The 142,664-nt window shown below is 40.4% G+C and overlaps 8 protein-coding genes across 19 annotated transcripts; 2 read left to right on the forward strand and 6 right to left on the reverse strand.

The window, feature by feature from the left end:
• Positions 1-9,141: 9,141 nt before the first annotated feature.
• On the reverse strand, positions 9,142-50,239 carry LOC116707110 (cytohesin-1). 4 transcript variants are annotated; one of them, XM_032544285.1, is made up of 13 exons: positions 50,015-50,239; positions 22,281-22,363; positions 20,354-20,418; positions 19,085-19,151; positions 18,870-18,988; positions 17,291-17,371; positions 16,932-17,044; positions 16,122-16,270; positions 15,905-16,017; positions 12,039-12,117; positions 11,864-11,932; positions 11,294-11,448; positions 9,142-11,077 (listed from the first exon to the last, which is right to left on the reverse strand). In XM_032544285.1, the coding sequence occupies exons 1-13, from the start codon at positions 50,031-50,033 to the stop codon at positions 10,999-11,001; spliced, it is 1,191 nt and encodes a 396-aa protein (XP_032400176.1). In that variant the 5' UTR covers positions 50,034-50,239; the 3' UTR covers positions 9,142-10,998. The 4 variants fall into 4 exon arrangements, with proteins under 4 accessions (XP_032400176.1, XP_032400173.1, XP_032400175.1 ...); XM_032544282.1 differs by lacking the exon at positions 50,015-50,239 and adding an exon at positions 44,944-45,266; XM_032544284.1 differs by lacking the exon at positions 50,015-50,239 and adding an exon at positions 37,301-37,572.
• Positions 50,240-51,213: 974 nt separating this feature from the next.
• LOC116707302 (ubiquitin carboxyl-terminal hydrolase 36) lies at positions 51,214-67,669 on the reverse strand. 2 transcript variants are annotated; one of them, XM_032544618.1, is made up of 20 exons: positions 67,447-67,669; positions 64,303-64,568; positions 63,946-64,167; positions 62,787-62,897; positions 60,901-61,003; positions 59,916-59,983; positions 59,017-59,087; positions 58,827-58,909; positions 58,608-58,719; positions 58,372-58,512; positions 57,237-57,337; positions 57,007-57,145; positions 56,539-56,901; positions 55,891-56,115; positions 55,330-55,454; positions 54,957-55,227; positions 54,119-54,260; positions 53,689-53,877; positions 53,479-53,594; positions 51,214-53,384 (listed from the first exon to the last, which is right to left on the reverse strand). In XM_032544618.1, the coding sequence occupies exons 2-20, from the start codon at positions 64,553-64,555 to the stop codon at positions 53,253-53,255; spliced, it is 2,967 nt and encodes a 988-aa protein (XP_032400509.1). In that variant the 5' UTR covers positions 64,556-64,568; positions 67,447-67,669; the 3' UTR covers positions 51,214-53,252. The 2 variants fall into 2 exon arrangements, with proteins under 2 accessions (XP_032400509.1, XP_032400508.1); XM_032544617.1 differs by having other exon boundaries at positions 54,119-54,348; positions 54,562-55,227.
• An 837-nt stretch (positions 67,670-68,506) lies between these two features.
• On the reverse strand, positions 68,507-76,502 carry LOC116707453 (metalloproteinase inhibitor 2). The gene is made up of 5 exons (XM_032544793.1): positions 76,134-76,502; positions 70,390-70,490; positions 70,192-70,297; positions 69,971-70,095; positions 68,507-69,834 (listed from the first exon to the last, which is right to left on the reverse strand). The coding sequence occupies exons 1-5, from the start codon at positions 76,261-76,263 to the stop codon at positions 69,637-69,639; spliced, it is 660 nt and encodes a 219-aa protein (XP_032400684.1). The 5' UTR covers positions 76,264-76,502; the 3' UTR covers positions 68,507-69,636.
• Positions 76,503-83,647: 7,145 nt separating this feature from the next.
• On the reverse strand, positions 83,648-87,116 carry LOC116706976 (galectin-3-binding protein A). 3 transcript variants are annotated; one of them, XM_032544064.1, is made up of 7 exons: positions 86,889-87,116; positions 86,456-86,565; positions 86,027-86,029; positions 85,692-85,898; positions 85,386-85,520; positions 85,024-85,315; positions 83,648-84,879 (listed from the first exon to the last, which is right to left on the reverse strand). In XM_032544064.1, exons 2-7 carry the CDS (start codon positions 86,541-86,543, stop codon positions 83,850-83,852), a joined length of 1,755 nt encoding a protein of 584 aa, XP_032399955.1. In that variant the 5' UTR covers positions 86,544-86,565; positions 86,889-87,116; the 3' UTR covers positions 83,648-83,849. The 3 variants fall into 3 exon arrangements, with proteins under 3 accessions (XP_032399955.1, XP_032399956.1, XP_032399957.1); XM_032544065.1 differs by lacking the exon at positions 86,027-86,029 and having other exon boundaries at positions 83,850-84,879; XM_032544066.1 differs by lacking the exon at positions 86,027-86,029 and having other exon boundaries at positions 83,850-84,879; positions 85,692-85,894; positions 86,452-86,565.
• A 1,282-nt stretch (positions 87,117-88,398) lies between these two features.
• Positions 88,399-95,779, reverse strand: LOC116706978 (soluble calcium-activated nucleotidase 1). Of its 4 annotated transcripts, none has more exons than XM_032544070.1 (4): positions 95,619-95,779; positions 89,964-90,632; positions 89,381-89,584; positions 88,399-89,297 (listed from the first exon to the last, which is right to left on the reverse strand). In XM_032544070.1, exons 2-4 carry the CDS (start codon positions 90,607-90,609, stop codon positions 88,927-88,929), a joined length of 1,221 nt encoding a protein of 406 aa, XP_032399961.1. In that variant the 5' UTR covers positions 90,610-90,632; positions 95,619-95,779; the 3' UTR covers positions 88,399-88,926. The 4 variants fall into 4 exon arrangements, with proteins under 4 accessions (XP_032399961.1, XP_032399959.1, XP_032399958.1 ...); XM_032544068.1 differs by lacking the exon at positions 95,619-95,779 and adding an exon at positions 93,396-93,530; XM_032544067.1 differs by lacking the exon at positions 95,619-95,779 and adding an exon at positions 92,178-92,304.
• Positions 95,780-96,838: 1,059 nt separating this feature from the next.
• LOC116706979 (synaptogyrin-2) lies at positions 96,839-101,027 on the reverse strand. The gene is made up of 4 exons (XM_032544072.1): positions 100,810-101,027; positions 99,097-99,334; positions 98,792-98,931; positions 96,839-98,195 (listed from the first exon to the last, which is right to left on the reverse strand). Exons 1-4 carry the CDS (start codon positions 100,906-100,908, stop codon positions 97,992-97,994), a joined length of 681 nt encoding a protein of 226 aa, XP_032399963.1. The 5' UTR covers positions 100,909-101,027; the 3' UTR covers positions 96,839-97,991.
• Positions 101,028-102,632: 1,605 nt separating this feature from the next.
• On the forward strand, positions 102,633-110,016 carry LOC116706975 (transmembrane channel-like protein 6). 3 transcript variants are annotated; one of them, XM_032544061.1, is made up of 16 exons: positions 102,633-102,828; positions 103,305-103,567; positions 104,700-104,846; positions 104,945-105,053; positions 105,131-105,218; positions 105,318-105,581; positions 105,662-105,870; positions 105,952-106,096; positions 106,400-106,543; positions 107,139-107,302; positions 108,141-108,231; positions 108,409-108,506; positions 108,600-108,695; positions 108,764-108,849; positions 108,936-109,069; positions 109,860-110,016. In XM_032544061.1, exons 1-16 carry the CDS (start codon positions 102,779-102,781, stop codon positions 109,863-109,865), a joined length of 2,094 nt encoding a protein of 697 aa, XP_032399952.1. In that variant the 5' UTR covers positions 102,633-102,778; the 3' UTR covers positions 109,866-110,016. The 3 variants fall into 3 exon arrangements, with proteins under 3 accessions (XP_032399952.1, XP_032399953.1, XP_032399954.1); XM_032544062.1 differs by having other exon boundaries at positions 108,774-108,849; positions 108,941-109,069; XM_032544063.1 differs by lacking the exon at positions 109,860-110,016 and having other exon boundaries at positions 108,941-109,053.
• A 5,437-nt stretch (positions 110,017-115,453) lies between these two features.
• Positions 115,454-117,645, forward strand: LOC116706980 (centromere protein X). Its single transcript, XM_032544073.1, has 5 exons — positions 115,454-115,550; positions 116,232-116,283; positions 116,378-116,431; positions 116,502-116,590; positions 117,062-117,645. Exons 1-5 carry the CDS (start codon positions 115,515-115,517, stop codon positions 117,074-117,076), a joined length of 246 nt encoding a protein of 81 aa, XP_032399964.1. The 5' UTR covers positions 115,454-115,514; the 3' UTR covers positions 117,077-117,645.
• Positions 117,646-142,664: the final 25,019 nt, after the last annotated feature.

Below are 142,664 nucleotides of genomic sequence, written 5' to 3' on the forward strand. Positions count from 1 at the left end.
GGTGCTTAGCCCCGCCCAAGATAATTGTGATTGGTGTATACAAATGCCAATAAATCAGAGCAAATTTTTTCTCCCTTCCCAGAATGCTATGTATTTTCATCTTAGATCATTAAACAGGTTACCTATGAGTGGATGGTTTCCATTTGATGATCTGAAAAGCTGACAGTGAAAGTTGCAGTGAAATCTTACATGCAACAACATGCCGCACATGCGGCACATGCAGCACTTAGCATTTCTCCCTCCACATTATGAAGTCTTTGTATGGCCGAGAGTACCCTCACTGTCAAAGCTGCCTTCTGGGAAGAGCTAAAAGCAGAACACAGAGCCATTAACATAATTTTCACACCCACAAAACTATTCACAAGGTATTTGACAATTGCCAAACTATTCTAGGTAAGAACGAGGCCTGCTTTACCTTCGTTTATATTGTACAACTTGTTTTACTTATTCAACTCATGCATAGATTAGTATTCAAATAATTTACTTAAAGTTACAATCTCGAAGATCTCCAGGTTATATAGTTGCAATGAATGTTTTGCTCTGACAGAAAATCATTAATTTACAATAAGAGAATATGTTACAGATGCATCGTTGCATTTCAAATGTTGCAAATGTTAACTTTGCCTGTCATTTAAATGTGCTGGAGTAAAAAGTATGTTTGTCTGAAATGTGGAGTAAAAGTATGATAAAAAAGAAATACTCAAGTTAAATAGAAGTACCTCAAATTTGCAATGAAGGACATTACATGAGTAAATGTACTGTCCACCAGTAGCATTGATTATTTATCCCTTGAATTTGTGTCCATCGTTCACAACAACAACAGCAACAACAGCTGTGAACCTTCTTAACAGTAGCCTATTACATTGCCAAGAATGCTCTTTGAATAAATTATTTGATTCCTGAGTTTATTGCGTACTTTCTGGTATTGTTAGTTGTCAGCCCTGCCAGCAAATGACCACCAAACTTTTAAACTCTTGGCACCTTTCCAATGTTTACATTTCCCCACAATGTGACCCATTGACAGGGCCTGCTCCAGTTCTGCTTCCCTCAAGGTTAAGAGGAGGAGGAGGAGGAAAGAAAAGCTTCTGATGTGATAACAGGAAAGCTGTGATACATTTAAGGGCAATTTGCCAGAGCTTGTTGTCAGTCCTTTGCTTACATATTCCTGGCATGAGCCAATGAGACAATACTAGGAATGAATAGGAACTGGAAGAGCACGTGTGTCAATTACCAACATTTCAGCCATGTGACAGTGAGCTGGGAACTTCAGCTGGGTCTATCTTTGAGACAGACATCACAGGACTAACTCCTCAGAGACCTACGCTGTAATTGCAAAACCATTTCTTTCCAAATCACATGTAGCTGGCACAATTGGTGCAGTGACTATTTTAACATTTGGTGCTAACATGTGAAAATAGATACAGGAAATGCACATTAGAGGAATGTGTGATTCAGTTCAGTTTGACTGTGCAGTCATGGTATTGAGGAAGAAGTTAAAGAAAGAAGTGAATGTCACAAACGTCATCAGGGCCTGGCTTCCAGTGTGTCATTTTTCACCACGAGTCACATTGTGCTATATGTGGTTGCTAGGGAAATGGCACCTTAACATTTACTGGAAAGTTGAAGGCAAATCCCCAAGATTAAAGTGTGTAAATCAGCTCCTCCACAGTTCACCATGTTATGGAAAAACTCAAATACAGCACAACTTATATTGTACATATTATACGTGAAGGTTTAAGAATTTGATGATTTACACAAAAGCATTTAATGAACTTTTGACCGAGGAGAATTAGGATTAGCAATACAGTTAATCACATTATGTGTCATTTAGTGCCATCCCAACTCTAATTGAATGTGTATTTCTCAAGAGATCTTATGTCTCGCTCAAGCTGTCAAGTTTGGGTTATGCAAAGATATTAATGGCGCCATAAAAGATGCTCACCTTAATCTAATTCAGTCTCTCTCTCTCTCTCAAGTAAGAAGACTAAGATGTGTGTGAGGTCCCTTTTACTCTATTTCAGCCAACCTTTAAATTGAGACAGTTCCAGAACACAACATTCCATTTTGCAGCTGCGTAAAATCCCACAATCTCTAGAGAAACACATATTCATATTTGAACACAGGACAGGTTCAATAGATAAGTATTTTCCGGATCTTCTCATCCCCTGACCTGTGACCTAGGAGGTACCTGATGTTACCCTAGTTTCCTCTTTGTCTCATCTTACCACAAACTGCTGGAAATTCAACTACACACAAAATCTCATTCTATCTTTGTCTAAAAAGTTGGAAAATTATAGTATATGAGATAGTCTAGTTTGACGTTTTGGGTAACACTTTTTTTTTTTCTGAGAGTATGATGAAAACTGAAACACCACTCTCTTGTCTATAAGTTAAACATGTAGCTGGAGCCAGCAGCCAGCAAGCGTAGCTTAGCTTTGCATAGCATAAAACTGGAAACTGAGGGGAAACAGCCTAGCCTGTCCAAAGGTCCACGTACTAGCACCTCTAAAGCTCACTGATCAACAGGTTATATTATGTTTGATTAATCTTTACATTAGTGTAAAAGACATTATTTGCTGTTTTACTAGGGGTTATGCCCCAGACTATTTTTGTTCCACTTACCAGACTACCAATGGAGAACTCCAGAAGTTACTACCCAAACAAAAAGTAGTCTGGCGCATAACACCTTAGCTCACCAGAGCTTTCCACATGCTCGTGGGGGGATTTTGTTACCTTTGGACAGAGCTAGGCTAGCAATTTCTGTCAGGAATTGCGAGGCTTGGACCCAAATGCAGAGTTGAGAATTTATTAAACAAAAACAGTCTTACAAAAAAAGATGTCCTCAAGAAGGCAGGGACGCACAAACAAAGAATAACCAGAAGACATGACAGGGAACAAACTACCAGAAAGAGTGACGCAGCGACAACCATGAAGGGAAGACAATACAATGCACTGACACCAACAATGATCCAACAAGAGACAAAGAAAGCACAGCGACTTAATACACAGGATAACAAGGTTGAAACAAGGGACAGGTGAGACAGGGGCTAGGAACAGGTGATAAGGGCGGGGCAGACAATCAGACAGGAAGGAAAACACAAAGCAGAAAAACAAGACATGACAAGGGAGAAAACAGAGACTATTGAATAAAACAGGAAACACTACAACAGAAACTCACAATCGTGACAGTGTCCTCCTGTTTCCAGTCTTTGTGCTAAGCTAAGAAAACCAGCTGTTTCTGTAGCTTCATATTTACCATACAGGCAATAGAGTGAGATTGATCTTTTCATCTAACTCTCAGTAAGAAAGTAAATAATGTTTCCCACAATGTCAAACTACTCTTTTAATGCATTTCACAATGTATGAGCCATGTGCAAACAAGAGGGACACCCTGAAGGAAACCATCATGTGCAAGAGTGCAATCTGCACCTCTTTGATGTCTGCACTTTTCGCCTGAAATAAACATGTGAGGTCATACCATCATAGTGAAACGAGCTGCATCTGGAAAATGCACATCTACCCAGTTCCCTGAAACGGCCATTGTCCAGATCAACTGCTGCTTCAAACATTCAGATTGCATCATGGCAGATAATGTGATTGATCTGACGCTGCCCGCCTATCTCGGCTCGCCTGCCTCCATCCGTTTATCAGTATCAAATGTTTGGAGACAAAGGGAGCCAATGACATAATCGGGATGTTCAAAATGGACTTTGATTCCCACAAACCCCAGAAATAGCTGGCTGATGTCATTGGGAAGATGGTCATATATCTGTCTACACTATGATAGCAGGCGGAAAGATGGTGTAACCCACACACACACCTTGTTTAAACGCACTCAAGAGCGCACATACTGCCAAAACATACAAATTCATTGAGGGTCTTCTGCATGCATACAGTTTTCATATGCAAATAGTAAAAAATGCTGATTATCCATATGCGTATACACTCATGAACACATTCAAACACAGACACGCACCCTTCCTCTAGAACACAGTAGTAACTTGATCCTGAGCTGTTCCAGTAAGTCTGACATTCCCGGATAGATTTAGTATGTACAGTATGTGCAACCTTCACACGTCGGTTTTGTGGTTACTGTCCAGATAAGAGTGCTGATAGCGGCCTGTGATGTGTGCCACGCAAAGAACAGGGATGTTTTGGAGGATCAGAGGGGATATACCTGGCAGATGTCCAATAATTCTAGTGGAGCCAGATCTTGATTATAAGTTATCCATCAACTATATATCACCTTTTACTTCATACTCCACATTGTCTAAAGGACTGACTCAGTCACAGATGTTTGAGGATACTACCCAGGATGCATCAATCATCCAGAGGAAAGCTTTGATCCAAGCTATTCCACATAATAATTCCACGTATGCATGACTGGGCATTCAATGACCTTGCACGAAATGTCTTTATGGCAGGCAGACACAATGAAGTCATATCAAGGGACTATAAACTGACCGCAAGCCATTGGGAGTTTAAAATACAGCCTGTTGTTACTGGTGCAGGTGTGTTTCTGCTCAGAGTGAGTTACAGGAGGGCTCTTTTATCACCTCTTTTCATCTTCTCTACAAAATTGCAGCTGCTTTATTAGTCAGTATATTAAGCCATGTACAGTATTTCTTATTCTTACAGTTAAGTTCTCTTTGTTTCTGCTGCAATACTCCCGTTGTGCATTAAAGATGTACAACTCCTACTCTTTGAGGTTTGTGACCTGTGCAAACAGAAACTCAGTGTCCCTGAGAGGTCTAACAGAGGGGGTCCTTGTCTCCACAGCCCCCCTACGTATTTTAGATATGTATTCTGATTGTAAGCATCACACAGAGAAGCTCAATGGGACTTTTTACTTTGACTCGGACCGTCAATTGTGCGGTAAGCTGAAGTCCTGAATCAGAAATCACTCCCTCTCTTCTCAAGGCATTTCCTTTTGTCCGCTTCTAGCGGGGCACTCCCTGTAGACAGGAAATTCTTCTGGAGGGGCTCCAAACCACGGCCTCCTTTTCCCTCTTTTACTAGAAATCTTGGAAGGAGGGTACAGTCTGTTCCAAGCTCCAACCTGCATGTAAACAAACAATCTGGCCGTTCGAGAAATTGCTCCGACTTATCCATCTACCAGCAGTTCTCATCTGAGATTTCTGCAATGGCTGTAATCATTATGCTGCGCAATATACTGCAATCAACATGAGATAATATACGGGACGCTCCATTAAGACATGAGATAAATCGTAAAAGTCCCACAGGAAAAAGAATAGCTTCTTTTTTGCACCACATTGAAAAAGTTTCCGAGAATAAGAGCCACCCACAGTTCAATGAATGTGCAGAAAAAAAAACCACAATACCATTTTCCCGCTGGAACAAACAACCTTCTGTCTTGTTCACACAGTTTTTCAGCACCCCTACATCAGCAAGTTCACTACCCAAAAAAAGTTAATTCTTCTTTTCCAGTAAATCTAATTGTTGTGGCACTTAGGCGCCGTCTATCTCTCACCTTAATTCTATTCCGTCAAATTCAATTCAGGAACAAATACTTAGATCTAAACCTAAGGTGGTTGCATCGTTTCTCAGTTGTAGCCTCATCCAAGAATGCCAGTCACCGTTGTTACTACCCTGACTGTTAAACTAGTTTCAGTACTTTTAATGTGCTTCACATTACACTGCTTATGTTTATAAATGGGTCATAAATCCATTCCAGTTAAGCCAGAACGATTGTATCAGGCTATATGTGTCTGCTAGAATCTGTTTGTTTTCACACTCCTTTATTATCTTCACACTCCTTTATTATCTTCACACTCTTATATCTAGGTCACCTATGGACATGTCCTCCTTAGGGAAAGTGATAGATGTAATGTTCAGATGTACAGTAAGTCACATCATTTAAAATAAAAACTTAAGCGAGGCCATAGATCTTCATGTTTTTTCTGCTCCAGCTAGTTTAAATTAAATGTTTTGCAAGATTTTTATGCAGGCAATTTTCAAACTTACTCAACTGCATGTTTGTGGAAAAATACTTTGAAATAATCAGTAAATTATATTGGCTAATCCACATTCCAACAGTATTTTACTCGTTGCACTGAACACAGGCCAACGTTTTTACTGCTTTTCACTATCATGTGTGTGTGTGTGTGTGTGTGACTGAGTACGTGTGTGAGTTTGTGTGTGTGTGTGTGTGTGTGTGTGTGTGTGTGAGTATGTGTGTGACTGTATGTGTGTGAGTTTGTGTGTGTTACGTGAGTATGTGTGCGTGTTTGTGAGAGAGAGAGAGAGAGAGAGAGAGAGAGAGAGAGAGAGAGAAGCAGGGTGTGAGAGAGAGAGAGATGAAGGAAGGTAAGGGAGAGACTTTGTTGTGGTTGTTTTTAAACTCCCTTTCTCATAAATCCTGCCCAAGGATGAATTCAGTGTCCCTCGGATTCCTAAAGTGATTTGAACAGGATTTTTTTCTTCCAGTAAAGTAACACTGTATCTGTCAACACAGCACCTGAAGTGTATATGCACCTAAAAAATTGCAATATATACAGTATCTCAAAATATCAGCTGCACTTGCATCCAGTCTGTCTGTGTGTAGTGTATTTTTGTATGTGTATAAACATGACAGTAGTGTTAATTGAGGGAGATCTGATGTGATGCTATTTACTGAATTGGCATTGAAAGCTTGTTATTGTGTAAGAACAATGATTGACAGCTTTAATCTTAAAATGTCAACTTCAAAGCATCATGCTTCATTTAATGACCTTGGTAATTGTATGCAAAACTCAAAACCAAGAAACCTGTTGAAGCACATTTTATGCAGCTGTGAACTGGTATAAAAACGTCCACCGTGGCTGTTTCATTTACGCTTGTGTGACAGCATTTGTGTGTGTACACGCCATTCTTTGCCTTCATGAGCCCAATACGAGAAAGGGCCATTCTCATGCCAGCTGAGGTCAGGTCCCGACACCGTGGGGTGCACCATTCTCCTGCCGCGGTGGGCTGAGAGGCGGGGGGAGGCCTCAAGCGCTTCTGGGAAACAGTCTGGGCCTAATTGGAGCCTGACGGGTCTCACATGTCTCCACTTACTGCAGGAGACAGAGGATCGTGCTTCTTGGCCTATGAGAGCTGCTGTAGGCCCAAGCCATTCCCCCTTCATCAGCATAACCACACAGCAGTGAATTCACCAAGCAGGCCTAACATGACAGCTTGACTGAGTGCTGTGGTCTGGGGTGTTTTAGTGCATTGAGATCAAGTAGGATATATTGAGCATTAGATTATCTTTTAAGTATATTTGACCTTGATACAACCCTTTTGGTACAGTTTGTTCCAAGGATCTCCTTTCTCCTACAATACATGCACCCTCCTCCTGTTGTTATCTATTAACTCTTCTAGGTAAGGACTAATGAAACCTCCCCCTCTGACTGTACAATACATCATGTTCCCCTTCTCACGCACACAAACCTCACCCTCACAAAAAAGGACGTACAAGTACACTGTCTTTCCTGCATATCCACAGTGAGAAATACGAGAAGTAAAGACTGAACCGCTCAGATGGTGAAAAACAAAGACTTCCCTGCTGCTGCCTCACCACCACCACACATTCTCTAACTTTTTTTCACCATTACTTTTTCTTGCCATGGCAACATGCCTCTCATTTCCCATCAGCCACGGTCACATCCTTGGCCCCGCTCTGTAATTCTCAAAAAACGTCATTATTATTATTATTATGTTGTACAGCAGCGATGCAAAATATTGTTTGACTGCCGTTGTGCAAAGATTAGCACAGTCAATTTCCAATCCACCAAATTCTACTCATTTAATATCAGAATGCACAGATGCACAGCAGGAATCTCGTTTTGCAAATGCATTGCTATTATGTCTTTTCAATGCACATCTGGAACAAATTGTTTCAATTTTTTTTAGCCCAAACACTTCAGGCTATGGCCCAGAGGAAAATAAAAGAAATAAGCACCTATTCATTTAGCCTCGAGTTTGGGGCATAATTTGGTTTTGCTGGGAAATAAAACATTTTAATCTTTCACAGATTAAAGGGTTTTTAAAAGCAATTCTCTATGCTCAGATAAACACGTCTCAACTTGAAAAAAACTCAGGTATTCACAAGGCAGGATTGTTGTAGGTTTTACTTACTTACTTACTACCTGCTCAACATTACCCACGGATCTCAGCAACTCCACTACTACAATGTATGTCAGTATGTAATTGTTCAATGGGGAATGAAGCCAACTTGTGTTACACTACAAAGGGCTTCTGTAGCCGATACGTTTTTCCAAGCTGCTTGGAATAACAGTCTTCCTTTTCTGTAAGCTATACTTTTAAGATGCTGAAAAGCAGATTTGTATTTCACTGCAAATTTGTGCTCAACATTTCATTGAAAAATAAAGTCAAATGACGGAATGAAAACACCATGAGTCACACATTCTCAACTTTTTACGACTGACCTTTTGGCAACTGCTGCAACCTTGTTGTCCAGGTCCATCCCTCGTTCACATTGTAACGTCAAAACAATGAGTGTTTTTTTGTGTCTCAATGGGGTATTAACTCTTTTTCATGGTACTGCAGGATGACAATAAAAGTACATAATCAAAACTCTACACAAGGGTAAGGTCATTTCTTTTCATGAAGTCTTTTAATATAAGTCCTAATGAGTCAATTGCAGTAGACTGTAACACAAATCTAAAGATAGGCATTTATATTTTCAACTGCATTTGAGTCTGTTTCCTGCATGGCTGTTTCATTGAGAAAGTCATTTCTATTGATTGCTTTTCCAGGCATCATTTAATAGGATACATATTCACTTGTAAATATCGACCTTTCCCTGCTGCCCCGACATTTGTGTCATAAATACTTCAAAAGCAAGTTAGTGAAAAAATATGAAATTGTATGACGCTATAAATAAAGGCTGGCTTGAAACTGTACCAAGAGATTGGTTTCTTTTTCATAGAAGCATAATTATGTTTCTAATAGATTTGGCATGACTGTTTTTCAGCAGTAATTAATAAGCAGCATAAAACAGAAAATTTGACTTCCTTCTCTGCAGCAGAATGCCTCAACAGTTCCTATCACATACTGCCACCAGCTGGAATTACTTTACCACTGTAACAGGAGCTGATGTTGACATGCAGTTCTGTAAAAGACATTTCACAGGCAGCATTGAGACAAATTTGTCTTTATTTCAGCTTGATTAAATGGCAATTATACAAACCTCAAATCAAACATTATCGAACAGAATTAAAAAAAAAAGAAAATGGCACAATACGATACAAAATGAAGACAAAATACCCACTATACATTTAAGTATGTACAACTTTGATAAATAAACCAATACTGTCTAGAATTGATTGTTTTGCATTTTTCTTTATTTCTCTACGATTAGTGCAGAGAGGAGTAGAGAAAGGAAGAGAACCAGGAAACAAAACAGCATGGAGTAAAGATAATGACCGGCAGGCACAGATGAGAGAAGAGACAACAGTAGACTAGAGTAGAAAAGACAACCGCTTGATGCACAAATCAGACCGCGTTTGTAAAATTGTACCTCAATGCAGTTTTTGCTATTTGACTAAATGACATGCCACTGCCTCAGCATGACCAATCAGACGTCCTGACCTCCATCTTTTGGTTCTCCACAGTACATTCCTCATACAAGTAGTAGTTTTGTATTGTTTCACATCACACTACGGAACCTGAGACAGGGACAACCCATTCATTTCCAGGCATGGCTTCAATGAAGCAACATTTATTTGTGCTGCTTTAAAGCCTCTACAACAATATGTCATATATTATGTCTTACACAAACAACCTGAAGCACACAGTATTGTACAATGATCAGTGAGGTTGGGTTACATAACCCTCTACAAAGAAAAAAATGTTAAAGGCAGGGAACAAAGACTAAATGTTTAACTGGGAGATGACTAATTTACTGTCACTAACCAGCAGCTTTTCTCATAAAATGTCACCTAGATTGCCAGTAAAGTCATTTTCCTAACAATGAAATTAGAGAAAAATCTATTGGAAGAGAAAATGAAAAAAGGGGCTATCAGTTCTAATTTCCAGACAACCTAAAAACCTCAAAAAGAAGCCCAGGGTGATAAACACTAATCCCCAAGACGCATCTCCAGGTCCTTCGAGAAATGAACAGCGAGAGACAGATCCAACACTCAGAGCCTGTCCAGACAAGCACACACCCTCACCCACGCTGCAGCTTCACATTTACAAAACCACGTCAGTTTGGGACACAGATGAGGCTTTCATTCCTCACATGGCTGTCGTGTTGTGAACAGGATCCATGTAAACGCCGACAGTTTCAGAACATAACAATCTCCTGAGTGGCAACCATTTATTTATTTACTTTTTATAAAATTGTTAACAGTTATCAAATCTCCCCTCCCCTCCCCCCAAGCAGTTACTGTTCCAAACCTTGTTTTTTAGTATTACAAAAGCAAACAAACAAAAAAGACTGAAGAGGAATTGACATTTAAAGCTGTAAAAATAGACACATATTACCTTAACATTTTAAAGCACATCAGAAAAAGTCTTTACTTTTCTTTCACAAAGCAAGAAATATTTTGGTTTAGAGTGCCACACTTGGTCAGACCTGCTGAGTTTAAAACAACGTGTGCTACGGGGGACTGCATGACTGTATGCATATTGTGTATGTGTGCATTGTTTATGGGAATTGTGTTTTTAAAGCATCTTTGAAGGGGATTTTGCTGAGTTATTCAGCAAGATTTCCTTATAGCCTCATAGACAGAGAGCACAAACAAAGCTGAGAGAGAAAAAGACAGGAGAATCGAGGACACATTGGCCCCGACTCTTATCTAAAAAACGTCAGCATGCTTCCTGTTTTTCTGACCTGTAGAGTCCCAAAGCCAGGCCTAGAATGTATCCAAGAGAAATCCCCTGAAGAGGTCTGAAGCAGACCCCAGCCCGCGACCTCCGCACTGACCCAGACAGGGCGAGTACCTGGACCCCCTGTTCTGTCAAGTGCAACATCTGGAGTGCTGAGGAGTTCTAGTGCCTCTTCATGGATGACACCTTCTTCTTCCTGGCTGCCAGCATCTCGTAAAAGGGGTCCCTGCTGATAGCAGCTCTGTGGACGCAGAGGAAAATGTCAGTAACAGAAGCATTATGGCATAAGCGTGAAAATTGCGGCTTTTATAAACTTTAAGCATGATTATCACTGAAAATCCTGCAAAGACAAATACAAATAACAAGAGTAACTTTGAAAACCTCCGGCCTACAGCAATGAGCCTTATATGCAAGTTAGAAACACGCATTGTATCATACTGTTAAAAAAAACATTTACTTGATGCTGTTCATCCATTCCTCTTTTTCCTCAGTAGTGGGGGCGGAAATACGGTAGAAAGTGTGGTTGCCCTCCACAACGCGTCCGTCAGCCTCGGTCTTGCACGCTTTTATCACCTGGTCCTTGTTGTCAGGAATGAAAAGCTCAAAGCAGTTCTAAAGAAATTAAGTGGATGGAGATTCGAAATTATAGAAAGTATCATGACATAAAGACAAGAATGACTATTTATCAAAAATGCTATAATCTATTAGCTCATGTACCTACAGTTCCATATGCGTACACTGTGTATATTTAGAAAAATCTGTATTTTTGGCATACTGTTCACCTCTGTATACTGCTTCATATACTGTTGTGAGGTAAAAATGGTTATCGTCCTCAAATGTCAAAACGATGCATGGTACACAACACAGCTGTGGAAATTCAGCTAAAATAATCCCAATTGTGAATGTTCAAAAAAGGTAGCACTGAAGAGTCCTTCTTTATTGTTCATTTAAAAAGTGGGTAGTTCTAAAATCTTAGTCCTGACTGTGTGTAATCCCAAAATGAACCATTAGAGGGAGCTGTACTTACAGGCTTCTTATCCTCCACCTCCTTGATGCTCAGGTTCTCCAATGGGATGATTCCTCTGGGCTCTTTGTCCTGGACAAATATCAAATATGTGAGTGACAGAGTGTTGCACACAGGAAACAACAAGAATAGAGTGGGCAGATTCTTCACTGGGACTGAGAAACTGAGCTGTACTCACTGTGGTGTACTCAAAGTAGTACAGACAGTTGTCCGTGAGGATAAACCACCTCCTCTTCCAGGTTTTAACCCGTCCCCCTGTGGGGCAAACAGCAAGCATTAGAGAGGCTCAGCAAGAGAAAAGAGAGAGAAACGAGCACCCAAGCACCGGTTCGAGCAGCAGACAGGCAGACAGATGTATGGCCAGACAGACAGATGACAGCTCCACTGAACTCCTTTCACCCATAACAGCCCACTATTCACCTTGATTCCCCATCACACCATGCACTCACCATCACCCCAACTGCATGGCCTACACCTCTGGTTATTTTTCTTGATTTCATAACTACCCATTCCTTTCCCCTTTTATGTGTTGATTTATAATTTGTCGCTATGTTCTTACCTACATTTTAATAACATATAATTACCACTTAACAGTTAAATTCCAAATAGTTGATAAATGCCACATTAAGGCTAATTGGAGTTGATGTGATGCTACACTTTGAAGCTGCATGTCCATGTGCCTAGAAATTTTGCTCACTTGGCCCCGTTTTTTTCCTTAGTTGCTGACTTATAGATGGGGAGAATATAGATCCATGTGCTTTGCACTCACTGAACCACCTACTAAATGAAGTAACTAAACTATAAGAAACCAATGATAAGGAAAAGCACTCCAATGACTATAGGATGGCTGAATGTGGAACGTAATGTGGCAACTAACAATTAAGTTGGAATGTAATGGGGCGACTAAGGATTAAGTTCTTTCGCACCCAATAGGGGCTCTTTATTTAACTTTGTGCCCGCTAATTTGCAGCTGGCCTTTGACCCCATTTGTCACCAATACTTCCTGAGGGGAAACCTGATCACAGTAGCAGATGGCACTTTTGCTCTGGGAGGATGGGATGCCAACAAACTGAAAGGGGCAGGAGGCTCAGTGCCTGGAGCTATGCTCGGCTTCTCAACAGACATCTCAGACATGAATTTCCGGTTTTGACTTTGTTAAATAACTTCTGAGTCATATAAGAGCAGTGTCCAGTGAGTAAGGGGGGGCCTGTCTTTCTGAACATAACCTGATAAAGGCCTAAGCCTTGTCTAGACTAGGCTTTTCCACCACCAATGTTAGTAAAAAGATGCAATGTGAAACCTATCTACCAGGATAGAGGCTTTGAGGATGCTTTTATACAGACAAGTAGAACACACTTGTATTATCATATAACAGCAGTAGCACTGTATATGATAGCCCATCATAGGTCAATGATAGGTCAAACACTTCAGTCTATGCGTGTTATAATCTAAAGACACCATTGACACACGCTTCACTCAACAGGCAGAGATGGAGAGCCCCTCGCCACATCTCGACTCGTCAGCGTGTTGCAACACAAAGCAGACAAACAGAAAACACAGACGCGATGGGCAGAATCACACAGCTGACGGCCTGAGAGCTGATTGGGTCAGTTGGTGGTTGGGATTGGTTTTATGATCATGTCATTTACTGTCACTCTCAATAAAGAGAGATGACCTCCTCCAGTGCAAGAATGTCTGGGACTAGGCTGGACGTCCCAGCAGATTGTTGCAGGGATGTGTGCATGGGGCTGGACCGGAGTGGAGCTGAGTGGAGGGGGGCACCCATGCAAGACAGGGCTGTGGGAGGCTGGGCAAGTAAAGGTTCAAAGGGAACAGATTTTCTTGTAAATCATATCTAGGTTCCTTTGGAAATGATTTATCTCAACTAAAAAAATTACCAACTGGTTCTCTTCTTACCTAAGGGCTCCTATTTTGCAATTAATAGGAAAGATGTATTCATTAGAAGAATGCACAGTCAAACTGCCAACCATGTGCACTTTAAGAGTATAAGCATGCTTGAATCATTAGAATCATGCTTGAATCCCTTTCGACGCACTCCTCTGCCCACGCTTCTCTCCCACAGTTTGGTCCAGTCCAGTCTAGCACCACAACGGGCCGCAGCCACACTGTTACACTTCAGATCCATTTACAGCATAAGGAGAGCAGAGCCACATTGTTAAAAAGGTGCAGTATTCCCTTTTCATGCAACCAGAGAGCAAACAACAATAAGCCAATGGGTAAATAGGTTCATGATCAATATGGAGAGTCAAGTACAATTCCTTTGTTGTGCTCACTGTATGGAGAAAAGGTATAATGCAGCTTTAAAAACAAAAATACAAACAGAGATCAAAGAGAGTGACCACCACAGCATACAGAGAAAAGAGGGTCAAACTGCTCAGTAGAGTGGTCACAAAGCATCAGCACCCTGAGCCGAGCCCACGGGGGGGGGGGCGAATGAACCCGGCGACCGCCCGGCAACCACCCACAGAGATAAAAGAATGTGGACTAACCACCAGCTCAATGAGAGACTGAACAGACAAACATCTGAAGTTCAAATGAGTCAATGGAGAGACAAAAAAAATAAAACAAATCTACAGACAAAAAAAAAACCCTGTGTGAACCAAAAGCACCCGAGAGCTGAGAGATGGACTAGCGTTTGGGAAGAGCAGGTGTACATACCTCCTGAGGAAAGACAACAGCCAAAATCATGGAACAAACAAACAAACGAAGAGGAAAAGAAAACAAAAAAAATCAAATTAAATGATAAGAAATTATTGCACCACAGTCCTGTTAATCTGGTTCCAGTGAGGCTTTGATGTACTGCTTTACAGCTTTCATTTTTAATTTTCTATATTTTGCAATGAGGTTGAACAGATTTTACATATCTGTTGTTATAATCAGGCCACAAGGGGGAGTTCTACTCAATGACACAGCTGCAGTAAAGCACTTCATTAAATACCACCTCCACATAGGTCCATTTATGTTATAGCCAGTAATTTACCTTCCACCCTGATTGTTCTACTCAGATCTGCCAACTTTGAGTCAGTGGAGAAAGAGTTATTCTTTACTTTCTTGGTGTAGTCAGTTGTAAAGATTCACAGCGATTTGAAGATTCAATTTTACTTTGAACATTCATGCTTTTTTCTATTAAATTCATTGTGAATCTGTACAAGAGAGAGAGATCTCAGAGGAAACAGAAGAGTTCAGGGGCCCAGGGTTGTGCTTTTCTGCTTGTAAAGTTATCGTGATCAGTGCCAATAACAGCTGACGTCCTGTAAACATTTGTAAAAATAAAAAGGTATGTGTGTAGTGCATATGTATTTGTATATGTCAAAGTCAGAAATTAGCTAAACATCGGGACAAAAATGCCCTTCAAAAACATCCCACTGGTAACATTTAATTAGGATAAGAAAAATAATTATAAACATAAAGACACACCCTTTATTACTAAAAAATGCCAAGGCCGGCTGGGAGTTTCCACAATGGGACAAAGTATGCGCTTTAAATCTCCAATAAAATCAGGATCAAAATGTCCACAGAAAAAGCAAAAACAATTTGATCAAAATAAAAACAAAGCTCTCTGAAGTAAAATGTTCTATACTTTGTGTATGTACAGTATGTGTATGTTTGCGTGTGTGGATACATTTGATTTACAAGCCATAAAAGTCAGTATTTGTGATTGTGTGTGCATGTCGGTGTACGAACATGCCCTGCTTAAATAATTCAAAGGCCTCCACTTGTGGTCTGATCTCCAGGCCACATTCATTATACATGAAAGCGGGTAGAGATGTCTTCAGATGTCTCAGTTTGAGTGTGTACAAACCTATGCACACATCTCCCCAACACCTCAACACACAGACACACAGGTTATTGACCTCAGGGAAGACATTGGTTATCACTTTATGCAGTCTTAAGATAATCTACCAATATGTATTGCTGCTATGAAAACCCATCTATCAGCGCAGCCAGATTGACTAGCACTATTAATTGTGCCATTCATTATGTGCTCAAATAACTGTGTGCATGTATTTCCAGTGTCACTCACCCAGTTTTAGTAGCCAGCCCTCTCTGTCCGGGTTGAAGAAAGTGTGTGTGAGGTCATTGCCGTCATCTTCTGGGATTTTGAAAGGCTCATTCTTGATGCTGTCATACAGATTCTACAATAATGATAGTTGACTATGAACACAGAGCAGGATTGAGATTGCAGGTGGAAAAATCAATAATGAGGATGGAAATAACTGTGTTTTACAGCTATACTGACCCTGAGCAGGTCCTCAGGTAAGTCTCCTCCCTCGTTGATTCCTCTGTTCATGGAGATGAATCGTTCCACAGAAGGCTTGTCTTTCACATTTGGGTTGTGGAGGCTGGTGTTTAGCATGATGATGGCAAATGACAGGATGTAACAGGTGTCTGTAACACACACACACACACACACACACACACACACACACAAACAAGATCACACTAAAAGAGAAAGATAAGCAATAGGTTGCTGTTTACCAAAAAACTGCTGCTGGTGTTTAATTTAGTCTTTGAATATGAATGTTAATAAACTGAGCTGGAAGCACTGTACTTAGGGGACCACAGCCCCACAGAGAGGAACAAATAGACAAAGTTTCATTAGCAAGGAGAGTGGGTGGGAGTGAAAGGCTGCAAGTGGGCAGCTAAGTATGCATGTGTGTTTCTGGATGTGCACTCTAATGTGTGTGTTTGCTAAAAGACAACGTGGCCAGCACACAGCTGACACAGCAGCACTTTATCTGGCCCGTTAGGCTGTTGATAAGTCCCATGCATTATTCACATCCATCTGTATCCATGTTAGAGGCAGTCAGCTGTCTGCTGTGGGCATTATTTCCCAAAAGCCAGACACTCTTTCAGAGCACAGTTCACCTCAGCAGACTTTGTGTCTGCTAAACAAATCAGTTTGGATAGGAGTTCCACTGACATGCCATTAGATCTCAGTGTAATGTGGAAAATGGAGTGCTTCAGGGAGACAAGTTTATCTGGTCTAGTCCCTTAAAAATTAAAATGTTGAGGTAGAAAGCCAGGATGTATGGCATGACGGTGCTACCTGTAGACTGAAAAACGCCAGGGTTGCATTGGCAGTAGCGCTGAGCGAAGGCCTCCATCATGCGGTCAATCTTCTGAGCTTCTCCTGGTAGCCGAAAACTCCACAGGAACTGTCTGTCCGGGGACACAGCTCAGTCGTCAGCAACAAACTCACTCCCACAGTGAAAAGGCTGAATGTGCTCTCTTAAGGCACAAGACTGAAACTGACATCTGCATATTTTCAAATTGCAAATAAGGAAACTTTTAAATAATGGCCTGCATCTCACATGATTTACATAAAAAGGGAGCAAAGCTATGAGAATCTAGTCAAGAACTGTAGCAGACGTCAGGTGTCACGTTCCTGGGGAGATGCGGTTTTACCTGAGTGCCTGAACCAGGTTAAGGTCTGTGAACTCATGAAGTTCCACAAAGGCATGGAGGACTTGGATATTGAAGTCATCTCTACAAGAGACAGAACATAGTAAACACATGTATTACTGTTAAAAATGTAGAATTTCTTTTCTGCATAACCAAGACAAAATTAATACACAAAAGATTAAAGCTACAACTAATGATAATATTTATTCATTTATTTGCCAATTATTTTCTCAAATAAGCAACTAGATCTTGTTGTTTTGTCTATAAAATGCAAAAAGAAAATAGTGAATAATGCCCATCACAAGCACAAAATGACCAAAAGTAATTTCTAACTTTGTCCAACCCCAGTCTGAAACCCAAAGATATTAAATTTCCCATCACACAAGACAAAGAAAAGTAGCAAATCCTCACAATGACAATACACCAATTCAGTACTGCAGTCTAATAACAGTGTCTGTCCAGACTTACGATGTGTGAAGTGAAAATAATCCACAAAATAAATGCAGTAGTACTCCAAGAACTGCAATCAGACTAATATGCATACATTGGGAAGTTTTCCTTTAAAATTACTAATCACACAAAATAGTAAATAATAAATACATGTTCTGTTGATGGACTACTAAACTAATCCATGAAGCTCTAAAAAACGTTATTACCTACAAGCAAATCCATAAAGTAAAGTTTAAGGAGTGATTTGGTGGATGCTGAAGAAAGCCTAGATTTAACCGGAGCTCTTCATAAAAGTTGGATCGCTGCCTCGTTTGGAAAGTATTCCCCAATAGGAGCGTGTCTGAGGGCTCAGCTCAGGGTGTGATCTGGCTCATATAGGTTTAAGGAGGTCGGTGATAAGCTGCATACTCCCATTAAACCCAATAGAAGATGGAAAACAATGACCACCTCCCTTTCATTTATTGTCTAATCTCGATCATGACATCACTGCAACCTTCATGCCCTTCAGAGTAAATAATCTGCCCTGTGGGATCATGGGAAGGCTCTAAGGAGCTCTCGCTGTCACAGTCATCACTTCTAGTGGTCTCAAGGCTCTCCCGCTGCTCCTGCCTCTCCTTCACAGAATCAAAAACACAGAGCCATCCATCAAAAGCCTAAGCTTCTATTCTTGGTTTGACCTCACGGAACACACCTTGACTGTAACCCTGCCTGCCCTACAGTCCCTGAACAGCACATATTGTACTCCAGGCCCATTACTATTTCCTATATTATGTGTTCAATCTAATGAGGATGGTCTCAGCTCTGAAGTGAAATCTGGAATTGCCTGCAAACACATGCATTACAGTGTTGAGAATCTCTTGATCATGTTACTTATTAACGAGTAAGATAATCTTAGATAGATAGAGGCTATTAGGTAACCAACATTGTTGAGAGGATGGCCTAAATGTGGCGCCAATAAACTAGAATGGATGGGTGTGTGCCTGAAAAAGAAGAAACACAGCAATACAGAAAGAAAGAACTTGCTAGACGATGCCATTATCCAACACATGGCTGTGTGCGGGTGGGTCATGATAAAGAACAAGAGGGAGATGGTTAGATAGAGGGAAAAAAACAAGTCAATTGTCATCCTGACCTCTCTCCGAGGTAATCTCCGATGGCTGTTTTGTTGAGGCCCTCGCCCTTGTAGAGGAACTGAGCAATGTCGTCGCTAGTATTCTTCAGCAAGTCGTTCTCAATTAGGAACTGAATCCCCTAAGAAAGAGACAGGGTCCCAGGTTACTTTCTGCTTATGAGAACATATGGGACAATTTGCATTTCTGAAGAATCGTAACAGTTTCTTCCATCTACCTTTTTGGGGTCCATGTTAAATTTCTTACGGCCCATGGCCACCTGTTTATTCCTCTGCATATTTTTCCTAAAACATAAGATGGTGATTGTTGTTAGTTGTGCTTGATGTAAACATAATCTTGTACATGAACATATTGGTATATAAAAAAGATGCAACTAATATTTTTATTATTGATTAATCTGAGTTTATTTATTTTTTACTAAGCATTTGGTTTAAAAAATGTCAGAAAATTGTAACTATTTCCCCAAACTCAAGGTAATGTCTTAAAATTGCTTGTTTATTCCAACCAACAGTCTAAAACCCAAATACGTTAAATATCACATAACTCAGGAAACTAAAAAATATTAGTACCTTAGACATGCTGGAACCAGACATTTTTGACATTCTTGTTTGATAAACAACTCAATTATCACTCTATTATAAATCCATTTAGATATTTTACCTTTTACATATGCAAATCCAACAAGGCTCGGTCCATTACAATAAATGTCTTTGGTTAATTTCCTGAAAGTGTCTTTCCCATTAACATTTTTCATTTGTTTGGCAGAGGCCGGCCTCTCCTCCCCCCTCCACTGTGATGACAAGCATTGATAAAGTGTTTACCATCATGCATATGGGAACGTCTCATTTCTTAGGCCTTGAGTTATACAAGGGTCAAAGTGCACTGCTGTTACCATGGTTACATCTCCATCTCTAACCAGCAAGAGGTCACCACTTCTTCCCACTGATTTCACTCTCACCAGCATTCCTTCGGCCCTTGACTGCCAAAATCTAACAATCAACTAAACAGATACTCAACGACAGCACAAGCTATCATGTACTTTCTTCAATAAATGGATCAAAGGAAACTTTGATCACACGACAGTGCTGTAACCCTTAATGGGTTTTAGATCCATGAAAGAGTGCTTTAGGATTATTCGGTAGCTGATGGGATCCCTATCCACTGGAGTAGACCAAACATCAGCATTTCCTCCCCTGGGACCATCCATTGTCTGCCTCTGCCCGTACACCCACTGCATTATTCAATGAGGCCTCCCATCATGAAGGTGTGCCTGATGAAACATTTAAACTGCCTTAAAAGCATAGCCAATTTGGAGAGCGTATTTGGATCGCCCGACCTAACCATCAAACATTAATAATTGACTGCTTCATTTGGTAAGTTAATCGAAGGCAAACAACGAGATCATTTAGGCAAAACAGAAAGGGAAATATGTGTGTGTGTGTGTGTGTGGTGGGGGGGGGGGGGGGGTCAGATCCCTTTTTCTTACCTCTCCTCAGTGGAACCCAGGTTCTCGATCTCACTTGTCACTTCTGCTATCTCATCCTTTAGCCGCTGTAGAAAAGACATAAATGTTTGTCCTAAAATGTCATGACTATGAAGACAAATTCATCATGTGCCAACCCATTTCCCTAACACCAGGAGGCGTGAACGGGTGTGACCAATACAAACAACATGCAAAGTATTTGTATTTCTCTATTGAACAATGCCGAGGGAGAGGCCTTCCTCTCTGAATCACCTCGGTTTGTCTATAAGCCAGGTGGCCTTTTATCATATCGAGTAAATCCTCACATCACTCACTTAAACTTCGACACACTGCTGCACATTCAGATCTTCTCAGTTCCTTTAAACTAAAAACAAATAGTAACATGTTTGTGTGTGTGTGCTCTCCTAAACAATCCTTTCAATCTGAATTCGATTAGGCGGATAACCTCAATACAAATGGAGTACGAAAGCTTAAAAGTGGATTATATTTTGTGAAGCGTTTTAGTTATTAATGGCCTTAAAAGCAGATTTAGTCGATCAAGCCAGGACCACTGGTGCCAGACTGGCGCAGTAAGGGCATTACAGAGGGTAGAGGATGGACAGGTTGAGCTTGAAGTGTGGAATAATAGACTGTAGCATAAGAGATGTCCTGTGTACAGACAAGGCTATTGATCATGAGAAGCTGCAACTCTTAAGTAAACTGTTATAATCATCCAGCCTCTACATTCATATGAAACTGCAGTGTTAGTTTATAATTTCTCATGCATAATACCAACTCATTATAGACCAAAGCACAAAGGGAACATCTGTGTTTTCAAGACGTGAGCAATCACAACGCATTCCTGAGATCCTCGCCTCCACAGACAAAGGCCTTGCTCATACAGCAAAGTGGGTGTTTGTGGTGGGGTGGGACTTGACATGCAGGACCAGCAGAGGAGGGTGTGGGAGTCGAGGAGGAGGAGAGAGGTCAGTGTGCAGAACACAGAGGAGGTGAGGATGGGGCGGGGTGCAGCAGTGTTGACCGGAGAGGGGGGGAGGTGATGCTGGTGGGCCAGGCTCATAAAAAAAGGGGTGACGGATCATGTCTCCAATGTTTGTCTGTCACAGCCAGTGGAAACTGAGGTGCCCACTGGGACATCTGGAGGCCAACTCACTGCCAGGGCATGACAGTTCTGTCACCCCTGCGTGCCATTTGCTTAAGGAGCTGGTTATTGAATGACAGAACGGACATGAGCAGCTCTGCTCTTGGGTCAAGGCAACAGCCAAAGAATGATGTGCCATGGACAGGAATCAAACAAACCACTTTAGGGAAATTCGGTCAAGCAGATTTGAATCCTGGCTTTTGAAAATCAGAGCGTATATAAGGGATATCCGACTGACAGCATGACCACGTTCCTCATAAGAACATAGTCCTATTTTATCTGTATGCTTATTTTATTTTTATACCTGCGATGTATTCAAAACCTTTATTCACTTTTTGTTAAAAACACTCAAAAGAGATAACCTGTCTCCATAAATAGAGGTCTTTGCTGACACAGCACTGTGTATCTTCAAAACCTAAATGGCTGAAGACTAAACATAAATCGTTTGCTAAGAAAGTGAGCACTTGGCAGGAAATACCTCCCATTCCTATCGAGTTGAAATGGTTTAAGGACTCATTGAAAAAGAGACATTTAAGAGGTAAATATTTAACCAAAAAGCAGAGAATTTGTAGTTGTAGCTGAAAGCAGCTGAAGTTAGCCAAATAGCTGGACCCCTGAAGCAAGTACATTTGAAAAATGTGTACAGTAATTGTCTCATTTTTCTACATACGATCACTAAACCTGAAAATTAGAGTAAAAAAACTTAAAAGGACATTTTATGCAGTCAAACATATACAGTACATGCTTGTTTTTTTGTACCCATCTACTGTGTTAAGATTCCATTATTACCTGAATGTCCTCCTGCAGCTCCTGCTTGCGCCTGCGGATATTCTCCAGCTCCTGCTGCTCCTCTGGAGTGAGGTCGTCCGGCACTGGGAAAAGGATGAAGGGTTAGGAGGACAGCAGCGCCCAAAATATAATGCACCTTAATCCTTCTCTATGCATATCTATCCCCTGAGGCATGTCCCTGAGGGTACTTCAGTGCACAGAAATAACTTATGTTCCTTTATATTTGAGAAGGTGATTGAAAAGGGGTGAAGTCTGCATCATGAAATGTAACTGTGGCAATGGCAATCATGAAAGGGTACAGGAGAAGGGTACAAACCAGATAGCAAGTGTGCAGCAGCCAGATGCACTTTGAAGAGGATTTAACTTGTGTGTGTGATCTGTTTGACTAAATAAACAGCGCAGGTCAGCCAGGCAGCACTGAGCATCGGGCCAGAATAGAATGAATGTGACCGGTCCTCCTGTCACTCACACTATAGGCTGCTATAACTAGCTTTGTCTGTGGAAAGGACTGAGGGGCGAGCAATGTGTCCTGATTGATGGTCAATGCGTTTGTGCACAACCCCTACCTGCACTACAAGCAAAAAGGGACACCACTAGTATCAGCACTCTAATCATAACAGCAGTCCAAGGACAATTGCTGTTGCCTTTACAACACTGTGTTAGAAGCATTTTCCCTTTACTCTTCCTCCGTTTTATGTCAGAATCTATCTCCATTTGAAAACAAAGTTATTCTTGTATCAAAATGCCTTAAAATCAAAATCCTTTATTGGCAGGCAAGTTTGACAGTATACAGGTAAATCTTTATATGCATTTCTAAAAAATATTTGTGATGTCTAAAGGAAACAGATTTTATCCTCTTCATGTTTACAAAAACGTGTTTTCAACTTGCTGAAGAATTGCATTATACAAGATCCAACATACATTAATATTCTTATTTAGTAGATGCTACCTTTTTGTTAAACTTCCTGTGATATAAAAAGAAAGCTTGTGTGAGTAATCAACCCTTAGGACGGCGGACGCTCTGCAGCAAAAAAGCTGCTGCAAAGTGTTGTTTGGTAGACACTGTAGCAGTATTACAAGACTAGAGATATTTAACCATATTTAGCAATTAACCCTGCTGAACCCTGACCGTGTCATAAGCTGCTCAACTCACAGTTGTTAAGTTGGGAGATCATGGTTGTGTCTCAAACCACCTACTTGCACACGTCAAACACTTTGTTTTATGTATATAGAGTAGATAATGCAAAAAGTCAGTGTACTGAAAGTACCTGGATGACCCCCTAAAAACAATCAAAATGTCCACTGTAGAATGATGGACCACTATGCGCACTAAACCTACACCATCTAGACAAAAGCAGAAAGGGGAAGGATCAGGAACGTCGACCAGTAGCTGATTGGACGAATGCGTCACGTGGGTCTGGCTTCTCCCGGATTTCACCACCGAGCGTAATGATGGTGGTTTGTTCGGAATACAAAACTCAAATTTTACGAGACTAGCTCACCAAAACGTGTGTCTGAAAACATTTTAAGTGAGAAATAGGCCATACAGTTGCTGAATCTGCTCTTTTTTTTGATCAACATATGTCAGTTTAATAGATTTTTGTCACAGTTTGAGAGGCGGCAAGACGACCGCTCATCATTTCCTGTAAGTGATTTAACATAAGTGTTCCTTTTGGGACAATACTAACCATCAAAAGTGGGCACTAAGGCAGTAAATGGTCAGTGCATATTAGCAGTGTACTGATGGAAGTAGGTGGAATGAGACACAGCCCATCTCTCACTCTTTCTCTGATTCCCAAAGTGGACAAGTCCCTCCTCCTCCCCTCATTACCTCAGCAGCAAGGTTCAAAGGTTGAAGAGGTCGAGGCAAGGTTTGACTCTGTGGGTCTCTTCAAAAGGTTAACAAGGTAATGGTTAAAGAGTAATAGAAGCTTAGGAGATCTTGAACACAAGGTTTTTATAATACTCATTTCACAACTCTTATGATACCAACAATGACCTGAAAAAATCTCCCTTTTTCTTTACTCTCCTATTACAAAAAAAACTTTAATTCAATACTGGTCCTACATAATTGTAATAAAACGGCAAAAGTTAACGACTAAATGTCAGCGGTTAAAATGTGGATGCAGTGTACCTGCAATAAGAGGTCAGTGAAAAGCTAAACAAAATCTGGCACAGCAATCAATAAAGCAAGGAAAAGGCCAGCCATCCAGAAATAATGAGCTTCATTGTGCTTTAAGACTCACACACACACACACACACCACACACACACACACACACACACACACACACACACACCACACACACACACACACACACACACACACACACACACACACACACACCACACACACACACACACACACACACACACACACACACACACACACCACACACACACACACACACACACACACACACACACACACACACACACACACACACACACACACACACACACACACACACACACACAAATTAGCAAAGTACAAGATCTACACATTCTATTTTACGTAAAGAAGATTTTAGCAAAGCGTAAAATGCAAAATAAATGATGACCTAAAGAGAAAATATATGCAGCATGATAAAGAGCACTTACTTTAATAATTGACCTAAACCATGCCCATGAAACTTAATGAAATGTCTGCTAATATTTAACATGGACATAATAGACAATGGAATTCCATGCATGAGCCTTATAGCAGGCTGTTAAGGAAGTCCAAAACAAAGCCATGTAGTCTTCCTGTCTTGTTTTCAGACAACTGGGGGAGCAGGACAGTCTGCACAATATTGAACTTTCACACATACCTCACAGCCTACAGTATCCCTGGCAAACTGTATTCATCCCAAATGTTCAGGGTATCCATGAAAAACATGGTTAGCTGTTCTCGCGTACAAGGAGAGCTGACACCAAAACAAATACTTGCACAACCTTTGTTTTTGGTTAGACAACTCCCTTGAGATTAGGGCTGGAGGATTAATTGAAAAGTGACCGAAACTGAAAATCAGAACCTTTAATCAATGTAATTTTTCCATATTGGTTACCGGTATTTCGTTGTTTTTTTTAATTCTGTTAAATACTGTACTCAGTGTGCATGTTCAGCATGTATTTTACCCTTAAAAACATACTATCGTATGTGTCGTTAAGTGACTCCACCCCATACAGACTGTGGCATGTAAGTAACATGGAGAAGAACTCAATGAGTCAAGTGAGCAAAATAAGCAGCTTATACCAACAACAAAAAACACTGTGTACGTCATTTGGATACATTTTGGCTTCAATAAAGACGACACCATAGTAAGTTTAGCCGACAGGCGTCTGTGAGCCGGTTACCAATCACTGTGAGGTTCCGGTTGTTTTAGCGGCCCCTAAGCTAAGTTTAGCAGACAAAACGAGAATGGTGCAGCAACAAAAGTCTTGTTAACTTGTCCTGGACATGAACTCCGAATTTACAAAATAAAATGTAACTGAAAACTTGTAATTTGTAATGAAACAAAGTCCTGACAGGTTTGAGAATATGTGTTCTATCTTGTTCTTTCTCTATCTCCCTATCGACTAGACAAGTTGATGTCACGTTGAGTAAACCCAGAACAGGCCGTGCGTTCAACAACAGAAACAAGAGTAACAGAAAGGACCAGCCTAAAACAGAAAGTACATTACCTTTCTGGAAATATGAAGTCAGGTTGGGCAGCTGGCAGTTGCTGAAGGGAGCCACGCCACACAAAACAAGACAGATGGCCCAACACAACCACAGTATTTCTGTCTTAAAGGTCCCATGGCATAACAATTTCACTTCATGAGATTTTTAACATTAATAGGAGTTCCCCCAGCCTGCATATGGTCCCCCAGTGGCTAGAAATAGTGATAAGAGTATAACGAGCCCTGGGTATCCTATTCTGCCTTTGAGAAAATGAAAGCTCTGATCGGCCAATCTGGAATGTGGCCCCTTATGAGGTCATAAGAGCCAAGGTCACCTCCCCTTTCTCTGCTTTGCCCACACAGATAATTTGGCCCATCCACGAGAGAGAGACATCATGGCTTTCAAACAAGCAAAGTGGCAGTTGGTCAAGGCCACATCCACAGCCTCCACCTTGCCCCCCCCCCTCTCTCCTCCTCACTAAGGAAAGCTCATTGTGGGACTGGCTCTAGTGGCTGTAATTCTGCACCAAGGCTGAATTTTGGGAAAAAGACTTCATATATAGTATTAGGGGACCACTAAGGTCTATATAAAAGCATCCAAAGAGCACCATGTCATGGGACCTTTAAAGGAGAACCACAAAGTAAAGGACTGAAGAGCTGAAGGGGACTATCATTAAAAAGAAACTGAGCAAACGAATGTTACTATTTTAGGATTGTAATCATTTGTTCACTTGCCTTCTTCAAAAGAAGCAGAGGAGCTTGTAGGAAATCAGTATCTTAGCCAATCAGCAGAGCATGTTCATGATGACACCCTAGTATAAGAATTAAAGGGCAGGACTTCTACCCTGCCACCCCACATGTCATCAGGTTGTCACCCACACGATCAGACTTACTCAAGGAGCCAAACAAGATTTACATCACTGCCTTCCTGACTCCACGTAAAAAAAAAAATCAAGCCACATCAGAATAGGGAAAGGCCCCTCGTGCATTTGCCAGAAGTGGGCAACAAGTGGGTGCATTTCCCAGAACACAGCAGATGAGGGGGGAACCCATCCACTTAAGTAAATGCTGAGTGCTGCTTGGCTGTCATTCAGCAAACGTCTGCACTGGTAAGGCCAATGAAAAGAGACCGTCATCAGAAAGAGACAGGAAATGACATAGACAGAAGAAAGACAGGGTAAATAGGGTCAAGAAAGAGTGATGGGGAAAATATGTTTTCTAAAAGCTAATTACTTCAATAAGATTTAAACAGTACATTATATGAGAGGAAATGTTAGGTTTTCCCCCCTCAATGTTGCAATATGCACATCCACAACATGCAACACTCCTCATATGCCTTGTTTATATCGGACTCCTGGAGTCTCTCAGAAGCAGAGAGCCCAAAGCAATATGTACAGTAGCGATTTCCACAGGCTGAAGGACAAACACGGGCCGCCCATAACTTTACTCCTGTGGGGACTCACGCTGTGTGGAAAGCAGGTCATTCAAAGGAATCACATTCACTTGGAGGCGTGTGTGGAAGGAGTGCAGTCATGCACATAGACCAGGGTACACTACATTCACGTGCACTCACATTTGGACACATACATAACACCCACACACACCGACGCCCTGGGCAGACTGTAAGTCTCATGCTGTGCCTGGCGCTGTGTCAGCGCTCAGTAACTTGCTTTTTGGTTTAACTTCCAACACTAACACCATCTGACTGGAACTGTGCAGAGTGATATACAGACTAAAGCCATTACTTCCCTGCAAAAATGTTTCAAATAGATTGTTAACCAAAGTCAGTATCAGGAATCAATGCAGGACATTTACAGGAGCAATAACATGGTACTAAAATTACCTCTTCGGTTATACTTACATCAAGTCTTGATGTAGCCAATACTGGGCTAAAAAACTTGCCAACAACAAGTTGGTGCAAAGTGATTTGGAACCATACAAGTGGAGAGCAAAATACAAGTGCCCTTTTGCCTAATCTGGGACAGTATATTCTGAGATTTGGCCTGCCGTGTCCTGGCACCTTTACTACGTAGTGCTCTTTAATTTTTAATAATTAAATTTATAAAACACTCAATACGTTCCTTTGAGTATTATCAGGGTGCCCACTGAATTACAGCATCCCTATCCTAGTCTGGCTATGACCAGACCAAGCCAAGCTCAATATACCTGAGATTGAGCGTTGGTCTGGGGAGTCTGCTCTGTATTTTCTCTGCACAAGAGGCATGACCAACAAGCATAGTTCAAATGATTCTGTACACAACTGGAAAGTCTTTCAATCAATCAGACAACGATTCGGGTGAGGTAGAAGTGACAGGGGCATCACAGGGTTGCTGCGCTTCGGTGGCGTTCAGTGGCTGCTATGTCAAAGGTAAACAAGAAGCAGCTTGGTCGCTTCTCTATCGTCATTGTGTTAAACCCCCCAATAGCGCGCCAGGTAGATAAGCCAGTTTGTGATTGGTTCCCGCAAAATTGTGAACTGAAGTAGGAGAATTAAACATGCAGGTTTCCAGACCGAGCTGCAGGGTGAAATCAAATCTCCGGCAGAGTGGGCGGGGTTTACCCAGTCTATCCCTTTCCCCTACTACAACTGCATTTTGTTTTACATAAACCCTTCTTGCAAAACGTGTGCCTTCAATATTTGTAACTTACTACAATGCTTCATTTGAGCCCTAAATTCAATTTCACAGTCTGAAAGTGTTTGTCCTTTTCCCTTGCTTCTAGAGCATCTGCAGAGTTCCTAGATGGGCAAAGTAGTTTTTAGTAAGGGCTGGGTCAGCAGAGAGCACTGGGGAGGAGACATCAGGGGAGAGACCAATTATAGCTCTTTCTCCCACAGCGGCAGAGCCCGCTAATACACATTCTGATTGCCATCCTGGCAGAAGAGGTAGACGTCTTATTTCCAACCAGATCACTGAAGAACTCTACTTGGAAAATAAGGAAATTAGAATTCTTGAGTGCTTGTAGGATTTCTCAACCCCCTTCCCTGCAGATTTGACCCAATTTAGGGAGCTGCTCTTAGTTCACAAGGACTCAAAAAAAAAAAAAAAGTTAAATAAGCTCCTCCCATAGGCTGCCCCTAGTGACACAGCAACTAAACAGGGTCACAAGATACACATACAGGTGAACACAAGTTAGTATTACACTGGATCTATTCCCTCTATAGCTACTTGACTACATGGAGACATCAATGAATATATTTACGCTGCCTATGATCTGCTGATTAAAGGAATTTGCAAAGAGATCCACACCATTTCTGCCGCCATGTGTCTGTGTGCCTGTATATAATTACATTTTAATGAAGTGCATGCACTGATCGGGGCAGATGGATGACACCAATAGCAGAAATTGCTGCCTGCAAAGTTGCTTAATCTTCTTTCCTCAATATCTTTGCAAAAGTAAAACCATCCATCCGGTCCTCACACACACTTTACATTGTGTTTAATTACTTGTATTCTTTATTCTATATTATTTCTTCTCTCTACTCCTTTGTACACTCCTCTCTTTTGGTTCCTAGCCAATCTTATCGGTTTTCTCCAGCCCTTCTCCACCCTCTCCCCTTCCCTCCTTCCCTCCCCCTGTTTCTTAAGGCTGATGTATCTGCTGTACTGCCTTTGTCCTTATAGTTTTATAGATAGTTCAATTTAAACTGCAAAATGCACCCTTTACACCCCCCCAAGTCCCTCTAGGTTCCAGTCAATCAACCCCTAGCCTAAACCAAAAGTGTCAGCTGAAGTCAATTTTATGATGAACTTTAATGCATTCAGCAAAAAACACATGCACACAATCAATTATGTGAGCTAGAATGGGCAAAACAGAAGAGTGCACCAAGATCTGTTAAAATGGCTCCAAGCTTTCTGATCTTTCCTGTTATTGCTGCTTGAACAATAAAGGATGATTTAAATCGTGACCATTGGGAGACGTCTCATCCACTGATCTTTGATCTGAATCTCATTACTAAAGTAAACCCCATGGGGATCCTCCCTCATATATAAAACCAACACATACCCCTTCATCCTCTGAACCAGACAGCTTGTACCAAGGGGGTGCAGGGGCTGTAAAGGAATGCCAGTCTTTAATATGGGCACCTGGCCAAAATAAGTTGTTCATCTCTAACCTCCAGATCCATTATTGCCAAACACAAAACAGAACTTGAAATAGGATGAGAAGGACCACTAGTTATGGATCAAAAGCCACAAAGCATTGAAACTGACCTGGCCTGAGGGTGGGAGGGGGTGCATGGGGGACTGAGAGATGAGAGATAACAAGAGAAGGAACCCTGTGTTTGGCCGGGGAGGCGTGGGACAGCGTAAGGCAGGGGAACACAGAGACAGTGGAAAAGAGCAGTGGGACGATCACAGCTTTCCCTTTGTGTCTGCAAGTGGCCTCTTAGGACATTCCTCAACAAGGCCCAGGCAGGGGGACTGATCGCCTCAGCATACTTGGCTTTACTTTTGTCCAGGCTCTACATTTTTTTGTTGGTCATCCCAGCTTACTTTTGTGCCACTGAGTTTCATAATAAAGTAAAATCGCAGTCATACTTCTGCAGCCAGAGTCATTAAGCTTTGCCTCTGGTTGCACTTTCACTGCTCAGATATATGATCCTGGAGAGAAATATACATCTTTATACCATCCCTGCCAATTCATACAGACACGCCTCTGCTCACCCCCACTGACAGCACCACACTCATCAACACATTCATTGGCCTGCTGCACCAGTACTTAATCTTCTCAAATGTCACAGTCAGAAGAAGAAACAACTTATTATTTGTCACACACAATCGTACAGTACAATGTAGTGTAATTCAATCTCTGCATTTAACCCATCTCAGCATTAGGAAGAGTGGACAGCCACATACGGATCGAACTACCAATCTTGTGGTTGGGCGCCGACAGGCTCTACCTCTTACTCAAATCACAACAAAACAGGCTGGAGAATGACAGGAGAGCCCAGCAAATGAAAGGTCAAATCACTTGCACTTTAAATAATTCTCATCCAAGCTGATTATATCTGGGTAGCATACATTTAACCCAGCTTTGCTGATTTAATTTTCAATTCTACTCAAAGTGTGGATGGGGGTGGACAGAGTTGATGAAAACTGATCCACATGACAGAAAAGTACCAGAAATGACAAGCTACACAAACAGACCTGTTGAAAACAACACAAGATCAATTTAATAAATAAAAACATGAGTGCCAGCAAATGTATGTGCTAACCTGTGAGAGAAATCCTCCAAAGTGTTGATTTTGTGTCTGTTCAGAGAGATGCTCTTCTTTCTCTACTCCACCTCATCTCTCTTTCTTGATATAAAAAGACCCAGCAGTCCCTTTTTCTGTCATCTCCTGTGGCTTAAAGCAGAACAGCCGGACTTCCACATGTCAAGTGATGGAGAGAAGGAGCCTGCTCCTCCTCCAGTCAGGGAGAGAGATGTTGCCGGGTTTCCTAAACTGCACAGCTATCAGCTCAGCTATCACTGACTCTCTCTCTCTCTCTCTCTCTCTCTCTCTCCCTCCCTCCCTCCCTCTCTCTCCCCCTCTTTCAGAGAGGGAGAGAGAATTGTGGTTACTCTCAATTGTATTCATGAAATGAAGACAAATACAATTACAAATATTGGTGTTTAACCCAAGCTCTAATGATAGGATTACACTGATAGAATGTTTCCACCTCCATGCCTCCCGGTTGGGATGGTGTCCTTGGGGTTGTACTCATCCTTCTTCCTCCAAACACAATGAGTGGAGTTTAGACCAAAAAGCTCTATTTTTGTCTAATCAGACCAAACAATGGTTTTCTTTGAGACTGTGGTCCCAGCTCTCTTCAGGTCATTGACCAGGTCCTGCCGTGTAGTTCTGGACTGATACCTCACCTTCCTCATGATCATTGATGCCCCACGAGGTGAGATCTTGCATGGAGCCCCAGATTGAGAGAAATTGACTGTCATCTCAAACTAACAAGCTCAAACAGGTGCAGTTAATACAGGTAATGAGTGGAGAACAGGAGGGCTTCTTAAAGAAAAACTAACAGGTCTGTGAGAGACGGAATTTATACTGGTTTGTAGGTGATCAAATACTTATGTCATGCAATGAAATGCAAATTAATTACTTAAAAAAATCATACAATGTGATTTTCTGGATTACTGAAATTACAGACCTCTACATGCTTTGTACGTAGGAAAACCTGCAAAATCGGCAGTGTATCAAATACGTCTCCCCACTCTATGTATTAATTCTTCTTTGGACACATCCAGTCACCACAGTGAGGAAGTCATGAGCTGTAGGTATGAGTCACCACTTTAAGCCAGGTCTTTTCACCACTGATCAGTGATGCGGACAGTAATGCAATCGTTATCCCTCCCAAAATCCAGTTTAACAATGGAGTCCCTCCTAAAGACAACCGTGCATGTTTTTGTTGAGACTAGTGCATGAACATTATCCCAATGCTAAAGATGCATGCCAAAAGATTGCACAATGTTCCCAGCATTCCTCCCTGTCGTGGCTCAAGTTTTTACAGCATGAGTGTATACATGCCCTGGGTATGTCTGCATCCCAGAGCAGATGTGATCTCTTGCCTCATGTCTGTATGTTTCTATGAGTCAACCTGGAGCCCTCTGCTGTCCCGTCTGCTCTCTGCAGTCCCACAGTGACAGAGTTTCCTGTGCCAAGTGTCAGTATGGGATCCATGTGTTGTGTAGGTTATACCCAGTTATGACAAGTGATGAGAGATAGATATATACATATACCTACATTAGACTTATAAAAAGTCCATAACGAAATGTGACAGGAAAACCTTCACTTGGTCATGCTATCACTATCAGTATTGTTAATTACTCTTTTAAAAACATACATTTTATAAAATGTAGATCATGATCTGACAAATTACCACCAGGTAATAAGGTTACTGAATGCTGGCACAGCAGGAAGGAGGGCTGTGGTCTGAACTTAGTCACTATGTCTACTGTGCTTGGACTGTTACTATTGACATATTGTATTTCATTACTGTGGTACTCTGTAGTAAAGGTGCATATGACAATAAACTTGAACTTGACACTTTCTCTGGCAGCGTTGATTTTGCTGTGGCAGCCGGCCATGGCAAAATCTATACCGCCACGGTATCAGAAATAGGGCAGACGCACAATGTTGCCCTTTCAATTATCCTGCCGACATAACGCTCCCCTCGTTGGCTGCCGCTCACATTTCAATTTAACAACAAGTAAAACTATTCAGAGGTTATTGGGCCCATCCAGTTTAACTCCACATACTGTTGTGTTGAAGTAGTTTATTGTCAAAACATTCGCTTTCTTCCAAGTCAACTATTAGATAAACAACTCCACCAAAAACGCCCCCGCAGTGTCAGTTCTGTCAGCTCATCGCTTTAGGGTTGTTGTTTGGACAGACCTGCCCCCAATGCTGTACAAACAAAGACGGATTTCTTCTTCTCAGGTTGTTCAATTTGAAAAATCTAAAAGTTAACTTAACAGATATATGTATATCTTTCTTATCCCTTCAATCATCTTGTGACCCTGTGGATTAATCTTGTGGGGTTTCGACCCCCAGGTTTAGAACCACTACACTGCACGGTCAAATCCATCCCAAATTGTAGAGCCACGTCTGTCCCACAAAAACAACCCGGTATTGTTGTATTTATATGAGTCAGATCAGGTGTATGCCTCACTATAGTGTCACGGGATTCCTATGACTATTGCTCGAGAGAACATGAACATCTCAGAAACGGTTCAGAGTCCGTCTGCTAGCTGTGTTGAGGCTGCTGTAAAATCCCCTAAACACAGCTTCAGTGTAAGGCAAACATACAGATGATTCCACAGCATAAACATCCTGCAGCTGCACGCAGACACAGACATACAATCCATCACTATGAACACAAAAGATAAGCTTTGTTCAATAATCTCTGTACTGTTTTATTGCCATTTATCAACATTAATTGTTTTGATAGGACAATGTGAACCCTTTTCAATGTTTTTCCTCAAAGGCGGAAGTGCTATTTCTACCCACAATGCATGCCTTTGTCCTCCGATACTGCTGGTCTTGATTCTTATCGGGGCTGTCCTACTATCAACATCCTCTCTCGCTAGTAAAACACACACATGCACAGAAAACACATGATGGGAAAGCTGGAAGAGCCACTAATCTTTCTTTCATTCTATTTCTGTATTGCTTTTTTTGTAGGAAAGAAGTGTGTTATAAGTGAATTTTTAACCCACACACAAGCCATGGGATGTCATTTCCTGTCAAGTATATTGTCAAACTTTCCGTTTCCTGTTTGTGAGCCATTTTCATACTTCAGGGGAAGAGTAAAATCTGTGACTAAACCCACCCATCCTGTGGGGAAATAGCCTTTCTTCCTTCATAACTTTCATCCTTGAGCTCTATTACAACATGATGGCATGCATGTTCAACTGTTATCTGACAAAAAAACAAAATGATTCCAACATTTCAGCATGCATTGTTTATCTCTTTGAGAAAAGTTCTATGGTGCCAGATCCTTTTCAATGCATCATTTTGCATTTTCAAAAAGAGACAACACACACACCATACAAATAGTAAATAAGTTGACAAATCTACAAGTTATGTCAGGAGCAAAGCATAGAATGTAATGCACTGATGCTTTCAGCTTTGCATTACTTTCCTGCAGTCCAAAACAAATATACACAAATAATGTTGAGCAGACTACCCAAGCCCAACCAGACCACACTCCTTCAAGCTCCTTCAAAATTATGTTGCTATGGGGCTCCTGCTAAGAGCCATTTTACTTTTTCTGGGCCCTAAACAGGACCAATCACAGAGTTTTGGCCTGTATGAAGATAAGGACTCCAGGCATGTCTATACCTGCTGCAAAGAAACCTGAAAGTCACTCAAAGCAGTGCTGGAAGAGGAGAGAAAGGAATGAACTGCAGGATAAAATGCACATGGCAGAAGTAGAAATGGAAAAATTGAGTGCTAGATCATTACCAAAATGAATCATAGGTGCAAAGTGGCTGGCAAACCCCTGCCACAGTCTTCTCTACAGCATCTCCTCTCACATTTTAAAGTTCAAGACTGGTTGACCTATTTGTGGAACACAGAGGATACGGTTCTCACAGTACTGCTTGATTACAAGCTCGTTGGAACAAAAACAGCTCCCATGCAAATCAGCAATAACTGTCAACGGCATCAACAGCTAAATGTATTGACTTTATGAGTAAAAATAGTGAATAACACATCCTCCCAGAGCCCAAGGTGAAAAAGTGAAATAGGTTTTGTTTTGACTAACACTTTAAATTCAAAGATATTAAACTGGCAATCGAATAAAAGAGAGGAGAAAAGTAAATTCTCATATTTGAGAGACTTGAACCAGCCAATATTTAAAATTTGCTCCCAATAAATGACTTAAACCAAATGTTTTGGGATTTTTTTTCCATTTCATTTATCAATTAACTGTTTTGGCTCAAATTTAGTCCTGGACAAAGCTACATGATTTTGGCTAATGAAACATATTTGTTCAATCTAAAAAGCTTTGCTTTCCCTCGTTTGTTTTTTTATAGTTAATCAAAAAATAACTGGCTGCTAATAAAACTAATTTTTTCTTAAAAATATCTTTTGGCTCTGACAACCTGTGCTGGACCATTCTTATTTTTGACGTTCTGTTGTAATCTAAGTGATTATTTAATTAATAAAAAAATTAAACCATAAAAATATTGATTGCAGCGGTACATCTAGCTAAACATTACTGTGACAGGTTGCAGTGGTTAAAATACTATATACCATTGTTTTCCTGCCTCTTTCTGCCATAAAACATTTCAGCAATGCAGCCTACTGAGCTACCAAACATGAGACTAAAAACCTTACTGCACTGTGTAGTAAATTCACATTTGTCCAATAATTGGATTATAGTATAGTAACTGTGCAGAATAAACACTGGCCTGTGAGCAAAGGAGGGCTGCAACCGATACAGAAAGAAGGCTAAAATATGATTAGGTGGAGAAAATGACGGTTATCAAACCACCGGGGCATTAGTGCCAGGCAGGGCACATTGTTCTGGAGGGCCCATTAGAGCTCTCAGCGCCGCTCATTAGGGAACCATTAGTGACAACTACTTTAACTTCCCAGACCACCCACCTCTAAAACGGCAGAGACAAATGGACTCAAGGAGAATTGACTGTTTCCATCTCATCTCTCATCCCTGTAAACACAATGCAGCGGTGTGCTAGCCAGACTCAGCCACGGGGGCACTAAGTTCTCCCTCTCCATCAGCAGAACAAAAAAGCAGCAGCACATAACAGGATCAGTCAGTCAGCTGTTCACTGTTCTCTAACAAGATTAACAGTGACGCAAGTCGAGGGTGCTAATTAATGCTGCCAGGCTAACCAAGCCAAAGAGATGAAAGCGTCATGATGATCAACAACAAAAGGACGTCTGTCTTCAAAGGCTGTACACTCATTTATTATATAGTCATTCACTCTGTGGTAATAAAAAATAATAATAACCGCATGTAAAGGAATTGCAGCTACATAGTACAGCTGTTGGAATGGGCTTTTGTGAGGATAATATACGGATTTCAATTAAGAAACTCTACTCAAAAGGCAGGAAAAATAAAGAAAACTGGAATGTTACACGAATGACAATGTTTTGCGGCCATGCTGCTGATACTGGAGGACTAACTGCTCTCGCACCTGTTGCTGCTTATAGCTCAGCAGTCACTGAAAACTGACACTGAAGATGTTCTCCCCAAGGGAAAAGCTGCTATATTGTGTTCTGCACCAAGGGCCAGCAAAATATTAAATGTGTAAATGTTTCAAAGTGTGGTTAAGAAAAACCACACAGTGCTAAAATTGCCATCTGCAAAGACTGACAAACTGGGGCAATATGCTAATACCATTTAACAAACATAAAATAACATAGTGATCCAACATAGTCTTTTTTATTTATTTGTTTACTTATTTGACTTAAAAATTGAGTTTTTTTTTAAATTAATTTGTATTTTCTAAATTAATTGCAGACGGACACCATACATTACAATAGGCCTATATATTGTTTTATTATGCTGTTTAATTTAATCAAAATGTGTTTTTTAGGTAAGGCGCGTGATAAAGTTCTGCCCACAGGGTTCATAAGATAAGACCAGAGACCATACGGTCTCTGGATAAGACGTCCAAAGTTAGCTCAGAAAAAAACGATATAGTCCAAACGGCAGAGTAAACACTGTAAACAAGGCCAGACGACCCAGCACTCACTTCACACATTTTCTTCCTGAGACTTACCTGAAACTTTCACCCATAAACGCAGTGTCCTATACGTCTGAATAACACGTTATCAACTAAACACATTGCTGTGAAGACATTTAAACGACATTTAGACGAAGAAAAGTGTTCCTTGACTGTTTCACTCACCTACTCCGTCTTCCGATTTTAGCACCATGCTTTCTCCGGCTGGCACAGGTCCGAGTTCAAAAAGTTTCAAGTGGTTTCCGAGAGTTCAAACTTCGACCGGACAGTAGTATAGATCAATATATATTGACTTTTTTCTACGTTTTCTAGCGAGTTAACAAACACACTTTGGAATGGTTCTCGGTAAGTGAAGGGTGGCTCTGTCGACAGCTCAAGGGAGTGGTTTGACGAAACGAATGGTTGTAGCCAACCTTCCCTGCGCGCATTGCTCTGTCAGGACTCAGTAAATCAAATCAAAGAGACTCCGGTCATGACTTTCATAATAAAACCCTCATAAACGCATCAAAAGAGTTAAAGCTTTTACCGGGCAGATAAACATGTTTTCTCCTGGCTGCAGTGCCAGCGAGCGTTGGAAAAGATTGGTGAGCTTAACAAATTTGAACAACGATTGAATATTGACATAGCTTTCTCTTTTTTTGCACGTTTGACTGGGCTTATAAAGTTAGATGGCTAGGTTATTAATTTGCATCAAGGAAGCAGAAATATTCAACTTATTAATTTAAGGTAATATAAATAAATAATATAATATAAATAATTTAAATAATATGCATTTAAATAAGAATTCAAATAAAATACTCAAATGGCCCTGATTTCCTCTTTCGTTACATTACATGTTGATATATATTAAAAGCAAATACATACGCTCCCTCAGGCAATTGGAAATAAAAATAAAAATATAAACATTACAACAAGTATACTTACTTTAATATTAGCATATGTGATTATAATTTTAGACTCTTATTTTTTAGGAATGTCTGATCCCTATCCGGTAACAGTCTGCCGACTTGACGTTGCTAAAGGTGCAGCAAATGGGACAGATGACGCGTCTGCGTGTGCACCCTGTTGCCTTGAGCAATGCTCTCTCTCTCTCTCTCTCTCTCTCTCTCTCTCTCTCTCTCTCTCTCTCTCTAACACACACAACTGTTTTTGGGATAGGGAATGAGTGGGGGCAGGGAGAGAAACGTGATTGACACACACAGACAGCAGTTCACTGCTGCTGATGTTGCTCTTGCGTTTGATTCACCACATCCACTGAGAGCTGCTAGAATAAACGTGTGTTTGCTTCACCACAGCCACTGAGAGCAGCTAGAGGAGACCTGTGTTTGCAGCTTTTATCTAGGAAACAAATGTAAACCATTCTTTAGAAAATAGCAATAACACCTGTCCGTTGGCATAAAACCTAGCCCATTACAAACCTGTTGAATATTCAAATAAAATCACAGTAGGCCTATCCCTTGAATCGGAAATCAACACAAAAAACTAAAATTTTATCTGGCCTTACAACACGTTATGGTATTTTGTATTATTCCCTGTTTATTTATACTTTCAATTAGCCCATATAGACATTTTGACAACCACTATATGGAAATACTACAGCTCTATTGATTGTTGTTTCCCTGGTTCATGTAAATAATTGCTTGTCAGTACACTGTATTTATTACACAACTGTGTTGAATCACTCCAAGACTACAACCAGCCTACATGCAGTTGTGTCATGTGCCCATCAACACACAGTAGGCTATGTTCACATGTTACGCTGCCTGTGATCAAAGGTGCATCTGATGGCTGCTCCAGTAAGGTGGCATTTCTTGGCAGCATATTTTAGGGAAAATTGTAAGGGCAGACAGCATAGCTTCCCAGCTTCCTGTCCTCTTGTTCAAATGAATTCAAGTGAATAAATCAGTCTGCTGTTTGTATAACACCTGCTCGACTGTGCTGCTGTCAGATGGGCCGAGCGTGTCCCTGCCTGTTGATTAATACAGGAGAGCCAGGAAGAATGCTGCTCTCACAGCCAATGAAAAAAGCCAGGAGATTACACCTCCTCACTGTGTTGAGTAACCATCATGAAATCAGGACCAAATACTGTGATTCACCCCTTTTTCTGAAGACCATATTGGCTTAAATAGTACAATCATCAAGACACCTAAAGCATAAATGCATAAACCCACCCTTAAAGTGCCCTAGTCGGCATGGCCACATCATTGAGGGGCTCAGCTTCAAGCTGTGGCTCATGAATGCCTCAGTTGTGCTGCCCAAACTCAACAACTGACAATGTAGTCTGTGTGAAGTGAACCCTGTTCACACAAAGTTTCATTGTTAAGAGTTCATCTATTCCCCAGAACACAGCTGTAAATCTGTGCTAAAGAACCCAGAACTAGTAAAACCAGAGAGCTGTTGGACCTTTAAATGAAAAGATCATCAGTTGATATCAACATGTTGTCTGCAGTTTCCTGATCAACACAAAGACATGTAGAACTAATCCTTGAGTGTTTATGCAAACCTCAAACCAGCGTCATACTAGATTATGAAGAGTAAAAAGGGTTTTGTTCTTGCATGTTAAAAGATGCAGCTGATTATTAGTTTCAATGAGATGGATACATTCCTCAAAAGGACAAAGTTCCCTTATGTATTCATCTTTGTTGTTTATAGGATTTTAGTGCACACTTTTCAGGATCCTTCAGTTTGAAATCAACAAGAACACCTGGCAACTTAAGGTAATACGATAAAGGTTACAAAAACATATATCAGCACCTTTCAGACATAGTTTGGACATTACAAGACTAGATTGGATAATACTGGCTAGTGATACTATTGTTTTAACCTTATCAGTGGTATTTTCCTTAAGGACGTGATTACGCTCTGTTTGCAATGAAGAAATGTTAGATTTGGTTAGACAATCAAGACAGCGCTTCTATTGACAACTTTATAACAGTTAAATCTGCATAAGCCAAAAGTAGCTCACAAACAGATTTCAACCTCCCACAAGCCTTGGTCATATTATGAAATAGCGGTTGTTTGGACTTAACATACTTTGTTAAGCCTGTTGGATTACAGTGTCGCTTAAAGGGACAGAGACAATTCTGAGGACTAATCATGGCACTCATGTTTGAAAGGTGTTCCATCTTTCTCTGTCTACTGACTGACCATCTAATCAGACCAATTTTCGCTAATCAGCAAATCAGCATGAGAGAATGTGTACTATGTTTCCTCCATGCAGGTCAATGATGTTTCATAGTACTGTATTTACAGAGGGTTTACAGCTCAGGTAGACACCCCTGGCTTTAAATTCTGAAATATAGTAGATTCAGCACTTCATGGGATTGTCTTGCCAAATTGGGGGACTTAAGGTGAAATTAACGGTCAAAACGGATGCAGCAAAGGCCAAGTTATCCTGACTTTTAGTTTCTAGTATGAGCAAAGCTCCAAAAACACTGGATCACAAACTTCCCAAAATGCAACTTGATAGTCTCTCTGCTAGTTTGGTAAATGGCCGTATCAAACTCAAACTCCAGGCTCCCAGTTTATAATGCAAACTTTAGTGGTTATTTTCTCAAACACCATCTAAAGACAGCAATACATTAAAATACAAGTGAACTGATTTTGATGTTTAAAATCAGTGGAAGGACCCTGTTAGAGTTAGGGGTTAGTGTTAGGACTTGTGTGACGGGTTCCAGCTGTATATCTGTAAATCTGTGTTTAAATAGACTGAATTAGATGGGAAAAGTGAGAAAATAATCTTTTAACCATCCTATGAGAAGAGATGCCAAGAGTGACCCCTGCTGATCATCTGCAGTTCTGACAGTCAAACTGCAGAAAAAAAGAAAGGGTGTGTAGAGAAACTTTGTTTAACTGCGTTCCATACACAATATATTGACACACATCTCTAAAACTAACTCTGAATGATAACATGACTTGCAAAGGCAGAGGCATATTGAGCAATAGGAGGTTTGGGGCAGCAGTGCTCAGTCCGTAGGGAGTTGGGTCGGGAACCAGAGGGTCCCTGATTCAAGTCACCATACAGAGTGTGGACTCTTAGCTGGAGCTGGATTTGGCATAAGCTGTAGCTGGAGTTTTGTTGCTCCATGTATCATATCTCATTTCACAAGCTGATTCTGAAACTACTGCTTTCCTTTTACGGGGGCAGTCAAAGGTAATGAGACCTTTGGATCAATCTATCCTGTACTTTCTCGAATGATAGGGTGTGTGCAGACCTGTCGATTAATAACTGACATGAGTCATAATATAAATACAAGAATATCTAGCTCTCGTGTCACTTTTCTCATATGGTTGTGAGAGAAAAACACTGGGTGTGAAATGCAGAGAGCTCCTGCTGAAGTCTGACAGCCTGTCTAGAAGTCACTTTTCCTCAGGCTAGATACGTTGCACTGCATTCATTTCTACAGTTGACATCACCCCAACAAACCTTGGTAGACTACAGGCTGACAAAGCATTTGTTCATCTGTAATTTCTTATGCATACAGTAAGTCTGAATAACAAGCAGTATTAGGGAAAGACTACAGTAAATAAAACCTCTCCGATTCATAGATGGATTGTGTCTGCAAGCATTGAAGCTTGATAAGTTAGAGGCCAGCATGTTCACACATTTATTTTCATTTTTCATTTAGTATACATGAAAGTATTAAGAAAAACATTAAGTTACAGTTTACATGGGCCTAACTCAGTTTAAAAACTGGTTTCTAGCAGGTTCCTGTTCTGCAGAAACATAGAACATAGAACACAGTTACGGCACATGAAGACAGAAACACAAATACAGACAACTAAAAACAACAATACAGACAGTGTAAACAAGACTTGGACAATACATGAACAATCACTGAGTGCAAGTGTACCTGTTGAGAAGAAATAGTTTGTATGCCTTTTATTAATTTGTGATGGACGGTAATGTTCTGATGGGATGGGGAATGCCATTCCAAACTTTGGTGTATGTATGAAAAAAGGGTTTTTGACCATAGATATTCAACAATACGAGTTCCATTATGTCACAAATACCCGAGATAGCACGTTATTTTCCAGTTCAGCAGCAAACGGGCTACCACACCTGTTCATTTCATGCCATTTCCTCAAGAGAAAAACCAAGAAGTCAGAAAAAAACAAATCCTCCAATGCAGCCGGTATGAACTTTTTTGGCTTACAGTGCTGTGTGGGTTTCACCTGCTTCTGTTTTGATTCCCACCACTGACTCTTTGAAGCAGCTCACTAGCAGAGCCTGTCTCGTTCAGCATCCAAAACACATCAAACTGTATTACCAAGTGAACGTTATCTTTTTTTCATGTAAATGTACACAGGAGCTTACTGATCAGCTAAGCCTTATAATCAGTGTGTATTACTTTATCATCATACAAAGTTAGAGGTTTGCATCCCATAATTATAGTTTACAACTTTGAGGTTGAAAAACCCCTAATAAGTTGTAAGGAAATGATCACAAGAAGGGTAACAATTATTATTACAGCTGTTCTGTGACTTTTTGATTTAGTAGAATTTAGTTTTTAGGAAAAGCTTACTGCTAACAAAGCTAGCATCTATACTAGCAGCCTGAGGATTATGTTGCTAATGCAACATTCTACCTTGTTCACCTGTGATACTTTGTTGGATGAGGAACAATATAAGTCATTTGACAGCTTGTTATGTGAATCCGATGTCCTTGGTCTAATTCTTGTCAATGGAATTGTGTAGTTTTCTGATTTGTAATCACTATTGTTGCCCAATATCACAATTTCTTCCTTTGAAAAACCTCAAAGGCAATTTGCTGACAGCCTTCATTGGAAGTGTGCTTAGCCTACTGCATAGTATGTAGTATGTATGTATGTATGATAATGATGGCAGAAAATATCAGTTACAGACGATTTGACCAGCTGATTTAGCAAATATTCAAAACACTGGCTGCTGCTGATGGACTTGTTTGTGCTCCCAAAGACATCCAATTGTCTTAAGTTGCCCCTTGGGGCCCATTTCCACGACAGAAAAGCAAAGCCACGGGCACAGCTGCCTGACAGCACAGACGGCCATCGTAATCACACTGATATTAATCAGCTAAGTTACTATCACGTCTGCTTTGGGCGATACACTGCCTGCTATCAGTCCCAGCCTGTGCCCTGTTGAGTCACACTTACAGTGACTGTGAAAGTTAGAATCACAGTAACATTTATAGTCTGAAAGGGCACTGCCATTCCACTGTAGTGCTTAATTCATATAGATGCAAAGGGAGAGTGGCTAAGAAGACCGAAGCAATCAATTTGTGTCCCCTGAGAAACATAAAGACTTTGGGAAATAACACGTCACTACATGAGGTCAGCCGGTGAGGCAGCCAAGTGACTTTTTTCAAAAACGTGTCTCTCATGTTTGCAATTGTTTTTTCATGTCAAACAGCATTTGGTTATATTTCAGGAGTGATTTAATAGTGCTGCTGATACAATGTAAACTCGCTGGATGACCATTCGATGAGTCACACATGAATCACTTGCATGATTCACGATTAAAAACAGAAACACCAACACTCTCAGAACACTGCCCGATCTCCGCCCACCACAAGGGGTCCAAAATGTAATGGCTGTCATCACTACATGAATGTTTTTAATACAGTTTAAGAAAAAAACTGACACTTGCAGGCGGGTGACAGCTGGAATTAAGCCTTTGGGAATGCTTTTACTGGAGGAGGAATATTCAAATGGAAAATCAGTGTCATATCTTACTAGAACTTTTTCCTCAATTTTACCCAATATGTCAGAGCCATTTTTGTTAGCTTGACAAAATCTGGAAAACATTGCTGTCACCATGACAATCCGGATTACTTCTGCCTTGAATATCCCACACTAAAATAAAGTCCCCTCTTTTTCGCGCTGGTCCGTGGTGCTGATTTAGGTGTTTTGAAATCACTGAGGCAGCACCATTTCCTCTTGCTACGCACTCAGTCAGCTGATTCACCACAACCCAGTGAAGCCGCTTTGGTCATGTCAACACTGTCTGCCAACACAGTTTCAAATACTCCCAATGGGAACCTGTGCACCACCCTGCAGTGTAGCGTAATAGAGATGCAACACTTGACAACCAAAACTAACATCATTAGCTCCATCGCAGATCCTGTTTTTAGTACATGATAAATCTGAGCACAGATGGTTAGAATAAAGGCCAACGTCTTAGCCAGCTCTACTTCTGGTCTATCTGTAATTAAACTGGGAAGCACTGAAAGTTGTTTATCTACGTTCAAGAGGTGATCTCAAGTAAACCCAATCCCCGTTATTGAAGGACTACTAGTAACAGCAAGGCATTTTCATGCACAGCCGAGCAGGGTATTGTAGGACCATGGTCACTCTATGTGGCTGTGTTTTTACCCTGGGTTTCAATGTTGCTAATACAATATGTGGATCTGCTACATGTGTGAACATTAGTTTGTGAAGTCATCATCAGCAGTTCAATTCAGTTTGGCGGTGGATAGTGTGTGAGACCTGTTGGTGATTACATCTTCTCAGTAAGTAGTAACATTAGCTCGCTCCATCTCTCAGTGTATTTGCACACACAGAGGTTTAAGTAGTGCTTAATGAGAGAGCCTCCTTAGCGACAAGAAGCTCCCTCTATTTCCATCCAAATGTTATCATCTCTGGTGGAGCCATGTGCTTGTGCCAGTGGTCATTGGTCACACAAGCATGCACATGTACACATACTTGTGGTTTAAAATGATCTATTTTAAGCTATCTTACAAACCATTTGCTACAACACATTCCAACCAACAACCAAAACAGACTACAACACAGTATGTAGTATTATAAGGCCTATAGTGTTGACTTTACCTGGAGCTTGGTGGAGCGGCTTCACAGCTGGACATAAGAATGTCTGAAGGCTGGACACACAAAGTTCACTAACTGACCCCATAGCTTCAATGTGTAAATGTATGTGTATGTGTGTGTGTGAAGGTACGTCTCCGTTAGTGGCTGTGGGAATGCTCCCTCCTGGCAATTCCGATTCAGATGGAGGCAAAAGGGAAGTTGAGGAGGCCCAGGCTACCTGCTGTGGCTGAGAGTCCCTCCCAGCTCCCAGCCGTTCAGTCCATGTAAGACACTCTGTTAGGTCCTGTGCTCTCTGTCACTCTGCTTCACCTAATCCCCCGGCTGGATGAGTCCTCCTCTCCCCAGACAATCTCTCACACTCACACACTTTCTCTTCCGCCTTGAACAGAATGTGCAACTTGCCAGGATGCTGAAATCACTTCTGCTTTCTCCCAGTTCCCCTTTTGTGGTGGTGTCTCAGCTCCTCTATCCTCCTCTGCTCTCTCTCTCTCTCTTTCTCTCTCTCTCTCTCGCTCTCTCTCTCTCTCTCTTCCACTTGCACTCTCTTGCTACTTTCCATACTAATTCAAGTAGATATTCTTAGACACAACAGATTGCAAACACACATGGAAAAGTCAGGTTGTATTTTAATGTATTAATGTACCTTAAGGACAGATCTCTGCTTTCTATTACTTTTTTGTTTTTGCCTGATCAAATTTAGAAACAAAGGGAAAATCAATTAAAAAAGCAATTAAGAAGAAAGTTTTACTGTGCATTAGAATCATGGCGACCTATCAGCAGCACGTTGCTCTGTTTTGTGCGGTGCAGTGTTGAGTTCCATCTCTACCCTCTGTTGCTTTTTAGCTTCTGGTCACTCCATCTTTTTTGGCTTCAGTAGCCTAGTACATAAAATCAAGATTTTATTGTTGCTTGGCAACGGGGTGGAGAAATCATTTGCTCCTGGGCAAAACACTGTGAGGTTTTTGTTTTGATTAGATTATATCTTCACACGCCTATTGAGTTTTTTTAACACAACACACATTTCAAGGGCCTTGAAGCCACATAACACAAATGGGGCTTTTACACACATACACACACACAAAATTAACTGGTCAAAATTAACGCCAATTTTATTTTGTTTGGATTTTCACATCCTCTTGTGGGGCAAAGCAGGAATGTTTACCTCCACTCTTGAACTACTGCCACTCTAATTAGCCTACCTGCCAATCACACAAAGTGTCTCTCACTCTTTAATAACAGCCCATCTCATTCATTCAACTCTGCCCTCCCTGTCATCAGGGGCATGCATGTCAGCAACTCAGGCTAGGTGGCAATTACACAACGCGACAAGGTAAATCTGACACAATCTGCATTTCTACAGTCTGCATGGCAATGACATCACCTCTGATTTAACAATCATTGCCCAGTTCATTGCCAGAGGGCAGATTGCCTCAGAGGGACCCTTGCATGAACTGCAAAGTCAGTCCTGACCACTTCAAAATGCTGCAGCTGCAAATCACCCAGAGGAGCAGCTCTGTCACAGGAGGATCAGCAGCATGGCGAAGTCAGCACAAATGTTTTCCTCTCATTTTTAGTATGCATATTTGCTCCTTCCACAAGGCTCCATGTTACCTATCTGAATAAGAGTGTGTTGTCAGCAGTCAGCTCCAAGCTCTGCACCTGCAGAGTATTAATAAACAGACAGACAGACAGACAGACAGACAGACAGACAGATAGATAGATAGATAGATAGATAGATAGATAGATAGATAGATAGATAGATAGATAGATAGATAGATAGATAGATAGATAGATACAAATTGCAGCAGGAGTGGGTCTCCCTTTTGTTTATAACATGTAACACTATTTAATATTCAAATTAATCGAAAATAATATTTTTGGTGCACAAATATTCACATGAATGCTCAGTTCAATTAACTGTGAATACTGCAGTCAAACTACATGGGAAACATTTTGCCCACTATAATAGTATACTATATATAAAACTCCTCCAATCCACAATAACATATTTCTAATTTAGCATTAATACTGTATAATCAAGATTTCTTACAGTTTTACAGCTGCTCTGTAGCTGATCCTCCAATCTCTACCTCTAGGTGGAGGTTACTTATTAAAAATAGAGCTCCTAATAGCAATCAATACATTGTTGCATTACAACAATATCTGGTGCAGCCACATGTGAGTAGATCATGAGGAAAACATCTTCCTTTAGCACATACAGTGGCTGCTGAAATGTTGTTTCCTCTGCACAGTGCTGCATACTGTCTGTAGTCTTCCCTTGAACTGGAACCACATCATCACTTCAGTTGAGCTGTTATGAGTATGCATACATGCCACCAGGTGGACATAGCATGTAACAACACATTTACTCTTAGTTCACCAAACAGGCCAGAAGGACTCACTCACACACCAAGTGCAGTTTACCTTATAGCAGATTAAATTGGAACTTTACGTAGGTTGAACAACCTGCGTACATGTACCAACTCTGTAAGCAGAAAACCTTCAGCGGCAAGCGGTCTATATGAGATTCTAGAGAAAATCACTTATATGTTTATCTTCAAACAGTCTTATAGGTAGGCAACTTTTCTATGTGATGAAAGTCTTTTCCCATTTGGGTAAAAAACCTACAAAGAGCTTGCTCGTCTGTATTGGTGGAACTCCTACGTAGCAGTACACCGTTGGTTTCACCTCCAGTGACTAAGAACTGGCTAACAGCAGAATAAGCACCTATGCTGGAATACTCACCAGAATAAAGCTTAACAGGCTAAATATGGATTGAATGTGTTAAGTAACATCATCCAGCACCCTAGCCAACTTTTGGTTTTAGCCGTCTCAAAGATTTAACATCCTCCCTTTGTATGCTTCTCTTTATCTACAACTCTTTGTATTGGCATAGATTTTATGATGGAAAACGTGAAGTTGAATTGTTGAATTATTTCTAGACTGGTATCTTGCAAGGTTACGTAAGAACAACTGCAACACAAGTGCAGATTTGAATTGACTTTGAAGTGACAGAATTAAACTTCTTATCAGTTTTATCTTTTTGTTTTCGTAACCCTTTTTTTTTCTTTTACCAGGAATAGCATACTATATGTCTGCATAAGTCCACTGAGACTTTGCTGCTGCTGTTTTGACAGTTTCTTTCGAAGAGTGGGCTTTGAACGAGAGAGAAGCTTAAACCTGGAGTAAACCTGTCGGATCACATGGTTGAGAGTGACAGTATACAGTAGAAAACAACCCATTACAGCCCAGCAGCAGCAACTATTTTTCAAACTGAGGGGAGAGATGACACCCATAACCACAGCAACCACATGTACTTGTCACTATAGTGCACCACGCCTATAAACCAGCACACGGTTTCCTTTGTGTGCACAAATTTCATTATGCAAAGGAAAACAGAACTGCACTGACAGGTGCAGGTGGGGCAAAAAAGCACAAAAAGAAAAAGATAAACCAGTCATTTTGACAACATGTAGCCTTTGAAGTTAATCTTGAAACAGAATGCACCCAATGAATCCCAAGATAGCTGGTTTAGGGCACCTGCACCTAACAACATCACAGGAACAGAGTCCAAAAAACCCAGTATGGTAACCCCGTCTTAATTTTTAGAAGGTGATGCTAGATATGACATTGCAAAGCTGTAAGATACAGAGATTGTTTCCAGACACACTGCAAATGCATGTGTCTACTTAAATAATAAAATAGAGGAAACACACCTGTGCCAAAATAAAAATAAGTCTGTTGGAGTCAAGTCTTGACAGTGGATGGATTATTTTTGTATCCTCTCTCCTTCTCAGACTTCCATTATGCTGAACAGACAGGGTGCGTAGGGGCAGAAGAGATGACTACTTACTCATTCAGATCCACAAGCCACTGATTTGACTAAAGCAGGTGTCAGGGACGGAGAGAGTTTTATTTGAATGCTGGGAGCTTTGGCATGTCCTTCCTCTTGTGCCTCACACTTGTGTAGATAATTACATAATTTTTTTACTCTTCTTGCAAATTGGAAGAAACTGACAAGGGAAGACGACTGCACATAAATAAGACTATGCCTTGGAGCCAAGAGCAAAAACTCTGTATGCAAGAAGTCACTTCTGGACCCCGTGTGCCTTATGTATTTTAAAAAATCCAAATCAAAAGGCATAAAATAAAATTATCTCAATTTACATCTTTTACTTCTTCTACTTAGATATGTTTTTTTTTTTATCCTTAAAACAAATCAATCAATTGTACTTGTCACATGAAATAGTACCAGGTACAATTCTAGTGAAATGTTGTTTTGTTCTAGACTGTTATCTTACATGGGTATATTTATGGGACTCACAGAGAGCAATGTGGGGTACCAGCCCTCCCTTCTTTCTACAGAGCATCAGTTTTGCAATGAGGCCATTGCTGGCGGTTCTATTTTGAGATGCATTAAGCTCCCAGAAAAACTAAACTGCTAAATAATTGAGATGAAGAATCTATCATTGCCTAAGCTGAGGCATCAGCTTGCTCATCATGGCCTGACATCATCATGGGGGACATGATGTCAGGACATTGAACTTCCTGTAAGTTTTTTAAGGAGGCATTTTGTAAAACTGTGTAATCTGAAGAGCCTTTGTGCCAGCATGGTATAAATATCTGTTTGCAAGTTAATTCCCATAAGAGCTGTAACTTTTCTATCTTTCCCTGCATTAACTCTACTGTGTAAATTTGTGGATTTCTACACTGTCCACCATGCAGTCACAGCTGCAGTGTGATACGTAATAATTCATCATACAAATAATTTGTATGTCCTTTTGGCATTGGCAGTGAATACTACAGGAGACACCTGTTTTTAAGATGGCTTATAAAACCCCAACATGGTGGGCTACTTCATATCTGGTGAGTACATTTCAATTAAATCACTGAGAGCAGTATGAACATCTATACTTAGTAGACTGCATGACATGACATTTCGGTAGACTTGGCACAGCAGAGCAGGAACACCGTGGTAAGATATGCTGAAAAGACACTGTACACTGCAAGGGGCTCCGCTTAAAGCGTCCACAAAATGCCAAACAGTCTATGTAAGAGTGTAATGAAGACTAACCGTGATTCTCCCCCTCCATCCTCGTGGTCCTGATGCTGTTGAAGGAGTCACAGACCGGGGATGTCTCTCGCCAAGCGCCCGCAGCAATCCGGATACCTTCTTCTTTTCCTTTCCGGTCTCTTCTTAGCTCTCCCTTCGTTTATCTCCCAGGTATCAACTTAATGGCAGGCTCTCTAAATATGCTATCTCACTCTAAGGTGGTACTTTTTTTTGCTTGTTGCCGTTTTGTTTGTACCTAGTTGCCATTTAGTGAGTGTCTGCCCATGTTGGCGTAGTTGTTATGCATTCAGAGAAGCCGGTGCACGCTAGCCCCGCCCATCCCAGATGTGATGTCACGCTAACTTATCTGTCACGCTAACACTGGAATGCTCGATTTAACAAATTAACTGTCTGGAGTATACACACACATATACACACACACACATATATATATATATATATATATATATATACACACACACACACACAGTATATGTAGAGTATACACATACATATTGTATTTATGTTTAAGGTGGGAGTCTAAAAGATACAGCCTAAGCCTGAGATTTTTGTTTTTTCACACAAAGTTAAAAAACAACAAAGAAACAGTTTTTACCCTCAGAGTCCACAATAAATGAAACAGGGCGGGAAACTGCTGGTGTGTTGCTCTTTTAACCCACAATAAATCTAAGTTGTGAACACGTTTTTTAAGTTGATGAGGCAAACTTCTTAGCAAACTACTGTTGTCGGCCACTGGTGAATTAAAGTACTCTTTTAGCTCTGCCATATTGTCTGGGAGAGAGCTGGGCAATTTGCTGCCTGCTGAGGTTGAAAACGACCCTATGAGAGCAGTAAGAGTGAACCAAAGCAGTCAAGTTCTTGGACAGACAGGTAAACAATGAGCTGACACGCACAATGCAGAGCCAAAAGGAGCTGCAGGTCCAGTTGATAATTCTCTGTGAGTTCATCACCTTGTATTGTGAGACATTATTATAAAGTATTAAATATAGCTGCTTTAAAGTTTCAGAATCTTTTCATCTCTGGCTAATCAGTGATGTCAGTAGGTGCTCGGCCTCAGCTTTCAAAAAGAGAAAATACCAGTTCAACTTCACTGAATGGGGGCAAGGTCAGAAGTGTAAGAATCCCTCAATTACAAGCAAAAAAGAAAAAGAAAAAAACATTCATTCAAAGCAGCAGAAGACAGAAAATACACAATCCGCTCACAAAAGTCACAACTTTATTGCACCTTCATAACTATAGTGTGGTAAGAGCCACTTTCATTATGAAAGGTCTCTTCCCTGGTCAGAAAAGGTGGTGCAAAATATACAGCCATCAATGCAAACATTGAACTGTCCATTCACATTGGCAAATGTTCCTTGTGTCAATTTGAGTCACACCCTACGTTGATTTCACAGCCGACAAACGCGTCCTATGAAAATTAGACTTGCGTAGTCTATCTTGTACTGTACACACTACAGTGACATAGGGAAGGTCTTGCATGAAGACAGACAACTCTTGGACACAAATGAGCACATTTGCAGAATAATTCTCAAGTTAACATCCACCAACTGATCTGAGTAGTACATTAAAGATCAATGTCTTTTCATCTTTAAATTATATATTTATAACATTAAATCCTATACTTTATAGCCAATTCAAGGCAACATCTCTAGAATGAAAAGAAATGCAGGGGCAAATCTTCACAGCATTGGTGGGAAACGGATAGCACAATATGGACTGTACAGGCTTCTACGCTGGCAAAGCATTTTGTTATAACGTTAGTTTCTCTATGCATCTGTGCCTGGGTTGGTGCAAGATGATCCCATGTTTCCACACCTGAAATACATAGTATAAAACCGTTTCTACAGGATGCAAAATGGAGAGGGACTACTCTTGATATGAAACAGGGGAGTCTGATCAGATATGACGGTGTGATACAGGATGTCTTGGTTCCTGAGTCTTAGCCCAGTTTCTAGGTGACCAGCATGAGCATCAGAAAATTGCATAGAGATACAAGGGGGAAATAAATTATTAGCATGTGGCAGTCCCATTCTAACACAGCGCCTTAAGTATAAGATGTAACCCCTTTATTTCAGTATATTGGTGGACAACAGTTTGTGAAAGGTCAAATCTCCACATTGAAAGCCTCTGAACACCGGACTGACGGGATGAGCTACATAGTTAAATAGCTGCACAGTAGAAAACAATTATTCCTCCCTACAAGCCCGACTTCTACTCTGCAAATGCACATTGCACTATGAGTCAGAAAATAACAATGTCCAGATAAACATATAGATACAATGAAACTTATAGAGCCCAGTGTACTGTTCATCAATGTAAACCCTTCCACAAACAGTTAAACTGTTGATACAATTCGGCAGAGTATACTTTTGAAGTCTAAAATGTATCCCCATTTGATCTGAAATTAAATAAATTTTGTTAAGGAGCAAAATATAGCACAACTAAAAACAAAATTCACCTTAGTAAATTTTTACAAATTTCAACATGCATGTTAAGAAAATAGTGGCAATTTAAAGCTTAATTTTACCAACAATATGCAGGCAAAATTTGGTCCTTAAAAACAAGCCACGTGGCACAGACACTGCAGCAAAATAAAATGTCGGCGGATAAAGGTATAAAATAGGAAAATCATACAGAAATCTAAAATAGTATACCCTAATGTATGAAGAATTTGGGATCTTTATAATTTTGTATAGAATAATTTAAAGATGTTAAAACAATTCCAACTAATTGAGCTTGTATATCTGCCAAAGTATGCTCCATAGATGGTGGACAGTTTCTAAAACAAGACAGCCAAAGTGTTGCACATATACTCTTATTCTTAGCCTACCTATCTCTAATATGGTAAACTGTATTTCATTTTAAAGTGGCTCAAGATTGTTGGGGCAATAACCAAGGCTCAAAGACGGGCAACATATAGTTATTAATTTGACATGGAGGTGTGGGGGCTTCTGTTAAATACTGCAATATTAAAAAAGTGGATGTGAATTTTTAATACTGAAGCCAACATTTCATGTTCGTTTACAATTGAGATAGATGGGGCTGTCAGTCAGACTGTCCATATAGTCGGTACTGCTTTGAAACTGACTCACACTTAAGGACTTTGTGCCTCAACATGACATAAGACAGAGGTTTAAAAAAAGAAAAAAATAGAAGTGAGAAAAGGTACAGAAGTTGGGTATACAGTATTATTGTCTCGATTTCCAGTCAGCTATGACCTCAACAGCAATCTGGACTCTCAGCGACGGACTCCAAAAACTCTTTTCCCTCCAGGTGTTACAGACCATTTGCTCCGCCTGTCCTGGATTTTCTGGAAGATGCTGCTGCCACTTCGCCACTTCTCTCTTTTATAGTTTTTCATTTTCTTCACCTGTTAATTTGTACAAAAAAATGGGGAGAAGTTGAAATCGAGAGACAGACACAATGGGACAAGATTAGCTGACCTAAATAAAAATGTCCTTTACCTTTCCCCTGTCAAAGTCTTCATCCCACTCATCGATCACAGTGTCAAACTTGGCGTGACGGACATCTTCAGCAGCATCTCTACTAATAGCAGAGACCTCTCCATCCCAACTGAGGACTAGATAAGACCAAAAAAAAAAAGGCATATGAAAATCATTTTTTTCTACAAATTATTGCCATAAACAGATTTAGATCTATTCTCTGCTTCTTACCGTTTGCTCCGTAGGCCTTATCTGTGGCGTTCCTGAGCAGCTCCTCTACCACCCCACTTGTCTTTTTCCCATCCCAGGCTACAGGAGCAGCACGGCTTGGGTTGTCTCCTAACTCACTTCTATCAGCCGCTGGTGCCTGTCTGCGCTTGTAACTGTCCTTCACTTGGCTGTCCCAAAACACCACTGTGGCTGGATTTCAACAATCAGCAAAACATTGATTAAGTCTGGCATTCTCAAAATGTAGTGAGTCATGCTCTCTTAGTATAATTGTGAAATGACAGGTCACATAAATGAGGCTGAAGTGTTTCTTTGGCAAATAGCTCTAATCAATACCAAGCAGTAGTATATATGTTCTGTGGTATTGAAACAAAGCATTAGTAGAAATGCATGTGTATTTTTTTGCATGTACAGTGTGTGCACGCTCACATACCTGTGCTTTGTTTACCGATCTTGCCATTCTCTGTGGTGGTCTTTTTGGAAGGGGGTTCCACTGCCTCAGGCTCATCGATCTGCCCGTCTGAGCATCGCCTGCTCTCCTCCCAAAGCGTCACCTCTTCTTTTAGCCTCTTCTTGTTTTTCTTCTTCACTTTTAACTTATTTTTTAACAGTATCAAATCTTCCATATCATTCTGAATGACTGCTGCCTTCATCTCAGAAGTGCTGTTGGGAAAAAGTAAGTTCATTAAGTTTATTGCACGCAGGCTGCATTGTGGGAGTTTCTAGAAGTCAACTGGTTGTTATAGAAATAAACATGTGCATTTTCTTCCTAATTTTGAGCACAAAATTTACTCAGGGCAGCAGTGTTTGAACAGAAATGAATATTTGGGGGAAAAAAAACACGTATAAATAAAAGAATCATAAACTTCAACCCACGTCTCTGATGCAGAGCATGCTGAAGTGTCCTGACTCTTCTTTTTCTTCTTCTTCAGCTTTACAGAGTCCCTTCCCTGTTCTTTCTGATTTGACTTAGACTGCGTTGGGGTTGTGTTAGCTAACGGAGGCTTTTGCTTAGACTGTTCTGTATCAGGATGGAATGTTAGACTCCATATGCCACCCTGACACCAATCGTCCTCCTGGTGCGATGTATCCAGGTGTGACGGGACACACTCCCTCGCTAAAACTTTCTCTCCATCTTCATGCTCCTTTTTTCGCTTTTTCTTTTTCTTCTTCCGCTTCTTCTCGCTGGCTGATTCGACATGGTTGGCCAGTGGCACTGTAGCTGTGGATGTCATCGGCTCTGCGTTGCCCTCTACCTCAGAATGCCGCCGCTTCTTTTTCTTCTTCTTCTTCTTTTGGTTGACCTCGTGACCTGAAGTGCCGTTGAGGTCTGGTTCTTGGACCACGGAGCTGAAGTTGTTGGAAGACTTGGGGCTCTTTGGGCCGCCACTGTGTAGCCCGTTGGTTTTAGGAGAAAGGCTGGCATTTGGTTTTTGCAGTGTGGAGAGAAGGGACTGTTTCTGAGAGCTCTGCTGTTTGAAGGATTCACTTGAGTGGGCAAAAGGCAATGATTGGACTTTGGATGAATGGAATGGAACAGCTCTGGGAAGAGAACAAGAGAAAACATCTGGATTTACTCTGCCATTTTCATTTGAGACAATATTTTGTGCTTTTTCTATATGATGTGGGCTTCAGAATTCATACCTGGGAGTGTGAGTAGGTGAGGGCAAAGTGAGGGGGTTAAGTTGATTTTTATGCGTGGGGACACTGGACAGCTGGCGTGGCAAAGAGGGCAGAGCATCAATGCTGCTCGGTCTCCGGCTGCGAGCCTGCAGTTATCGACATAAATAAAAACTTGGTGGTCTAAAAAAATAGCCATGAATGTGACAAAAATAAGGAAGAGAATCAAATAAGGAAGAGGAAGATTAAACGGATGGCAGGAAAATATGGAGGGAGGAAAACAAAGAGGAAAGGGTATGGCAGAGAAGAATTAGAAATGGTTAGAAAAAAAAGAACAAACTAAGGGAAGAAAGACAAACTCTAAACATGTGCTACCTTGTGGTTGATTAGACAGGTACACTAGAGAAATAACATTACATAGAGCATAAAATGAGATTGTTTACTTGCCTTAATAAAACTACTAATTGAAATCAATGGTCAAATTTGGGATAGCAGTGTAGATTGAAGCAACAGGAAACCAAGGTATCATGAGCTTTCACTAAGACAGGAGAAGGTGCTGCTGCTGTGGATGGGAATGAAGTTCACCTTCTTGGCTGACAGGGCCAGTTTCTTGGCAGGGGGAGGTGACATGGTGCTGGTGGCTTCAGAAGTGATGTTGTTGAGCGCCGGGGGTTTAATTTTAGCCGTCTTCTGCTCCTCTGTGCTCTGAGAGCGCTCCACGCTCTTGGCTGGAGAGGGCAGGCCATTAGAGCCTTTCCGTGGGGTGGAGGGAGTCTCTCCTACTGGTGCACTTTTGGTACCCACCGAGTCCTGGCCGAAACAAAAGCAATCATACGCTGTGGTTATGCTTCTGCACAGCTACACTTGGCCTTAAACAGCTGTTATGCATCTCCTTAAACCCCATCATACAAATCTGTGCACAAAATATTGCAAATACAGTTTGCAGTATGCATCACATACTCAGAAAATAAAAATGTTGCGTTAAAGGTAGCTACATGATGTACGCACACAAAATAAACATAATACATAAAATTAGCATTTCATTGATTAATCCAGTGCTAAATCGGACAAAGAAAAAGATTTGTAGGTTCCAGGTTAGATGATAATACTCTTTGCACATTTCGGTCCACCAAGTCTTATCTAATTGATGTAATCAGATGTTTAAAAAAATGCAGTGATCCTTTCTTTGAAAAAGATGTGTTTTTGTTTGTACTTTTTCAGGGCAAATATTACCTTTGAGTCAGTTGTGTCGGCAGAGGAAGAGTCAGACAAAGACTTAAATGAGGTAGACGCCGACATGCCTCTGCCCTCGCCACCTTGCTTTTTATCTCCCTCAGCCCTGCTAAACCCGTTGTTGGAAGGGGTCGGAGTGCAGCTGCGGTACTGCACTTGGCCCTGGGGAGACGGCTTCTTCAGCTTCTTGAAAGGCTCCTCGATAACTGTGGGTCCACCTGGCAGCTTTGGTGGACCATTGGAGTATGACGTCCAGTTGGAAAGTCTAGGCTGTGGCTGAGAGCTCACGCCATTTCTAGAAAAGGGCAGGCCCAAACCACCATCCATGGACTGGATCTTACGCAGTTGTGCAGGCTCAAGTTTCTGAAAAAGGAGAGTATTGTATTTAGACTCTAAAAAACTTCACATATACCTTCAGCCCGCGTACAGTCCACATGTCAGTGAGCCGGAGGTCATCTTGTCTCATACCTTTGTGACCTGCGGGGAGGAGAGAGGGCCATTCAGATTGGCCCTCTTTATCTGTTCAGAAGACACACTGTTCCTCCCAGGATGCAACATCCCCTGCTTGGTGGTCTGTCCATCTGCATTCCTCTTGGTTTCAGGGATCCTTCAATATACAAATAAAGACACTGATTTATTGATTGATATATTCAGAAAACACCTTGTTTGATCTTTTGCAGCACTCCCCAGTCCCTTACCTCAGGTAGAAAAGCACATAAGCCTGCTGGTTCAAGACTACTTTGATGTTACTAGAGTGCACCATGGAATCATTCATTTGATACCATTGTCCGTTGCTTGCCTAAGAGAAAACAAAAAAGAAGTACAACTTTAAAATGAAGCCTGCTGTGAAATGTATTTATTGAAAAAAAAAAAAAAAAGTTCAAAAACAGAAAAACAGAACACTAAAAAAGCAGGCTCAGTTAAAGCAGTTGCAGGCAGATAACCCGTTTCATTTGAGATCAGATTAGAGTATATAATACCACCACAGGTTTAAATCTTTAGACACCATGACAGTTGTTGATAGGACGATATATACTATGAGACAATAGGAATTTGTTAACAGTCGGTCTAAACTGTATAGCAAAGTCTGAGTTAGTTTCAATTTCTCTGGCTTTAGAAGGCCATTGTGGGCAAAGTTGCAGTTGCACATTAATAAGAAGGACTGCTTTGTGGCATTACTGGATTAATAGGATTGCAACTATGTGATATCTCCATATACTAATTCACTGGATTAGCCAAAAACAGACTACTATTTGAGCAGTTTATCAATTGAATTCCCAAGAAATATATTATATTTGGTTATATCTTGATAATGTGGTCTAACATAAATGACAAAATGACATATACCATGATAGAAGATTCTTTAGAGCTAGAATAAAAAAGAAAAGTTTAGGTACAAAGTTATGCAACTGAAATGATACAATATTAGAAAGAAATACTAATGTTACAACTAAATGTTACTTCTCTGATAAGCACTGCAGTTCTTGAACAGCAGTTTCAAACAAAACAAGTTGCTAAACCATTAAAGTTTTGGCCTTAAGGCAATTACATCTTTACAGCCATTTCACTATTTCTATCCATTATTCTACATGTTTTAGTATAATTCATGTAATATAAATCCACCAGTATGATGGAAGAAAAGTATAAGACATTTACTTTGAGCTTTTCCTTCTTCCTTTGTTTTTATTTTATTATGTTAATGTCTTGTTTTATTTGACCATATTGTCTGTTAATGTCATGTTTCTGAACCTGGAAAAAAAGATGGCTCATCTCAAGGTGTTTATACTCTGAATTTGACATAATTAAAAAAGGATGTGCATCCACTCATCTTACCTTGACATAGCAGTAGTAATGGCCAGCATGACAACTGTAGCCAGAGTGCACCAGAACAGCATAGAGGCCATACATAACAGGATCACCTGAGCTCTGAGACATGTAGGGGCGGATGTTCAGAAATTCTGGGTAACCAACATCCTGAAAAAAAGAAAACGACAGACAGAAATATGAGATCACTGAGAAATTAGACAGCTCTTTCAAAACAGCCAATAGTGAGAGAATTCCTTGTTAACCTTTGTTATTTTTCCTCCGCTAAAGTTGGCAAACCTCTTCAGTGAAAGGGTCAGTACATTAGATGTTCTATGGACTGTGAAGCGCTTGGTTGCTGGCACTTTCTTTTTGCACCTGGAGAGAAAAAAAGAAAAGTCTTGTTAGAAAAAAGATGTTCAATGTAAAGAATAAACACGCAACATTTTTTTTGATGCCCTGCAGATGTAAAATTGTGCACTTACTTGGCACACATGTAGGCATTCTCTCCACTTAGTACATCTGGTTTAACAAACAGTTCCAGGGCTCGCACAATGTTACCCGCTTGCTGACAGACAAAAACAGAAATGTGGTGTTGCTGAGGAAAGTTTTTGAAAATATTGATTTAATATTTCCATGGAAATAAAGGTTATTTTGACATCTTGTGCAACATACCCGAATCTCCAAAGCGATGTCAAGGTAAGGGTCATATGTGTCTGACACACTTTTACAAATAGAGCATTTCACTGAAAGACAGAATTTGAAAAAAAGCGTGAATCACTTATGTTTTTATGTTTTAAATTTTTTTTTTTTAAAAAGGTCCCATGGCATGAAAAATTCATTTTGAGGTTTTTTAACATTAATTAATTAACAAATGAGCAAAGTGGCAGTTGGTCAAGGCCACACCCCCACCCTCCACCTTGATCTCCCTCTCTCCTTAATAGCATTCAAAGCTACAGACACAGAAATGGCACAGACTAAGGAATCCTCATTGTGGGACTGGCTCTAGTGGCTGTAATTCTGCACCAAGGCTGAATTTTGGGAAAGAGACTTCAAATACAGTATTAGGGGACCACTAAGGTCTATATAAAAGCATCCAAAAATCAGTATGTCATGGGACCTTTAAGAAATACTATCTGTTAATTTAACAAGGTGATCAGTGATCACTGGAATGATTCACGCAAGCCTCTGTTCCACTTCCTGTGAACAGAAGATTAGCAAGAACATAACTGACTTTCAAACACTAAGGGGAAATTACTGTAAATGTAGCACTCTTCTAAATATTTACATTCAGACCATAATTTTTCAATACTAGACCAAACTGTCACCTGCAAAAAATATTTTTAATGCTGCATCTTAAAAACGGCATGTGTGAATGCAGCGTAAAGAGTATTGAACTATATCAAGCTGTTTTGGCAATTTATATTTTGCTGACACAGACATTAGTCTAGTCTGCTGGGTAATGGATCAATAGCGTAATACTAAAAGCCACAAATGTGGAAATTCATAAAAGTGCACAGCTCTGGAGCCAATTTTTTTTTCTACATTTCTGTATGTGAAAAGAAAGTCAATACCTCTTGACCTGAGGTAACCTCCAAAGATCTGGTGAACCAGAGTTGTGGCCTGGGTCTGCCTGTCAAGCCTACAGATAAGGGGGGGGGGAAATCATCAAAACAACATTCATATAAAACCAGGCATCCATCCACTTATTGCCACTCCTGAGCTCCAGCGACATATGCAGTATTTGTCACACACAACTTGTAACAAAATGTTTTGTCTACTGAGGTTTTTATTTTGTAGTCACTCCATGCTTAAGCCTTAAACATGCTTGTTAAAATCACCTTCTCTTAGTAATCTTCTACATCAGAGGCTCAGTCATGTTTAAAGGTGGATAACATGAAAGATGAGGTAGTCAGATGTAATATGATAAAGTAGATGAACAGCCTTTTAATGTGTTTTGCCTAATTATGTTATTTGTGTATGTATGTATGTATGTATGTATGTATGTATGTATGTATGTATGTATGTATGTATGTATATATATATATATATATAGAAAAACTTTTTTGTTCTTTTGGCCATTTGTGTGTTTTTTCTGCACTCTTGCCTGAACTAAGTTGTTATCCATTATCCCATCCTCTTTCAGTCACTTTGTTTTCTAATTTGTACATGACTGGAGACAGTAACTTTTAAATAAAAATCATCACATTTAAAAAAAATTAATCAAATTAATTATCCATTATTAACTTATCTGAATCGAGCATTGAATCATTCTAGAGAGAATCGCAATGCATCGAAGAATCAATTTTTTCCCACCCCTACAAAGCTTATAATCATAGGGTTGGTTCGACTGGTCAATCAAAAGCTTTGCCTTCGGGCTCAGCTCTCGACAACGGCCCAGTACAATGCCCGCATCACAGTACAACGCCCAGGCCAACGGTTACCAGCGAGCTTCCCTCCCAGGTCTGGCTCCATGTGGGGCCCCGTAAAACTGGGCAGTTTTTAATTTTATACTCATCTGTTTAAAACGTTTAAGAAACAACAACAATAAAGCCTTACTTTGGGTAGCCATTGAGACAAGCTTTCTGCATAGCATCGATGGTGTACCGCAGAAACTCATGGGCGTCCTCTTGGCTTCCAAAGCGAAAATGCCTGGCAATTTCTGTGGGAGACAAAAGAGTCTGTAAGCTTTGTGCAACCTGAATGTTTCCACCTTGAGTGCATTAACAAAATGAAGTGCATATGACAATTATTCATGATTTAGCCACACCACTTACTGAAACAGTTCAGAATAGATGTTGCTATATATATATATATATATATATATATATATATATATATATATATATATGTATATATAAAAAAAGGCAAGTTATGACGATTGCTTTAAGTTTAAAAAAAAAAAAAAAGGTTGAGCCTGTGTGTTGGACAGAATGTTCATTGCATGAAAGCCCACACAAGTGTTCTAATTCATATCATAATCAAGAATTAAAGGATGCAAAAGGGTACAAAGAAGTGTGTTCTTTAAACATCTATGGCAACGACGGTCTTTATTTCTAAAAGCATTCAAAGTATTATAGAGTAGGAGGTTAGAATAGGGTTTTAACTATTCAAGAATTACACATGGCAGTTAGGCACATGCAAAGAAATCACTGAAGATAATTTACAGTATATTTCAAAATTACTTACTTTACTGGGTACTTTGAGTTAGTTCTGCAGCTCAAAGGCCATGACCTAATAAGCAGCTTACTGACTTCAACAGACTGATGTTTCATCTTAAAAGGGTCATATTAGAAATAATGTAGTTCTAAACCCTATGCCTCTACCGCTATTTGCTAATGGAAACGTGTAAGCTGGTAGAAATATGTGGTCATCGCCACATTCCCAGCCCTGCACATTAATGACAATGAGTCACCTCGTAGTGGGAAAGAGAAATAAGACACCATACTCTAATGACCTGTTCAGGGCACTTTTTAGAAAAGGGGGAGACAACATCCTGAAGATATGATCTGTGGTTATATGATTCGGTGGTTGTGAATTTGTTTGGAGAAAGCTCTTCCAACTTTTGTGTGTTGACATTGCACTTGATTTAAAAAAGAGGCACAGATGATTCCAGCTTGTTAAATGTGAATATTTCCTAGTTTTGTTAATACTCTGACAGTAAACCGATATAAACTATCTTTTATTTGAGGACATAACGCAGGGTGTCATCTTGGGCCTTAGTAAACACTGATTGAACTTTTCCCCGATTTTCTGACATTTTATAGACTAAACAACTAATCAATTCATTGAGAAAGTAGTTGACCGACTAATCAACAATGAAAATAATCCTTAATTTCAACCCAACAGGGATGTTTCATTTTCATTGTATGCATTTATATTGTTCTAGCTGTGGAAGGACATTTCTAACTGTGGGGGTGGCCATCAGCAAGATGAATTTAAAGGAAAACCATAGAAACACATGCAGTATATCTCCAAGTCCTGGTTGAAAAGACGGGGAAAAGGTAGAGTGTACATTTTTGTGCTTAAGCTGCTTTTCTCAGCCCGCAGTCACAAGGAGACAGAGAGGGCATTGGGGAAGGAGGGGCGTGAAGGGGGGAGGGAGCGATAGATAAAAAGGTGCAGGACGAGGAGACATAATTGCAGCAGCACATAAGTAGCAGGCAGGTGGGGTGGGGGTGGGGACCTTCTGTGAGACTACAGCACAGTACCTCATCTCTACTCTCTACATGGTGTTCATTCACAGACTGTAGTCTCATCGCTCCATTTTACACTGCAGTTTTAAGCTGTTGTCACATGGGACACTTTGGCCAGTGTTGCGTCATCACGCTTCTATTTATCCAAAGATCAGGTGCCTCTGACAACTGACACAACCTACACTGAAACTAGCGAGCACAAAGGCTCAGACACATTCCCACCATGTTGAAGGAAGCTGGTGGTCTTACTTTTCAGATCTCTGATGAAGGAGACAGGCTTGATGGCATTGCCTGTGTTGGCAAAGGCTTGGATGATATGGTTCTGCATTATACAGATCATACAAAAGCCTGACTGGTGACCTGAAACACAGAACAACAAAAATTAGAGACACTAACAAACGTAGAGTACAGAAATGTGTCATTGCGACAGTAATCAGGTTCAGATTATTGTTCATAACGAATGCGAAATAACGAAACATTATCTAATGTAAAACTCTTACTGTTCATCACAACACAATGGTTATCACAGTGGTCTTTGATGTGGCTCCTTCATACAGTAAGTAACAAAACTCACATTGAACAGAGTAAAAACATATTGGATTAAAGATCAATGTCAGAAATACGGTGATGGTATTCACAGAAATACTTCTTAAAAGCATAGTAAAACAAGCAACATGCTGATCCTTTTCTGATTTCATGTTTTCCAAAAAAATATTCAGAATTGTATTTGTAAGTGTAAATCAAATCAAATAAAAAAAAAATACAATTTGGGAGATTTTTTCCAATCAATTTGAAGGACTTACTTTACCTTTACTACATTTACTTAAACGTTGGGTGACAATCAGTTCAAACCGATCTTTTAAATCCATTTTTTAGTGAGCTTGGCTAATGAATAAAAATGATGAGCCCTACATACAGTTTGTTTCTGACAATGCAATGGTTGTGTAGCCTTTATCAGGCAAGTTGTCCCTCATAACAAATATGGGCAAATTAAATTGTGCAGTTTTACAGTCTTAACCATGGCATCTCAGCGCCTTTGTCACCTGTAATACCACAATCTACGTCTTGGTTCCACTGGTCTGGACCAAAGTACTGTTTAGGATGCTTACTATTTTACAATTTAACTTACAGCACTTAAACTTTGAGATCAGCGTTTCATTGTTTTCTTTTTTGTCAGGAAATCAGAGACTGCTAAATGTTTCAGAGCCTGAATAAAACTTGGTAGCGTTTTTTGTTTTTCTTCTTCAGCTGCTTTAGCTTGCATTCCACAGTGACATTCAGCCAAATGTGTCTGCACAAGTAGCAGAGTTAAAGTAATTTCCAAAACTATGTGGAGGTAAATATAAGAGAATAAATGCGAGAGAGTGTAAATGCTGGCAGTATTAAAGAGCATGATTGAAATACTCACAGGCACGGCTGTGCTCCTTTGAGAGTAAGTAGTTGGCAAGAGGCGGGGTGTAGGTGAGACACTGCACTGTGGAGTTGAGGAAGCAGGTGTTCCCTAAGTTGTGGAGACCGGCTCCCACCCTGTACACACGCTCCCATTTAAGGGTAAGCTTGTTGCCTGGAAAGAGCATCTTCTGTGGGGAAGGAATCCCATCGCTCTGACCCCCAACAACATTCTCTGAGACTGAAAGAGGAGTGCAGTCAAATATATGATGTTATTACAACTGCAATACAGAAACTGAGCTTTAATGGCTAGTACCAATGGAAAAAATGTGAATATGAAAACTAGCAAAATGTTCAGTTCAAATTGAGAGCTTACCTTGCCTCTTTATTTGGGCAGGCTCTGTGGCCTTCTGGCCCGTAGCGCCCTCATTCCGGGGATTGAGTATCACATACTTGTTCTTCAGGCTGTCCAGTTGATAGGAGAAACCCTTGCTGGCAGGCTCAAACTCTATCTTCTGCAAGAGGACCTTCTTGGCTGAAGAGGCCAACAGTTTGTTGAGGTCACCCTCATCACCCGTCTCCTTCCGACCAGGTTTTAATGCCTCCTTGAGTTTATCCACTATCGGCATTGTTGGAACATCACTGCAGGAAAAGTTGGATTGTCAGTGTCACAAATTGTTCATTTCACTTTGCCCACATGAAGCCATGAAATGGCACTCCTTTCCCCCCCAAAAAAGGACATGTCACCTCATTAGGTCCCCACCCTATTCAAAAGCACCTCACAGTACCTTGACTATCTTTTTCTATTACATGGTTAATGTGTGGGGATTTTAAACTTACTATGGCAGCGTTAATGGTCCTCTGAGCTAAAAAGAACCAAAATCAAACCTTCAGTTGATCCAATAAATGTTAAATTTATCTCTCAGATAATCACTTAACTGCCCAATAACACCCTTCCCAGGCCACGTATCCTGACATGGCTCCACAAGAGATATAAGGACTGAATGCATCCGAGGAGCCAGCTGAGTCTTGGCAGCTGTCCCCACAGTTATGCAAGACAGCAGACGTTTGTAACATCGGGTGGTGAAGAGTGTATGGGATAAAGAGAGGACGATCATTTAGAGATGATGTTAACTGCCAGGTCAAATTCTTATCATTTATTTTGCCTGCATCAACGTTTGTATTGTTATCTTCCACCAATTAGCATGTTTCTTCAATAAAGCTGTATATCATCAAATTAAAACATTGGCTGTCTGCCATCCCTTTAAATACAGTATAGCTGAGTGCACCAAAAAAAGACCATTACAGTGTAGATAACAACAATCGTCTGCCAGTGTCAGCCCAGTGAATAACTTCTGACGTGTTATTTTCTACAAAAGGCAGCAGGCTGGCAAAACGTGTTCAATAATGACCAAAGAGTGAGTGAACAAATCATTCAGTCTCCTATTGCCTCACTTTATTCAGGATGTAGCTGAGGTGCCACAAACACAACAAACCTTCCTAAAATTAAAACCTTACATCATGTAGATGTACTGGTAATAGTACGACACTAAAACGCCAGAGGCATGGAGCACCATGAGAGTGATGTTCATCAGAGAGGGCAGTGACGTCGTGCAGAGGGAAGGAACATGCATTGAATGCACAAGGGCAAGCTGACCTTCACTGACACGACTGTAAAACAAAACGGCACACAGGGACGCAGATAACTGCAGGAGCAACATTGTTACACTGACCACAACCCAGGTGTTTCATCAAAATTCTAGAGGGTAGACTACTACTAGTCATTTTATCTGATGTAAAGGTTTGCATTTGGAATGTCATTAAAAAAGGGGTAGTTCTGATTTTTCTGATGCTGTAAGGTGATATGAGCCATTCACAAAGAGTGATATATGCATGGATATTAGATGAGGATACACGTGCCAATATCCATGCATAGATAGAGTATATGGTCTTGTAATGCTCAACTGTCAACTCCAGCTTACATACAGTATGAAATTACATCAGGTAACATGAGACGACTAGTCGCTGCCTGGTTTGAGATCTTGAGAGCAGAATCATGCATCGCAAATTACGAAAGATATCACCTTCAGATGTGGATGGTTAAAACATTTCTATTTACATTACACCTAGCTCCGCACCTTCTGTTGGATCATTTTTGTCTAGCAAGCCAGTGGCTGGACTTAAAACTGCCTCTTCTGTCCATGATTGAATACCACCACTGAGGAAATTAGTATAATCAGCTTGTCTTATATCTTGCAGGTATTCCTCACACTAACATGCATAGATGCATCAGTGGAGGTGCCGTGTCAATGTTTTCTTCAACTTGTAGAAATACATTCAACGATTTAATCACAGGCCAAATATCAGCAAGAAAACCAAACCATTTTCCTAGGTGTCTGGCAAAGTATAGATAATATTCACAAGTATAAAGATGCATTAGAATGTCATATTAGACCCAATACAGTGCGTCTATGTTTTCCGATTGATACAATATATTTAAGTGGCCCATCCAAAAAAAGTCGGTGAATATCCAAGATTGTTTTCTATTTTTTAAGACTTGTTTCCTCCAGTAATTTCAAGCCCATATAGTTGTGTGACTAGAAAAAAAGACTAATTAGAAGTTATTTAGTAAATGCTGTGTTTCAGCAACAACAGGAGTAGAGAAACACAAGCAATGTGTCAACATATGGGAGACAACCGCTACCAGTAAAATAGTTGAACTATTTTGAGAACCGATTAATCTGTAACACTTCCTCAGGCTATCATCCTAAATGAGAGACAAAATTATTTTATTTTTGGCAAATTATTTTACTAACGCAAGTATGTTGATACAAATAAATCGGCTGGGCCAGTTAATGTTTAAATGACAACGACAGCAACCAAATCAAATAACAACCAATAGGCACCTAAGATCACTCAGTCGTAGACTAAAAGGCGAACGATGGACTGTATAGGTAGCACCTGAAGGCAGCACAGCAATTGCTGTCAATTTATTTCATTCTTATTGTCTGATTAAACAACTACTTAGTTACCTGATTTTACGGTTTTTCAGTTTCCTGGTTCGTCATTATCGTTATCGACTCCACTAACCGGGCAGCCTCTGTACACCAGCTAGAGTCTACTCTTAGGGCCACTCGTCATAGCTTCAATGCTATGTTGCTAACATCGACCACTGCTAACGTTAATGTCGACCTGAACTGTCTCAAGCTTGAAGACAAAACGTCGTCATTACCTCGATATGTATCTCTGTCCTTCTATGTTTAATTAATGGTCATGTCCTGTTGTCCGCTGTATTGTTGCTGTCTTTTTAAGCTTGACAGCAGCAGCAGCAGCAAATTAGCCAGCGAGCTAACTTAACGTGGCGAGAGCCTCTAGCCTCCCTCAGTGTTGCAATGTGGGTTAGCATCTCGGCGTCCAGGTGGCTAACAATCCCTAGCCGCCACATCCTGACTGTTTTTTAACTAAAGTTACATCATGCTGGATACATATGTTAACGTCCAAAAGGCGTTTGTTCGCTCACCTTTCCTTCAATTGCCCAAAAACGTTTACAGTAGAGGGGTCCGCTTACTCAGCTGTAGCTCTTGGGTCTGGTATTTTCGCCCATGCTGCATTATCAAAGGGCGGCAACAACAATGATTGACAATGATGAAAGGCCAATCGGAGATCAGGGCACACTGTAACTGAAAGGTTCAGCCAATCTACGTTTAAACTAACGCTGTCGGGAGTGAACCGCACGTGACTTCCAGCCAGCGCTGTTTACCATTGATGCTATCGGCGCGATACATTGTTAACAATTTGTAATGTAACAGCTAAGGGCGCCGATAAATCCTCGATTGTATGCTGTAGTTATGTTAGGCTTGCATCAGTGTGCTGAAGCGAAGTTTCTCTCGCTCACATGAAACTCCCTCGGGAAATTAAATGGCAGTTCTCTCGTGTCAATTTTCCCATTTTACCAAATATTTGATTATCGTAAAATGCCCGGAGATTTATGTAGACTAGAGTGAACTAAAACTAGTATAGCACAGAAATCCTCCTCTTACAGTAGAATCAAATAAAAGATTGCAGGTGAATTTAAACCTTTACCAGATTACAATAACTATCTAGATTTAATAACGGCCTAGTGAACTCCTGAGAGTATAATTTTGACACATTTTAGCACATGGACAGGCTCGTACTAGGTCTGGGAATGTTGCATGCTGTTTTCTCCACTAAGTGGCAGCAGACTGCCGTTGAAGTGTGGCAAAGCAGTTAGGATAATATCGGGGTAATATCAATGTCTTAAGTCTATTAAATAGCCCATTGATTCAATAATTTGAAATTTATACTTAAGTTTTGTTTTTGCTGTTGCCTGCAGTATGACAGTATCCCTTGAACAAAAGTAGGCCTAGTAGGCCTACTATGAGTCTGGTTTTGTCACTTAAAAGCAAAATTGGTGTATAATAAGTACACAACTAGCAAATAAAGCCATTCTGATTCTTTGATGAATTGAAATCCTTTGGAATTAGTGATAAAAACGAAATGCTGGAGTTTTGTTAATTTGCAAATATCGACTTGAAAATAACCAGAACAAAACATCAAAACAGGGTTTGGCATTTAATATAATAGTCAAATGTACAGTATTGTTTCAGCTGGACATGGCATGCAAAATCATCTCAAAAGTCTCATGTGAAACCAGCACAAGACATCATACTTGACTACAGTTTCAAATAAGGAATCTTTTTACACTCTCATATTAATTATTTAAGTCATATATCATATCAAAGGCTCTGCATGTAGCGTAAATGGATGATTGGTTACAATATGTTCTTTAACCCACTGTCCTAAAGGTCGAGCCAGTCTGACAGTTAACATTTAGGCTTACAATTTGACCTGAACATAAATTGTGTGTATTTTTATAAAACTGTTCAAATAGTTGGTCTTCTCTTTATACAATACCAATGTTGTCACTATAGTCACAAAAAAATGTTCAATAGAATATGGTGGATCATATAACCTTAAATAAAATATGTTCTGACACTTAAGCATTATAAAGAGAAGAGCAGTAATATAAAAAAAATACAAAAATGGAGGATTCAATCCTTTTTTCAGACATTTTTCATAGGAGACAAAATATGACTGCTGTGACAATTGTGTTCAAAGTGCTTTCTTGTCTATTCGGGAATTTTTTAAAGAAAACAAATAGCAAAAGCACTGATTGTGCTTTAGTGAAACAGGTTTGCCACACCTTTAAAAAAAAACAGAGGGGAAGAGTTTTGCATGCTTAGCACAAGAAATAATCTTATGCAGGACGGGCAACAGGTGCCACCAGTTCCCGGGTAGCTCTGCTGTCACAAATCAAGGCCCCGATTGCCAGCTAATGTTATTCATGAACACACAGATTCACAGAATTGTTACACTTTGAGTTATATTTGTGTATGTCTTGCATTATAGAATTATAGTTCACTCTAAACAATACCTTTGGTTCAAAAGGTAAATTAATAGCTGAGAGAAGTGGTTTATGAGGAAGTGCTTTGGATTTAGGGGTGGAAGTGTCTAAAAGTGCTTGATTAAAAAAAAACATAGTAAATCCTGCAAATAAAAACAATCTCACCACAGGGCACACACATTATGGCTAATACAAAATAAGAATTTGACTTGTTTATTTCTTTGTATTTTTGGTATTTGTATCTTAGTATCTAAGACATCCTCAGACTACTGGACAGTGGTGGAGTTAAGGGTCTTCGATGTCCAGGAAATCCCTTTTAGGTTGTGCTGCCCCTCTGTACCAGGCACAAGAGTCATCACTCCTCTTGATACAAGCAAAGTCTTTGGCCTGTCCTCCATTGACTGTCTTCTCAATCACCCAGTCAGTCCACAGGCACTCTGCCGGGCCGCTGATCATGCAGGGTATGGAGGTGCAGCGGGTGATCTTAGGTTAGGAGAAGAGAACCAGTTGGGGATTAAATTTACAACAAACAATGCAATTTTCAAGATTATTTTTGTTTTTGGTACTTCAACAGCGGATAATTCTACTTTAACTATTGTGTATGCATTAACTTTTCTACCTTGCAATCACAGCCCATTTCATAGCGCTGAGTCAGGCTCTTCTTCTGGGTGGCACTCATGGCCTCCCAGGGCTCAATGAAGTCACACAGTGTGATATGCATTGTCCCGTCAGCCTCCAGTTTGCCTGTAGAGAAAGGAAAGTGCATTAAATGACATGAAAACTAATTTAATTTGTTGTGTTTTTTATAATGTGTGATTTGTAAAGTGGTCAAAGTTGTACCTGTGATAAGATACTCCTTGCCATTATTCTCCAATGTCACTCCACACACCGCAGAGCTGGGAGCAGTGTAGATAGCATCGATAACATTGGTGGTGCCTTTGAACATCTGACAATTCAAACAAAGAAAAGAACATTTATATTCATATCGGGAATTAATTGTATACCCAAACATGAAAACGATAGCTTTATCCCACACACCTTGATTTGTTTGATGTCATACTTGATACGCTGGATGGGGTTTCCATAGATGTCATTGCCAACATCAACCAACTGCACACCAACTACCTTTGCCCTGATAACTGGAAAGAGAAAAAAACAACCCACATTTACAAACATTCTGTTTAAAAGGCAAAGTTACAAATTCCAACACTTTTGTGATGTTAAAAGTGAACAGGATCTGGAGCTGTCTGTATCTGATCTAAGCCTAGCCCAGGTTTGGTATACTGGAGTCGGCCACAACACATTGCTGTGGCTTGGATCTGAGGCGTTTGCATGTGCCAGGTGCTGGGAAGACAGAGGCAACATGAGTGTTTCATCAGCTGCAATCAGAGGGAGGAATGTGTGCTGCCTGCTCCCAGGCTCCTGGGCCAACACAGGAGGAAGCCAGTCAGCAATCTCTGAAAAGCTGAACTCGAATGCTCCCCCCCTCCCCCCGGGTCTCTATGCCGGTCTGTCTCTCTGTCTCAATAGAGGTTCTCTCTCTCTCTCTCTCTCTCTCTCTCTCTCGACGGGGAAAACGTTAACAGTTTGAGTGGAAAAATTTCATCAGAGCCACACAGATAAGCCCAAACTCAAATTGTGAGTACTCAACAAAAAATGATGACTTACATGTTTCACAATCACTGCCTCTGTCATGTGAATCCAAGTACTGACGTAGAGTTTATTATTATTTATAAGCCAGTCATAGCTATATACCTGTGGATTACTGGCATCATGCATGGATTACGGCACATTCAAATGACTACTACACTTACAAAATCATATCAAAATCAAGCTGTTAAGTGGAGGAGACTAGCGACAGAGTTAGTGTTAATGTTCTCTCTGAAGTCAGAGTTCAAGTCCTTGCTCTCTCTCTAGGTGGCGGCTTCTGAGTGCCTCAGACCATCACCAGCCCACTTCCTTACCAAATACGTTTAAGCCTTTTCATTTGTTTTTAATATGACGAAGGTATGAAGCTTCGGGCCATGTGCCCTAATTCGATGACAATAGAGGCTTAGAGAATATCTCCTTTTAAGGGTCTAAAGAGTCAACCCTTAAAGAGCAGGGGAACAGAGGAGAGAACAGGACAGGAATAGCAGTCCCATTGCAGAGGTAGCCTGTGTCTTATGTATGTGTACAGGCAGAAGACAGCCCTTCAAAGCAATACTATCAAAAACATACAAGTTGACTGGAAGAAAAAGGAGGTAAAGAGCACAACCAAGAGGCGGAGGATTTAGCTTGAAGCCAGGAAAATTTGCAAAATACTGAGTATGCAAGCTGTGTGTTGTTTCTGTATGCTGCAGGGCTGCTGTGAAGTAGCAGATATACTGGAAAACAAGCTGTACACTGCAGGCATGATTTAGAACGACAAACTGCACCGAGTGATTCTCTACAACAATGAAGATAGTTTAAAAATCACAAACAACACTTTGATCGAGTAGCAAAAACCAACTCTCCAACTTCTTTGGCTACAAAGGGGATTAGTGGTAATCTCCTTTACCTGAGTGTGCAGAATAACACCCAGACCACGTCTCCTTCTACTAGTGTAAAGTAGGGCAGGTGACAATATGCACAATATGTAAAAAACAAAAAAACACAATTTTGAGAGGGTAAGCTCTTTAAATTCCATGCAGCATGCTTAAAATAGACTAATTCTAAAAAGATATTTTCTTCCATTCAATATTGAATAAAATCCACATTCCAGTTCTTTAACCCTTGTGTTGTCTTCCCGTCAACCATGAAAAAAAAAACATTTTTGTCACTTTTTCAATGCCAGTGGGTTCTTTTATTTGGGTGTTTTTTCCCCAAGTTTTTTGATATTTTTTAATGTTGACATTTTCAGCGCTTTATGTTAACCCAATTTTTGTGACGAAAGAAAAAAAAAACTGAAAACGGGTCAAAATGGACCCAAGGACAACATAAGGGTTAAGTCATAACCAATACAAAAAATCCAAAACAAGCTCTGATGCCTATTCCTAATTTCCTTATTAAGACGTAATGTCCTGTACTGATTTACAGTGGATATCTAATTCTCACAGGGCATGAAGATGTTTTCTGGAACAGGCTGACCAAGCCCTTTGATAAAATCATAAGTTTCAAAAAGCTGGCGACTAAGGGAACCATCTAATTTTCTGGTAACGCAAACAATAAACACATCATTTTGTATAAAGTAGTGTGGTCATGGGAGTGCTTTAGAAAACAAAGAGAAAAAGAGAAGAAAACAAATGCATGTCATGTAATTGCAGGGCCTGTACATCCATTTCCCACAAGCCACAAAGTGGAAAGACTTTGAACAAGAAAAAACTAAACTACAAATTCAAACTGACTCCTGTGGTAACACTCTCCAAGCATACATGGGCTTACACACCATTGTCTTTTTATTTACTATACTTAAAAATGAAATTTGTTTAAATCCTCATTCCATCAGTGCTGTAATAGTTTGTCTTTCTGGCATCACATTTTTACTTTTTACTTGACTTTTGAATGTTTACTCTTTCTCTGCCCAAATCCCAACAGGTGAGTTTCTCTGCATAAAATTATGAATCAAAGAGCACATTAAATGAACTTGCCGGACAGATTGATGCACACATTCAGTCTGGTTTTAATGGCAACTCTGTTTGCAGCGCAGGGCTGTGATTGTACCAGAAGTCGTGTTAGAAAGCTGGCTCTCTTTCATATACTCAAACGATTTGCTTTCCTTGTTCACAAAAGTGGTACACTCTAGAATCACAGAGAATTGTGAAATAAAGTGCAAATACATAATGAGTGCAGCATATGACCGCCCATGGATTCATTTGCCTAAGCCAAGAACCCAAGGCATTGATTTCCATTTATGTGGAAAGCTTTTTTTTTCTTGCTCTGTCTTGACAAGACATATGGAACTACTGTACCTGTTTGTAACTATAGCTGATATTTTGTCTACTCCAGTATATGAAGAGAGAAATAGGCCAGGCTTTATTAAAATACAGTAAGCTGAGGTCAACTAGGGGCAGAGGTGGAAACTAACCAGTTACTTTGTTTTGATCATACTTTTAAATGAAAGGTTATACACTGCAATCTACTTATACTTTACATTATGATTGGTACTTTTGCCTCCATTACTGTATCATAACTTGTCTCCCACAACTATACTTTACGAAAAATATCATCTTTAAAGCTGACATTGCAATTGCAATTTCTGCTGACTTTGACTGACTCTTCTTCCTTATTTTTCAGAGTTTCACTTGTAACACTAAGTTTTCAAGCTACTCATGTTTTTGAGTAATTTTCCGTAGACTCCTAGGCACTCACTCTACGTACTAGTAGTAGTAAGTACTTTCACTTCAGTAAACATTCTTACAGTAAGTAGGGATTCCTCAAGGCAATCTCTTATTGTGCATTAACAGCATGCAAACACCATACAAATTATTGTCTACAGATTAATAGACCAGAAGTTAGAAGGGGCTGCCTGCGGTGTAAACGCAGAGCTATGGTCGATAATGACTTTCATGTGCCAGCTCAACGCAGCCACTTATAATTTTGCAAAGTTGGCAACCCAAATATTTTCTACATATGTGTGACTTTGCATGCCAATAACTTCCCAAATTAACTAGTTTTGGCATCAACAACCATTTGGCCAGTGGTGGTAGTGGTGGTTTATGTTAGGTAGGAGGGTCTATCCATGGTGCTGAAGCAGGAGCAGGGGGGTTAAAGTCTTGTTATGAATTGACCTTACTGATGAAAATAACTAGTCTCAATCAGCACCTTAGGTTTAAATCACTCCCCAGATGAATCCCTATGCCCTCTACCTGACCAAAGAATTAAAAGCCTGCATCTAGAAAGGAATTTAAAAGGTCTGTCTTAGTACTGTGGAGAAAGGAAAACAACCCGAGCATGAGAAAAATATTATTATCATGCCAAAGGTAAGACATTGTCCCATTGTGTCAAAATAAGAGGTTTGATTTAGGGTTTTTGCTATAATGTTCAAGAAAAACAAAAATATATATCATGTCATCAGCTGTTTCAATACAAAAGTAAGACTTTTATCATTATTTTTATTACTACTACTACTACTACTACTACTACTACTATTATCATTATTATAAGTCGTAGTAGTAGTAGTAGTAGTAATGGTGGTGCCCTTTATCCTATCCCATTTGATACTGTTGTATTTGTAACAAATAGTAGTTAAACCTAAGCTAAGCTAACTTTCTTCACTCTCTCTAAGTGTCTTCCATGAGCTACTTGGCTGCATTTGAGAAGTGGCAACTTTTTAAATTATCTCAACGAAAAGGGTAAAAGGAACTGCAGAAAAATCAAGACTTTCCTTTACAGTAAACTCTTCAGCAGGATAATGTGGTTTCTTCACCCTCCAGAGCCATGGAATCCAATGGTCAAGAGAAACCTTTGAATAAGTCAGCTTCTGTATACATACCACACACGCTCAGCCAGCTCACAAGCAAGAAAAAAGACCCTCAGCAAACCACCAATTTAAATAGCTACACAAGCTGCTCACTGTGGAGACTCCCGTTAGCTTAAGGCCTGTGAAGGCAGCAACAAGCAGTGTTTTGTAATAGGTGAAAAATAAGAGGGAAAGGATCCACATGACCTTTGCGAAAGAGCACATTAAATAGCCATTTAGTAGTCATTAAGGAAGTGCAACAAAAACTTCTCAACCACTGAGTCGAGGATGGCAGCAGTCTTTTTTTTTTGCATCATCCCGATGAGCATTAGGCTACATGATCCATAGTTTACTCACCAGGATGAGATACTATTAGGTCTGTGCTGTCTTCTTCTCTGAAACATACACTCCACACAGTTACTCTGATCCGCCTCAATAACAGGCAGCTGTCCAGAACAAGTGCTTATGTAAGAAATCTAAGAATTTTTTTGAAATTTTGTTTTACTAATACATATGATGTTGCATTTTATTGCCGATGTTTAAGGTTGTGCTGCTTCAAACTACTTTATATACTGTTGGGTAGCTTTATCTAAAGCAATGCATCATATTCTGTAATATCCTCATATGTTGCCCTGTGCGAATATATCTCAAAAAAAATAAAATAAAGAAAAACAGCCCTGTTTCAGCTTTGTGATGATAACATTTTCCAGCTGATCCAGGAAGATTTATAAATAGTTTATTTAGCTTAAGAAGAAGGAGAATTTTCTCAACACATAAAGGAACATTTCCTTCTTCTTCAGCTTCTTTATCACAAACATTCAAAATCAACACTGGGGGCGCAAGGTTTTAACTGGACTAAAGGGTGTGATAAATTGTAATCTAAACAGTAACTAAAGCTTTCAGATAAATGTAATTAAGTAAAAAGTACAATATTTGTCCCCAAGATGTACTGTTGTGAAGTAGAATACAAAATGACATCAAGTAAAGTATCTTGAATTAGTACTTAAATCCAGTATTTGAGTGAATGTATTTGGTTACATTCCATCATTACAAATGAGATTAAGTATGCTACATTTCAAGTCAGTATCAAGACTAAGAGAATTTCAACAGATGATTAGAGAGAGAAAGAAGAAAAAGACAGGAGGGCAGTGGAAAGAAAGACTGAGAGACAGAAAATTCCATATGGAATTTTCTGTCTCTCAATCCTCCTCCCCCTGCAATTGTAAACACAAGAGTAGGGGAAGTTTCCCTCTAAGTATTTACAGATTATTTGTGACAAATAACTCAAAGGAACCTATATTCAAACATATATTGACCAAATACTGCCTTGCATGCATTCATTTTACTCACTAAATCAACTTACCGACATCCGAGTTGCAAAACGCCTGCTGAGGATGCACTGGGGAGCAGCTGCAGGCTTCTGCTATTTCTTCCACTCGCCACAGAAACAGGATGGCCAGAGTGACAAAAAAACTGTTTGCTGTCCAACTCATCTTAGAAAACTGTTAAATTTAAAGAGGTGGGGGTAAAAAAAAAAAAACGTTAAGGAACAGCTGAGCAGTCCGGCAAGCCTAAAGGAGATCAATCAGAAATTCCCCCTGCAATCTGAAGTGAATTACAGACGGTCAGAATATGAGATGCACAAGGAATGGGAGGGAGTTCATTCCTGTTGAAGACTGCAGTCAGACACAGAGACTTCCTCTTCCAAATCTGTTTTCCACTACCGTCAGGAGCAACCGGGTTTTATTAGTGTAGATTGGCGGCAGACTCCTCCCCCGCTGGGGGCTTCAGCCAGTGAGCTGCAGCAGCCCTGCGGAGCAGGGGCTCCAAACGTTTTCACATCCCGTCACCTTCTTTCACAATATCGTCGCATGAAGAAGTGGATGACTGTGTGCGATACACACAAAATCCTTTAATACAGCACGCACACGCTCGCACGCAGACACACACACTTCTCTATTTGTGTTTCCCGTTTCAACTTTTAACCTTGAACTTCACCCACATCTAGAAGCTCCAATTATAACAAGATTTAGCTTTATCTAACATCAACTGAACTTATCACTTGACCATCGGCAAAGAAGAAAAAACCTGAAATCAACTTAGAAAACATTGGACGTTATGTAATTGTGTGTGAGGTATTTCCTTATCTTACTATCTTTGTGCTTGCATTCAGAAACATACATTAGACAGCTATTTTGTGGTTTTGCCATTCCAACATCACCATATTATAATAATGGATCCTCTGGGGAGCATGGGTGTGCTCAGTGAAATTCATGGAAAACTTCATGGGTGTAGATTTGTTTGTGTGTGTGTGTGTGTGTGTGCGTGTGTCTGTGTGTGTGTGCGTGTGTGTGTACTTGAGGTAATTTTGGCCTGATGATGGAGCTAAAGTAATGGTGGTTTAATTTTCTGGAAGGCATGAACTTTAACAGTAAAGTTTAAGAAATACTTTGACAATTTTGGAAATTCTTGGTCCAAATTGTAAGAAGTAAAATTCCCATGTCTTGTATTATTATCATAAAGCATGCCAAGGTGCTATATAAATACTGAATATATAAATACAGTGAAAGTAGTAAAAAGCTCATTCCACAGAGAAGAGCACACAGCCTGGATTAAGAAACGGCGCCTTTGAACAAGCCGTCAGAAGTTTCGTGCGGTTGTGATGTCAGAAAGTATAGGTGGAAAGGGTTGCTACAGTGCTGTTAAAGTCTTTCCCCGGCTGCAGTGACAGCACAGAGACTCCAAAAGAGTGAGAGATGCAAAGGCCCGGAAACAGCTAGCCCAGCTCTGTCGAAACGTAACAAAATATGCCAACCAGCATCTCTGAAGCTCACTTTTCAACACAAAGCATTTTGTGTTTTTCATCTGTGCAAAAAACAAAGTGTAAAAACAACTAATTGCTGTTTGTTTTTTTGTTTTTGAGGTGTGTGTGGGGAGGGGGGGCGGTATGTGTCAGACTGTTTCCCAGAGGCTGTGCTGGTTGCTTGGCAACTCTTCAGAGGCAAGACATAGTCCACCACCCCAAACCAAAGATTACCGGCAGCTTGTGGTAGCTTTCATTTATTACATGGACATCAAAGCGGTATCAATCTTCTCAAGTCTCTCTAATAATTTATTTAATATAAGTTTAACTAGTAGCTGTGAGGGTGATGGCTCTTAACTGACCTCCAACTGAACTCCAACCTTAGGTCACACTGTCTGTAGTAACAGTAACCATACACAGTATCATACCACACCTGTGGTGACACTACAAATTGGACAAAGTTCCCACATTTCTGCAGAGTTATGCCCTTTTTTAAATTTCCTCAATTGTTTGTAATGTAATACACACCTTAAACCTGCAACAACGGATTGTTCTGAAAACTTAGCAACAACAAAAACAAGCTGTAAAACATAATAATTACATATAATCACATTTTAAGTTGATATGGCAAACTTGTTAGCAAACAGTGTATTTACACACCTAGCAGTTACAGAGCAACATCATCATTCATTTGGAGTCTTGTTCGTGTTCACACAGTGTATTTAAGTCCAATGTTCACTCTTTAAGCTCTGTGTTTGGTCTCTACCTACCATCTGTCTCCCCAATGTTCCCTAACTTGTTGGCAACTGTGTATGTCTGCTGTTTGGTGCTGAGCAGGTAGCAGTGCAGTTTTTTAACAGCAGCTGAAAACGGTGGGAGTGAAACAGTAAAGTTGTGTGCCCGACAGACAACTAAACAATGAGCTCTTTAAAGCTCTGTAAAACCAAGGAAAGCTGCAGATTCAGGTAATAATTCTTTGCAAATTCATCACTATGAGCAATCCCTCACCTTTTGTCACATTGCTGCCACATTATAATTTGATACATTTTTTAGATTAAAATTGATTACAGCCACTTTAAACATTTATGCTAATAATGAGTCATAGTTGAGAAAATACTGACATGGGTCCTACAGAGTAATGGTCAGCCCACGCCGCACAGTTTTTGTGGTTTTAATTCAGTGAAAGTAATTACGCACGCACAATCAGTTTCAGTAACTATTAAAACACTGTTTGTAACAGATGAAATTACCAAGAAAGTAGGAGTGAAGTATGAGCACAGTAGTGGAGAGAAGTGACATCATCGCCTTAAACTTAATAGATTCAATCTGGCAGCGATTCCCTCAAGCGTGAGCAACCCAACCCCTCTGCTCTTCTGTGAAAGAAACATTATGCTATAGTCAAATTCTTTAGTTGTTTCTCATCCCTTACTCATGCAAAAAAATAGATGGCTCTGTTGTTGGAAAGTTCCCCACTGCAGCACCACCTCAGGAAACTAAGGATCTCAAGAGTTTTGGGTTTTGTGGCCTCTTGTGTTGATTCTGGCTTCGAAGCGAGGGATCATAATAAGGGCATAGCGTGTTTGATGATTAGAACTTATGATGAATAATGAAGAGGACTGAAGAGAGGGAGCGAGATGACTGTATCTGCTGTGGCTGCCTCGCTCCTTGACATCATATTTGGCCACCGACTGTCAGTCTTCTGGTTACTCCAACAAATATTTCCACTCTTTTCCATAGTTAAGCATTTTTGCCTGGTTGCTTTTCCACAGGTCTCTGTTGGGTTACTTGATGCCTGTGTAAAAACTGGCAGGAAGAGAGAGTGAGAGCAGAGGATGTCGTCAGTTAGATAAGGAAAATTCCCAAATTGTTAGACATTTTGCAAGCCAGTGTGACTCACTATTAGCAGGGTGGAAGTTATTGGATACAAAAGACGTAAAAGCCACAACAACACAGTTGTTGGACAGATATTAGGACACATGAAAGGAAGTGACACATCCATAATCAGTAGAATAAGGATTTTGTCTCTTTCTACAGTTTACCAAAAGCGTCATAGGAACAGCAGATGCCTTCTTCGGGGCAAAGCCTGCGGCCCCCGTTCAAGCAGTCGGCTTCCTCTGCACCGATGTTGACTAATGCGGTGTGGCTCTGTTCAGATCGCAGCCGAGTCCCCGGCTCCTGGGAATATTTCAAATGACCTCACAGCATGACCATTCTGAGCTATTTCCCACACTGCAACTCTCGCTTTAGAACAAGGTTTTACTCGCTAGTTGAAATCTGGATTATTGTATCAACATTTGGTTTTAATTTGTTGAAAGAAGGCAGATTTGTCAAAGAAGTGCAATGTAAGCAGCCCCCTGTGTACTTTACCCACTACAAACTCCAAAAGGGGCTCAGGAATGGCCTGAACCTCCTTCCCCTTAATTACAGACATGCAATGCCGGGAATATTCTCAAAAGGAAGTGCCCGGCAAGACGGAGGGTCTCATTGCGGTAACTGGTGGGTGCTGTGGCAGTGACCCACATCCTCTGACACCCACCTCCGCTGCCCTGTTGCCAGCACACATCCCACATGACCTGACCAACGCATAGCCTTTTTCGACTATCCATCCCTCCGCTGCATGTCCGCCCCCTCTTTTTTTCCCGCTTTGTTTTGATCCATCCTAGCCACAATCCAGGGGTAATTCCCACCGTTTTCCATTCATCTGTACAGCTATTTTGATTTTATTGGTGACAATGTGAGACAATGAATCAACATTAGCAAATTCGTCCTCAGGGACAGGAGGGAAACATCTGCTTGAAATAAAGGCCCCACTAAAATTACACCATACTCTGGGGTCAAATGGTCTGGACTGTCCTCAGTATGGCATCACATCGTCCCTGTTAGTCACCATGAGTCTGCTGGTAACGTCTAAAAAGCATCATCACTGTCTTAGGTTGGTTTCAGTAAAACTGTTGCTTCCCTTGGAAAGTAATTTACAGGAACTTTTACTTTTACGTAACAGACCCATACTGGTACAATGAAATGTCAATTATTGTAGTAATTTCCTCCACAATGCTACCAGTGAATGACTAAGATGCCTGGGGCAGCACTTTAACTGATGAACAATTTGAACCAGAGGTTCTCAATTGTTTTTCAATTTTTTACACGTCTATAGTTTGTTGAAAGAAAATACAATAGAAATGTTTCAGGAATATATTAGATATGTATTAAAAATAGTTGTGCCATCTCAAAACAAAATGCAAAAAAACAATGCAATTGACATCAATTCAATTAGCTGCAAGTAAAACTGTAACTAAACATAATATCAAAGGCAAAAGGGCTAATTTATGATGCCTTTAAGAACGATTTTAACTGTGAAGCCTATGAAGAAGGAAAACAAATGTTAATATCATGCTAATTTATATGTGTGGTGCAAATGTTTAACATGTACTTCCCCTTCAGTGCATCTATTGTATGTTCACAAAAAAGTTTGAAGTGAATCTGATCAACCCAGCAGAACTTTATTTTGGATTGTAGTTAAAGGAGCATTTATTGATTTCTTTTGGCTGGTTGGGGGACTAACTGTTAAGACAACGCTCACACAGTATCGCCTCAACCCAAAATGTTTCAGGGAATGTAGTATTATCTATTCAAACATCAAGTGAAAATTCTCCTGACACATCTAAGTCCAATATTCATTCTCCCTTAAGCTCCATTTCCTTTGAGCCAACTCCCGAGGTAAATATTTGGCTCTTCAGCCACTGAACGGTCCATTATGTTCCCCCATGTGATTGTTAACTTTGTGTGTCTGTCATTTAGTGCTGGGAAAGCAGCGCATACTCAGTTTATCTGCTGCTGAAAGAAGCTAATGAGAGTGAATCAAAACAGTTAAGTTGTGGGCCTTAAAATAAAAACAATTCAATGGAAATGGCTAAACACTTTGTACATTCATGGGAAGTTAGTATAGACTGTTAATATTTACAGTCTATGGAAACTAGATAATTTGTGGGTTCATCACTAGGGGTTCATGTAGTCATTCAATCCATTGTAGATATTAAAATATGTATCAGTGCAGCTTTAATCAAATAAATGAATAACACTAAAACTACACAACATAGAATTTTCCATTTTATTGTGTGTGATCACAACACACTTCCCTTTTTCTTACATAAGGGGCAAATGCAAAATTTTGGAAGGCGATTGGAGTTTGAGGTTTTGAAAGATCATTAAATCATTCATACAACCCACTAAATAGAATTTCAAAATTCTGGGGCAAACTAAACAAATATAGTAGTCATGACTTGTGAGGGGTAATTACTTGTTGGGTAAAATGACACAATAATGAAAACATACTACTGCCCGGCGGGGGAGGGTGTATCTCTGCAGACACGGCACCCCTTCTCTTCTCTGCTTCACTTCATGTTCGTCAGATTCATCTAACAACCCTTATAGAACTGGCTCCGGTTTGCTTTGGACCAGCTCATAGTTATGCTGTTATAGTTTTAGACTGCCGGGGGACTTCTTTCCTTTAACACACTGAGCCCCTCTCTCCTCTCCCTTTCCATCTGTGTGCATCCATGTCCCAGAAATGCTTGTTACTAACTCATCTCTGGGGAGCTTATTCCCCAGAGTCCTTGTGTTTTTTTTACTCCACAGTTTTCAGAGGATTTGGGTAGCACCTAAATCATGGTTGCATCTGTCACCGTGATCTTGCCCCGCAATGTCCTGCTACATCTTGTAACGCCCTGCAGTGCTACACCATGAACTATTACAACTACTATTTCTAGTCATAGGTCAATTATCTTTATTGTGACTATAATTGCCACTGTTCAACACACCCCAAACCGGCACCATCAGACACCGCCTACCATGAGCCTGGGTCTGTCCCAGGTTTCTCCACAAAAGGAAGTTTTCCTCACCACCCGAGGTTTCTCCCTAAAAGGGATTTTTTTCCTTGCCACTTTTGCACTACATGCTTGCTCTTGGGGGGAATTACTGGAGTTGTCGGGTCTTTGTAAGTTACAGAGTGTGGTCTAGACCTACTCTCAGTAAAGTGTCTTGAGATAACTCTTGTTATGATTTGATACGATAAATAAAATGTAATGGAATTAACATTTGTTCGTTACTCGCAGCAAAACAAGTGATGAATGATCTGAACTTTCCCTCTTACTCTCGTGAACACATTACATTGCACGTGACCTGGCACAGTATTCACTTTGGATGAATCACAGCTGCTGTACAGTGCTCTCTCGTGTGTCAGACTACACCATTGCTAGAAGTTTGCACAACCCTGAAACATGAGTGGATGTAGAGGATTCATCTTTAAATATACACAGTTATCATGTTATGATTGACACTAATCAATTGTCTCATGTCATGCTTTGGTGCGCCAAAAGTCACTAACACTTCTCAGAAACCCATGATTCAGTTATGGGTGGCTGTTATACCCACCTGTCCAGACATGTAGGCCCTCATGTCATCAAAGTGTGACTGTCAGTTGTGTGTGAAGAATTGAAGACTGTCTGGCGTGTGGCGCAATGCTCGGGGAAGATTCCATGATTCATGAAGAGGAAACTGTTATTATGCTTGATCAAATTCATGTAAACACATCCCTTTCCCAATCAGTACTTTATCTGATGGTGCTGAATAAAGCCAATATGTTGGAAGGTTGTTGTTTTCATACTGTTGGCGTGTGATGATAAACAGGACTTTCAACTATTTTGCATGAAAAGAAGTTAACTGGGAATAGTAAGATATGAATTACTTTAGCCAGCCACCTAAAAGGAATAGTTTTTATGGGAAAGAGGTGTTTGCCTGTTAAGTATGAGGCAACAGCAAGTAGCCCTTGTCATATCTTGGCTTAGTAGAGAGATGGAAAAATAGAGTCAGAATCCATCATATATCCCGGACCCAAAATCGAAATCTCTCACAGCCCAAACAGTGTCCAGTACTAGTAAAGCTATAAATCAGTCTGATGATTAATTTAACTTAGCTCCACTTGTCATTTAGTGTGTCTCAAACCGTAATAAACTCCAGGTTAGGATTTTATATTTGTTAAAAAACAAAGCACTGACACACAGAAAATGATCTAGAAATCACTTTATTTATTTGCCATATAAATGAAAGCAGTGAAGGCTACTTGACTGCAAGGTGATACATTTGTAGCTAATTAACAAAAAAAAAGATAATGAAAAAAATCACATGGTTATTATATTGTAGAATCATTGTAATCTTTGGAATAATAAGCAGACAAATTGATCAGATGTAAGAAATATTGAGCCTGGTCCAGCTATTGAATCAGACATACTCTGGTCTCACTACGAAGCGGTAGGTGTACTGGTTATCAGGACAGGGATAGGTCAGAACCTGGGACCCATTCACATAAGCCGTGTTGGCCTTGAAGTCCTGGACATGACAGATGTACTTGCCTTGGCAGATAAGCAGGAGCCGGTTACGAAAGATGACGTTTCTCTGATCGGTGAGTTGGTTGTAGGTAATCAGCCTTGCCATAGGCAACGAGTCGCACCTCAGGCCTCGGTTTGAACATTCATATTGGTTTTTGAAGACATTTGCCTCCCAGTTAACCATGTTGCGCTTAAAGATCATACTGTTGTGGACAGGTGTGGTGAGCGACTTGGTTGGGGTTTGATGCCCCCCGTATTGATAATGATTGAAACTGCTTGTTTGATCTGGAATTATAACAGTGCTCCATGGCTTAGCGGTGTAGAACCTGGGCTGGAAATGATCATTTTCTCTGTTGAACTTTGGGTTGGACATCAGATCGCTAAAAAGAAGAACATTAAACTGGAATGCTTCCAAGATGTTTTCACGATACACTTTCTCATGAGTGCTGTAGAGAGAAGAGTTGTCCTCCAGGTTATACAGTACTTCCGCGGGGATCATAGGGAAACGTATGCGATTCAACAGGTCAAGTTGGGTTTTCATACTGGTCGAGTTGCCCTTCTCTGTGATCCAGCTCTCCACAGTCTGAAGCACAAAATATTCATCTGGCACCACCAGGTCTGAGCGGGTTAGAAGGGATCCAAGGAGGTCAACGGAGAGGTGGGTCCAAGCGGGGGACCTGGTCAGATTTTGGTAGTTCCAGGCCAGATACTGAATACAGTTCTCCTGGAGGACCAAGTCCCCAGTCTCCTCTGCATATTCGTAAAGGGACACCTGGGTTTTAAACAAGGGGTCTTCTGGGAGGATTTTAGAGAACAGCCGGCCTGTGTCCTCCATCAGCTGCTTCACCCCAAACTTATACGCCATCCAGTGGAGGCACTGGGCAGAGGAGAAGGTCACATCCACCTTGCGGGTGTAAATGTACCTATTGAGATTGTAGAATATTTATTAGTTTTTTTTTAGATGTATTCCAGTGAGTTTGCTTTCTGTTTCTCTCTCACAAAACATATAGATGGTATCAATGAATTATGTATATTAAATTGTTACAAGTCATTGTAGTTTAGTATACCTGATGAAGGAGGTAAAATGTGGTTGGCAAGACTGGCTTATGGGGACCGTGATGCTCGTCATCCCCTCTGAAGCATTGAAGAGTGGGAATTGTGAGAGGACAATTTTGTGTGTGCAAATCGTTGTCGCAACCATCTCCGGGGCCCCATCCTCATTTCTGTTTCCAGTTGCACTCTGGACCAAGATCTGGAAGTCACAGCCATTCCCGCTGTCAAAGATTTGGCCGAGTTCATCAGACAGACTGATGCTGTGGTCCAGTGAGTGTGTCGAATCACTGATGGTCAGATTGGTGCCTGAAACCAGAAATCATTTGATTAACATTTGATAGAGCATTGAGAGTATGAAGAGAGTCTAGATGCATACCAGTTGTTTCGCAAATAACTCCAACGTCCTCTTTGTGGCTGCAGTCCGTTGTTCCCCAGCTTTTGAACGCACATTTAAACAGGTGGTTCTCTGTGCCTTTACATGTTAAATCATCCAGCCAAATAGGTCCAGATGCTATGATGTAAAAAAGGGAATCATTTGTTAATTGTTCTGGCAGTGACACATAAAACAGTGACCTTTTTGGTGGCTGAATGAATTTGTGGCATTAGTATTGATTCACAGCTCCTAACTCATTACAATAATTTCACTGCCCTCTGGTGGGGAGTAAATGGAAGTAGAGGGCACCTTTTCCGTAGTCCTTCCCAATGACAACAGACTTGGCTCCCGGGAAGTGGAGCTGACGACACACCACTTGGGCCTCGGCCATGTCCCAGCCATCGTCACACACCGTTCCCCAATAACCCTCATGGTAGATTTCCACACGGCCCTCAGAAGCACTGCCGCCAAACAGCCTCACATCACCTTCCTGCGGCACAGGGTTTCTTTCTCTATCTGTATGCAAACACAGGCATAGGATACTGACCAAGGCCATGACAGCACAGAGATTATACAACATTTGGTTGAGTGAGCATGGTCAGAATATCTTTCCCCTAAATCCCGCTTAAGGCTGTTTTAAAGACATTCTGCAATATACACCATCACTTATTACATTTTAGTGTAGGCCGACATTTATTTGTTGCTAAATACTTCTGAGCATCATGCACTGATGTAATGTTTTAATAGACTTACATAGCAGTGGAAGGACAATCCACTCATCACTTATATTACTCCCACTTGGTCACTCTAACATTTTAAGATGCATAATTGTTGTGTATGGTGTGTGGTGTCTTATATGGCAAAGACACATTTACATTTTATGCAAATCTAATAGACAATAGAGTAATCTGAATCGAAAGACACAAAACATAAGCATTGCATAGTTTATAGTTATTCACTGAAAACTAGTACAGTATCAAGACTACTTTTCCTTTCAATATAACTCATTTTCATTTCAAGGCAAAAATGTAAGCAATGTATTTAGTTTTCACTGAGATATGCTTCGGACTCACTGAACCAGTCAAATCCCGTTGCACTTTCAGAGACATCATGGAGAAGTAGCAGAAGCCACAGAGTGAATATGTTTCTTGGTGCAAGCATTTCCGATCACCAGTGTGGGACTCTGACACAGACAGTCAATGACAAAGAAGAAGAGGCAATGTAAGAAATATGCTTTGCTTCTCATTGTAAGATAACGCTTTGAATGGTTTTGATCTTAATCAAAAGCACGAGCAAGGGTGGAACTCTAGTGCTGTTTTGGTCTTTTTGCGTATGAATCAATAGATTTATTTCTTAAAGGTCAAATATGAAAACCTGTACTTTGTTTTCATTAAGATGGATATAAAATTTATTTTAACTGGCTGTACTAAATCTGTGAAAAAAAAGAACATTCAATAACTTAAATCAAAATACGCTGAATCCTTACATATAATACAAGCACATTACCTTCTCCCCTTAGGTTATGAAGTGCTGTTGTCCCAAAATGTGCCTCTCTCTTGCTCTTTTGAAGTCTGTGACACAAAATCCCACCCCTTTTAAAGCAAAACTACGGCAAACTTCTCAATTCCTGCCACTTTCCCTTAAGTTTCGTTTCAGATAAAAGCAGAACATCATGGGCTTGCACAACAGTTTTAGTCTAGTTGCAACTTGTTTGAGGTCCATGTGTTGCTTTTGTTGAACAGAGGCCTGTACTATGAATCCTCTGTTTTTGAATTCACAATTGCTAAAATTTATGGACATTGTAACATTCAAAACTGTACAATTTATGTTTAAAATCAAAGAAAATACTTTGCCTTGGAACATACGTGCAATGTTTAAGAAAAGAGACGGGGGATATCATCTAAGAGGACATTATATGTTTAAGCAACCTCTTGTGCAAACTACTGTTAAAAGCATGTGTATTTCAGTTTGTGGGGTGACCTTATGGAATGGACTGAACAATGACATCAAACAGAGCCTTAGCTCATTCAGGTCAAAAATAGATTAAAGAAATCATTACTGGACCAATACAAAAAATAGACCTAAACACAGGAATGGAATTGTAATTTAACAGTATTGTTATTGTTGTATTGTTGTTAGTTATTGTTTATTGTAAGACCTGAAAGTTTGTATGCTGCTATTTTGTATCTATTTACTTTGTGATGGTATGATTTTGTGAAATAGGGGCAGGACCAAAGAAGCGATTTGCTTCCGCCTGCTCCTTCTCAAACTAATCATTTATTTGTGTGTAATTATATATATATAGAGAGAGAGAGAGAGAGAGAGAGAGAGAGAGAGAGAGAGAGAGAGAGAGAAATACAAAAAATCTAAAAGAAATACAAATTTTAACAAAATACAGAGTCAGTGACCATGAGCTGAAAATTGAAAGAGGTCGACATTTAAAAGTGTGGAAACCAAGAGAGGACCGTGTCTGTGCACACTGCCTCCAAGATCTCGAAACAGAATTACATTTCCTATGTTTATGTCTCAAATATTTCCAAAACATTGAAAGACATACTGTATACCAGGCTTCACTACCTACACTGAGGGCAAACAGCTTCCTTTTCCATTAGGGGAAGATAAAAGCACAGCATGGCTAGCAGCTAAAAATGTCTTCTCCTGCTACAATACAAGGCAAAATAAGTAGAGAATTTTATATATTATCATTTTTCCATTCTTTTTTTATTGTTTCAAAGTACCCTTTGAGGGACATGCACATAATTTGTTTAGTATCTACAATTATATCATAAGTATTCTGTTTACTTGTATTATTATATCAGATATATTTACTCATTGTTATTGTTTATATGTATGTTTGTTCTGGTTTCCCTATCCGGCGTGCGTTCACATTAAAGAGGCAGTATTTGCACAGCAAAACTGAAGTTACCTCGTTGACACCAAATCTGGCTTCATAGTACAGGCTTCTGGCCTCTGGTTTCGCAAACAGGCGGTTTATTAAAGGACAAGCACCAGTAAATAGGAATCAAGATTTTTACTAAAAGAAGTAATCCCACCCAAAACATTACACAACGGATTTTTCACCAAAATTTCCTTCAAATATTGTTGAGTTTTATGAAGGATAAAAACAGACCTTTAGTTAGTGAAATGAAAACAACATGTTTGATGTGTACAGAATAATGTTTGACATGGAGCAAAGGGGAAAAAAACCTTTGACCTTTTGAGAGTGTACAGTATGTGCATGAAACTGTGTGTTTTAAGAAAAGAAATCACAGCCTGATAAATCATTCATTTGTACATTCATTACAAGAAAGGCTACAGCACTCTTAAGGGCCACATTTGTCCTAGGACGTACTGGCACTTTCTCAAACCCAAAACGAGACCACCATAATTTACAGTCTCAGCTTCTATGCGTACTGAAGGCGATCCTTTAAGGATTGGAGTTGTGTCTTAATGAGGAAGCAGCGAGTACAGTAACTTCAACAGTGACTTGATTGTAAACAAAATAAAACAACAGTGCAGTGGCCTCAAGAAGGAGTCTTTCAGTCTATATGAACTCCAAGCCCTCATATTTTACATCCCCGATCTTGGTTTCAGGTAAAAGGATGCGTCCGTCAAGCGTGAAGGCCGTGACGTACGTGGCAATCTTTCCGGCGTCTTCCTCTGACTTGAGAGCCAGGATGATCTGGTCATCTGTATTGGGGACAAACTTGAAGGAAGAGAATCCGTGAGTGCGGTTAAGTGGTCCCACTCGACTTACAATGATGTCCTTGAAATCTGGCGAGCAGCTAAGGACGAGGTTCGTGCCTCGACGCTCGTCGGCAGTCTCCTCGTAGCGCTCCTTGCTGGCGCGGCGAGGGAGGAAAAACCAGCGCTGCAGGATGTCGCTCCACGCTGCTGACTCGTGGATGAGATACCCTGCGGAGATTCAGGGGAATACCGTAAACAAAAGGGAAATAAAATAAAAGCAATGGTAAGCGAGACCAGATTTACATGCTCACCTGGAGGCTGTATCCCTGCAGCGGACTTGAGGGATTTGTACTTGGGAACCCAGTTCTCATGTTGTACATCCCCTCGGAAGCCCACTACTTTGACCCACTCTGGGTTGTTGTTGACAAACTCGCCTTGAGTGGTGGTCCACTCTTTCCCCAGACCGCCGACATACAGGTGCTTGTCCTTGACCGCCAGCCACTCGGCTTTGAACCCTTTCAGGAGAAAGTACATAGGTACCAAGTAAGCACATAAAAATACTCCATTACAAGCAACAGTTCGGCATTTAAGTAAAACTACAAAAGTATTATCAGTAGATACTTAAAGCATTAGTCAAGCACTAAGAATGTAGAAAAATGGATGTTTCATTGAAGTATTATTATGTGTTTAGATTATATGATTGTTAATACGGATATCTCAATGTTTAAAGCTATGGTGTGTAGTTTCTGCCACTCCCATGAGGAATTCTAAGTAATGACAACAAAACTGTCGGTGGGGTAAAAAGTACAATATTTCCCTGTGAAATGAAGTGGAGTAGAAGTCTAAAGTATCACAAAATGGAAAGCACATGTATGAGTGGAGGGTAACGCAGACCTTTGGCAACGCTGCCGTCACCGTCGGGTAAGATGACCCAGGGCACAATCTTGTCACCATCAATTTGGTAGACGATGCCCGTCCTGTCATCGACGCTGTAGAGCTTCCCGTTGAACACCACCAGCTCAGACAGCTCCATACCCCTGCCCTTCTCCGAAAGGTGGCTTTCAAGCACCACCCTGTCCGCATCCCATTCAACTGCTACCTTGTCACCACTTTGGGACAGCAACAGGTGCCCCCGTCGCATGTAGCTGAACCACGTCAGCTTTTTGTCACTACGAGAACTTGTGTCCAGATCGGCAATGACCCCAATGCGGTAGCGGGTGCCCCGTGGCGTTTGCTCCGGTCGACTGAGAGGGTAGGTGTCGTTGTAATGGGAATCGGACCACTGGGCGTCACTGTGCATGGCTCTCCAGCTGGGTGAGTCGTAAGAGTGGGAGCGCAAACCCATGCTTAAGTGGATGAAGAGCAGGATAAGCACAGCCAGGGAGAAGGCCACTGCCACAATGGGCCTCCATTTAAGGCGGAAACGAGGGTCAGTGGTGTTGGCCATGGAAGCCAACATAGGGAGTCCTCCGACAGAGATCCGTAGAGTGTTCAAAGGCTCATTCTGCTCCAGTCGGGTGAAGCCTGCAGGAGCAGGCATGGAGGACGGAGGCCGAGCGAGACCTAAAGAGAAATAGAGAGAGATGGTAAGTCAGGCCCACTTGTACAACAAAAAACTGACTGAATGAGTGATGGATTACAGTTTCTACTAGTCTTTAATAGCTTTTATTTAAGGTGCCCCCATAGCTCTAGAAGTAGGTCAATTTTGTTCTCCTTTTATTAAATCAACAGCAAAACCATTAACATTTTTCTTAAAAATGTCCTGTATGGTTTCTTGACTATGAAGGCTCTTATATACATATATCTTATGGACAGGAGGAGGAAATTACCATAGGTGAAAGAAAAGAAATTCCTCGCACACTGTCCTATTTATATGCAATAAACTTTAATTGAACTTATAAAAAAATAAGGTTTATTGCAGGTAAACAGGACAGTGTGTGGGAATGTTCTTTTCTCTCATGTATGGTTCCTTCAAACGCCTCTTCCAAAGTCATTTTCACAATTTAAAAAGGCACAACAAAAATTAATTAATTACAAATATATCTCTTTTTACATGCTATAAATGTGTAAAAAAAAAAAAATTTGAGTATTTTTCCACATCAAAATCTTCCCTGTAAACAAAAACAAAATATTCTCACTTTGCCCTGTGTGCATGTTGTCCATGTTGTCTCTCTCTCCCTTTGGGTGTGTTTGTTTCCTTCTTCCGTATCTGTGTGAATGGTGTGCTTATGCAACATTTCATCTGCTACGTTTTGTCTCATTTGTGTATTTTGTCCTCTTCTCAGGTTTTCATTGGTAGAGAGGAGGTCCTGTGTCTCAGGTCCTATGTGTTTGTTGTTTGTCTGTTACAATCGATCCCTTTAAAGTAAGAACTTTTGTAAACAGTAGCCATTGTAGTCCCAAGTGACGGGATACTGGTATATTCTAAAACATAGGGTAACAATAGCAGTGGAGAAGAGTCAGAATGTCAAAACCGGCACAGTAATATCCCTTGCAGAGCAATATCTATCTAAAGGTTGTTAACTTTCAGTTGTTGTTAACGTTTAGCAACCAAATCTCCTGGTAATATCAGACTAAGTAAAGATGTAGCAGCAGAAGCCCTGAGTGTATTCAAGTGAGGTGTGGTGTGTTTTATTGCTTATGAATTCAACTTTTCATTTGTAAAAGAAGGAGTGTGTTTTTTGTTCTTTAAAAAGTGACATGGTCTCGCTTTAATATGGTTATTTTGCCCTCAAATACAGGTCCCCATTGAGATTATACAGGATAGGTTTTTTATAAGGAACAATTCATAAATTGAGCTGTACACATACAGCTGGAATTTAGAGCTGCAGAGTTTCAGCTGACAGGAAATAGCTGCTAAACCTGCTTTGCCCTGTGAGAAAATACCAAAACTAAACCGAAGGGCTTGTTCCTTTATCCTTCACTACACTGTTTGTATACCGTATATAGACTTTTTTTAAATGTTAAAAATAAAGTAAGAAAGTAAAAATCCAATTCAATAAAAAAAAAACATCTTTAAACAATGTAAACGATCTGAAGACAAAGTTTCTTTCAAACATACTCTGGTCCGGCCTAAAACAAGACATTTAAGTGTTTAAACTCACATACTCTCCATAAGCAGACTCTCTTCAACAATCAAATCCTGTGTATGCAGGCAGATCATTCATTTAAGCCTGTATTTTAAATGTGCTTAAGAGCTCACACAAGTGAGTGTATGCCGGGTTAAAGGCTACATGACAAGAAGCAGGAAGTAGCTCTGTTGTAGGTTGGGTGAATATTAAGTGGCAACCATGGTGATCGTCAACGTGGAGGCTGGGAGGAGCCCGTTCAGTGACAAGGAAGGGAGGGCCGCTGTGAACAGGTAAAAGTAGGAACAGCCAGCTAGTCCAGCACAAACCACCGGCACAAGCACTGCTCTCAGTTGTACATATACATATATTAATGATAAAATAAACAGAAAATGATTCACCAACCATTTTGATAATCAATTACTCATTTAAGTCAATGACATATTCATATTAAGCAAGCACGTTTTAACAATTATTTGAATTTTGCGGCATTTTACAGGCCAAACTGTTAATCAAAAGATAAACATATAATTGTATAATAACAAATAATTGTTAGTTGCAGCATTATTATTGAATATGAAAACTCAGCTTTTGGACTGTTGGTCGGATAAAACAAGACATTTAATTATGTCACTCCGGGCTCTAGGAATTGTCAGGGGCATTTTTCACTTTTTTCCTGACTTATAATTAACCAAGTGATTAGTGGATTAGTTTCAAGAACAATATCAGAAGAATAATAAATAATAAAATGAATTGTTAGTTGGGGCCCTAGTTTAGTTAGGCAAATTAAATTTTCATTTAACTTTACATAACTGACTGTGCGGAGTTATGTAATGTTGCAGCCAGAAAGGTCTCAGAAATCCAACCGATATTTGCCTAAACACACAAACTAATGAGACCTTGTCTGTCTACACTTGAGGGGTAACCGCCAGGCTGTGTAGAGTAGAAATGTGTGCAATCTGCTCCTAACCAAATTCCAGGGACCTCTAAACTCGGCCTCAGGAGCTTCATACTCTGTGGCCTAAACGTGGCTGCATTTCTTCGAAAGGGGCACAAGAGCAGAAAGACTCTTTCATGAGAGGGCCCCGAGCCAAACAGCAGTCCATTATGGCAGCACCATCAGGGGCCGCACTCGGAGGCAAAAAAACTATCCTCGCTATAATACACCAACAAGTGGCAGATATTTAGGAAGGTAAAAGACTGTTTTGATTCTGATTTAGCCAAAATGACCTTCACTGAAACTAAATTATATTCTTACCCTTTCGTCTCCTCTTGCCGTGTGTCATCTCTATCCTTAAAGCAGACCTTCACAATCAGTCCTGATGTCTTTCTGCTCACAGATTAATTGCAGTGGAACCATGGCTAAGGATTGACACAATGCTTGTGAACTTTAACTAGAGTTGGAGGATTATGTTCCGGTCCAAAGGGGCAAACCGTGCAAGAGGCCGACACAATTCACCAAGTTATCATTTCTGGCCTGCACAATAACTTCACCTGCATGAAAAGGTGGAAAGCTGAAAACCCTACTGACTAAATAGAAGTTAAAAGCAAACCTGCTGTCACTACAAGAATTTGAAACATGTACATAATGGAGGTGTTTCTGTGGTGCAATCAGCCCTCTGAGTACAGGGACTGGACTGGGGACAGAGATCAGCCTGATAACAACAGCAGAGCGGTTACACAGTCAACAGGGAGGCTACGGGAACTCAAACAAACGTCTATTGTAGTCAAATTTGTTAAGAACTGATTTAACTCATTATGCCCAAGAATATGTTGGGAGTTTGAGATGTGAATTATTACTCAAAAAGCTACAAAGGGTTCAACTAGTTTACATTCAGACTGACAAAATATATAATCTAGAGTTGGGAGATATGACAACTTATTTAATAGAAGCATTATAAATGTGCCATTTCTGCTATACAGTTTGTATGGAGGTAGCTGTCTATTGAACATGACCATTGTGGGTAATATTGCAAATAAGTGAGCAAGAAACAGCAATATTTGCAGCATTATTGCATACATGTTTTACAGGTTCATGAATAATAGTATTTAATTTAATAATAATAATAATAAGTATTTCATTCACTGGATTAGCTAGAAGAGACTCTCCACATCTAGTTATTGTATCGATAAATGTTTACTAATAAGAGCTTCCAAAAGGTTTTGGTATAAAACTATATTTATAATATTGCATTCTAAAAGTTACACTCTGATAAAAGATGTTATGCATATCACCAACTGGTCACTTGTTCCAGAAATCATTTGGTCAATCAAAATGTAAAAAATGGCCAAGGTCCAAGGTGACATCATCAAAATGTTGGTTTTGTCCAGCTGCCAGTCCAAAATCCAAGAATATTCCATTTACAATGACCTAAAACAGTAAGTAGAAAATCCTTACCACACTTGTTGCCCAACGTATTGATTATTTGACTAGGTGTTTAAGCATTAAGTATAAATTACTAAACATGCAACTTCTGAGCAGGACTTGGCAATGTATCAATATTAGACTAGATATCGTCTCTATCATAATGTGGTAAGTGTTGTCTTTTCCTGGTTTTAAAGGGTACATTACAGTAGAGTGATGTCATTTTCTGAACTTACTAGACTGTTCTAGCTATTATTTGCCTTTAACCACTTAATCATCATTTAAAATATGTTGTTAAAGCACCAATTGTCAACCCTACAATACCATTGCAATATCAACATTAAGGTATTTGCTCAATATTGTAGTGATATCTGATTTTCTTCCTATCGCCAAGCCATACTTCTGAGTGTCTCAAAGTGGTTCTCATCTCATTGTCCAACATTAGTTGGACAATGGCGTGGCATAATATACAACATGAAGGTTTACAGTGCCTCCATGATTGCATGAGCAGTTTTATAATTCTGGACAGAGTCCTGTCCTGACACAAGCCCCTATAAAATATAACGCTGGTGGTTTCCTGAGGTGAAAATGAGAGTATGCTCTGTGCTGCCACAAAGGATGACATCTGGGGAGGTGAATTTCAAAGGAAACAGATCAAGGACAGAGGAAGTGTGTGTGAGGCCCATACATTGTTCACTTATTGCAGTCAGGCCCAAACCTCTGCATATCAAGCCGCCGCCATACATATGTGCATTAGATGACTTGATTTAGTGTCATTATCCAATGAGAAGATGCTAAATAGATCCACAATATTGATATTAGAGTATTTTTCATTTAGTTTGCAGACCACTGGGGCCAAATATTCCCACAAAGAGCTGCAGGCCTTTAATCCACTAGAGATCTGAGCAAAGTAGTTTAATATGGTATGTACTGTTAGTAGAGTTATTTTGTGGCGATTTTAAGTCTCCGTCTACTCCTTCACAAACACGCAGACAAACATCCTATATGCATGTGTATGTATGGTATCGTTATGTGTTAGCTGACCTGAAAAGATGCCATCACAAATGGCTGCGTAAATAAGCGATCTGAAACTTTCTCGTTTTGTTTCCTACTCACCGCAGATGTTAGATGTTCAGCTCACAGTCCGTATGGTAGTAGCTGTACCATTATTGTATCGCTTCCTTCTTCGGCTCCTTTTCCTCCGTCCCCAGTTCTCCAGACAGCCGCTCATTACTTCCTGTATGTACTGATGACGACAGCAGCGTGCACAGCTTGCTTGCGCGCGGTGGATGCGATAGAGGGTTTGTCAAACGGGGCCTTCAAGTGCTGTCAGAAATTTGACAACTACGAGCCGAGACTTTACGCCATCATTTAAATTACTTTTATGATGAGCGGATTAAAATGTCAGACATGTTTAGGTTAAAATGTAACTTCATTAACCCTATTATCTTTATTTTAAAGTGGCTGTGTGCATCTGAAGTAGGCACGAGGAACCGTAAAGATGAACATAGTCAATGATTTTGTTCCCACACTGAATAAATAAATATTATTATATAAACTTTAAAACGTTTCCGCACTTCTCTTGCTGTGATAAGAAACCTAGAATCTCGTTTTGGCAGTGTGAAAAATAAAGTGTTTTTTGCAAAATACGAATGCTTTCACCAAATCAATATTAGATATTGAGGTTAATAATAATCCACGCCTGATACGTTGCTTGATAGCGGAACATACAGGATACTAATTACGATTAATTACCTCAGTTATCATGGTAGGAAAATGCCTATTTTCTTATTTGGAAATGTTTTTTAATTGCGAGGACATTATTTATGCAAATGTAGAGAGGATACTCATTTTAGGTAGATTTCGTTAAAGTTTAGTTTTTTTAGATGTCTTTGTATGGGAAGAATCTGTAAAATGTAGGCCTGTACGCCTTACATACATTCTACAAAGCTTTGTCTATTAATCAATTTTGTCATTGGAAAATTAATTAGTTTTTTAATGCATCAAATATAAAAAGTGGTTTTCCAAACATCGCAAGATCTTTTAACAATGAACATTTTCTTCCAAGAACTGACTGTATGAACTTTCTAACTTAGAATATGCAATGTTGGTTATTGTCCAGATATGTGGAAATACACATCTTTGTTTAAAATGCTCTTCTGTAAAGTATGCATGTATTTTAATATATTTATATTGTTACAGGTCTGTCTCCACAGTTCACAAGTTACTCCACGTTACCTGCCACAATACTCAAATATTTGCCAAGGGAGCACAGCTCTGCACAAGGTCCGGGTCTGTCTTTAGAAGAGGATACCAATAATGTGCCGACTAAGAGGTTCAAAAAAAGAAGAGTTTTTATTTGGCAACCCCTGTGTAATACAGAATACTGTATAAAGGCACTTTAATGTGGAATTGTTGTAAAGCCATTGAGCACAACATTGTAACTGCAACACATGCACAACTACAGTGTAAGAAAAGCAAGAAGAAAAAGTAATGTAGAAAAAAAAAATGGTATGATTGTCATGTACCTGGACTAAGAGGATTAAATAAGATTATAAATATATTAATTTACCACATTACTGAATTCCTGAAACCAAATGGGCTGGAACATTTTCTGCATTGGATATTTTTAACAACTACAGTAAGTGAACTCTAAGGCACATTCAACTCCAATGGGAGGTAGCTGATACAAATCAATGGTTTGGCTACCTGAAAATAAAACACAACACCCATAAATACTAATACTACAAAGTAATGGTGGCAGAATTGGACTTAAAACATTAAAATTAACATTCTTCGATCAGATATTGGCAATTAACTGCCCCAAAGAAATGAATTGTGCTTTTCAGTGCATACAAGTCATTTGTCAGTGGTTGATTAGTAAGAAAAAAAAAAACAGGGCATTACAGTAGTTACGTTGCACCTATTGATTAAACAATATGGGATTATTTTGTGGTCAAAAAACTGTATAGCAAAATTGTTGAACTGCAGTATAATGAATCTGAAAGTAATAAAAAAAATGAATACGTACTAAACAGTAACATATTACATAAAAAAAAAAAAATCTATTTTGTGTCTTAAAATGCAAAGCAGATTTTCCTGCAACAAAGTAAATCCTGACCTGTTTGTTGATTAGTGCTTTGATATCAACAGCTTGCACTCCTAACCCTAACGAAACGGGTACAGAAACAACTATAGTTGTTTTGGTACAAAGACAACAATGGCACGATCATTCATCGCCTCACAAAAACAAAATACATGTTTAGAGTTCCCCTGATCTGTGTGGCACTTTGAACAACACAGCAAACATCCACCACAACTCTAACAACAATGTGATTAACTATAAACACAGTGCACCCAAAAAATATGCAAACCGATCTGCAGGAAGTAAATGCGAGTGCAGAGAACAGTTTAACTTAAACCCTCGGCACACATATTTATTTAAAAAGCAAAACCCTTGTTGGCTCCATAGGTTTGAATCTGAGTCCTTCAATAAGCTGGAGGCTGGTATTCTCCCGGCTGCTCCTGGTTGTGGGAGAAAGGCGACTGCTGGTAGCCCGTGGGGCCGCTGCTGCTGGCATACGGGGTGGGTGGGTACGGAGAGCTGTGGTCGTTGGCTGGGTCTCTGTACTCCTGGTCAAATTCACTGACGCCTTGGCGATACCTTCCAAATGCAAAGAAGGACAAGATACCCTGTTGAGGGAAATTTAGAGTTAGTAAGTGGAGCTTTTACACAAATCTCTGGCAAATTTTTCAACCAGCTGAGTAGGGATGTAATGATATGAAAATGTAACCTCACGGTTATAGTGAGGTATTATCGTGGTATTTTTAAGTGTGCTCAATGCCTTTAGAAGCAACTTTTTTCCTGAACGTTCTGCAGACAGGATAACTATCTTCAATAAACTGTTCTTCAGCATTCTTATAATAACCTAAATATGCCCATGCTTCAGACTTAGTCTTCTTAGAGGGCTGATAAGTGTCCTGAGCACATTCGTCTCCTCCTTCCGCCATGATTCCAACTTCAAGAAACAGATGTTATAGGCTATGCAGTGCGCCTGCACGGCAACTTCAGGAGACCCGGATGAAGCTGGGAAGGATTAAACACACGGTTTCCACACCGTGATAATAATGATATTTTAAATGAAAATAGAAATTGTTATTTTCAACATTTTGAATCGTGGTTTACCGTGACACTGGTAATCATTACATCCCTACAGCTGAGTTTATGTGTTATCATATGATTTTGTTTGTCAAATGCTGTCCACACATGGAATGGATGAAAGGCTCACCCAGGTGATGATCGAGAAGAAGGAGAAGGCTATGATGGCCCGGGCGGCATCAGGAGCGACAGCAACCTCCGGTCCATCGGTTTTGGCCCACTGGTTGGCCAGGACACAGAAGCAAATGAACCACAGGAACGTCCAAGCCACTGTCCCCCAATGAAAATGATTTAAAAAAAGAGAAACAAATTGTCTGGTTTAAGATGAAATACAATAGGATGACAGAATTCATTTCAACAAGGTTGCACTTCCTGTTTTTGGGCACAGTTCCTGTATTTTAGTATGAGCAGTCTACAGTGAAACCTGACTCTCACCTGAGAAGACCAAATCTCCTATAACAATAAATTTTCTCTCTTTGGCATTGCTGATCTGCGGGAAGTGGGCGTCCAGCACGAGGAAGACAACACAAGCCAAGAAGGCCAGGACTCCAATTCCGACCCCGTAGCTACAGGCGCTGTCGTTTTTGTTGAAGATGCAACTTGTTTCACTTTCTTCTTTTTTGTTAATGTAGCCCTCTGCTGTGATGGTTGCAAAGACCACAATGGAGAATAACTGCAAAGAAGAGACACATAGGGTTAATGCCAGGGGGAAGGAGTGAAACATGTTTTAAGTTAAGCAGCTGCAGGGGCCGTGTGATTCTCAGCACATGACAAGAAAGCGTCCACCATAAGAAAACTCTATCAAAACGCCTGCCAAGCCAGTTCACACAAGTGGAGCCACGCGGATGAAAAGTTTAAATTCTTCATCCATTTCAACACATTAAATATGGAATGAAAAGAGAGTGCCATCTTGTGTAAGTGATCCTTGTTCCTGATCCACTTCTCACACAAGATCAGCAACAATTTAGATACACGATTCATTTGTAGTTTAGCCAAGCACATATTCTCCGGTTGCAGCTTCTTAAATGTGCTTCTTCTCTGCATTTTAAATCATTTTAAAAATTAACATATTTGGGTTTTAGTCAGACAAAACAAGCCATTTCAAGATGTCACCAATAATGAAAATAACCATTGGTTGCAACTCTACATTCATATTTCACTGATCCTGGCATCTTTGTACCATCTACCTGTTTCTATTAAAATGGAGTATTAAGATTTAAATCTTACGGATGATATTTTTGATCTTTTGGTACCTTCTGTTCACTCTCACTGCCTGAGTTCCTTAACTGCTTTCCTTTGTCTTGTTCACAAATCTAGATTTAACACAAAGGTGACAAAGCCTTTGCTGTAAGGGCATTGGATTAAAAAGACTTGCATGCTCTTAAGTAAGTGGTTGTGGTCTAGACCTACTCTATTTGTAAAGTGTCCTGAGATTACTTCTGTTATGATTTGACTCTATAAATAAAACTGTATTGAATATTAAATGGCTTGCCTGAAGATATACAGGCAGCAAACTGCGCCTCCTTTTTAAGTTACTCTTAAAATTATAATATAATAATTTCTCTTATTGTATGGCACTTTGTAAATGTAATTTAAAGAGGTTTAAAAGTGTATTGTTATTATTACATTATTTAGCTTGAACCAGAACTTAATCTAATAGAACTGACGATATTACGCGCTTGAAACTCTGCGGGCCAAGATGAGCGCAACAGATGACGCTCTAAAAGTATTTTTCTCACACTCTAAGTTAGTTAAACACTACAATACAAAGAGCGACATCTTGCGTGAGTTTTAATTCACCCTGGTCCACTTTTCATAGCAGAAAAAAACAACGCAAATACCAAACAAATCGTCCATCTTTCAGTTGGAAAACTGGCACAGTGCGGTGACACAGCACTGGACATGCTAGCTGACGTTAGCTAATATCAACAGGTAGTACAAGAAAATAAACATCTAATTTTCACCTCATGTAACGTTTATTTAAGCTTTTAACCCAACACCCAGTTCATGTCCGGTGTTAGCAGCGCATACAGCGAACAAGCTGCATTATCGATTGATCTGTGTCGACACTGGCCGCTCACATCTGTTAACATCGGTGATGTGACAGCGGGCTAACTTTGATGCTAATGTTTCCGTGAAGTCACTCACCCAGCTCAGGCAGCGCAAAATGGTTTGAGGCTGTTTTACATAATGTACTAAATCAAAAGCCCCGCCAGCCAACGACGCCCCGTAAGCACTGCTCTGCATTTTCACCCAAATAATGCCTGTCAAACAATTTACAGACGAGCTGGAAGAGTCTTGCTGTCAAAGTTGGTACAGTTTCGTTTTGTTAAACAGCTTCCTGAACACTTTTCAAACACCGCCCCTGCTCTGATGCGTTCTGGTGTTCCTCGTAAACTGCCATTGCCTATTGTTTATAACCGGAAATATCAAGTGCATATAGCGTAAAAGAAACATTTAATTTTCCTTAATGCTTTAAACTCGAGAATGGTCAGACAGAGGGAAAAAATAACGCTGGTGGGTCCCAGCCATAGACTGTAACGGTCTATGGTCCCAGCACATTCAGGTCTCCTCGGAAAAGAGCGAGTAGCCAGGTTGAGGCAGTAAAAAACAGGTACAATATGTGTTGGCAATTTTATACTTAATCCAAAAAAAGAGTGGTAGCCTATGTTAAGAAGTTGGAGAAGAAAACGGAAAGAGCAAGTAGGCGAAGAAAAATGAAAGAGCAAGTAGGCCGAGAAATGGGCAACCAAACCTATACACTTTTCATTAAAAAACATCCAGTGGGTCTTGTGCTCTGTGGCTATAATAGAGCATGTCCTTCTGTCATGCGTAACATGTGGGCCTACACAGGAAAGTCAACACATGGTGACACAAAACAAGGAGAGCAGAGCAATGTTAAAAGTAGGCCTTTTATAGAATGGTCAAGATAGGAAATTGTTAATTAGTTTTTATGGGGAGGGAGAGTAAAATCTAAAGGTGATAATGCAACAGTGTGGAGGCCAACTGCCGCAAAAACCTCAAAGAAAAAAAGAACCATTGTGTAACTCTAGGCATGAGCAGTGTCTTTGAGCCCCCTGGTAGACTAAGGCATGAGGCTACTGGGAATGGAACATGACAGGGCTATTTATTTTACAAGGTGCAAAGGTAGGCCTACATATTTTAACAGATAAAAGATGTCTTTGAAATTTGCCAAAATACAACAGCACAGAGATGACATTCAATAAAACAGGCTTAAAACCATAAGAACATTTCCAAATCTGATGTTATTAATCCAGATAGGCTTACTATTAACATTAGTGTAATGTTAGTAGTATTCATTACTACCCTCAATAATACCCCTACTAACAATACCTCTAAGTAATAGTAACACCTATAAATATATACAATTTTAACATAAATAACAAAATAATAATAGTTAGATAAAAATAATAACATAATAATAACAAAAAATATGTGGTCTATGGTTATTTTAAGTTCCGCATTTATTTCAACCCCTAGAAAATCACACAAGGCATTTTGTTTAGTTCTGTTTTTTAAAGTTACGTTATATTTTGGTTTATTTCCTCTGGATCCTGGTTTTTCAAAAAAAGACCCTGACAATAGACTCACCCGGTGCTCACTTTAGGCAGTACTAGTCTAGTAGTGTTTTCCAACATTGTTGCTAGTTTGACTATTTGAACGCAGTGTTGTAGTTCTTGAATATGACCACTGGATGGCAGTGAACACTAATACACTCCGGTTAATCTGGTCAAACATCAACTCCACTTTTCATCAAAGCCGAGAAAATAATACCACACTGACACTTGCAGTGGAACTTGTTCAATTAGTATTACATTAGATATATTTATTTACAAGGTATGTTGGCGATTCTTTCGATTGCACTTCATCAGTAACAGGTGGATAACTTGGCACCAAATGCAAATATGGCACAGCTGTGATGAGACAGAGACAGACAGAGTGAGAGAGAGGAAGTCCATGGGTTTGGGTGTGGGTGTGATGGGTTTTGACAAAAAAGCCAAGAATAGCCTGCTTCAATGTTCAACAATGTGACTGATTGTAAAGTCTAAGCTACTGTGAGCTGTGTGTTTTCAACAAACAGAGGTCATTGAGGACCATGGCATACAGTGTCAACATTTGTCAAACGGATTCCGAGTCTGACTTTGAGTAAGTCTTTTTGAGAGTTTCTTTACTTTTTGTGGTTTAGTTGTACCCATAGACTGTATATGGTTGTATCCGACTGTTGTTTCCACTGCACATTTGTTTTTCATTTTGTCTTCGGAGGCACTAATTCAGATGTTACCATCAATAAACACTGATGGTTGACTTTTTTCTTTAATCAAATTGTGTTACTAAGACACTAGTTCAGTCTTCTTGATGTTCTCAGCTCTGTGTTATTGTTTTTTCAGGCATCTTGCTCTTAAGTATTTGGAACTGGAAAGCATTCAGAGACTTTCAAGTATCTGATTTGCAGTAGGAAAAGTTTTGTGTGAAATGAGAAATTTTCTGCATAGAAATTCTCCATGGAAATAAAAGCTATATTTAAGATGCAATGTGTCCCTTCTCCTACACTGAGGGTGCTCGGGGCCAAAGCCTTTGGGGACTCTGGGTCATTATTTGTTCTGATGGTTACTCTCCCTCAGGAACCTGGGAGAAAGTGAACCATGTCAGGACTCTTTCCAGCCTGTTGCAGAGCAAGCACTCAGCACCCAGAGGTGTCCTCAAACCCTACAAATGGACGTTTTTAGGGAAGACGCACGTATAAATACAGAACATCTGCCATTTACTGCAAGTGGCCATGTGAGAGATGCGACACTCGACAGGAAGCAGATAAACTCTCTACAGCGGCATCACTGGTCAGCTGCTACCTTAAAGGTCCTCGCCTCAATGCCCAGTTGCACTGCTGGTGAGATGAAACCTTCCTCTACTGTCCTGTTGGTTTCTTTGCAATGTTGATATCAGAATCAGTATTTATTGCCAAGTAAGTATCACTTACAAGGAATTTGCCTTGGTGGTTGGTACATATATAAAAACATATTAAACTTTAATATGAAACAAACAAAACAGCAACAAATATGACAAAAATTAAAGAAAAATAGCTTAACGTTAGAAAAAAGAGGCTGAACGGTTTAGTGCAGACTGTGCCAAAAATATATAATGTACTGTATGCAATGGTCAGGTGTATAGTCAAAGTGTGTAGATTAATGCAAAGTGTAGTGTCTACAGGTTGGGGGGGTAAGAATCAATGTCAGTGGGGGTCCAGGGGCCTTGTTGAAAAGGGTAACAGCAGAGGGGAAGAAACTTGTTTTGGTCCTGATTGACCGAAACCTCCTGATAGAGGAGAGAGGTTTGTGTCCGGGTAGTCTATATCAATGGGCCAGTTGTTAAAAGCATTTAATCTGGATCAAAATGATCCGGATTTGGAAATCCCATTTTTTTGCGATTCAGGATCAGGTAATCCGTCTTACTTTTATGTCGGTTTTTCAGAGCAACATTGGATTGGATTTACCCTGATCTAGATACAGTTTTCAAGATTACCAGTGCTCCAAATAGGACAACATATCACAATGTGGGCTACTAACTATTTAAAAAAACAGGTAGAAGAGCCAACACAAGGTCACTGTAAGTTTCCGTCCCCTTTCTTTCTGTTGGAATTTTAAATTTGGTGAATTTACGAGGACTATTGTTGACTGTTCCTCAGATCTCTGGAGGGTAAATTGAGACAGCTAGCTAGACTATCTGTCCAATCTGAGTTTTCTCTCGTACAAGTATTTTGCAGGGCTCTGTGCAGAGTTTAGCACCGCCATGACGATTCTGATTGGTTTAAAGAAATGCCATTAAACCACAGCATGTTTTCCTCCCATCCCTGAATGCTACTTATTTAACTGTCTATGATGCTACTGCATGTTGAGTGGCCAGACCCTCCTTCAGCGCACATTGGAGCATGATCTGGCAAAGCGAGACTAATGTCCGGGCATCTGCTACAATCTATACACATATATATTAGCTATTAAAGTGACTGTTCCTTGTCCACACAGGGATAAATAGTGCTACAGTAATTCCCCAGCATGCCAGAAACTTGTCTCAGGAACAGCAGACTTCATCTCAAGATTCTTCTCAGCCCTCCAGACCAATGCAGGAAGACTTTGTCCAGGCCAGTATCGAGGAGGAAATCAGTTATGAGGGTATACAGAAGTTAAACTGATATTCAGTGTTGACTGCAGGTTGCAGCAACTCGTCTTTGAATGTGTAACGTGGTTGTTTCTATCGTTTTGTTTTACAGAAAACAAGAAGGAGCAGTTGGTGTCCGTCCTCCGAGGCCTCTCAGTGAGCGAGCGCATGCGAAAGCTGCGAGCCTCGCCGCTCAGCCTAGCAGATAAAATGGAAGTGAGGTAGATGTGGCAATGAACATTCAATGACTTGCAAAATAAAGCCACAAGCACTGTGGTAACTTCTTATCTTTTATCAGGAAACTTGCTTTTAGTGACGTAGCTGTGAGTTCACTCATCAACAGAAACATCCCATGCTACACTCGTCTAAGCATGTCCATTTCAAGGGTGAGTACACATAAGTGTGCTACGTAAGATATAAACCATTTTTGTTTGTGTATCAGTCCTTCACTCTTTTTTTTCTTTTTTTTCTTTTTCCCTCCCCAGACTTGGCGTCACTGTCTGTTTAGCTGCCTACCTGTCCTCACTTCCCTTCAGCTGTGGCATTCACCCATAAAGAGACTGAGCGGACGTTTCGGAACCGGGGTACTTTCCTACTTCCTGTTTCTCAGAACCCTTCTGCTCCTTAACCTCCTCCTCTTCTTCATCAACGGCCTGTTCCTGGTCTTCCCTCAAGCCGTCAACCCTCCTCTCCATCCTCATGACACGGATCTCAACACTTTCACTGGCCTTGAGCTTCTCACAGGCACTGTAAGATCCACCACAGCAGTATGAGCATGCTTATTTCTGTAGCACTGTCAGTCAAATCAAATCTCTGTTGTCTCTGGCAGGGCTACCTCTCTCAGAGTGTGATGTTTTATGGCTATTACACCAACACCGTTTTCAAGACTCGTCGAGCTAATGACTCCACTGCTGAATCCCCTCATCTGCCAGTCTCTGATTCCAACAAGCCCCAGATAGTGCCGTACTGTATACCTGCAGCCTATTTCTTTACCATCCCCATCGCCTTCTTCACAATCTGCATTATCCTTGTGTACAGGTTGGAAAATAGATTACTTACAAAATGACTTATCAATGTAACTTATAGAACTTATTTTACTTCATCTGCGTTCTCATACAGCATGTCCAAGGCCTTTGGGAGAGGCTTTCATGTCCTCAAGTCTAATGGGAATCTGGCGGTAAAGGTTTTCTGCTCCTGGGACTTTAAAGTCAGCAAGAAGACGTCTGTCAGACTGCAGTTTGAGAAAATCAGTACTCAGCTCAAAGTAAGCAATAATTTGAATATTCAATTAGACTCACTTAAGAGAGAAACTCATTTTTGATATAAATACAAACTGATTTTAGAAGCCAAGAATGATTCTACAGTTCCTGATATAGAAGCTTCATCATTTAAAACATCAACAAACTGGCTACACTTTTTTTTTTTTTTTTTGAAGTTTGAGTTTCTAAAGCAGATCATCTTTGATGATCCTCAGTGATCAATATCTGACACGCAGCAAGCTTTTAATTATGCATTTCCACACCCCAATGTGACTGTTTAGCTGTACAAACTGCTGCTCTTCCAACAGGAACTGCTGTCTGAGATGTTCCATAGAGAAAATAAAAAAAGCTGCATGCAGCGACTCTGCCGTCTCATGGTGCACCTGGCTGCGTGGGCTGTATGTCTGGCAACCATCTTCCTGGGCGCCATGGCAGTCCACTACCTATCAGAGGTTAGAAGTGCTGTGCCGCCAGTTATATTTCATGCACATTACTCAAGACAACTCTGATAAAGAAGTACATTCCAACCGCAGTTTATCTACTTCTTTTTTTTTGCTGGTAGATGTTTAACACATCTTATTTTGTCTGCTGGGTTGTTACAAAACTGCTAAGCGTGACCATCAGCAGAAACAATCTTTCTTTTGACATAGGAAGAGTTTAAATTCAACATAGTGGTTCCTAAACTATTTCTTCCTCTGGAGAAATTCCTGCATCCTCATCTGACATGCCAAGTTTAATCCACTGGTAAAATATTGAGGGAACTAGTAACAGTTCAGCGTTGCACACACACTGCCAGAGACCCAAAACACAAGAGTGTGCTGCTGAGAGCAAGATATGCTACTTTCTATTTTAGAACAGACCAGTTAGCCAGTGATTGTTTCCACACTTACTGAAATCTGGGATTTTGCTTTCTGAATATACCCGAATTGAAGCTAACTTGTTACTTTGTTGTTCCCAAAAGAATCGGATTCAAAGGTCTTTTCAACTTTAGTTTCTCTCGTGAGGTGTCAGCAGTTATTGCAGTCATTTGTCCATTTTCTTCCACAGGATGCTCTTAAACGGAGTCCTTTGAGAGAAACCGAGCTGCTGCTGCTGCTCTTGCCTGCAGTGGTGTCAGGCATTAACCTGTCATTCCCGGGCCTCTTCAACCTGTGTGCTTGGGTCGAGAATCATGACTCACCCAGTGTCCTCGTCTATGTCTCCATCTTCAGGTGAGAAAAAGACCTGCATGAAACACAGCAACTGTTTTAGTTTAAATGTTCTTTTAATTATTGCTTTATTTGCATAGAAGTTTTTGTGGCGTTTGGCATTTTTTGGCAGGTTTAAAAAAAAAAAAAAATAACGAGCACATACAAATATGTGTGAGAGACCAAAACATGTTCCCTCCACTTGTTTCAATTTTTTGTACATAGACTCAAAAAATGTTATCTTTATCATCATTTTACTCAGTGTTTGAATCAAGAGCTTTCATTGTCTTATTATAAACTTTAGCTTAAATTATCCCTCTTCAATTTCCTTTCATGAAGTATTATTTTAGTGTAGAGAATATTTATGTGATATTGTTTTGTATTTCCCTTATGTTTCACCTGAATTCATCATTACATGTCCCAGATTATGAGAAAGAACTCTTTGGAAAAAAAACAGCCTTTAAAGACGTAATGTAAAATCAGAGTTTAATTTGAACCGGCATCCTAGAGCTCTATATGCATGGCTTAAATCCTATACCCACAATGAAGACGGTAATAATAATGAATACATTTTATTTGTAGAGCACTTTTCAATGACAAAGCGCTACGGATTAAAAACAGGGTAAAAACGGAAGCAAAATGAACATAGAATGAACTACTAATTCTAACAGTAAATGCCTAAATGTGGTGTTCTTTTCATTGGTCTGAAAAAATAAATGTTATGAAAGCAAAATGGCCCATATCCAGTGCCAACCTGGAATGCCAGCCCACAATCCAATTGTCCACTTTTTGCCGGCCGTTCCTTAAAATATAACTTCTAGCAATAATCAAGGCTGCTGTCTAATCATTTTTTTTCCCTCAGGAACCTGTTGTTGAAGGTCAGCATCGTTGGAGTACTGTGTTTCCGCTGGCTGGGGAGAATTGCTGTGGAAGCAGAAAGTCGTGGTTTACAGGTTAAAAACAATCTCATACATTTAAACTTCTCGTAATTGTTGTTGTGGAGCGACACTGAATTGTGCAATGTTCTTCATCCTAAAAGATTTGGACACATTAAGTGATTACAGGTTTGGCTTTGTCCCAATTCTCCCTTATGATGTGATCTTTAAAATAATGTTTCTGTTGTCCTTTAGTGTTGGGAGAGCTTTGTGGGGCAAGAACTGTATCGCTTGCTCCTGATGGACTTTCTCTTCACAGTGATTTACACTTTTTTCGGAGAGTTCCTGTGGAGGCAAGTTAGCGCTTTAACCACGAATCACGTTAATTCTGTTGTTTGCCGTTTATAAAACTGTTCACTGAACGTTTTCTTGCATCTTCCCTGTAGGCTATTTACCAAGCAAGTGCTGAAAAGGAACAGGAAGCCAGTGTTTGACATTGCTCGTAATGTACTGGAACTCATATATGGACAAACCCTTACTTGGTAATGATGCAACATTACACCCGGCTCATATTTAACAAATAAAAGTTTAAATAAACATTAATCTTCAGTTCTTCCCAGGCTCGGGGTGTTGTTTGCTCCACTGCTTCCCGCAGTCCAGATCATAAAACTGTTTGTGCTGTTCTACATGAAGGAGGTAACTACAGCAGGTGTTGTGTCAACGTTGTGCAGACACGGATTTGCTTGACAAACTTCACATTCTTCCTCTGGTTCCTTCCAAAGAGAAGTCTGGTGCTGAACTGTCAGGCATCGAGGAAGCCCTGGAGGGCCAGTCAGATGACAACATTTTTCATCTCACTTTTGTGCTTCCCCTCATTTTTTGGCGTTGTCGTGTCTGTCACTTACACAATTTGGACGTGAGTACAACAAACACTGTCCCCTCTCATAATGACGAAATAAGCATGAAGTCCATCTCAGACACACAGCTTTCTGAAAACAGGCTTTCAACATAATGACTGTCTATCTCTATATACTCCAGGCATTTACTGTACTCAAAGTGTATGTTAAATTGAAAATGTAACCGTGACTAAAAGGAAAATCCCATTTCACTTTCACCATGTTTAGATCAGCTGATGTTCCTAATAAATACAAACACTAGATATTACCCTATCCTTGTTGGCGGGGCTATATATGGGGCTATGTGTTTTTGTCACATATCCCATGGAGAAAAAAAACAAAACCAACAATCATTTACACCACTAACAAGTAAGTTTGTGTGCCTAAATTGCTATAAATTTGTGCCATAGACATCCACTGTTGTAATAAACACATCAATTGGCGTCAGAGTTACACTCTGTGATTTATATTCCTTGATTAATCATGTGTATTAATCCACAGCTCAAAGTAGTCAGCACATTTTGGGCTCTCATCATTTAGATGAGAACATTGATACCACTCTCATGTCGCACAATATTCCTTTTAGTGATTTTTGTCTTGACTTGAATGTGCTAGGGAAAGTATTGCGTGATGGACGCACACATTGTTCTTTCTGCTCTCTTTATGTGATCTGTTAACACAGATATAGAATAGCCCAAGCTAACCTCATCTTTAAATTCAATGTGCTTGACTTTGGAGTAATTGAAAAGTTGTTATTGTCCAAATACTTACAAACTCCACCAAATTTTCAAATCAATCTGATTTCCACAGGATTAAACCCTCGACAAGGTGCGGCCCGTTTAGGAATTTCACTACAATGTTTCAGTCCAGGCAGCTGTGGGCCCACGAGCTGGAGAGCGCCCACTCGATTCTGTCTTGGCTCAGTCGGGCCTACAATGCTCTGGTGGAGAAACCACTGTTCTTATTCCTCGCCACTGGAGTCTTTCTGTAAGTGGTGGGGATGTAATCCTTTTATGATTATTTTTCTTTGTAGTATTGTTATTTGGTGTATCGTGGTGGTAATGCTATTAACCAAGTATCTGCCTTCTAGAAACATTGACTGTGTCTGAATAATGTTTGCTATTTCAATTTGAACTAATCTCTTATGTTTTTTGTATTTTCAGAATGGTGATTTTTTCACTCTCAGGTTATTGATGGCCAAAGGAGAATCATCAGTCGGTTAGAAAAGCAAATTGAAAATGTATGCCTAATCAAACAAGTGTATAGAGCTATATATGCTGGTCTATGCTTCTTTTTTTCTAGCAGGGATGCTAACGAGCATGTTTCTGTAATTGAGGAAACTCCAGTTTTGTTTTTTTTTTTTTTTTTGTGTAAATGCTATAATGTAGTTACCCTAACTGTTTTGTCCTGTAAATATTGTTGCCGTTTACTGTCTTAGTGTTGAAATGCTGTTTCAGCATTTTGGTTTTTCCTCTGTGGTAGGAATGTCTCTTATCTGCAATGTGTCTTCTTCACCGTGGGGATGGGGAGAAACAAACTTTCGATTCCTCTGTGTGTCTAGTATATGTGAAGAAATTGACAATAAGGCTGACTTGCATATAGGGTCGTAGAAATGCGGTCCTACCACTGTGGTCCTGAAACTGCAGCTTTCTCTATTGCAGGACTGTAGAAGGCTAGTGGCTCTGTAGGCTGTACTTAGGCTTTGAGCCAAATGCTAACCCTATGTCAGCATGCTAACAATGCTACCATGCTGAGGTTTAGCAGTTTAATGTTTAAAATGTTCACCATCGTAATTTAGTATAAATTGTCTTAAAGTGCAACTGTTTGCATTCAGAATGCAAACAACTGCTCATTAAGACAATTTACAACTGAGGCAGATGGAAATGCCATTAGTAGTCGCTAATACACCATATTGGACAAGTTAAAATGTTGATTTGATGATGGCACTAGAGGAAAGATTAAAGGATACCAAAACAATTAGTTTATCCTGAGCGAGACACCAGTGGTAACCAGTCCATAATACCAAACAATTTGACCTTCTGGTGACACTAGAGGATAAATTGGGGGATCACCAAAGTCGGTAGGAATCATTCTTGGGGCACCATGGGTATCTCTGCCAAATTACATAACAATCCTTCCATAAGTTGCCATGAAAAAACAAAAATGTCAACAGCATGGTGGCACTAGAGGTATAGTAAGGTAATTACCAAAGTCCAAAGGATCAATTAAAAACCAATAACTGTACAATATGTTATTGATATTATATGTGTATTTTTTTGTGTACAGGAGGGTAAAGACAAAAAGTTTCTCATCACCAATTTGCAAGCCATTTATGAACGGAGTGGTCTGGTTAGCCCTTAAGGTAGGTAGTCTCAAAGCTGTACAGTATATTCTTTGTGGTTGTAACAGTCTTTGTTTGCTTGCTTTTTTTTTTTTTTAAATGACCTCACTTACAATCTTATATTAACACAACAGTTTTCTTCTTCCCCCGCGGTCTGTAGCTGTAAAAATGTACACACTGAAGCAATGCAAACTTCAAGATATTAAATTAGCAGTGACAAGCGTCTCGGCATTGACAGGTGGTTAGCAACGTCATATGGAATGTCCGCTACAATGAGAACACAAGTCAAAGCCAAACCAGTCACAGTAAAGTGTATTAATGTCAAATATATTACATAATGTTTAGGTTCTTAATGTACTGGAGAAACTAATCTCGGTTGTTAGCACTAATATTTTTTATACCTCCTAGGATTATTTTTTTTTTGTGTAGTTATTTTCACAATTCTGTTAATGCTTTTTGAGTAATGATCTTGAACATGTATGAAAATAAATTAGTTTGAACACATCTAATGGGTTATTGGAATGAGGAACTCTTGATGCATTTTGGAAAATTCAACACATGCAACTGTCCCATTATTTGAAAAGGTATCTGATTGGCCTAAACATGTCATTCTCCACAACATAAGCAAATTTCATATTTTTGTGATCTGTCCCTGTCAAACAATTGCTTCCACAGCCAGACGATTGGGAAATAACACCCATTGCTTATGATATATAGGCTACACACTGCTATCAACATGAACTACTAAATGCAACAACCTTATTGCAGCTGTGCCCTGAGTTTCCTCCAAGCACGTGCTCCACATGAAAATAATTAACAGTTGTTTATGCACTCTCTGCCCAATAAAAGCACAGGGTATCTTCACATGATCTAGGCATACTCTCCTGGTTGATTCTGGAACAATACTGCATCCAAAATGTCTGCCTTGATTATGTTACTGTCAATGTTTTGATTCTGAATGATCGGTCAGCCTTTCAGCTCTCTAGAACTCAAACATGCTGTATTTACTGGTCTTACAGCTGCGGAGAAAATCATTGCACTCTTTTGGAAACCATCTCATGACCTGTCTGTACATGGACCCTTTCCTTCTTGGATGTAGTGTATATGGAGCTCTACAGCGTGCATTCATGGAGCAACTTGGAAAGACTCTGGACACTTGGCTCAACATCATTGAATCCTTGAGATGTGGCCTGCAGACTTGTGCTACAGCCTTTCCTTCAACGTTCGCATGTGCTTGTCCCTTGTCTTGTGTCTGCTTATGTGATTGATTCTGCATTTGTTTTGTCTCCCTCCTCCCCATCTTTTGGTTCTTGGATGTGTTCCTCTGTCTCAGTGTAGTTTGTAATTTCTAAATATAAAATTTCTAAAGTTTCCTACAAGCACCCAACACAGAAAAATGCTTGTAAAATGTTTTCTTGAAGCGTCACGATAAGATTTTAACAGTCACTGTTATTTAAAATGTTAATGTATGCTAATAAAAAAATAAATCATGCAACAAATACCTCAATGATAAATGATTACGAAGCTGGTGTTTTTTAAAAGAGCAAAAAGGAAAGGGTAAGCAATAGATTCCATTTTATCCATTTGACCACAGCTAAAAATCTGTGACGTGTAGGGAATAGAGGACCAAAACTCAGACAGGCAGGCAGGAGAGTTCTTAGTGAGCATTTATTCAACAAGGAATACAATAAGGAATCCATAGATGTAAAACTAAAGACAAGACAGCACAGAAAACAGACTGTCAAAATAAAACAGGAAACAGAAAGTACAGACACTCACAAGAGACCACACAAGACCATGGAGAAAACACAGGAGAAGAACAGAAAACAACAAATGCAGAAAAAGAATCAGGAAAAAACAGAAACAAGAACAACACGAGACCAAGGAGAAAACACAGGAGAACAGAAAACAACAAATGCTGAAAAAGAAGCAGGAAACAAAACGGAAATCATAACAAAAACCTGTACTGTGATGTCACACATCAAACAAGCTTGCTGTTAAGGTTGCAGCTCCATCACCAAGTGCTCAATAATGTCAACAATTTCTTTCTTTCTTTTTTTAATATTTTACAATTTACACGTTTCCCATGGCGGCTGAACAAGTGGGGTAACTCTTTGACTAGCCACTCAGTCTTGTTCCAGTAAACGTCCCAAGAAAACCCCCAATACATGAACCCACTACACAGCTAGTTACTCTGTACTTGGAGTTGGTCTACTTGGAAGAGCGGGTTGCTAAACATCTCCATAATGACCTCTGGTAAGTACCAGCTTTCTTGATTTCATGTGCTAAAAATGTATTCTCCTAATTGTACATACATGTAACGCTACACTGTAACGCAATTATACTTTTATATACCTTTAAAACATTCTGAAATTATTAAATTTTTTTGTGATCCTCTCCACAAGAACAGTGTTAAAAAAAAAAAATCTTCCAACCAATTTTCCCTTCCAGATAATGGAAGTGAAGACATCTAAAACAATAGTGTACACCAGTCTTCCAAAGATTACATTGCTGCTTTTGCTGAAAATTATGAACTGGTAAACAATTTCTCTCATTCCCATAACTTTCTTTTAATATTTTTGACTTGAACTGTATTGTGTCGTGACGCTTATGATTTTTCATCATTTAACAGGACCATTGGTTGGTTATAAAAGAGCTATGCAAATAAAAAGATATGTCAGGCTTACTTTTGAGAATGGGGCACTGTCACAGCATGCAAGGTAACTGAAAATAGAATGCTTCATTATACCCTTTGTTACATTTTCAATAAATTGTGAAGATCTAAATTTTGTCACTTAATTATACAAATCCCCTCCTGATGATTGAATGCCAGATGTATGTGAGGTTTAACAGAGGATGAAGCTGACAGAGCAGAATGGGCTGGTCCTCACTACATTGGAGATGATGAAGTAAAACAAGTTATTAGTCCAAAGGTGAGCCGTTTCTCTCCTGCCTGTTCTCATAACTGAAATAAAATTAGAAAACTTTTTTTTTTTTTTAGCAGTATTTGATTTTAAAAGTGTATAGGCTACATTTGCTGTCTGCATCTTCATTGGCTGACTATAAAAATCTGTCTTTCAGATGGAGGACTCAGATGAGGAGGTCTCCGCAGCCGTTGCTATGCCTCAAACACGACGTTCAATGGGCTTGGGCTACATACTGAAAGATGGTTTCAGTGGTTATGAGTTGGACGGATAAACGAATACGGTGCAACTTTGTCTTTACGTTTAAAATCTTAAATGTATGTTTGAATTCATTTAGAGATTGTGAACTACCGTGGCTGCAGTGAAATAACAAGGATAGAAATAAAGCAGCAAATCTTTGGCTAGGCCTAAGAAACACATATCCTAAACCTATGGTATTTGTTTGCTTTCTGTTTAGCTGAGTTGACGTGATATGTATTTTATTGCGCTGATTCATCTAGTCGTATAATTGTCTAGCTACTTTGGGTGGATAATAATGTTGTATTCTATGTGTTGTTAAATGTTTGTCTAGAACATAGTGTTAAAATATGATGTGAAAAAAATGATGATTAATATAGATTGTGTTATCTCCCTTTGTGCAGCCACTGTTGATGAATGCCATATGATAAGTAATTTACAAATGATATGACACTGTTAACCCATTTACAATTACCTAAAGAGATGTAGCTATTACATAATCTATCACCAAGTTTACAATACCTTGTGTAGCCTAAATGTAAAAATAATAATGAAGTAAAAAAATAAAAATAATAAACATTGTGAAACGTATACAGTGGTCATACATTTTAACTTTTTGATTTGTGCATTCATCTATAGAGGAAATGTTTGGCATATACAGCTCTGATAAGATAGAGTTTTGCTTTAGAATTTGTGAATATAAGATGTAGTGAAACTAATAAGCACATAAATGAACTAGAACTGCGAACAGATGTTCATGTCATGGTTAGTGAATCCAAACAAATGTTTCCAAAAATAATATTAAGTAAAATTAGCCTATATATCATAAGCAATAAATCAATTAATCTAATCAATCTAATTACTCCACAGTTTTGTACGTCGACTTGGGCGGTGCAAATGACGTCAGAGATCAATGACGAATCCCTACGTAGGGCGCCAAATTTCTCTCACAGCGTCGGAAACATGGCGGACAAAGACGCAGAAATTGGATTCAAAAAGGTAGAAGAATGTCGCTGCTTTGATTATGGTTGACCACTCACTGGGTTTTCTCCGTGGTTTAATCAAAACGAACATTGCTTCTTTGGCGTCGAGTTGCATGTATTTGCTCTCAAACGTTCACGCCGTCGCTCCACAGAGCACATCCATGCTTTCTTAACGGTGTTTGTCTATCAGGCAATACAACTTCGCTAAGACATTATTCAGCGAATTAACAACACGACGCTATGTATGCCGAATGAAAGAACTGTTAATAATGGTGCAAAACAGTGATCTATAGTCACTATTACGGGAACACAGGCTACTTTCTCCCATTACATTGTCGTTTTTCCAATTGCGGTTTGGTATGAGGAATCCACGTAGAACAACGCATCAGCAAGTAATTAGAGAAAAGCAGTAACATGTTAAATAGAAAACCAAGGGAGGGCTCCTGAAAATGTAGATAGGGAGACACGTATTTTTTTAACCTGTGTTCATGTCTATACACCACAGAGCTGTGCACGCTTAACTACATGTTTTAGTTTAATGTAACGCTAGCCTATTTAGTTTTGTCACTGATAGATCATCATCCTAAAGGGAAACTATTTCCTTTGGCAACAATTACTCCTTAAAAGAAAAAAAAACTATTGAGAGTCTGTCTCATACACTGTACATTATAATGTTCTCTAATCTCCTTATTTACAGGAGACTGTAAGCAAACTATTGTCAAGTTCCTTCAAGGAGGACAAAACCAGATGTGAGTCTGATGAATACTGTGTTGGTATAACTCACATCTCCAAAACGTGTTTTATTTGTGATTCTACAGCTCAACAAATTTCACTCTGTTACAGTAAGTGGTGATGCTGCGCTGCTCATGGCAGAATTGCTAAAAGTATTTGTCCAAGGTAAGGAGTATTATTGGGTATGTTGTATACAGATTAATTGATGAACCTTAATGTGTTATCTTATTTCCAGAGGCTGCTGTGAGATCACAGAAACAAGCTGAGTCTGAGGACTGCGACCAAGTAGACATCGAGCACTTTGAAAAGATCCTGCCTCAGCTGGTGCGTAGTTCAAAGATGGGGTTTTAATGTGTTATTCAACAGCCATAAATTAAAATCATAAGGCTGCTTTAGGGGCCTGTGTGACCCAGGAAATTGTATTTGTCATATTGGGCTCGCTTGAATTCCGAATTGTTTCTGTGACGCACACTCAGGCTGGATCCTTAAGATTACATTGTTTGAGTATCTGTGCAGCTATCCCTGGAATTTCATCTGCTGCCTGTTACAGCTAACCATAAGAGCAAGTATAGGGCACTCCAGTGTGGCTCAGGCATGAGAGATTCAGTGCCTACAGGTGTCAAATCCATTTTTCTGAAACCCCCATGCTGGACTGGTTTAAAATGCTTGTAGTTTGTTTGTTATATTAAATGCTGGTCAAACATGAAGAGCAAACTGGACATAATACATCATCAATGCACAAAAGTTCTATTTCCAATTTAAATCTCACAGTTTTGTATTTCTTTTCCAATGCAGCTGCTGGACTTCTAGCACAGTGATGCCACAAGATGGAGCCAGAGTGTTGCCTGCGCGTTCCTGCTTTAATCCTATCCTTAAAACTTCTTTTCCAACATGTTTATTTTTTCTGTATAACAGCAATTTCATAATCACAAAAGTTTGAGATTACATTAAGATTCTCATTCTGTATTTTTTTGAGTTGTGTGATTTAAAGTAGAAAGCAGCGATGCTGTCCACACGCCTCCATGCCATCACCAATAAGGCCCACCTGTTTTCCTCCGTGCAACAACAGGTGCTTCCAGCATGCTCCATAGTGCCCTTCATCAAAGCCTCCTGGAGCAGTTGGAAGCAATTAGAGTAATAAGGGGAGCAGCCAGTCCCTTAGATGATGACAAGTGCCAGGAAAAAAGGAGTAACCCCTCTGGCCACTTTGAAGTTCCCTCTTGCTGTCCTGCGATGTTTAGTTAGAGGTGGGGGGAGGGGCAAAGGGGACCTCTGGCACAGGGGGAAAGTTGAATGGGAGTGTGCGTGCACGAATGTGTGCATGTGTTAGCCAAACAAGGCCAGAGACCACACGCATAGATATTCTGTTTGAAAGGGACCATAACAAAACACATTGGAACATGGTCCAAGAAGAGCAGGGTGTAATTCTGAAGGTAAATAAACAAAAGAGGCGAGTAGTAAAGGTGCTTTCTCTCTTTTCATCACTTCAGAGGAGGAAGTTGGGCCCAAAAGGGAGAGGGTAGTGTGGGATTTTCTAACCCAAGTGCCTCAGATGGTTTTCCACCAGTGGTGTATTTGACCAACATGTCTTCACCATGAGTCAGCATAGCTTTCCAACACTTTACACTATTTGTTTGGCTCTTTAATGACTCACTACACCTACAATTGCTGCTCACATAGAGCTGGAAGCAACTTAGGCTAAAGTCAAAAGTCCGGGCTCAGATAGGAGCAGCACATTTTCAGAAGGGCCTAGACTGGATTTGTGTTTTTCAGGAGAAACAGCCAAAGCAGGCTTTCAGGAGGAGGTGTGTTTGGGTTGGTTCAAGTTTATTTTAATAATACCATGACCATTATTGCCAAAAATAAAGTAAATAATTTGTTGGGTTAATAATGTCATGTCATTCGCGCTGCAGCAAGTCCTGACCCCTAGTTCTGAGTAGTACAGTGAACTGCAGATCCACCGCTTTGACAACCTGCTCACTCAGATGAGATGATTTCATTACAAGATATGACACCAAATGATTTGGCTAAAAGTACAATACATCCTTACTTGTTACCATGGTAAGAAACAAAAAAGGATTTATTTTAGTATACTGTGGCCTTTCTGGAGGTTTATTAAAGATGAAATGTATCTCTAGCTGTCAATTCATGCAGCTTAAATAAAAATGACTTTTGGATCTCTCTTCTTTTTCACAATGAGTTTTTGGAAGGTCTGTCCTGAAGTAGTGAACTACTGTACACCTTTTCTTTATATGCATCTTAGTGAAACAAATTACATCTAAAGGCTGTACTATTAAACATTCGAAAGCAGTTAGGACAAGAATGGGGAGGTGTGTTGAAGAGAGTAATGAGTTGAAGCTTTTCTTGATCACACATTAAAAGGCAGGGAGTGTTGACAGCCTGTCGAGATGCTCTGGAGTGAGAAGCTTTTCCCAGGAGGAACACAGCGCTGCACATGGGACAAGGCCCTGATCACTTGAAGATTAGATTAGATTATACTTTATTCATCCCACAGCGGGGAAATTTCCTTGTTACAGCAGCAGCATTTTCTACAATAAGCAAAAACAAACATACACAAGTAAACACAAAAACAAGCAAACATATGTATCTGCCTGATTGTAGCCATCAATATCTATACTGATTTTATGGAAGCACCAGTACTTGCCAGGATGATCCTTTATGATAAACAAACTAAAAGCATGAATAAATTTGGAAAATACCTGTTTATTGTTTTGGCTGTGAGTCTGTACCTGAGACTGATAAGGCTGTGTCTAACAGTAACTGGTTTAGGGTGACGTCTGGGGTGGAGTTGTATGCATCAGTCTTGAGAGTCCCTGTGAGGGTCTGTTAGGATTATGTCAGATTTTGCTTCATAACTCCTGACTCGCTAGTCTGTGGTTGTTTCTTTTCCCTATTAGAATGACACAGCATCTTCCATATCCAACTTTCTGTCATCTCAAAGCCCCTTTCTTCTCGGGGCCAAAACTAGGATCCCGTCTATGACAAGACGTCATAATACACCCATATCCGTGACTGTTGGATCTTCTGCGATGGCTGTAACAACATGCAAGCAAGCAAAATCCAAAATTGATGAGAACATCAAAGTTTATAGGCTTATACACATAAAATATTCACTTTTACCATAAGTGTGTACATAAAAAAACTCTAACATATACATCATTTTCATTAGTAATTCTGCAAGTCTTTGCTCTTTTTATCTGACAGACCTTGTACTTTTTTGAATCTGGGTGAAATATTTAGTTGATAGTAGGCTATGACGTCTGGGGAAGACAAATAGTTAAAGCAATAAGCAAATTTATAAGTCTTGCAAAGACAGGATGACAAGAAATCTTAATCCACAAAGAACCTACAGGTGCCATCTGCTACTAGTGCTAATTTACCCCAAACATTTAAAAACATATGTTTGTGAGTACTTACATAATAAATATGTGATGGCATGCATTTCGCAAAGCAAATTCCTTGCAAGTGAAAACTTTGGTAATAAATATGATTTTTTTTTTCTGTTCTTGGATGTTTGTGTGCATGTACTGTATGTGCTTACATGCTTTTTGTGCTTGATCCGGGCCTGTGATGCATTAGTGCCTGAGGAGACAAGAGGCCCTCGTGGCCCCCTCATGGGCACGGAGCTGTCTAACCATGGAGGAATGCTGCAGGGGACACAGAGCGAGTGCATTCCTCTTAGATGCTCCACACGCAACCCATGCACACATGAAAGGTTAAAAACATTTAGAGCGCTGTCAAAAAAAAAAACTTGGTCACAGACGTTTGGTGCGCATGCGTTATACAGAAAGCTTGCGTGTGTGGAGAGAATGCAAATACAGAGGCAGCATCTCTGTTGACTGTATACGCTGCTGTGACATGCGGGTTTCCTGGAGGCCCCGGGCCTCTGAGGGGCCTGGGGTCCTAAGGCTAAGCTTTGTTAAGGAGCCACGGGGCCCACGCTGGGGATGATTAGAACATACCTGGCAGTTTGAGCCACTTGGGCGCTCTACTGGGATCACTTCTAACTGGTTGTGGCGCTTGGCTGTTAGTCTGAGGCTGGAGAGGGTCTGCTGCTGTGCTCTGCGTATTGGTCGGGGCTTTGGTAGCCACAGGGGGCGGAAAGGATTCTTCCGGAACCAGTGAGGTGGATGATAAGGTCAAAGACCTTGGCATGCAGCTGAAGAGTGAAAAGGGAGCAAGAGATGTACAATTAGGCCCACAGCTGGGTTATTTCTGGAGCCCTGTACTACTACCTTAACTACATTACCCTTCTCCTCCACCCCAAGTCCCTTCTACTTTCTGTCTCCACCTCCCTCCTTTGTGTGGTAGCCTACATGGTCAGGGCATGGGCAATAACAACAGAGTAATCCCCTTACATAACACTGTACGAAACAAGACCATTCAATTAATTTTGGGAGCGTCTAAAAATAAAGAAGCTGTTAGGTCGAGGTGGCGTCAAACGGGGTGTGCGTATGTGGTGGGAGGTGGACCTCAAATAAGCCGCCGAGACCCGACTGGACCGGAGGTCAGCAGAGCACTCTATTTTTAGGTCCCATTAAAAGCAGTGGTTTAAAATTAGTCCAGCATTAAACCTCACAAGATCTGGCAGTCACGCTTAGAGAAGCTGTGAACTTGAAGGTCACGCACTTGTAATGATGAAAGGGCCGATGTTTGATGATATTTAAAAAGGAGCAAGTAATGACTGAAAATCTCTTTAGCTGTTGGCAGGTAGCACAGTGTGAGGTTGGCCTTTGTAAGATTTGTTAAAGGGCTTCATTAGCAGACGTGAAGCCATCGGCAACGGGCTAATATTAACTGCAATGTCGTACATATTGTTTGGACAAAAGTCCTAAAGTAGGGCAAACTGTGGTTTAATGTTGAATGTAAGCGTTGTTGGAGAAAAGACGAGTGGGCTTATGTTAAGAGTTTTTAGCATCAGCACAGCTTTGCATCATATTGCCTCTCTCAGTGTATGTGGCTAAATCAAATATCAAGCCTGAAGGAGGCCAGTGAAAACAAGAGTTAAGGGTACTGGGTCAAAACAAGTCTGTCTTCAAGGTTTCCTCCACAGGTCAGCATGTTGTCCTCACAGTCGTTGGGGGCACCGGAACTCTAAATTAGCCCTGGTAAGTCAACAGGGCTCATGTCAGATTGCAGGAGAGGTCAGGGTGCAAGGGTCAGAGTTCAGGATGCAGTGTTTGTCCTCGTATTTAACAGCTTCCTGTCTGCTGTGTTGTGCAAACCTCAATGGTAATCCCTTGTGATTCACGTTCAAAGCAAAGGGATTGCCTCACTCTCAGGTACAGGTATGGGACTCATCACTCCATGGTCCCCCACTTTGATCCAGACCGAAATATCTCCCCAACAAAGGGATGGATTGGCATGCAGTGATATGATGATTCAGAGGATGGTTTTCTCTAAACGCACCATGAGGTTCACTCTTTTGGATTTTAATTACACATACCTGGACAACTATTAGATGGATTGCCATGATATGGTAAAAATATCCATGTTGCTGAGAGTATGAATGCTACCAACTTTGGCGATGCCCTGACTTTTCTCCGAGCTCCACCATGAGGTTGACATTTTCGGTTTTAAGTAAGATGCGTCTCGAAAAGTACTGGATGGATTGCTTAGAAATTTAGTACAAACTTTCATGTCGGATTGAATTGTACTTCATTCACTTTTCATCTGGTGCCATCACCAGTTCAAAAATTATATTTATCCAATACTTTGGTTCATTACTAAAAACTTACAAAACTAATAATTAGCAAATGTTAGCATGCTGACATACTAATTTAAAATTGTAATCACTGTAAACATTATACCTGCTAAACATCGGTATGTTAAAATTAGCCATGCTAGCGTTAGTATTAAGCTTTAGTGCACATTCATTACATTCAAGCCATTGCCAAACAAGTTGCTACAGAGCTAATTAAGACTATCAGCTCCACACAACACTCTCTGTATTTCTCAGTATGACTGTTTAGAAAATGGTGTGGTCCGGAGAAAATTGTGCAAAGATAATTACCTCGTCTGAAGAGTCCATCATGTTTTTTTGATCATCCATGTCCTCCTTGGTTACAAGCAACTGCGTGGAGTATGGGTGGTTTCGGTGCATGATCACGTAAGGCTTGTGTCATGTGGATGCGCCAAATGACACGAGAAGTTTTGTTGTCATTACTTATGGAGGAGACAGAAACTATGCACAATAACTTTAAAGCCCATGTTGCAGATTAACCATCACTGCTGATTATTGGGTACAAAAAGCACTCAAGATATGTATATTTTTTTTGTAAATATCTCCAAATAGTGTTAAATGTCAGTTTTTGGTCATTTTTGGTATTCACGGGTTTATTAAGTCAATTCGGCAATGACGTCACATTGGGGAGCGAAGTCTCAGCCTAGTACTAGAACTATGGCGACTGACTGGAAAATTAAACCTGCAACATGGGCTTTAAGCTCAAAGCACTGCCGTGTCAATGTACAATCTTCCAGTGATGATAGTTGACATGATTGATCAGATCAAGTAGTCATTCTGGTCTTCTAATCTAAAAAATCACCTTGAAATATGTAAGATCTGTAGCAGCAAAGTTCACTATCAAAATTGTTATGACAGCGATTTACTTCATACAAATCCTGAACCACAACCTTTGAGATTTCAAGATCTGCCCTTAATAATTTATTTGACCTTTGACATGAATTTTTCATTTGAAAATATATAACAAGTTCCACCGATGTTCCTGCTCACCCTCAGACTTTGAAGGTGCACCTGTTTCTGCACATATGTAGTTTTGTAGTGCTGGAGGGAGAGTGAAACTTAAGGGTCAATGACACGGCAGGGTGCTGGACACAGCAGGGTGCTGCGCTGCAAGGTATCTCTTTTTCTGGAAGAGCCAATTCAGGGCTCTTTTTGTTTCCCTGGCATGAAAACAGGGTGACCCGACGAGTTGATTTACCATTTTGTCTTGACATCAAACTAGAAATAAACCAGAGCTGCTGCAAACAAGCTGGACTGGAGCAGCAGGAAGGAATGGAGCTACACACACAGGGAGCTCGGATGATGTATGGCTACTGCTGTAGGGGACAGTTGGCTCACGTGGTTTTGATTATTGCTCTTTGTGATAATTTCTAACAGCCAAATACAAAAGACAAAGGTGCCAACATGGGAGGATATCTGACCTTTGAAGGCAAGAGAATTGCACAAACCTTCTCCCTTAAAGAGGCGCTTTGCAGTTTTGGCCATTTCTTCGCTGTTTTTTTGCTTGCAGGTATCTCTATAGAGCTCCCCCTACAGCTTCAAAATAGATATTTGGCAGCTCCTATGTTTACTTGTGCCTGACTCCTCGCTTGGTCAGTCTGCCATTTCCTCTTCCTATTTTCCTCCGACAATGCTTTCCTAAGTTACACATCTGCTCCCTCTGCCAAGGTCACAAAACAAAAGGAAGACACAACAAAGTGCGGCAGTGATCCAGCACAGCCCCCGCCTGTGCAAAGATTTGACCATGGGAGACCAGAGAGCAGAGACACGAAACCTCCACTCCCCCTTCACCCGTCCAGCACCCCTCAAACCTTCCCAACCCCGAACCTTCTGAGGATTCATCGCTGTCTCTACTGATGTCTCCACACACCCTTTCCCTTATTTCCCCCATCAATTATGCACCCCTTCCTACCCCCATGGCTCAACCCCGGGCAAAAGTAAAACGCCAAGCACCACTACCAGGATGTCAGAAAACTCCTTCCCCCCAGACTGATAAGGACGCTTGTGTGCAAAATCTGGCAAGCACTATCTGATATGTGCCGGGCCTTGGCTGCAGGACTAGTGATACTAATGACTCTTTTCAAGACAAGCCCGGGCCCTGTGGATTCAATTCTTCCTCAATTTCTGTTGTGATAGGTAATAGGAAAAGAATGGTGAATAAGCACTTAACTGCAAACTTAGCAAATTTGGCATCCATTCCTCGTCAGCTACAGCCTGTCCCAAAAAATGAAAACACACTAACACTAGCCTTACTAAACGTCAGGTCTTTGGCAGGAAAATCATTTTTAATCAATGATTTTATTACTAAGCACAATCTAGATTTTATGTTTTTAACTGAAACCTGGTTAGACCATAATAACAGCGCTGCTGTTCTCATCGAGTCAGCTCCCCCTAACTTCAGTTTTATGAGTGAGAATAGAGTGAATAAGAAAGGAGGTGGAGTCGCCATTTTGTTTAATGACTCATTCCACTGTACGCAAATATGTTATGGAAATTTTGTTTCTTTTGAATATGTTGCTCTTCAATTAAGATCTTCCCCTCAAGCGATGTTTCTAAATATCTACAGGCCACCTAAATATTGTGCAACCTTCATTGATGACTTCACTGAACTGCTGTCTATTATCTGCATTAACTTTGATTGTGTAATCATTGCGGGTGATTTTAACATTCATGTTGACAGCCCCCAGGACAGGGGGACCAAAGAGCTGTGTTGTGTTTTTGAGAACTATGGACTGACTCAGCATGTGACGGAGCCCACCCACATAAGGGGCACACTCTGGACTTGATTGTCTCCAAGGTCTGAACATTTCCAAGGTTGTGGTGACTGACGTTGCTCTCTCAGATCATTCCTGTGTTTTCTTTAACGGCACTATCTCTGTGCCCAAAAGTGTCCAAACAAAGATAATCAGAAAACGGTATATCACTGAAAACACCAGTGACACATTTATACAGCTTTTCTCCTCCACACCAGCCCTCTCTGGGCTATCAGTCAGTGAGCTTGTAGATAATTTCAACTGTAAAATTACAAATGTTATTGATGCCATTGCTCCCACTAAGGTCAAAGTTGTATCTGGTAAGAAAAGATCTCCATGGAGAAATGTCCTACTGGTGAGAACAGAAAAAAGAGAGTGTAGGAAAGCTGAACGAAGTGGCGAAAAACAAATCTCCTGGTCCATTATAACTCCTATAAAGAGAGACTTCGCATTTATAATTTGGAACTGAGGAATGCAAGAAGGTCCTTTTTCTCTGATATTATCTCTAGAAACAATAATAATTCCCGTGCTTTGTTTGCTACTGTTGATAGGTTAACAAACCCTCCAGTACCAGTAGCATCTGAACTTTTATCTACCAAGGCCTGCAATGACTTTGCCTCCTTCTTCAAAGACAAAATTCAAAAGATTAGACAAACAGTCAGTGCCTCCATATCAAGTCCAGGATATGTGTTGTCACAGTGTTCAAGCAAAAATAGTTCCAATATGACAGAATTTCACACGATCAACCATACAAACCTGGAGGACATTATTCAACATCTGAAAACATCGACCTGTTGCCTTGATGTTCTACCAACGGGACTTTTCAAAATGTTTCCAATTGTTTGACTTCTGATCTTCTACAGATTGTGAACACATCTCTTCTTTCAGGTATCTTTCCACAGGCCCTGAAACTGCAGTAATCAAGCCACTCTTAAAAAAGAACAACCTAGACAAGTCACTAATGAGCAACTATAGGCCAATATCAAACCTTCCGTTTTTAAGTAAAATCATTGAAAAAGTAGTCTTTCAACAACTCAACCATTTCTTGTCACTAAGCAACAGTTTTGATACCTTTCAGTCGGGTTTCCGACCACACCACAGCACTGAAACGGCTCTTGTCAAAGTCTTTAATGACATCCACCTTAACACAGATAATGGCAAAATTTCAATCTTAGTATTACTTGATCTCAGTGCTGCATTTGACACGGTCGACCACGACATACTACTAGACCGATTGGAAAACTGCGTTGGCCTTTCTGGCTCAGTACTAAACTGGTTTGAATCCTACCTAAAGAATAGGGATTACTTGTGTTTATAGGTAATTATGCATCTGAGCGTACAAATATGACGTGCGGAGTTCCGCAAGGCTCCATTCTGGGGCCTCTTCTGTTTAACATCTACATGCTTCCACTGGCTCAGATTATGGAGAAAAACAAAATAAGTTACCATAGTTATGCGGACGACACACAAATTTACATAACCTTATCGCCAGGGGACTATAGTCCAATACAAAAACTGACTAAGTGCATCGAACAAATTAACGGCTGGATGTGCCAGAACTTTCTGAAATTAAATGAAGGAAAAACTGAGGTGGTTGTTTTTGGAGCAAGAGAGGAACGATAAAAGTCTGCGCTCAGCTTCAAACAACAATGTTAAAAACAACAGACAAAGCCAGAAATCTTGGTGTAGTCATGGACTCAGACCTGAACTTTAACAGCCACATTAAGACAATTACAAAGTCAGCCTACTATCACCTTAAGAATATATCAAGGGTTAAAGGACTTATGTGTCAACAGGATTTGGAAAAACTTGTCCATGCCTTTATCTTCAGTAGACTTGACTACTGTAACGGGGTCTTTACAGGTCTCCCTAAAAATCAATCAGACAGCTGCAGCTGATTCAGAACGCTGCTGCTCGAGTCCTCACTAAGACCAAGAGACTGGATCACATCACTCCAGTTCTGAAGTCTTTACACTGGCTTCCTGTGTCTCAAAGAATTGATTTCAAAGTACTCTTGCTAGTTTATAAATCACTTAACGGTTTAGGTCCAAAATATATTGCTGATCTGCTACTACACTATGAACCACCCAGACCTCTCAGGTCATCTGGGACAGGTCTGCTTTCTGTCCCCAGAGTCAGAACTAAACAGGGTGAAGCAGCTTTCAGTTTCTATGCTCCTCATATCTGGAATAAACTCCCAGAAACCTGTAGATCCGCTGCTACTCTCAGTTCTTTTAAATCAAGGCTGAAGACCTTTCTATTTGATGCTGCCTTTCTTAAATGACTAATCATTTCTTTAAATTTCTTATGCTGCACTGTAAATTTTATTCTTGTGTTTTATGTTTCTCTTTGTTTTTAACTGTCTATTCATGTGTTTACCGGTTTTTAATGCTTGTGATTTTTAACTGTTTTTACTTGTGTTTTATCTGTTTAACTGATTTTGTGTAAAGCACTTTGAATTGCCTTGTTGCTGAAATGTGCTATACAAATAAAGCTGCCTTGCCTTGCCTTGCCTAAGTTGCTGTTTCTTTTTTGCCGGCTCAGCCATGAAGATAGTGTGAAAAACTCCATCGCTACCTTGTTAGCCGGTTCCTGAATGGCCGTTGTGCGCAGTGCAGTGAAGGAATTTGTTACATCGCGAGACCTGATGTCACGGGATACTTCCTGACGCTGAGTCCGGCGACTTGCCGGCCAAAAGTCGCAAGGGTGGTTTTTCCTCTCACAGGGACTATGGGGGGAGTGAGAGACGACCACCATTCAACTCAAAATAAGTCATATAACCATTCCAATGACTCCGAAGCTGTTCAGTTAAGGTAAATTAAGCTATAAAAAAAACTGCATAGTTCCCTTTTTAAATGTTCTACCTTCATCTGACGGAGAGGAGAGGGCAATACTTATTTCCAGACATAAAATACAAACTCCTCTCCAAAAACAGCAAAGGAGCAGATCCACGCACAATAAGCTGTAATTTAAAAAACGCCTCTCCTAAAAAAACAACAATAAATTTAAAGGGGCTTCAAAGGGGCCGCTGGTGCTATTACTTTTCAGTACATAAAAGAAAGCACCGGTATGTTCTGAAACCACTCAATCGCTCACCCTGCGATGGAACACACTAAGAAGGAGACTGAGAGAGATCTAGCAGGCAAAGGAAACATAGACTCCTTTGGCTTTATGTGCATTTAAGGCTTTTACGGAGTCTGACTGAAGGACTGTTGGCTAAACAGTGGTTTAGGGTTAGGGATAGGTCTTATAATGGTGATAGTTTCAACAGAGCTCCATGTTTCTCAGCTTGGTCTAAATCAGTCTTTTTCAGGTGCTAAATGGCCCCGGGGTGTAGGTGCCTAACTTGGGTTGAAAAGCTAATCTTCTGTCATATATAAGAGCATCAGAATTGATTGGATGGATACACTACACTGGCTGAGGAGCTTCATCAGTCGGAGGGCAATATCCAGCATCCTGATCCTGTCAAGAGGCAAAGCTGTGACATGTCTGAGTGCCCAAAAGAAAAGGTCAAGTGTCCCCCAGTTCCTCTTCCATCCCTCCCCCCCCCCCCCCCCCAGCACTGATCCTGCTAACTAACTATCAGCACCACGGAGCTACTGAAACCAGGGTCACTGAACTGGAGCTGCGTGGGAGTGAGGCCTTAGTTGACTTACAATTGCTGCTTGACAGGGTAACACAGACAATTTTACAAAAAAGAAATCCGGTAATTTAGTGTGGCCTTTCAGTAGTAGTAGAGGTATCCCAGATTACCAAAGCCAATTATATCAACACCCTATTGATCTAACCACACAGCATAATCTCATGTAATCTCCCGTACGGCACCTACTGTAAATAAAAACTGAACTGAAATGTATAGCAGCAGCAGGAGTGACAATTTCACTGAAATGTGCTTTTGATTAAAGTCTCTTAAGTGAGCTGCTGGTTTCTATTTTCTGAGCTGAATGAAGACCTTCCTAAAAGAAAAAAATCTTTCAACAGAGACATAGTTCAGAGTGATGATATGAAATGTCTCAACTACAAAAGAAATTATCCACAGAGCAAAGATAGATAGGAAGAATGTTTAGTATTGACTGGTGTATTGGCCATTTTTTTCAGTTAATGAAATTTAATTTTAGTCAACCATAATTACAGAGAAGCAGACGTTGACTTGACCCAAAGTGATGTTTTTTTAAATCAACCATCAAAAACTTATTAAAAATGTATGGGTCAAAATCCTAATACTGTTTTTTGTCTGATAAAACTGCTTGTGTAAGTAACAAATAAATCAAAGATTAATTCAGTGTCAAAAAGAGGTGTTCCAGGCTCAATGGCAGACTAATTTCCATCCCGCTGAGGTTATGGGAAAAAGTTACACCAAGCTACTTTATGAACGCGTATCCCAGGGTGTTGAGCTGCTGACCTAGGTGGAGAAAGCACAGAAAGGACAGAACGTAACACGCACTGTGCTTTTGGGGTTATGAAACCTTGTGTTTGCTGACAGCAGCCTATCTCCTTCCTTCATCTTTCTCAGTTGAAAAAATATTGTCACAATACAAAAAGGAAGGTCAGATGCTCAGCAACAATGTAAAAACAGCAGCCATCAGAGCAATTTTATTCTTTTAGTCTTGAGAGAGGAAGCAGAGCTTGTTCATCCACAGCTGAGTAAACTACTTAAGTCTAGCTTATATGACTGAAGACATGATTTTTTAAAAGCAAAAACCTCAAAATGTGGTAATGATAGAGATAGACAAACATAGCCACGTTTGATTGCCAGACTTCCTTTTGTTATTTCACTGTGTGTTTGAAGTTGTGAGAGAGGGAGTGAAATCTTAGAGAACTTTCTTCTCTTTCTGATGTTTCTGCACTTTCTCTGAATCAAAAACTGGCGATAAAATCTGCTGGACAGGATTCACAGAGGAGTACGCTTTGACAACACACTATGCAGCTACCAAATACTGTACAGGCAGCCAGTCTTGCCTTGTCTTTCTTTGAAATCTCTAATTGTCCACTCAAGCCAGCTGTGTTAAACTGTCCACAATAAGATAAGCGGTGGGGCTGTTTCCTGTGCCGCCTATAAATATGGCCTAATCACTCTCAAGTGGAGCTGGTAGGACAGATTTTACAGTTGCATCCCTCCACCATGCTGAAGTTCATATTGATTGTTGACAGACTGTTTACACTGTCTTAATTCATCTGTGCTATAACCATTCCCAATTGGATCCATTTGCCAACCCGAGTCTGGTGGTTTACATAGCGGAGCGCCTCCGGCATGTGGAGCCCATGCTCTGTACCCTCTGCTTGTTTCGTGACTGCACACATGCAAAAAATAAAAAGTGAAGATGTATGTCCACACGTAACCCATGGAGGAGCGGGGCCTGGAGGGTACAAGATCTAAACAGACCCTGATGACTGTATATGTGGAGTGAATTAAACAAGTGACACAGAACGTTATGCTTTGATCTGCTAATTACAGTGGAAAACAACCTGGCAACAAAACTGCTGCGATCTGTCTGACTGCATTACCTGAATTTTCCACCTTTCAAACAACTAAAACGGTCCAAGACATTAATGTGGAGGTCCAACAGGTGAAGCTCTGTGTCCTAGTTGATTTTTCAATCAAAGCGTTTACAGAATCACACACAAATCTACAATGATTCCTGAAAACACATAGTTTTTTGGCCACTTGGAGGAGGCAGAAACAAGTTGAAGAACACTATGTTGACATATCATCACATTTTACTGTGAGGTGATATTGTGAACTTGTTACTTGTTAACAGATTTTTAGTTTATTCACATATCGAGCAGTTATGGAGCAACATTATCATTCACTTGGAGTAATGTTTTCATCAGGCGAACTTTAAATACAGTGTTCACTCTCTTTTAGCTCAGTTTTTGTTTTCTACAAATTCCTTAGAGTATAAATGTCTGGCTTTTCAGCTAATACAACATCCACTATGTTCACCAGCTATAGTAGTTGCTTGACTGTCTGCTGTTTGGTGCTGAGCGGGTAGTGTACAGTCAGTTTTAGAGATTCACAGCTGATCCACTTTACAGGCTTTACAGCATACATCCCTTGGATGTATCATAAAAATAATACCATGGATGTATAAATAGAAGACCTGATGAATTACAACCATTAGCTATATCCCTTATTACAGCTACAGGACCTCGGGGGAACCGTCATATGAGCAGGTGCAGTCCCGCGGGTCTGCTCACATTCATCATCTCGTTACTGTTGATCACCCTGACATTTGATTGGTCCTAACAGCTATTGTTTGAGAATAGTTGCTCCACAACGGATTAAGTCCAGACCAAAGTTCCTGACCTCAAGTGTGTTGGGTGGGGCTAGGTTTGGCTGGCAACCAGGCTAATGATATTCCTTTATTGTACAAAATATTAGTTACAGATACTTTAACGCTAATATTATGCATTTAAATGCTACACAGGGTTACACAACGTGTATCTTTCCCCCAATGGCAAAGACAACTTTCAATTACTGTTGAGCTGCCATTTTTATCTTACAAAGCCTTTGTGCTCCTCAAAGGCATTAATACCTGCACCTTGGTGATGCCTTTAATTGCCATTTACCATTAGGCTGGCTGAACAATGAAGCCCAGGCTGAGGGGATGTTGTCAGGTTTAATGAGGCCTTCGGTAAAAGAGTGCTGCTGTGTCGGCACCACCAAAGGCTGCTTCCTGAATTCACCTCCAGTGGACCAGAGTGGTCCTGCGGGGATTTGATGGGCTGAGGGAGCAAAGACTGTCCCTCCCCTCACTGTGGGGGTGTGAGGGGCTGCAGTAGCATCAGTAGCCCTTGCTGTGCATGGATTGGCAGGCAGAAAGCACAGCGTGGAAGAGGTTATAACCGCAGTGACACAAACCAAGGTGCCACAGTGGCATTGTAACACGGCAGGCAGCAGTGATCACAAGAAATCTTTACTACGTCCAACAGCCGCTGGTGGTATTTCACATCACCTGACTACAAAGAGCAAAATATGGGCCTTTTTGCCCTATTGGTCAACTTAAAGAATGAGAACATACAGTGCCATCAAAGGCATGAACCAACATGGCCGCAAATAGACATATGGAGACAATGGCATGTAGCACAAAGGGGAACAGAGCCAAGAAAGAAAAGCAATGACAACTGTGAACTCCTGGCCCATATTTAGGAGGGGTACATGGTTCATAGTTTCACATGGAGTCCTCCGCCTCCAAACCCCATTGCAGTAACTTTGATTCTTTATTCATCTCCCCCCTCCACCCCTCCACTCCATCCTTAAATCCAGCTGATGGAGGCTCTTTTGTCCACCAGCACCCAGGCAACAACATCAAAGAGCTGCTGTGTGTAAATGCAAAGTGCCTGAAAAACAAAACAGAAAAATAAAGAAGTCCCAGAGGGGATGGGAGATGTCTACAACAGCACCCCGGAGGGGGAAGGAAAAAGAGCTGCTATGTACAGGAGGAAATAAGAAACAGGGAGAGGGGGAAAAAAAAAACTAAGAAAGAAAGAAACTAAGAAATAAAGCACACCCTAACTTGCTTACTAGCAGTCATTTGTCAGACATTCATCATCATTTACTAAACACACAAAGGTGTGGGTTGGGTCATTCTTGGTTTAATGACAACAATAAACAAATGACATTAGACTTTGTATGAGACCATTATGACACTTTCTTTGTGCTGGATCATCAAAGCCCATTAGGGGACATTGAAAGGCCTTCCATAGCCGTTCATGACCACTTCCTCATTCTCTGACAGCTGAATTGGAGGCTTGATGGATTGTTGTACAAGACAATGTCATGCTTTTGGACTGAATGCTTTGCTTTGATCTCACTGGATGCCCTTGAAGCTTCAACAACGGCTGATATGTTAACAACCGGTCTGGTTATTCTAGCTCTATTCTCCACCTACTGCCCTGCCAGTCAGAGGCATGAGGGGAAGGGGACGGTGGGAAGGGGAGATAAAAAAAAGCCTTTTATCTCTGCCCCATGTGAGGCTCCTGTAGAGTCACGCTTGGCGTGGCGGCATGCCTCGTCTCGTTCCGACAAAGTACCCGCCAGTGACACGCCGACTGCAGAGCCTGGCACCAGGTCTCCAGCCAGCGCAGAGCAAACCCTCTATTCAGCAGAATGAAGGAAACACAACTACATCGGGCCTACAGTTTATAATTAAAAGTCCTTAGCCTCAAAGAGCACAGCATCTCCATCTTAATGGTAGGCTTCCATCTGAGGCACTGGCTTAATACTTACTCTGTGTCCCATCAGATAGTGATGTGGACAGAGGAGGAAGAGAGACATTAGGTCTACAAAGAACACATGTGTCCCATCCGGGATTAGGGGTTCACTCTTCCCTCAGTAGCCTAATTGCTGGATCGGCCAGATCAAAATCACTTCATTGAGATCAAGGCCACTGTCTTCCTCTTGTCTCACTACTCTGTTGCACAATAACTCAACAAAAGCAGCGACAAACCAGGGGTGGGATGGGTGGTGGGGAGTCCAGAAGTTGTGGAGCAAAGATGAATTTAGTTCATGTTTAGAGAGCATGTTGTGTGATTAAGGGAAGCCCACATCAAACATTGTGGCTTAGGAAAACCACCAGTTGAAAAACAAGATGCTTCTTCTGTGCAGAGCGGCGCAGACTGGAGATGCTGTTGTTCAGAAGCAGACCAACCCAAACCAACCCGCCTGTCTGTCTCTTGAGACAAACAGGGAAAGAGACATCATAGATTCGTAAAGGAACTTGGAAGTCATTATGAGTAAGAGGGCAGGATAAGTGACAGACTTTTAATTTGGAGTAGCAAACACAACAGGTTATAAACATGTAAACATGCAAGGAATTTGAATAATTAGTTACTATATCAGATTGTACTCTTAATTTACAACGGACTCTCCATAACTTGTAAACTTTGCATGAAATGGGCACCCATGGCTACATGAATTCTTTTAGATGTATTAATAAAAATATACATTATTTACACACAATACATTATTTAGCATAAAATCGGGATATGAATGTGAGACATTTTAACAGTTATTTGTTTGGTATAACATTTTATACATTTGGACAAAACCTTGAGGCTCTCGTAGGTTCTGTCATGTATCAGGGGAAAACACTGAATGGAAATGATGGATAACACCCCCCCCTTTCCCCACAGAAAACTCTCTGGACAGAGGAACAGCAATATTGTGGCCACATGTGTGAGCTTGTTTACTTACACTTGGCTTTTAACTACAGGAATCTTATGATTTAAACCACAACATAAGAGACTAAATTATTAGCATGTTACCATACTACACACGTTTTACCCCTTTGATTGGAACAGGAGAAAGTGTGCATGTGTCGACCAACATCTATGGGCATCCGGTAGATTAACACATGGACGCCGTAAGACGTCTCTCTCCTGCTGTCTTACACATACAAAACACACACAGGACTCGGCAATCTCTTAGGTAAAGTTTATTTCTAAAACCCTAATCATTGCAATTTCCCTTCAAATAATAAACTTTATTCCATCTCCTCTCTTTGCCAGTACCACATCAAACAAATCCTAAGGTCAACAAGGGTCAGCGAAAGGATCTGGATAATGATGAGGCTCAAAGAAAAAGATTGAGGGTGCTGAAAGAGAAATGGTTAAAGAAGGGGAGGGGAGCTGATGGGAAAAGAAGAAAGAATGGAGCTGGTGGGGAGAGAGAAGGTGCAAAGGCTATGCCTTGTAACGACAGACCCCTGATTACATTGTTGCACAAATAAACAGGCACTCTGCAGGCTCCCTGGAGTCCAGCTGTGGTGCAGGAGAGGAAAGCTTTCATTTCAGGGGGCTGAGGTCGAGCCAGGCAAGGGATGGGATGAGGCCTGGCTGTCTACCCGCATCGCTTCCTTGCATCTCTGTCAGCAAGTCAACAAAGACAGGAATATGGGCAACATCTAATTTGAGAAGCTTGTTGAGTATGTGCCATTTCCTCCACTTACAGGCTACCTAGAAAAGCCATCAGAATGTTGACTAATAACTGTCCATCTCAAAGAGCTACAGAAAGGAGCTGTTTAGGTTGAAAAGAAAAAGGATGCTGGATATCTGTACTTTTTGATGATGATGAGGGGCCATCTGCATGGGGCCAGATAGTGTTGGAGGAAAGAGGCAGAGAAAGACAAGGTTCAGATGCCTGGAGCCACATCTGCAATCGTCTTTCCTTCACCTCCGACCATTACAAGGTCCTGGTCCTCTCTTCTCTCTGTGTCCTGCAGCTATCAAGGCCCACATCAAGGCATGCCCCTGCTAAATGTATGCCCCCCTATTAAGGGGCCATCATCAGATAAACAAGATAAACAAGTCTCATTCCTGGCAGGACTGATCAAAGGACTCAATGTTAACCCCATGGCCAATTCAAGTAGGCAGAAAAATCAAACACAGATGAGGTCACATGGAAATGGGGGGGGGGGGGGGAGGCTAATCCATTGTCCCTTATGGGCACAGAAAGCAAAAGGGACAGTGAGGAGGATGGAGGAAAGAATAGAAATAGTTTTAAAATGGGGGGGGGGGGGGCATGCAGCTACTTTCTCAATTGGATCCTTGTATGTTGTTATCCCTAAGGAATTGCAGCTTTACTCTCACAGTAAAAACAAAATTCCTGCCAGACTTTGCAAGGACAGGTGCACCTGTTCACCACAACACATAAGAAAAACATAGGCGGTATTTAGCAAAAAAAGTAGTGAATCCTTCAGATTTGTCTTATAGTCTTGGAGGGCAGCAATCCAAGTTGTAAAAGTCATCTTGGCTACTGAGCTTGGGTACAGGGACTTGGCTGAAGTAGTCTACTAAAATGATATATACGCACCCTTCTGCTTTCTCTTAATTTCCTCAGTAGATAATTGCGTCATCTAGGCCAACACTTGCGTATATGGTGGTAGTTCATAATCTTTTCCCAAAGCTCCGGTGTCGTCTTTTGTCTGTTAATCACCTCTTCACTGAATGAACCAAACTCTTCCCAGACGTACACGTCAAACGAAATGAATGGTTTGAGACAAAATCTTGCCAAGTATGCGTACATGGATACACTTTTCTGATTTATTTTCATATTTCTACTCCCAGACATTTGAACAAACATATTAAAATACAAAAGATTTTGGGATAGATTCAATGAAGACAAAAAACTAATTGGATAAATTAACAAAACAAATGCCAAACTCTTCTTGACTTCAAGGTAAGACAGAGGGATGACGCTTGTTTTTGCTCAAGTAATCAGGTCATTCACATTCACGCAGGAGAGAAAAAGGAAATTCCATTGGCTTTCTCTCTCAAGAGGACTATATTGAATTGTAATCAAAAGATTATCCAAGAATCATCTAACGGCCCCCCATGGGACCACCCACAGAGAGTAAAGAGAAACATGAGACTGGCCACATGCTCTGTTTTTCACCAAGACCTCTATGGCACCAACAATACAGGAAGGAGCAAGAAAAAGGACAGAAGGTTTTTTTGTCCCGACACTTCTGAAATGTGGTCCTTTTCTTGTGAATGGCATCGCCTTTGTATTGGTTGACTGATGGAAGCATCTCAAGAACAAATTCCGGCACTTGTAGTCTCATCAGTCTAAATTCATCATTTCAAACCAGAGATATTAATTCTATGTTATAGTTAGGTCCTGCTCCCACAACCTACTGCATGTCATTGTTTTTGTGGCTGGCTTATCACATAATGGGAACAGCTTTACTCCCAAATGATACTGATAATGAGAGGCCCGGTCTATATTTAGCTTTTGTCTCTCTGACAGACCTCTTGACTGAAGTAGCTGTAAAGGAGAGCCATAAACAAAGCTGGTAGAGTGTAGACAAGCGTGTGATGACTGCACTTTGCCGCCAAAGTACCAAACATCAGTCCAGAGACAGAGAGGGTTGGGGGGATATGTGAACGGCTGCACCACATGAAGTTTACAGACTACTACCACAGACTATGGTTAATGCTTGTGGTTCATCTCAGGGCTTTGACTGACAGAAAAGTCCTGCAAAAGACGAGGGGAGGCTCCGTCAGTAGCCTGCGGGATGCTTGTGAGGATGAGAAGCCAACCAATACGGCTGAAGCTATGAGGAGATCTTTTCCAAAAGGAAAAAATCTCTGTCAAGGGATGACATTAGCTTGCGCTTTGGGATCACATAAGAAGAAAATGTTAGTACATTAGGAATACTGTCTCTTCTCAGTCTAGGGTGTTGGTTGGAGGTGGTAGTTGGTGGGTACAGGGTAGACAGACCCCACCCAATTTTTCAATCCTGGCTAATTAAAGGACGACAAGTCATCCATGGAGATTTCATGGGTTCAAAGAGACCTGGGTGTCCTGCTGTAATTTCAAATTACTGATTTCTGTTATTAATTATACATCTTAAGTGCCTTTGAAGAATGCTATCCTTCATCAGGAAGACATAATGTCTGGCACACACACAAAAAGACTTAAAGCAAAGAGGCTTCAATTCACTGGATCCAATGAATCAGAGCTTCCAGGAAAATCAGCAGTGTCTTATTGTATGATTATTATTTTTCTTTCTTGGATTTTTTTTTTTTAGCAAAACACCAGCGTCTGACGTCAGTGTATCATTGTCATTTTGAAAGTAGTCTTGGAAGCAGAGCAGGCGTTGTGATTGAACTCTGAGAGCTGCCCTGGAGCTGTACTTTGAGGAAGAAACCACGGAACCACAGATAATGCTTTACAGTCCACTAGTCTCAACTACTGTCATCAGATTTTCACTTTGTAAGACACTTGAAAACGATTGTCGTTCCTGTTTCTTTCAAAACAAAGGGCATCGCGCGGATGTCAAACTTAAGACAATCGTAGAGCTGTGTAGAAAAGATGTCATAAAAATTAAAGAATGCTCTCGTCAAGAGAAAAAAACTTATGATACTGTCCTTACTGTTGGGATAATCTACGGTCATCTGAGCAGAGTTAATGGACAGAAAACAAAAGCATCATATAGTCGGGCACACAATAAAAATGAAACCACCTCTGTTGACTGGTTGAAGACGAGGAAGACACGAGACACAAGTTCAAACACTGCAGAGTCTCTTCCTCGTCTACTTTCCACTGGTGTAAAGACTTTTCAGGAGACAGGGGAAGGCATCTCCCTTTCATCCTTCACCACAGACAAACATAGACATATAAAAACATCCATGTTGAAAAGTGGCAATAGTCCTTTTAATTCCAGACAAACCCAATGTGAAGAACTTAATTACAGAACGGGGGCAACCCAGCCCTTTTGAAAATTACACTTACAGTAAGACCTTTGAAGCAAATACTTCCTTTATCCTATTTTTTCTTTTGTTCAATGTTGTGTCTCTTGTAAAGCATGCCATTGACTACTGTGGTTTCTAGTGGGTCCCTGTCTTTTCTCGTCGGTCTCCATCTCTGTCGGGCATTCTCTCATCAAAGGCCTATCTCTTTGACACGCATTGGAGAGCAAACATATTTAAGACCCCAGTTAGTGTGCTGAGTTTAGGATCATTCTTTACATAATCAATCACCGATCCAAGATTCTGATTTAAGAATATTTTACAAGATAATCAAATAAAGCCACTACTTACTTTTAAATCAACCCGCTATCAAACAAATACGTTAATCCTAAACGATATTGCTTTTCCTCGTGGCCTTGACATTGACTCAGCCAATGATGGTTATGTGTCAGACCATACTTAGTGGGGAAGTATTTGGTGTGAGTGAAGATTTTAAAGCCTGCTAGTTTCCAACTGCCAACACAAATAACACAAACCGCTTTTTCATCAACACAAACATGTGGTAAATAATCCCACCACACTCAGGTAAAACAACTTCAAAAGGGAAGTGTGATCCCATGACATAATGCCCAGAAATGAAAAACAGACCATTCCATTTTGTTTGACAAGAATTCTGTTCATTCCTTTCTGTTGAGTGTGGATGTCTGATACAAGTTAAAGATTTCCTCTGCATTAGCTCATTTGTTTAACCAAGTGAAGGTAAAGCTTTGCGGTTGAACAGGACCAGGAGGCCTGGCAACAAACCTCTACCTAAAGCCATGGCAGTAAAGTGAGAGAGGTGTGTTGTTTCACTCTCATCTTTCTCTCAGGCGGGCATAGGGGATGCTCTGCCAGGTCTAAGCTACGGTGTTGGGTTCGGCAGTAAATCAGCTTGGTTTCTGATGATCAAAAGCTTGTCGTTATTTCCCGCGCTTTCATGTAATCTCATAAAAGGCCGACCGCTCTGATGGACTGAGACTGCCTGCCAAGCCAGCCGGGCCTCCCATGCTGGCATCCCAGTGTGTGTGGCTCTGTTGGTTTGTTCCTAAAAATCAGAACAGAGGAAAACAAAACAAGGCAGCATGAAGTGCATCCCTATAATTGAAAGTACAACATATTAGGGACACTTTCTTCTATCATTATACACACGGGGGGTGGGGGGGGGGGGGGATATTTCACCAAAACATACACAAGCTTTGGATAAAGGAGGCTTCATGCTTCCATCTGAGAAATTTGCATTGAACAAATAATTTAGGAAGTTATGTTTTTTTTCTAGTTAAACCTAAAAATTGCATGTGGAAAAATAGGTGGCAGGAAGAAGAGATGAAGCGTCTTGTTGGAAGACTAATAAAATGTCTGAAACCACCGCGCCTCAGAACGAAAGAGACAAACATCAAAGTCAATAGCCCGGCTGTTTGATCTCCCCTAGTTTTTCCTCTCTTTTTAACATCACTCTGACCCGTTTACACTCTGGTCTTCATTATCCTCCTCTGCCCTTAAAATCATTTGAAATCTATGAGGGTCTGACATGAGAAAGGAGAACATTTCAGCTTAAAGGGAGATGGCAATGACCACTCCGATACACAACATTTACCAGTCAATATCACTTCATCTCCTACCAAATTAGACATCTTATGTGGGATCTTGCGTCGCTTTGAACAAAACGGTTGGTAGTAATGGATGTTCTGTTCTCAACCTCCAGGGAGGTTTATGGCTCACTTTCTGACAAATGAGAAAGAGGGAGATAAAAAGCTAACACACACAGACACTCTCTCCATAAATAAAATAAATCAATAACCATAAAAAGGCAGCTATTAAAGCGTTGGATAGCTACACTTTGAGAGTAAAAGTGGGATCTTGGCTGATTTGTAAAGGCTTTCAAATACGTGCAGGCCGCGCACATTACTGATAAATGGATGGTGGGTGCTGCTGCGTTTGGGATGTATCAAACATGAGCTGGTAAGCTAATAAAGTCCAAAACATTTGACAGCTGCAAGACAACTCTTTTACAGTTTTCTGAGATTGGGCCATTTTGGGCAAGATAGTTGGAGCATCGATGTTACACGTCTTCCATTGAAATATTTTCCTTGGCATTAAGTATTCCTAAACTAAATCTGTCTGGGTATCTGCCTGTGTTATAACAGAATGTGCTTAATGTTTCCGTATCAGTGTCATTTTAGTGTTTTTTAATGTTTTAGTATGTTGGCATCTGTGCGTGTATACGAAGCCTCAAAGAGACAAGGCTACTTGTGCTCATGGCGTCTGGTAGAGCTCGTGACTGGGCCTGTTTAACTCCACTAACAGTGCACCGTTCGACAAAGCCCATCACGCAACCCACAGATGTCCCACAGGACAGACAGTACTGAGCCGCAACCAACAAGAAGCAGTAATAACCCCCAAGCCCACACACCCATGCGCACGCACGCACACACACACACAGACACACACACACACACACACACACACACAAGAAAACAAAACAAACACATACACTCAGGATCCAGTAGACTCCACTGAATCTTCTTCCGAACATTAAATGCAGCTCCAACTTTGGTCAAAAAACATATTTCCTCATGTGACTCTGGTGGTATTTATCCATGCAAATATTTTGGGGTTTTGTTTGTGCAGGTTACATTACATTATAGATTCTAACAACATTTTTTTTTTTGCCCCCATTTCACTGGATGATCTATTTAACTGTTTTCTTAGGGAATGGTCGTTAAAACTAGTTCTCAACAATGAATTCATTAATTTCACTTAAATGCAAAACAGTCAAAAACTAATGTTTAAAGATGGCCATTTAGTTTAGACTCCAGGCATAAAAAGACGGGTCAATCCTTCATTTAAAGCCTGAAAATTGCAGTGTAATTATTCAGTATTTATGGAGTAATTACAAAATAAATATGAAGTAGAATACTGGTTATGTGGGAAGAAAAGAGTCTCAAAACAAACGTATGAAAGACAGGAAGACATTACAGGGCATTGTAATGAACTGGTAAATTAGTTATGGGGTACAGAAACATCACTGAGCTACAAAGCAAAACAATACAAAAAAACTGGTAGCTTAGTGTAATGGCAAACTTATACATGCAATGGTCGACCACCTCGCGCTCTTTGAATAGAACACACACCCACAAGCCTTATTTATTGTACCTATAAGGGTAAGTACAATAAATCTAACCCTGATGGGAGTGATTACAGTTTTATAACAATATCATTTTGTAAACAATCTTTTTTTCTTTATAGGGGACATTTGTTCATTGAATCCTCTACATCATCAAACATCTGGAAAGTGCTTCTAAAAAAACTACTGGATTTGGGCTTGAGGGAATTTGGAGCAGTGGCGATAACATTTCAATGAAAATTGACAAATTTCAGGCACGACTTTGAAGAAATAAACATAGGAAAATGTTTTAGAGAAATCTGTAAAAGCCCTCAGAGGCAAAGGTTGAATCAAGCTCTTTTTTTGGTGTCTTTACATTCACAGTTGGGTTATTTTCTAGAGTTGCCTGGGGCTGACATGCAACTTGGACTCTGAGTTCAAAGCCTACAAAATAAAAATATAAATACAAAACCATTAGCCAGCTTGTTTTCTTTAGTTAACATTTCAAACACACTGCGGAGTAGATCGTGTTTTCAGTCCCCTCTCCATAACACAAATGTTAATGTTGTTTTTCAGATGGTCCTGAGGCAAACTGCAGTGCCACAGCTGGAAAGTCCTCAGCACCCTCAAAACAAACGTCTGTACAAACACACCCGAACCCGGCAGAACACAACCTCCTTTGGCCTGCTAGCTGCCCACTAAGATACAATTTGCATTTGGCCCTCAGCACAGCGGAGCCACAAGCATAGGTTTCAGTGTCAGCAACGGGTTGAACATATACAAACCCAGAGGTGGTGACATCACAGAGGAGAAAGAGCAGTCAACGCCGGTGGAATAATTTTATCGGAGCGGGTAACAGCCATTTTTATTAGAGACACTAAGAAGTTTATAAACAGAGCCACTTGACACAGTGAACTCAGGGGTGATTCTCTGTGTAGACAGACTACCACTTCATTAAATAAACTAAGACCTCAAAGAGTAGGCTAACAAGCTCTTGGACATGCATACCACAGAGAGAGAGAATAACCCGGATCCTCTAGCCACATGAGACAGTAACAGCCTGTCTGTCCCAGAGGTTATTACAATTCCAAACATTTATTGGAAGGGAATCAAAAATTGGGTGTCTTTTTTGTCTTTCCTTCTTACTTCTGCCCACAAAATTACATTCAAGCAATCAAAATGTTTATACGTTAGGTATATAACTGCTCGGGAATAGCACTTTGAGACTATTTCTACACCCGCTTGGAGATGAAATAACACCATAAAAACACACATGAATCAGTAAAAATAATGCTCAGAAGGAAAATAAAACCTTCCTCTGTTTTAAGTAGCTATTATAAAAGGCACAGACAGCTGTCAGGAGAACAATTCGATGTGTGTGACCGCAGTGCGAGCTTGACCGGAATAGCTTGGAAAAGCATAATGAAGCACTGGCTTCAGCAGCATGAAGGCATGCATGACAAAATCTGTAAAAGTGAGGAAAGATACTAAGATTATGGTCTGGTCAACTAACTTTGAAGAGGGGGCATTTTTTGTCAGTAAAGG

Source organism: Etheostoma spectabile, chromosome 19 (genome assembly GCF_008692095.1).
Source record: "Etheostoma spectabile isolate EspeVRDwgs_2016 chromosome 19, UIUC_Espe_1.0, whole genome shotgun sequence".
Classification (NCBI taxonomy): domain Eukaryota; kingdom Metazoa; phylum Chordata; class Actinopteri; order Perciformes; family Percidae; genus Etheostoma; species Etheostoma spectabile.

What these genes read in the sequence shown, in the direction of transcription:
- LOC116707110 (XM_032544282.1), bottom strand. Translation starts at nt 45,025, where the DNA reads ATGGGGTCAGTTAGTGAACTTTGTGTGTCCAGCCTTCAGACATTCTTA. An exon ending in TTAACATGGACCCCAAAAAG is followed by an intron (nt 18,989 to 19,084) that starts GTAGATGGAAGA and finishes TCTCTTTCTTAG; the next exon opens with GGGATTCAGTTCCTAATTGA. An exon ending in GGCTGGCTACTAAAACTGGG is followed by an intron (nt 12,118 to 15,904) that starts TGAGTGACACTG and finishes TGTTTGCCCCAC; the next exon opens with AGGGGGACGGGTTAAAACCT.
- LOC116707302 (XM_032544617.1), bottom strand. Translation starts at nt 64,555, where the DNA reads ATGCCGATAGTGGATAAACTCAAGGAGGCATTAAAACCTGGTCGGAAG. An exon ending in CCTCCCCGCAGGTCACAAAG is followed by an intron (nt 56,902 to 57,006) that starts GTATGAGACAAG and finishes CTCCTTTTTCAG; the next exon opens with AAACTTGAGCCTGCACAACT. An exon ending in CCGACACAACTGACTCAAAG is followed by an intron (nt 56,116 to 56,538) that starts GTAATATTTGCC and finishes TGTTTCGGCCAG; the next exon opens with GACTCGGTGGGTACCAAAAG.
- LOC116707453 (XM_032544793.1), bottom strand. Translation starts at nt 76,263, where the DNA reads ATGAGTTGGACAGCAAACAGTTTTTTTGTCACTCTGGCCATCCTGTTT. An exon ending in CAAGGAGTATCTTATCACAG is followed by an intron (nt 70,096 to 70,191) that starts GTACAACTTTGA and finishes CTTTCTCTACAG; the next exon opens with GCAAACTGGAGGCTGACGGG. An exon ending in AAATGGGCTGTGATTGCAAG is followed by an intron (nt 69,835 to 69,970) that starts GTAGAAAAGTTA and finishes TCCTAACCTAAG; the next exon opens with ATCACCCGCTGCACCTCCAT.
- LOC116706976 (XM_032544064.1), bottom strand. Translation starts at nt 86,543, where the DNA reads ATGCTTGCACCAAGAAACATATTCACTCTGTGGCTTCTGCTACTTCTC. An exon ending in TGGGAAGGACTACGGAAAAG is followed by an intron (nt 85,521 to 85,691) that starts GTGCCCTCTACT and finishes TTTACATCATAG; the next exon opens with CATCTGGACCTATTTGGCTG. An exon ending in AGTTATTTGCGAAACAACTG is followed by an intron (nt 85,316 to 85,385) that starts GTATGCATCTAG and finishes TTCTGGTTTCAG; the next exon opens with GCACCAATCTGACCATCAGT.
- LOC116706978 (XM_032544067.1), bottom strand. Translation starts at nt 92,232, where the DNA reads ATGATCTGCCTGCATACACAGGATTTGATTGTTGAAGAGAGTCTGCTT. An exon ending in TGACGGCAGCGTTGCCAAAG is followed by an intron (nt 89,585 to 89,963) that starts GTCTGCGTTACC and finishes TTCTCCTGAAAG; the next exon opens with GGTTCAAAGCCGAGTGGCTG. An exon ending in TGCAGGGATACAGCCTCCAG is followed by an intron (nt 89,298 to 89,380) that starts GTGAGCATGTAA and finishes GAATCTCCGCAG; the next exon opens with GGTATCTCATCCACGAGTCA.
- LOC116706979 (XM_032544072.1), bottom strand. Translation starts at nt 100,908, where the DNA reads ATGCAGAGCAGTGCTTACGGGGCGTCGTTGGCTGGCGGGGCTTTTGAT. An exon ending in TTTTGCGCTGCCTGAGCTGG is followed by an intron (nt 99,335 to 100,809) that starts GTGAGTGACTTC and finishes TCTTCTTTGCAG; the next exon opens with TTATTCTCCATTGTGGTCTT. An exon ending in AGGAGATTTGGTCTTCTCAG is followed by an intron (nt 98,932 to 99,096) that starts GTGAGAGTCAGG and finishes ATTGGGGGACAG; the next exon opens with TGGCTTGGACGTTCCTGTGG.
- LOC116706975 (XM_032544061.1), top strand. Translation starts at nt 102,779, where the DNA reads ATGGCATACAGTGTCAACATTTGTCAAACGGATTCCGAGTCTGACTTT. An exon ending in GCAGATAAAATGGAAGTGAG is followed by an intron (nt 105,054 to 105,130) that starts GTAGATGTGGCA and finishes ATCTTTTATCAG; the next exon opens with GAAACTTGCTTTTAGTGACG. An exon ending in CAGAAAGTCGTGGTTTACAG is followed by an intron (nt 108,232 to 108,408) that starts GTTAAAAACAAT and finishes GTTGTCCTTTAG; the next exon opens with TGTTGGGAGAGCTTTGTGGG.
- LOC116706980 (XM_032544073.1), top strand. Translation starts at nt 115,515, where the DNA reads ATGGCGGACAAAGACGCAGAAATTGGATTCAAAAAG. An exon ending in CAGAAATTGGATTCAAAAAG is followed by an intron (nt 115,551 to 116,231) that starts GTAGAAGAATGT and finishes CCTTATTTACAG; the next exon opens with GAGACTGTAAGCAAACTATT. An exon ending in GCTAAAAGTATTTGTCCAAG is followed by an intron (nt 116,432 to 116,501) that starts GTAAGGAGTATT and finishes TCTTATTTCCAG; the next exon opens with AGGCTGCTGTGAGATCACAG.